The 132031-nt window shown below is 33.5% G+C and overlaps 4 protein-coding genes and 1 long non-coding RNA gene across 6 annotated transcripts in view; 4 read left to right on the top strand and 1 right to left on the bottom strand.

Annotated features, from left to right (window-relative positions):
* The window catches only part of LOC139498412 (uncharacterized), an 8451-nt gene extending 7621 nt beyond the window's left edge, over positions 1-830 (top strand). Inside the window, exon 4 of the mRNA XM_071286792.1 lies at positions 308-830. Coding sequence (XP_071142893.1) covers positions 308-728 — 421 coding nt within the window. The 3' untranslated portion in view covers positions 729-830. The remainder of the gene's footprint in view (positions 1-307) is intronic.
* Positions 831-19377: 18547 nt separating this feature from the next.
* Positions 19378-27161, top strand: LOC139498411 (serine-rich adhesin for platelets-like). Its single transcript, XM_071286791.1, has 2 exons — positions 19378-20679; positions 26140-27161. Exons 1-2 carry the CDS (start codon positions 19380-19382, stop codon positions 26607-26609), a joined length of 1770 nt encoding a protein of 589 aa, XP_071142892.1. The 5' UTR covers positions 19378-19379; the 3' UTR covers positions 26610-27161.
* A 4364-nt stretch (positions 27162-31525) lies between these two features.
* LOC139499262 (uncharacterized) lies at positions 31526-34889 on the top strand. Its single transcript, XM_071287934.1, has 3 exons — positions 31526-31814; positions 33765-33882; positions 34787-34889. Exons 1-3 carry the CDS (start codon positions 31526-31528, stop codon positions 34887-34889), a joined length of 510 nt encoding a protein of 169 aa, XP_071144035.1.
* A 158-nt stretch (positions 34890-35047) lies between these two features.
* Positions 35048-42407, top strand: LOC139498410 (uncharacterized). Of its 2 annotated transcripts, none has more exons than XR_011657930.1 (3): positions 35048-35216; positions 37510-37617; positions 42245-42407. It is a non-coding gene; the product is annotated as an uncharacterized lncRNA (long non-coding RNA). The 2 variants fall into 2 exon arrangements; XR_011657929.1 differs by having other exon boundaries at positions 35051-35356.
* Positions 42408-68663: 26256 nt separating this feature from the next.
* LOC139498409 (gamma-tubulin complex component 5-like) lies at positions 68664-113171 on the bottom strand. The gene is made up of 22 exons (XM_071286790.1): positions 113059-113171; positions 110085-110191; positions 108944-109055; positions 108414-108513; positions 107561-107640; positions 106158-106447; positions 103474-103563; positions 96846-96939; positions 93697-93919; positions 92940-93142; positions 91979-92094; positions 90192-90325; positions 89448-89579; positions 88519-88774; positions 87591-87753; positions 86569-86631; positions 85164-85255; positions 76919-77124; positions 74975-75135; positions 74261-74475; positions 72091-72191; positions 68664-69026 (listed from the first exon to the last, which is right to left on the bottom strand). The coding sequence occupies exons 1-22, from the start codon at positions 113125-113127 to the stop codon at positions 68971-68973; spliced, it is 3063 nt and encodes a 1020-aa protein (XP_071142891.1). The 5' UTR covers positions 113128-113171; the 3' UTR covers positions 68664-68970.
* Positions 113172-132031: the final 18860 nt, after the last annotated feature.

Below are 132031 nucleotides of genomic sequence, written 5' to 3'. Positions count from 1 at the left end.
TTAAAAATTCACTAATCACAATTATCGAAGTTAGTGATATTTAAGACATGGAATATTTGTATTCAACATGTGAAGAAAAACAACTTCAAAAATGACGGCAGCCAGAACAAATAAACAATTTGTGAATAATATTTTTTCGTGATATATTTCTATAACTAAGTAATTATATATATATATATATATATATATATTCTTTTAGTTTTTTAAAAGTGTCAAATTAGCTCATGAAAAAAATTACGGCAATCCAGTTTTTTTTTCTACATTAAAATACATATACATGATATTTGTTTGTTTCTTTTTTTTTAAGGTGGTCAGAAAGTGACTGCGAAACCTTGTTGGTTGACCCACGAGGTGAAGTCTACATAATTTCAAAAGTTAAAAACCTGGCTGCTAAAGCAGCCCACGTCCCTTCAAGTGCTTGGAATAGTGGAACAACAGTTGCCTTGACAAACGTTGTTTCTCTGTCCTTCCATACAGCAAATAATGACCCCACAGGCGGCGACATTTCCCCCAACGGTCAAGAATTGTTATTAATTTCTCATCACAAAATGTTCTATTGGAACATTCCGAACGGTGATGTGCTTACCGCACTGCAATCCAATCCTATAGAAGTACCATACATTGACGAACCTCAAGGAGAGGCTGTATGCTGGGATGCTAAAGGTCAAGGTTATTTCACCCTTAGTGAGGGGAAAAATCAACCTTTATATTATTATGGTAGATCCTAATTATTGCATATATATGATAGTTATATATGAAATTTTGGGCACAGTGAACAAATGGCATCTGTATATAACTGTACTTTTCATCAAATAAACGTTTCACATGAATTAGATGTGTTTATTTGCTAGATTTATTGCAGGTAATCGTTTCCGCACTTATTGTTAAGCTCACCTGGACCACAGGACCTGTGGGAGCATTTGACGTTCGTTGTCGTCCGTTTACCTTTACAAGGATTTTTTATGAAACAATTTAGTCAAATTAAACTTAAAAGTAAAATCACAAAAATACTGATTCCAAGGAAAATTCAAAACGGAAAGTCCTTAATCAAATCGCAAAATCAAATTATAAAACACATCAAACGAATAGACAACAATTATATTTTTCGGTCTGTGTGTCTGTTCGTTCATCCATTTGTCGTCTGTGTGTCTGTTCGTTCATCCATTTGTCGTCTGTGTGTCTGTTTGTTCATCCATTTGTCGTCTGTGTGTCTGTTTGTTCATCCATTTGTCGTCTGTGTGTCTGTTTGTTCATCCATTTGTCGTCTGTGTGTCTGTTCGTTCATCCATTTGTCGTCTGTGTGTCTGTTTGTTCATCCATTTGTCGTCTGTGTGTCTGTTTGTTCATCCATTTGTCGTCTGTGTGTTTGTTCATCCATTTGTCGTCTGTGTGTCTGTTTGTTCATCCATTTGTCGTCTGTGTGTCTGTTTGTTCATCCATTTGTCGTCTGTGTGTCTGTTTGTTCATCCATTTGTCGTCTGTGTGTCTGTTCGTTCATCCATTTGTCGTCTGTCTGTCAGTTCGCCCCTTATTAGAGTTATTGCTTTTTACTGACGATTTTATCATTATTTTTTTTGGCGTTTTTATGCCCATTCTAGAGTCATTATGTTTTTTTGGTCTGTGTGTCCGTTCGTTCATCCATTCGTCCGTCTGTCTGTCCCGCTTCAGGTTTAAGTGTTTGGTCAAGGTAGTTTTTGATGTACTTAGTACCCGTGTTCCCTATGATATGATCTTTCTAATTTTAATGCCAAATCAGAGTTTTGATCCCAATGTCAAGGTATACTGAACATATAAGTTAAATTTTGCTAACATCGATTGTAGGTCATTTCTTGTATTTGACATTGTAAATTATTACATTTATACTGTTTTTAGCTCACCTGGCCCGAAGGTCCAAGTGAGCTTTTCTCGTCACTTAATTGGCATCCGTCGTCGTCGTTAACTTTTACAAAAATCTTCTTCTCTGAAACTATTGGACCAATTTAAAAAAAAAACTTGGCCAAAATCATCATGGGGTTATCTTGTTTGAAAAATGTGTCCGGTGACCAGGCCAACCAACCAAGATGGCCGCCATGGCTAAAAATAGAACATAGGTGTAAAATAAAGATTTTGGCTTATATATCTCTGAAGCCAAAGCATTTAGAGCAAATCTGATAAAATTGCCTATCAGGACAAGATCTATCTGCCCTGAAATTTTCAGATGAATCAGAGAACCCGTTGTTGTTTACAAAAATATTCTCCTCTATACTACTACGACAAATTAAACCAAACTTGACCACAATCACCATTGGGGTATCTAGTTTAAAATATGTGTCCGATGACCCTGCCCGCGAACCAAGATGGCGGACATGACTAAACATAGTACAAAGGGTAAAATGCATTTTTTGCTCATATCTCTGAAAGCATTTAGAGCAACTTTGATTTGGATTAAATATTTAATTAGGTCAAGATATATCTGCCCTGAAATTTAAGACCAATCGGAGAACCCGTTGTTGGGTTGCTGCCCCTGAATTGGTAATTTTAAGAAAATTTTGCGGCTTTTGGTTATAATCTTAAATATTGTTATAGAGATAAACTGTAAACAGGAATAATGTTCAGCAAAGTACTGTAAGAGCTACAAATAAGTCAACATGACCAAAGTGGTCAATTGACCCCTTAGGCAGTTATTACCCTTTATAGTAAATTTTTAACAATTTTCATAATTTTTGTAAATTTTTGTCAATTTTAACAAAATATTTTCCACTGTCACTTCTGGGCCAAGTTCATTATAGATAGAGATAGTTGTAAGCAGCAAGATTGTTCAGTAAGTAAGATGTACAAATACATCACCATCACCAAAACAAAATTTTGTAATGAATCCATCTGTGTCCTTTGTTTAATATGCACATAGACCAAGGTGAGAGACACAGGGTCTTTAGAGCCTCTAGTTTGTAATATTGATTTGACGTGGCTCGGAACATTTTGTGTACTTATTCATCCCGTCATTGTGTTGGTATGCTATGGTAAATTTTTGTATTCTTGTTTTTCGTTTTTCCTTCTGTGCTTTATCTATATCTTTTTTTTGTGGACATATTTGTTTGTTTTTATAGTGATTTTGTTTATAACACAATGTTGACTGCTGTATCCTGATTTTTGACATTTTAACATATTATGTCTATTTGTTTTGTTTCTACTTTGTTGTCAATATAATGGAATTTGATGCGACTTTAATACAAGCAAGAGGTTTATATATAGGTAGCTATAAAACTAGGTTCAATCCTCCCTTTTCAACATATTAAGGTGGTACCCAACACTTTCACTAAAATTAATTTGGCTCGCGTTTAATTTTCATAAAATTTTGACAAAGTATTTACTCTTTGACCCTTTAACAAAAATATAAAAATTTCAAAAATTTTGAACCAATCGTTTGTCAGAAAAATTACACTGGTTATATAGAAGTTTGACAAACACCAATTTTGATCATTGAGAAGCTTAATATTCCCTTTACAACACAACGTAATTAAAACGTTAAGCTGACTTTACAGAGTTATCTCCCTGTAGTATTAGGTACCACTTTAAGATAAAGTCGGTACCATTAATTCAGGAATATGACAGTTGTTATCCATTCGTTTGTGATGTGTCTGAAGTTTTGATTTTTCCGTTTGATAAGAGACTTTCCGTTTTGAATTTCCAAGGAATTCAGTATTTTTGTGATTTTACTTTTTGCATGTTTGAAAAAATATCAAATATAAATGTTATTTTATGATACCAGTCGATACATCCTCGTACGCAAGTCATCTCTGACATGAATACTATTGACGACTATGAATATCATTGAAGGCTAGCCATATAAATATTAACCCCGGTTTCTTGATTCACACTAGTAAGGAAACAATATATTTTACAAAATAATATAATACTAGAATAGTCAGCTTATCGGTGTAGTTCTTTAACGTTAACGGAGTTCAAAGTTGAAGTCCGTGAATATGAATAATCAAGGTCAAATTTGCATTACGACATGGATGTCTGGAGAGTTCATTGTTCTATTTTATATTATAAAAATATTCTAAGAATCAATGAGGTTTTTGATGGGGGCTACAGAATAGAGAACAACGGGCTTAAAATATAACGAAATTAAAAGACAACAAAAGGACCAGAAGCACAAAGAATAAAGAAAAATGGGGATGCGGAAATAAACAGAATAGAGAATAACGGGCAAAAATATAAAGAATAGAGAAAAATGATCTAAAAATTAAGAATTCAAAAATGACGGCCCCCTTCTTTTCCAATCCATATACTCGTCAATGGGTTAAATATTAACAATTGTTTCCGAATAATTCACAGCTGTGAAGTGTTCATGACAGTAACTTTGTTTAATAGCATATCCTTAATGTCGGTGGTCTTTATTGTCCGGATGTTTAAATAATCCATTTTGAACACAAATGCGAAAGAAAAAGCTCAGAGATACCAAAAAGAAAAAAACAAAATTCTCAAGTCGAATAGAAACCAAAAAACCATACGAAAAAATATAATCGAGATTTTGTATATAATATATTAAACATTTGTACCCTTTTCCTTTGAAAAATTATAAAAATGAAAAGTAATTTTATTGAATTGAAACTATATTAAAACAAGAATGTGTCCAAAGAACACGGATGCCCCACTCGCACTATCATTTTCCATGTTCAATGGACAGTGAAATTGGGTAAAAAATCTAATTTGGCATTAAAATTAGAAAAATCATACCATATGGAACATGACTTTTGTGTACTAAGTTTCAAGTTGATTGGACTTTAACTTCATCAAAAACTACCTTGACCAAAAACTTTAACCTAAAACTCGCACTTTCATTTTCTATGTTTAGTGGACCGTGAAATCGGGGTCAAAAGTCAGAAAGTTCATATCATAAGGAACATGCGTACTAAGTTTCAATTTGATTGGACTTCAGCTTTATCAAAAACTACCTTGACCAAAAACTTTAACCTGAAGCGGGACGAACCAACGAACGGACGCACAGACCAGAAAACATAATGCCCCTCTACTATCGTAGGTGGTGCATAAAAAAATGTAAAATGAAAAGACGGGGTTAGCGTGCAAAAGTTTTCATGGTACTACATAGAAAAAACTAGAGGATTTCAAATATCTGACAAAAGGAGAAAAACTAGAGAAGCAAACAATCGTCCGTAACTATACAGCTAGTCATTTTTTTTTAAATTGGAAATCTTACATGTTTGCAAAATTTTGTCTGTGTTGTAAAATTTCACGTGACGCCACAATTTAAACTTAAGATTGAAAGAACAAATAACCCGGGATTCTCTTATATTCCTGGTTTTTTTTAAACCTGTATTATATGCATGTATATTCATTATGGAAAGACGTGTAATTTAAAGTAAAATACAAATATTATACTCAGTCTGTTAAATATGTGCCCAGAAATTCAACTATCACGTTTATGCCGCATAATGGATGAACAATTTTGTCGTGCATTTTTTTTTTTTAGCTGTAATCTCTGCTCTGCCTTTTTATTTTTCACTCTGTTCGGTCCTGCCTTTTTTTTTTTTAGTTTATCCTGACTTTTTTTTTGCAAGTGTCGCATCCTGTCTTTTTTTTTTACTCTAAACTCCTGTCCTGCTTTTTTTTCAAATTTCATCCTAGTCCCCCATAAAAATCCAATGGTAGCGATAAAGTGGGTCATTGATTTACATCATATAGTTTGTTACGGAAGCCGATAAGGGCCATTCAAAAAAAAAAATTATGTCGTAATTAGCATGTCGTAATTTCGACATAACATGTCGTTATAACGACATCGCTATGTCGTAATAACGACATCGCTATATATATATACATGTATATAAAAGAATATATGTATTATGATTGCCAAGAGACTAAATGACACAGAAAATTAACAAATATACGTCATCATAATGCACCGGTTCATAATGACCCCAATAATTATAAAAGCCCCCGCATAGTCAGCTATAAATGAGGGGCGAAAGATACCAGAGGGAGAGTCCCCGAAATGCTGTGTGGCAGACAGTGTTATTAATTAATTATTAGCTCCCTTGGTAAAACTCCTAATTTCATATTTAATGTATTTCATTGTTAAATAATTAACATGAATCTTTTAATAAGTATATATTTGTTAATTGCATAGCTTTTGCTATTTGAATTCATTGGTTAAAGATATTTATTTATATTGTAAAGTTTAATATTTGCATCGTCGCAAAATCTTTGGTTACCTTCTTTGAATACCTTCTGTGAGAAACTTATATATTTTATAGATCTTAATAAGTTCAAATTGCTACTGCCCGTGCCAGGGTTGTATAGCCAGATAAGGTTAATTTAAACTTCTGTATGTTGGAAAATTTATAAGTGAATTTAATATGGACTGACATTCAGTCCTACCACATCTTCGCTAGCCAAGGGTTACGATCCACTCCCGCTCTCTTCACCCTTGGCAGATTGAGCCAACATTTGTGATATCAATGTTGCGCCATCTATCGGAAGATTAAAGTCACGCCCATTCCGAATACATTATTCTTGACCAATGGTAGCATTTGAACTCTTCAATTTGGAGGTAAAACACGGTAGCGTCTAGATTCTAACCACTGGGTAAAGCCGGAAACGAAAATATATGTCAATATTCATGCATTTGTGCATGGAACATACACAGAAACTTCTATTAGTTGATTAAAAACATTCCAGTTGTCACTAAATATAGTCCTATGTTTAGTGATGTACAGACTTGTTGCACAATAAACACGTGGCAATTGTTTACAAACACTTTCAACATTTACACGTGATCATGTCATAGGCGCTTTTTGATTGGATGCAGCGAGTTTCTACTGCAACCAATAAAAATCCTTACCTTGTGTCTCCGAAATATTATCTCAATCCGCCAAGGGTGAAGAGAGCGGGAGTGGATCGTAACCCTTGGCTAGCGAAGATGGTCCTACCAAGGCAAACAAAGCTTTCCACCTCCCTATATATAAGCGCAAACTACATGCCTTCTTGTAATAAGGGCGAATACTGATTGCTCTATTTCTACTTTCAAACGTTGGGCACGATATTCCTACAACCCCTAGGATTTAAAACAGAATCTTCGAAATTTCATCCGCAAAACAAAATAAAAATGTTAGAAACACGAACCAATATTAAAACAAATTCAATATATGTTTTAAATTATGTTTTTACAGCTCTTGATCATATACTAAGTAATATCTAGTATATTTGAGGATTAAAATAACAAAGCTATGTGGAAAAAACGGATGTCCAACGTTACATTTATGAAAAACTGTTTTAACTCTTATGTACAGTGATCCTATTTCTTATTCTCTGATCTTCCTGAAACTTGGCAGGAACAACGACATGTGTCGGTTCTTTGTGGCGTTAAAGCCGTTATTTTGCCAAATTTCATTTGACTCGGTGGCTGCATATTAAGCTGGAATAAGAAAAATGTCCAACGACATTTTTCATTAACTCAACGACTGAAAGTTAATTTTATAAGTAGATATAGCAGAAAATGAATAAAAAGAGTGAGACAATAATAATATCTACCAAAAGTACAAATATTTGCCTCATTGTTCGTGAGTTCAAATATTGCTGATTCAATAAAATCTTCTCTACACAGTCGTTTTTTAAACGGTAGCCATTTTGTCCAAGTTGATATTTCATTTTCAAAGCAGTTAACCAGTTAACGCGTATTTTTTATAATTGATCAAAACAAAAGTTAGATACACGAAGAGTAAAAAATGCCAAGATTCTTTCCTTATCAATAGACATAGGAAGATGTGGTATGAGTGCCAATGAGACAACTCTCCATCCAATGTTAGAATGTAGATTGCCATGGTCAGTTAGTTTTCATAGAGTTATCGTTCTTTGTATAGTTTCTTCAATATTATGGGCCGTATATTGTTTTGTAATTAGAATTTAGAGATTAGAATAGAATGTTGATGAGAAACGTTTGTTTTATATGTGCCTCAGCCTACCCAGAAAATGTGAGCTAGCTTCCCTAGATGGTGGAGGTACCCGAATTTCGTAATAATTTTAATACATCATCGTTATAATAGTGTATGAACACAAAGTAAGATTTTCCTACATAAACATTGAAAATTTGACACTCAGCATCAGCACATCATCGCCACATGGCACCTCGTTTTCGCACTTGGCCACGATAAACAAGAAAAACAATTTGTTTATGTCTTTGCGTTTTATTATGAACTTACTGTCGAGCGTTTTATTCTGAACTTACTATGTTGGATTGCATTTCCCTCGAACACTCATGAATCAAGGTGGCAGTGACGATGAAAATTTTTACCTCAACTCAACATTTCTGTCATTTAATAACATTTCAGACAAATCCGTTTTAAGCGACACTTTCCTTAGCAAAAATTGTTTGGGCGAAACATATACACCAATTTCAAGGTCTGATTCTGACTCTAGTTTTGCTGAAAAATATTTAATGGTACAAACTCCCGAAACACCTGAAATAGACCCAATTCAGCCATACTTCACAAAAACTGTATTAACACCTGCTGATATTAATGAACAATTAGTTTCCGCTAGACAAAATATAAAATGCAATTCCGAAAATTTGAAGAAAGTAACATTTAGCACAAGTACCCCCTCAATCATAAATTCAAGTTCAAAATACAGGAGCATTGCAGTAATGGAAAAATTGGGTACATGCCGAAAATTTGCGGGTTATCCTAAAGACAATGGAACAAAATTTCTACGAGAATTTGAGTCATTCTGTAAGCTTCACGAACTAGACATTTTAAATGAAAAGACAGTTGCTGCTTTTCATCTTCATTTAGAGGGACCCGCCCTCACTTGGTTTAACGGTCTTAGCCCGGATCTTTCATGGACCACTGTAAAAAGACTATTTACTGACAAATATGTTCAGATTGGTTGGCAGCATCCTTCGGTAGTTATAGAAAGTGAAACTTTTCACAATATGCAATTGGGTCCAACACAGGAAATTGAAGATTTTTCTTGTCAAGTTCAAGAAAAGGGGCAAATATTAGCTAAACCTGAACATGAAATTATGTTTCGTTTCATCAATGGTCTATCTGAGAAACTAGCGTTTTATGTTAGGACTAGTCATCCAAAAACTCAATCAGAAGCGTTATCATTTGCCAAAGCAGGCGAGGCATATAAATATCGAATTCACGAACAATGCGCCGCTGTTGGAAAAGGTCCCTCATTCCGAAATGCTCCACATTCCGATGATATATCAGAGATGAAATCGCAAATTTCTGAGTTGACTAACATGATGAAGAGACTGACCCCTGATAAGACATTTCAACAAAATGACCAACGACAGTCATCAGGTTGTTTTAATTGTAGTTGTACCGGACACGCTAAAAGGTATTGCAATTGGAATGGAAGTGGAACGATATCGGCTGACATTTCTTGTCAGCTATGTAATCAGTCAGGACATGGTGCAGGTCAATGCCTAAAATTCAAAGCAAAAACTGATAACTATAATAGGAATCGTGTTGTTTGTCAGATATGTTCTAAACCAAACCATACAGCATCTGAATGCTATCACAATCAATTCGCTCAACAGGGAAACCCGAATTTCCTGGGGGACACCAGGCACGGCCCCTCAGGAAGGTAAATGGTGCCGAATATCGAGAGCCTGCTCCTTTTCGTCATTCAGGGATTGTAAATACTTTGACTAATACTAATAATGTACCTAGCTTTAGTGGTTATAGTGACAATGATACATCCGAGTTTTACTCTGACAACGAAAATTTTTCGATTGCACGAACAGACTCTAAGTTTATCTATTTACATGTTAAATTTCATTCTGTACAAGTTGCAGCACTCCTTGATTCGGGAAGTTCAATCAATATTATGTCCACAAGTTTATACAATTCTATTACAAGCGTGTAAATCGATGATTGATGTAAATAATGGTGACAATATAAAGTTAGCTAATGACCAAAATGTGCAGGTAAAAGGTACTGCTACAGTGAAAATGTACTATAAGGGTGATAAACATTGTTTACAAGTGTATATACTGGAGCAAACGTCCCATTCATTTATTTTGGGTACATCGTATTTAAAAGACAATAAAATTACTATTGATTTTGGAGAGTCCGAAGTTGTTCAAAAACATGCAAACATAAGGTGTCGAAAACGCATTACTCTAGATCCACACAGCGAAATTATAATATGGGGTAGGATACCGAGAAATATTCACTTCGGTTATCAAGGAATGTGTGAAAGTAGTACTCAGATATTGTCACATGGTTTAATTTCTAGTAAAGCCGTAGTTACTGTATCACAAGACAGAACCGTACCCGTTAAAATTTTGAATCCCGGCAGTAATTCTGTTGTTATTCCGAAAGGTAAAATCATTGCCAAATTTAGTCAATTGACCGAGGAGTACCAGGTCCGACATGTTAATTGCAAGAACAATGTTCCTGTTGTACAAAATATTAATTTAGTGAAACAATGTCCAGCTGAACAAGGTGACAGCATAAATTGCGAATTTCTAGAAAATTTTGAAATTAATCCGAATCTAAAGGACGATCAAAAGATTGCATTAAATCATTTATTATGTGACAATAAGGAGGTATTTGTAACAACGGATAGTCCGAATCTTGGCTGCACTGATATTGCTCAACACCATATCATACTTAAACCAGATATGAGACCTTTACATCAAAAACCGTATAGATTAACTCCTCACAAAAAGGAGGTATTAAGACACCATCTTGATGAGCTTCTACAACAAGGTGTTATTTGTGAACTCAACGCAACTGAAGAGGTACCGATTACGAGCCCAGTTGTTTTAGTGGCAAAACGTTCGAAACCGTCTTCTGAACAAATAAGTGAAAAAACTACTAGTTTAAGACAATTTAGATTTTGTGTCGACTTTCGTTATTTAAATACCCAAACGGAGCCTCTTAAATCATTTATTCCGGATATACAAGAGCTAACAGAATCCTTTACGGAACGAATTCCAAATTATATAGCGTCAATCGACATGAGTAGTGGATTTTTTCAAATGAAGTTGTCACCAAATAGTTCGAAATATACCGCATTTAATACATGTTTCGGGACTTACAAGTTTTTGCGAGTACCAATGGGTTTACACACAGCTCCCAACTCATTTCAGTTGTTAATGGACAAGATTTTACGAGGTTTGACATTTAAATCTTGCTTATGTTATCTAGACGACGTTCTCATTTGCTCCGAAACTTTCGAACAACATATGTCTGATCTTCAAGAAGTTTTTGATCGTTTCCGTAATGCTTAAACTTAATCCACAGAAATGTACTTTTGCAAATTCGTCAGCAATATTTTTAGGACACCATATTTCAAAAGAAGGCATCCGACCACCTCCCGACCGTGTCAGGGCTTTGAATGAATTTCCTCCTCCACAGAATGTTAAACAGCTACGTCGTGCGTTAGGTATGTTTAATTGGTTTCGGAAATTTATTCCAAACTACAGCTCAGCGGCCGAACCGCTTACTCGATTATTAAAGAAATCTGCTAAATTTGTGTGGTCACAGGAACAGGAAACATCATTTACAAGAATCAAACATTTATTGCTAACATCCGCAGTTTTGGCATTTCCTAGATTTGATTTACAATTTTTCCTAGCAGTAGATAGTTCAGCGACAGGTATAGGCTACATGCTTTATCAAAAACACCCAAGTGATACAGGTGAACAAATCCGAGTGGTACGGTTTGGGTCTAAATCATTGAACTCATGGCAGAAATCATACGGACCAACCAAATTGGAATTACTAGGAGTTGTTACAAGTATAGTTGACTGTGCTAGTTATTTACGCGGAGACAGATTCACCGTAGAATGTGACCATCAGGCGTTGCGATCGTTATTTCAAAATCAGTTTAAAGGAGCCATTTACGACCGATGGTTAGCTGTGTTACAACAATTTAATTTTGATATCAAATACAAGCCTGCCGCCGATATGCAAGTTCCCGATGCACTTTCAAGAGTCGAAAATGCGCCATTACTGGACGTTAATGCGGAAGAATCACTTAATGAAAATGACCCCCATTTTCCGTATGAAGTCGAAGAAGTTGGAAAAATTTCATTTGTTAATTTTGCAAAACTCAGTACTGACGAAATCGAAACGGGTTATACAGCAGATACCGAGGAGGAGTCGAGTAAATTGACATTCAAACAAGAAAGTATTGATGGACATTCGTCTTTACCGTGCAATTCAGTGACTTTAGCCGATAGTGGGATTACTTCGAATTACCCTGATGATAACCGAACTACTAATGAAAACGATTCACTTTTTATCGATAGTCACTCATGTGACGTAGATAGTTCCGAAAACAATTCTTTTTTACAGAGGCACCCGACGGATTTATTCGATGTATGTGGAAATGAATGCGTTTCTGACTGTGCTTGTGACACTTTGTTTGTAAATAAATATGAAAATGAGACTGATAACTTACGCATTGATGATTTAACTCCTATTTTACAACGGCATCCTATTGATTTTATTGATTCTTGTGGACCTGAATGTGATCAAACTGGTGATAGTTTATATTTACATGTACATAACTCTGGATTTGGTACTGAATTCACACCAGTACAGGATATAAAATTTGTTGGCACAGCTGATAAGACACGTGATCAGCCAACTGATTTTAACAGAGAAAATATTAAACATTTACAAAGACTAGACGAAACATTACTTCCAGTTATTCTTTACTTAGAAAATGGAACATTACCGAAACTTCAGAAGGAAGCTCGTCGTTTGTTATTAAAAGCACCTGATTACAGCATGATCGATGACTTATTATTTCACTCGCGGGTTGCAAAGTCGAAACGCACCCAAAGAATGGGAGAATTTCAGTTAGTTATTCCTAAACAATTGATACCTAAAGTTTTAGAAACTTACCACCAAACACCTTTAGCAGGCCATATGGGTATACAACAAACAGTGGACAATATTTCAGAACAATTTTATTTTCAAAACTTGCCATCAACAGTGTCAAGTTATGTTCGTTCTTGTCACGACTGTCAGGAACGAAAGATGACAAAAGCTCATACGAAGTCCGAAATAATTTCTTTTCGAACGCCTACAGAACCTTTTCAAACTTGGCAGGTAGACTTGTTTGGACCATTGCCAATAACACAAAAAGGGAACGCATATGTTTTCACAGCAGTTGATATGTTTTCCAAACTATTATTTTGTGTTCCGTTACTCAGTTCAGACTCAGTTACAGTGTCACATGCACTTTTTCAATTAGTATGTACTTTTGGCGTGTGTGATTGCGTTATAAGTGACAAAGGTAGTGAATTTATTTCACAATGCACTGATCAGCTTTGCAAAATTTTAGAAGTAAATCAAAACTTTACCCCAAGTTTTATACACCATTGCTTGGGATTGTGCGAACGTACACATAGGACTGTTGCAGAACGTTTAACACCTTATACTAAAAAGGGAATACAGTGGGACAATATGTTACCTGCGATAACATTTTCTTTTAATATCTCGCCAAGTGACTCAACTAAATATTCGCCGTACGAAGTGGTTTACGGATTTCGTCCGAAATTTCCTCTTTCCGTTTCGAAACTTGGAATAGACCTTAATTCGCTTCATAGTGATTATCATAGTTATATGAACCAACAAATAGACAAACTGAAACTAATCCGAGAAGAAGCAGTTGTTAATGCACAAAAAGCAAGTGAAATTATGAAGGAACGCGAAAATAAAAAGACAAATCCGCTTAAACTTAACATTGGTGATTTTGTATATATGTTGAAAGAAGTAGTTGGACCAGGAAAAAAGCTTCAACCAAAATACGCGGGACCATATGTTGTTCATGAAATTTTATCGCCACATTTAGTTAAACTCCGAGAAAAGGACAGTGGTAAATTGTTTAAGAATCCAGTGCATTTGGACCGTCTTAAAATAGCGTTTGTTCGCGCTCCGAATCCGACCAATTATTTTATTCCAATATCAGTGAAAAATGAGCAAACTTTGAATGAAATAGAAAAAGGAGCTATCACTAATTCCGAACCTAATAGTAATGTCGTCTCTGACGAACCAAATAGTGAACCCTCAGTTAACAATAATTTACGAACAAGACCCGTGAGACAAATTCGTAAGCCAGTGCGGTATCGATCAGAACTAGACAATATAAGTGAAAGTACAGTAGCCGATACTTCATCATCTGAACAGACTGACAATACTTTTTACAAAGTCAAACGCATTTTGGCTCAACGAAAACGGAACGAGTGTTATGAATATTTAGTGCAATATAAAGGTGAACCTGCACAAAATGCGATATGGACTGTGGAGAACCAGTTAAATGAAGCCGCAAAACAATCTATAATAAAAAGACCACCTCCAGTTATAGAATAAGACGTAAAGAGTGATGTTACATTCTTTTCATGGACTTTAAATACCATTTGAAATTACTTCGTTAATTGATATGTTGACAATTTAATAGACATGATTGCATTTCCATATCATAGACTATAGTTATTAATTTGACAAGTTTTTGTAGTTAGTTTTGTGTTTTAGCATTAGTTAAATTTTTCTTAGTCGTTAATTTGCTTTTTAGTAAAGTAGCTAGTTATAATTATAAGAAAAAGAAAAAAAAGATAACAATAGAAAAATATAAAGTCTGAAGTTTTTTTGTTTTTTTTTTTTGCTGTGTATTTGTTATGAAGTTTGTTTTTTTTTTTCAATTTATTGTGTACAACTGATATTGTATTTTTGATTATTGATGACTGTTTTACACATGTAGAATTATGACAAATTTCCCTTGAGATAACGAATTTAGGGTTCAATGAGATGAAAACAAATGGTACACATTGTTATCGGATGTCATAAAATATTTTGAGAGGTCAATGAACTATGTGGTTAATTCCGGTTTCAAGTGTAAACCAAAAATGGAATACATATTTATAAACAGTTTTCTCGTAAAATCATCCGTATTTTTATGAATTTTCATTAATACCGTTGAAAACATGCTTAGTTTGCAGTGTTGTTCATTTTCTAAGGGTATACATACATGTTACAGTGTAAGGTTATTCACATTGTTGATAAATATTTACTGTGAGTCTAAATATACCACGCAAATGATATTATAGCATTGAGTTTGAGTCTTCGAAAGTAGTAGCATTTGATGATGATTGATCTGTTTGAATAATGTTTTTTAATGTTATGAAATCTCACTGACCATCTGAAACAAAATGGATTTGTTTTTTGTTGGGCGGGGATGTTAGAATGTAGATTGCCATGGTCAGTTAGTTTTCATAGAGTTATCGTTCTTTGTATAGTTTCTTCAATATTATGGGCCGTATATTGTTTTGTAATTAGAATTTAGAGATTAGAATAGAATGTTGATGAGAAACGTTTGTTTTATATGTGCCTCAGGCTACCCAGAAAATGTGAGCTAGCTTCCCTAGACCAAATAACAATTTATAAAAGTAAACCATTATAGGTCAATGTACGGCCTTCAACACGGAGCCTTGACTCACACCGAACAACAAGCTATAAAAGGCCCCAAAATTACTAGTGTAAAACCATTCAAACGGGAAAACCAACGTGCTAATCTATATAAAAAAAAATGGTATATATTTACTTTGAATGTGTCAAGCATCTATAAACATATTAGACTTAGTTTCATATACAGCGATGCTTTTAATTTTTATTTTAAAATATTGATATACGTGTATATCGATTCTGATGAATTTATATTAGCATATAAGAGTTGACACTTATGATAATTTTTGTGCAATAGCTATATGTGTATAGATTTGCCATTTTTACATTTTTTTGTAAATGTTGCTTGCAAAGTAAAAACAATATTGCATCGACTCTGATCCAAATCAAAAGCATACCTATTTTCAAATTATAATTTTATATCATATACAAAATGTTTAGACTTTAAAAATCGATAAGATTATTTAAAAGACGGTTAAAACCAATACATTTTTCGGTATCCAAAGAAAAACGTGATAACACGCATTGACTAAACACGCCTTCTCAATAAGGGTCTTATCTGACCTTGCTTTATCTTAAGTATTGAAACAGTTTATCTGACCTTGTTTAATTCAACATATTTGGGTCTTAAAGGAATAAAATGCTTCCACACATTACAAAACGGTAGCCAATTTGTCCAAACGTCTGAAAACGTCTAAAATCCGAAAGACGCTAATTTCCGACGTTACATGTGCTAAAGTTTCAATTAAATGTTCATGATAATTAAAACAAATCGTGTTATGAAATTTGGAAAAAGAGGTTCATGATTGCTGCCGAAATAAAAGAATAGTGCATGTTGCTATAGACTCCGCCCGGGGATATAGGTTCGACACAGGTTAAATTTTGCAATTTTTATTAATCGTTAATAGCTTTTAACGATTTATTTAAAAGAATGATGAAATTGGGGGGGGGGGGGGGGATCTCATTACATGAACTTCGTCCAACTTTTGTAAAGACAAATTGGAGACACCAAGACAGTCCTCTAAATGTAAAATGCGAATTGAAATTTATGTTGCGGAAGTACTCCGAAATAGATCATTTAAAGTCGTCACTTCAGTAAGGTGCAATCACCAATATTAAAAGACTTAATACCACTGGCGGATCTAGAAATTTTCATAAGTGGGGGCCCACTGACTGCGCTAAGAGGGGGCCCGCTCCAGTCACGCTTCAGTGATTCCCTATATAAGCAACCAATTTTTTTCCCAAAAAGGGGGGGGCCGGGCCCCCTGGCCCCCCTCTAAATCCGCCTCTGAATACCAGTTCACGGAATGTTTTACTTTGCGATTGGTCCTGCTATTCATGTTATAACTGTCGTGATGAAAGTTATTCCTGTACTAGCGAAGCCGGAACTTTTCGTCAATATTAACTTGTGCATGAAATGTAGGTAATTGAAAGACAAATCTCAAACAGCGACGAAAACCGTTTCATCGAATAAATAAAAACCCCGGATTATATTAGCCGTTTTCGCGGACGATTCAGTTGTAGATTACTATATTTTAAAATGTATATCAGAAGTTAAACACTATAGATGACTTGGGAAATATTTCTCAAGCCAAGGTTCAAGTAATTGAAGGGTTGTATTTCAACAACTTATGTGCCAGGGAAAATACAATTCTATTCAAATTAAACCAAGGGTAAAAATGTTCGATTTACTTGCAGAGTGTCAGATATATTTGTATTGGGGTTGAATTAAGATATAGAAATTTTACAATGACAGATGATATGCACCTTGAAAGTTAAACATCCTATGATAAAAGTTTTGTACATCTAATAATATTTTTTTTATGGAAAACCGTATACATGTACTTCCGTCCCATCCTTCCTTCATACATTACTTGCGACAGTACTGCATTTTTAGTTGAAATAACTTAAAGGGTAAACATTATTAAATCGATTTCCACAACTTGAGGTAATTTATGATAAAATGACATCTCAAAACGAACAGAACCAGAATCAACCAACATATAAAAAAACGAATAAAACTTGCAAAAATTAATCGAAGTCAAAAACCCTCTTCGACGCCGCATTTAAAAGTGTAACGTCGTGTTGTAGGAACATCGTGCCAAACGTTTGAAAGTAGAAATAGAGCAATCAATACTTCAATTAACCCTTATTACAAGAAGGCATGTAGTTTGCGATTATTTAAAGGGAGGTGGAAAGCTTGGCTTGCCTTGGTAGGACTGAATGCCAGTCCTCATACAATTCCACATTTCATTCTTACAACAAATAGAAGTTTAATTTGCCTTGAATGGCTTTACTGCCCTGCCACGTTTGGTAACACTTCAAAATCTAAATTGGGATCTATAAAATATATAAGTTTCTCACAGAAGGTAACCAAAGAAGGTAACCAAAGATTTTGCGACGATGCAAATATTAAACTTTACAATATAAATAAATATCTTTAACCAATGAATTCAAATAGCAAAAGCTATGCAATTAACAAATATATACTTATTAAGATTCATGTTAATTATTTAACAATGAAATACATTAAATATGAAATTTGGAGTTTTACCAAGGGAGCTAACAATTAATTAATAACATTGTCTGCCACACAGCATTTCGGGGACTCTCCCTCTGGTATCTTTCGTTCCTCTTTTATAGCTGACTATGCGGGTTTTTTTCTAATTATTGGGGGCATTATGATGACCTATATTTATTTATTATTGTGTCATTTAGTCTCTTGGCAATCATAATACATATTCTTTTATATATATAAATTGTCGTTATTACGACATAGCTATGTCGTTAAAATGACATAGTGATGTCGTTATTACGACATGTTATGTCGAAATTACGACATAGCGATGTCGTTATAACGACATGTTATGTCGTAATTACGACATCGCGATGTCGTAATAACGACATGTTATGTCGAAATTACGACATGCTATGTCGTAATTACGACATAATTTTTTTTTTGAATGGCCCTTATCGGCTTCCGTAGTTTGTTTATAGAAACAGCTTTCACTTCGATAATGAATCATAGTGATCAGTTTATCTTCGTGTACGTGCACATGCATAAATTACAAATATGCATCAATGAAAATGATGATAGTTTTATTTCATATATTAGTGGACAAAAATACTAGGTAAAAATGCGAAAAAAAATGAGTAAGGTTTTGGTTATTTTCCTAGTTTTAAACCTATTTTTTATATTAGGAAATATACTAATTGGATATGATTATAGAATATGTAATGCGTGTGCAAAACAGTCGATGATTGTGGCCAATAGGGGTAAGTTCCAATTTTTCCCAAAAAGGGATCGGATTCTCCAAGACTAAATAAACGAAATATATAAGACTGAATCGGAAAATTCTAAATAATAATAATTAATATTGATCATGTAATATTGTCATGGGCCTGAAATTTTGGACTAAATACTAGTAAATTATGGGTAAAATGATTAATATTATACTAGTAATCTAAATGTGAAAATTTTGGAAAATAGCTTTACTGTCTAATGATTTTTTAATACAAGAAGCAATTCAATTGAGATGAAAAATATTTATTTGTTGAGCTCTTTAATAATGAAGATAAATATGCTTTATATCATGTTTGTACTTTGCAACACAGGGACTCGGTTAGCAGATTAAAATTGTCTTTTAATATCCATGTTATTAAAAACTTTTTCGTCTTTCCTGTCTATTTGTATTACATTTTTAACGTTATTAACTTTGGAATGATTGGTATCAACGTAGTAATATGCAGTTAACTACATGTATCCATATCCTGAAAAAAAAGATTTAGATTTTTTTCTTTTCTACGTTTTCACTTTTTCCTAACTACTTGAAAGAATCACCCTTTTTTGAGTTTACCATTGAGTTCGGTATTTTTTATACTGTTTTCTCGTATGTAATTTCTCTTTTCTTTTATATCTCAGATATTTCATTTCAAATTTTAGATCAAATGAAAGCTTCCAGTCCTATACATACATCTCAAGCCAATGCATCGTTAAGTGACAAGACAAATTCAACAAGGGAAACAACTTTAACCAATGCTGTTCCCGTAAGCACATCCCACAATTATGCTTCAAGTGCCAAGACAACAAGGCAAACAACTTTAAACAATGCGGTTCCCGTAAGCACATCCCACAATTATGCTTCAAGTGCCAAGACAACAAGGCAAACAACTTTAACCAATGCTGTTCCCGTAAGCACATCCATCAATTATGCTTTAAGTGCCAAAACAACAAGGCAAACAACTTTAACCAATGCTGTTCCCGTAAGCACATCCCACAATTATGCTTTAAGTGCCAAGACAACAAGGCAAACAACTGTAACCAATGCTGTTCCCGTAAGCACATCCCACAATTATGCTTCAAGTGCCAAGACAACAAGGCAAACAACTTTAACCAATGCTGTTCCCGTAAGCACATCCCACAATTATGCTTTAAGTGCCAAGACAACAAGGCAAACAACTTTAACCAATGCTGTTCCCGTAAGCACATTCCACACTAATGCTTTTCATGACAAGACATATTCAACAAGGGGAACAACTTTAACCAATGATGTGACCGGAAGCACATCCAACAATTATGCTGCAAGTGAAAAGACATATTCAACAAGGGGATCAACTTTGACCAATGATGTGGCCGGAAGCACATCCCCAACTAATACTTTAAGTGATAAGACATATTCGACAAGGGGAATAGCTTTAACCAATGATGTTCATGAAGAAAAAACAAAAATTAAAACTTCGTTTAGATGTCCGGTAGATAATTCTAATAACTGGAATTTCAATTGTACAGTACCATGCGCAGATATGCCTGATAAAACTAATATGTCGGATCGCGTGCAAGCTCATATAAATTGCAAGACTTTAAAACCTAGTATGGAACTTATAAATGTTAAGCGAATGGACACTATTCAGGTTTTTCCAGAAGATTCAGAATGCCTCCAGATGTTTGTAATGGAGAATTGTCACGATGTCAAACCGGTCCCGAACTTAGTTCATTACATGTGGTTTTCTAAACGAGAAATGAATTTTTACCATTTTGTTAGTTTTCTTAGTGCCAGTAGATTTTTAAAGCCATGTCTTATTTTGATACATGGCGACATTCTTCCATTCGGAACATATTGGGATTATCTATTAACATTAGTTTCTAATATATTGCATGTTCAAAGAAGTCCACCAGAGGAGGTATTCGGTAGAAACCTTACTTTTATTGAGCATAAATCTGATATTGCAAGAATACAGGCTTTACAGAGTAAGTACATACTCGCACATACATATTTGCCGCATAAACGTTTCCTTTTATCTTTGGTGGATAGAATGAGTACATGCTCGTATAAACATTTTTGCCGCATAACCTTTTTCTTTTATTTTTGCTGGATAGAGTGAGTACATGCTCGCATACACCTATTTGCCGCATAACATTTTCCTTTGATCTTTGGTTGATATATAATAGTGCATGCTCGCATACAAATATTTGTCGCATAACCTTTTCCTTTGATCTTTGGTGGATAGAATGAGTACATGCTCGCACACACATTTTTGCCGCATAACAGTTTCCTTTTTACTTTGGTGGATAGAGTAAGTACAGTCATGCTCGCACACACATATTTGCCGCATAACAGTTTCCTTTAGACTTTGGTGGATAGAGTAAGTACAGTCATGCTCGCACACACATATTTGCCGCATAACAGTTTCCTTTTTACTTTGGTGGATAGAGTAAGTACAGTCATGCTCGCACACACATATTTGCCGCATAACAGTTTCCTTTTTACTTTGGTGGATAGAGTAAGTACAGTCATGCTCGCACACACATATTTGCCGCATAACAGTTTCCTTTGGACTTTGGTGGATAGAGTAAGTACAGTCATGCTCGCACACACATTTTTGCCGCATAACAGTTTCCTTTTTACTTTGGTGGATAGAGTAAGTACAGTCATGCTCGCACACACATATTTGCCGCGTACCCTTTTCCTTTGGTCTTTGGTGGATAGTGATCACATTCTAGCATACACATATTTGCCTCGTAAGCTTTTCTATTTATCTTTGGTGGATAGAGTGAGTACATACATGCTCGCATAATCATATTTGCTGCATAACATTTTCCTTTGGACTTTGGTGGATAGAGTGATTACATGCTCGCATACACATATTTGCCGCGTAACCTTTTACTTTGATCTTTGGTGGATAGAGTGATTACATGCTAGCATACACATATTTGCAAACCATTTTCGTTTGGACTTTGGTGGATAGAGTGAGTACATGCTCACATACACATATTTGAAAATCACTTTCCTTTGGACTTTGGTGGATAGCACTTGATCACACGTTAGCATACACCTATTTGACTCATACCCTTTTCCTTTGAACTTTGGTGGAAAGAGTGATCAAATGCTCGCATACACATATTTGTCGCATACCCTTTTCCTTTGATCTATGGTGGATAGAGTGATTACATGCTCGTATAATCATATTTGCTGCAGCTTAACATTTTCCTTTGATCTTTGTGGATAGAAAGAGTACATGCTCGCATACACCTATTTGCCGCTTAACATTTTCCTTTGATCTTTGGTGGATAGAGTGAGTACATGCTAGCATACACCTATTTGACTCGTACCCTTTTCCTCTGATCTTTAATGAATAGAGTGAGTACATGCTCGCATACACATATTGTCTTTGGTGGATACTGATCACATGCTAGCATACACCTATTTCATGTATTTGAATCATACCTTTTTCCTTTGGTCTTTTGTGGATAGAGTGAGTTCATGCTAGCATATACATATTTGACTCATACCTTTTTACTTTGGTCTTTTGTGGATAGAATGAGTACATGCTCGCATACACATGTTTACCGCATACCCTTTACCTTTGATCTTCGGAGGATAGAGTGAGTACATGCTAGCATACATCTAGTTTGCCTTCTTAGATCCTTTTCCTTTGGTCTTTGGGGGATGGATAGAGTGAGTATATGTTCACACACAACTATTTGTCTCATACCCTTTTCCTTTGGTCTTTAGTAGATACAGTGGGGATAGTCATACTTAGATGGGCTTTGCTTATTATTGAAGGTCGTACGGTGACCTATAATTGTTTGAAAAATGTGTCCGTTGGTCTCTTGTGAAGAGTTGTCTCATTGGCAATTATACAACATCTTCATTTTTAGCTCACCTGGCCCAAAGGGCCAAGTGAGCTTTTCTCATCACTTTGCGTCCGTCGTCCGTCGTCCGTCGTCCGTCGTCCGTCGTCGTCCGGCGTTAGCTTTTACAAAAATCTTCTCCTCTGAAACTACTGGGCCAAATCAAACCAAACTTGGCCACAATCATCATTGGGGTATCTAGTTTAAAAAAATGTGTGGCGTGACCCGGTCAACCAACCAAGATGGCCGCCACGGCTAAAAATAGAACATAGGGGTAAAATGAAGTTTTTGGCTTATAACTCAAAAACCAAAGCATTTAGAGCAAATCTGACATGGGGTTAAAATGTTTATCAGGTCAAGATCTATCTGCCCTGAAATTTTCAGATGAATTGGTCAATCGGTTGTTGGGTTGCTGCCCCTGAATCGGTAATTTTGAGGAAATTTTGCTGTTTTTGGTTATTATCTTGAATATTATTATAGATAGAGATAAACTGTAAACAGCAATAATGTTCAGCAAAGTAAGATCTACAAATAAGTCAACATGACCAAAATTGTCAGTTGACCCGTTTAGGAGTTATTGCCCTTTATAGTCAATTTTTAACCATTTTTCGTTAATTAAAGTAATCTTTTACAAAAATCTTCTCCTCTGAAACTACTGGGCCAAATTAATCCAAACTTGGCCACAATCATCTTTGGGGTATCTAGTTTAAAAATTGTGTGGCGTGACCTGGTCAACCAACCAAGATGGCTGCCACGGCTAAAAATAGAACAAAGGGGTAAAATGCAGTTTTTGGCTTATAACTCAAAAACCAAAGCATTTTGAGGAAATCTGACAGGGATAAAAATGTTTATCAGGTCAAGATCTATCTGCCCTGAAATTTTCAGATGAATCGGTCAATTGATTGTTGGGTTGCTGCCCCTGAATTGGTAATTTTGAGGAAATTTTGCTGTTTTTGGTTATTATCTTGAATATTATTATAGATAGAGATAAACTGTAAACAGCAATAATGTTCAGCAAAGTAAGATCTACAAATAAGTCAACATGACCAAAATGGTCAGTTGACCCGTTTAGGAGGTATTGCCCTTTATAGTCAATTTTTAACCATTTTTCGTAAATTAAAGTAATCTTTTACAAAAATCTTCTCCTCTGAAACTGCTGGGCCAAATTAATCCAAACTTGGCCACAATCATCTTTGGGGTATTTAGTTTAAAAAATGTGTGGCGTGACCTGGTCAACCAACCAAGATGGCCTCCACTGCTAAAAATAGAACATAGGGGTAAAATGCAGTTTTTGGCTTATAACTCAAAAACCAAAGCATTTTGAGGAAATCTGACATGGGATAAAAATGTTTATCAGGTCAAGATCTATCTGCCCTGAAATTTTCAGATGAATCGGTCAATTGGTTGTTGGGTTGCTGCCCCTGAATTGGTAATTTTGAGGAAATTTTGCTGTTTTTGGTTATTATCTTGAATATTATTATAGATAGAGATAAATTGTAAACAGCAATAATGTTCAGCAAAGTAAGATCTACAAATAAGTCAACATGATCAAAATGGTCAGTTGACCCCTTTAGGAGTTATTGCCCTTTATAGTCAATCTTTAACCATTTTTCATAAATCTAAGTAATCTTTTACAAAATCTCCACTGAAACTACTAGGCCACAATCATCTTTGGGGTATCTAGTTTGAAAAATGTGTCCGATGACCTGGCCATTCAACCAAGATGGCCGCCACGGCTAAAAATAGAACATAGGGGTAAAATGCAGTTTTTGGCTTATAACTATGAAACCAAAGTATCTAGAGCAAATCTGACAAGAAGTTAAATTGTTAATCAAGTCAATATCTATCTGCCCTGAATTTTTCAGATGAATTGGACAACTGGTTGTTGGGTTGCTGCCCTCCAATTGGTAATTTTTAAAGAAATTTTGCCGTTTTTGGTTATCTTGAATACTATTATAGATAGCGATAAACTGTAAACAGCAATAATGTTCAGCAAAGTAAGATCTACAAATAAGTCAACATGACCTAAATGGTCAATTGACCCCTTAAGGAGTTATTGCCCTTTATAGTCAAGTTTTAACAATTTTCATTAATTTGGTAAATTTATGTAAATTTTTACCAAATATAGTTCTCTGTTACTAATTGGCAAAGTTCATTATAGATATAATTGTAAGAAGCAAAATCGTTCAGTAAAGTAAGAACTTCAAACACATCACCATCACCAAAATACAATTTTGTCATGAATCCATTTGTGTCCTTTGTTTAATATGCACATAGACCAAGGTGAGCGACACAGGCTCTTTAGAGCCTCTAGTTAGCTCACCTGGCCCTTTTCCCATCACTTTACGTCCGTCGTCCGTCGTCGTTAACTTTTACAAAAATCTTCTCCTCTGAAACTACTGGGCCAAATTAAACCAAACTTGGCCAAAATCATCATTGGGGTATCTAGTTTAAAAATGTGTCCGGTGACCCGGCCAACCAACACCGATGGCCGCCATGGCTAAAAATAAAACATAGGTGTAAAATGCAGTTTTTGGCTTATCTATCTGCCCTGAAATTTTCAGATGAATCGGACAACCCGTTGTTTGGTTGCTACCCCTGAATCGGTAATTTTAAGGAAATTTTGCTGTTTTTGGTTATTATCTTGAATATTATTATAGATAGAGATAAACTGTAAACAGCAATAATGTTCAGCAAAGTAAGATTTACAAATTAGTCAAGTGACCGAAATGGTCAGTTGACCCCTTTAGGAGTTATTGTCCTTTATAGTCAATTTTTAACCATTTTTCGTAAATCTTAGTTATCTTTTACAAAAATCTTCTCCTCTGAAACTACTGGGCCAAATTAATCCAAACTTGGCCACAATCATCTTTGGGGTATCTAGTTTACAAAATGTGTCCGGTGAACCGGCCATCAAATCAAGATGGCCGCCACGGCTAAAAATAGAACATAAGGGTAAAATGCAGTTTTTGGCTTATAACTCAAAAACAAAAGCATTTAGAGCAAATCTGACAGGTGTAAAATTGTTTATCAGGTCAAGATCTATCTGCCCTGAAATTTTCAGATGAATCATACAACCCGTTGTTTGGTTGCTGCTCCTGAATCGGTAATTTTAAGGAAATTTTGCTGTTTTTGGTTATAATCTTGAATATTGTTATAGATAGAGATAAACTGTAAACGGCAATAATGTTTAGCAAACTAAGATTTACAAATAAGTCAACCGGACCGAAATGATCACTTAACCCCCTAAGGAGTTATTGTCCTTTATAGTCAATTTTTAACAATTTTCATAAAATTTGTAAATTTTTATTAACATTTTCCACTGAAACTACTGGGCCAAGTTCATTATAGATAGAGATAATTGTAAGCAGCAAGACTGTTTAGTAAAGTAAGATGTACAAACACATCACCATCACAAAAACACAATTTTGCTATGAATCCATCTGCTTCCTTTGTTTAATATTCACATAGACCAAGGTGAGCGACACAGGCTGTAAACTAGTTTATATTTGTACTATTATTATAAGAATTAAATGATATAATCCCTTACACTCATTTTTTGATTCTCTGTTGCAGGGTTTGGAGGAATTTACGTTGACACAGATGAGATAATACTTCGATCTCTGGATCCGCTACGGAAGTACCCATTTACGCTGAGTCGTGAAACTGACTGGAACTTAAGTAATGGTCTTATTCTTGCGGAGAAAAACGCAACTTTCTTGAACATTTGGTATTCCGAATATAAAAGTTATAATGGTAGCAAGACACATTGGGGATTTCATTCAACGCAGGTGCCATACTGGTTATCTCAAAAGTACCCGGATTTAATTCATGTTGAAAATAAAACATTTGTCAGACCAAGTTGGGAAAATATATATGTGATCTTTGATCACAATTTTGATTGGTCAAAAAACTATGGTTTACACTATTATATTCGTTTTTATACACATACACACGATTTCAACGATATCAAATATCTAAATACCACGATAGGATCGACAGCTAGACACGTTTTGTATGGATCCAAAGATCTATGTGAAAAATGAATTCTACCTTGATGTTGATCTTGAAGAAGTACTACTATGTAGTATGATATATAATTATATACTAGTATTGCAGTTGTTACCTCTAAAGACCCCAAAAAATATATGTGTGGTTCCAGCCACCGTACCTACCCTACATTTTAATCTAAGACTTACTAATAGCCTACCCTAAAAAGTTTTGTCATTTTCCATTAAGCACTGTTAAAGTCAGAAAATTGCTCCCATAGACTCAATGTAAAGAAAAACGAATAATAAAAAAATCCCTATCTACCTACCCTTACTATTTAGATGTAACTGGAACCACACATACTTCTTTAGTTGGCCTAACCTATTTTGCAATCTATATACTGAGACTACTATAAAACAACGTAGTTTTAGCTATGTATTAAAATGGCATTTTTGTGAAACACTTAATCCAAAACAATCACTGAGTTGGAAAGCTCTAAGGGAAAAGACGGCCACTTTCTGTGTTTGGCGTTGCTTTTTTATAGTCTTCATATATTGAACATAAATGTAATAAAACAGTGAAGACTGGCAATAAATTCGATTACAGTCTCTGGTTTTATGTCTCATATCTCAATATTTCCAGAGAGAAAAATGCAAATACAGTTAAGCTAGCCACTGTAAATATTCTTAATTTTGATATGGTGGACATGGTCAGACTTCTATAGTATCAGAGATCTTTTGGGTAAATTGATATATACTCACAAATAACTAACTTAATAAAATGTAACTAAAATGTAAAGAGTGCACATGCTGAAATGTATCGCCTGCTTTACTTGACTAAATTAAATTTTCCACCAAACATCAAATACAGTTGGCAAAGATACATTTGTACTGTAAGCCAAAGGGCCAGAGAAACATACCTGATTGCAAAAATGGAATATTGGCTAAATTATTATGAACCATGGAAATTAGGTCGAGGTCTGATAAATTTTACCAGACAGACATGTAGACCATAACATTCAATTACAGTATATTTTTTCTTTATTTTTTTTTTCTATCCCTTTCAAATAAATTTCTTAGTTTTTTTGAGGTGGAAATGAAAGAAGAGAGCTAAAATAAACTTTTGGATGTTTTATTATCGACTCGACTAGGAGTCGAGATTCAAAAATGAACGATGGACAGTCAGTGCGTGAATTTTTCTTGCGTAGAGTATCGGATTTGTCCTCTCTATTTTAGCAATTAGATTTTGCCTGGTCATTAATCATGCATATTCATGATATTGGTACACAGAGGTAACCTTTATCTATAAATAGTCGAATCTTCTGGAGTTTCGTAAACAACAACGTTAAACGATATATACTACTTCATAACGTGTGACCTCACGTGTGTGGTAAAATTTGTTGATTGATGCACGTGGCTATTTTAGTAAATGAATTAATCTACATAGCGAGAGCACTTTCTATTTCCATCAGCTAAGAGTCGACTAGCCATTTTTGAAAGGCTAATGCTTGTTTTAACTGATTTTGATATGGAAAGAGTGATTATGCCAGGTGCAATAAGGTAATATTTTCGGAACATCTCTTGACTTGCATATAGGGGTATGGATGTGTATTGGCCAAATTTGTATGATGTAAACATGCAATTTTTCCAAAAAATGGATATATTTTTAGACTTGTACTGTACATTACACACACACAAAAATTAGACAAAAAAATAGGGAGAGTTTTATTTAATGCGGCAAACGTTATAAAAAACTGATAGAGTAATTAATTGTTGTCTCGGGCCTGTACACCTCACAATCATTCCTTACAACAAATATAGAGCAATGGCTTACAGTAAATGGTAAATGGACAAAACAATAAAAACTTGCCAGAAAGACATGTTTATTTAACAATTATTATACTTCCATGATATCTACAAAATATAGTGGCTCTATCGCTTTAAGTATCATACATGTACAATGTACAAATAGCAAAAAACAGGAAAATTAAAAACTTGTCCAATGAATCCTAAAACCAAATGCTCCGCAGGGCGCAGCTTTATACGACAGCATAGGTCGAACCCTGAACAGTTGGGGCAAGTATGGACACAACATTCAAGCTGGATACAACTCTGAATTTGGATTGTGATTAAATAGTTCACACAGCATACTTTGTTTCAGACACAGAATGAATGTGGTCTAATGAACTTGAAAATTTGTTTTTGCCATTGAGGAATTCACTATGCTGTTGAATATTTATCCACTCAAACAAAAAATATTTGAAGAAATTCTTTTCAATTTCTGAAATCTGAAATGAGAAAAATTGTGTCCCCCTCCCCCCCCCCCCCCCCCCACACACACACACACAAAATTTGTATGGATTATACATGGAAAAGCATCATTATGTGATTAGAAGCTAAACTAAATGATAGAATTGTGAAATAAAAAAATACGAGAAGATAGCTTTTATTAAATGCTTTGAGAATATCAAAAGAAAATATAGGGTCACCGTTCGTTTTCTCCAGCTAAAATACAAAATAGCAAAATTCCAAGTAGATTCCTCCAGAAAATGCACTATATCAGAGCTACCTCCCCTTAGAATGCCAATTTTAAAAATATTGAATATAAAGCAGAAATAATCAACACTTGTAAAATTGTTAATATTTCTAAGTTATAATCTTATAAATTTGTTCTTTTAAATGCATTCCTGCATTAAATTTTACGAACTTGATTGAAAATCTGGACCTTAGATTCTCTGTTTTTACAATCCAAGATGGCGAAAGACACCCATACAACCTTAATTCTTAGACTGTTTGCCCCTTAACCCTAAAAATAAATCCCAACATTCTACTTATGATATTTAACACTTTCAGAGAAATCTAAATACTTATACACAACTTATTGTCCTAAAACTAAAACTGAAACAACTTTTACCAGTTTACTATCGTTTTGACTTTGCATCGGAACTAAACACATTTATTCTAAAAACAGTTGTTGGCATGACACGGGTTATGTTCTTCTCATATATGTTATGATGGTATGATACTAAACCCCTAACGGGAAGGATTGTGCCTGATGTTCATATGATGAAATCATAATCTTTCAGTCAGTTTAGTTGAAGTCTGGAGCTGGCATGTCAGTTAACTGCTAGTAGTCTGTTGTTATTTATGTATTATTGTCATTTTGTTTATTTTCTTTGGTTACATCTTCTGACATCAGACTCGGATTTCTCTTGAACTGAATTTTAATGTGCGTATTGTTATGCGTTTACTTTACTACATTGGTTAGAGGTATAGGGGGAGGGTTGAGATCTCACAAACATGTTTAACCCCGCCGCATTTTTGCGCCTGTCCCAAGTCAGGAGCCTCTGGCCTTTGTTAGTCTTGTATTATTTTAATTTTAGTTTCTTGTGTACAATTTGGAAATTAGTATGGCGTTCATTATCACTGGACTAGTATATATTTGTTTAGGGGCCAGCTGAAGGACGCCTCCGGGTGCGGGAATTTCTCGCTACATTGAAGACCTGTTGGTGACCCTCTGCTGTTGTTTTTTTTATTTGGGCGGGTTGTTGTCTCTTTGACACATTCCCCATTTCCATTCTCAATTTTATTAGACTAGTTTTATGCAATGCAATGTCAATACTATAAATCTTATTTTCTTTGTCCAAAGTGGTTCTCCAATTCGAACGCTAAATAACTTTAGCACACGATTTATATACAAAACGATTTTGCCAAACGTCATACGAAATTTTCTCAATTCGAATAAATCTGTATGTCTTGGTTTAATATGTTCATCTATACTATTAAACGAGAAGACCTCATTTTTGGTGTCGCTTCTCTTCTTTCCACAATAAATTAATCAACACGCCTCTGTGTCCTATAGGTACAGTGCATAGTCGCATTTGTCATCCATTCATATGATTATTCAGATTGAGTTATTTTAGGAGAAAAACGAGAAAAAAGGCATCCGGGTATTGTCCCGTCATTGTACGAAATTTTAAGTCAGATTAGACTTCCGGTTTGCGTTTTTCTGTATACTTTGAACATACATATACTACGAATAAAGTGTATTTTCAGAATTTTATCTGCTATCATTTTCAAGTTTACTATCCACGGCAGTCACAGAGTTTATTAAATAGAGAGGGTCTGTATACTATATCAATGATCACCATGGATCGATTAGTAAACTTAGAATTGAAAGTAAATACGCTTTATTTATATAGTAATGAATGTTCATAATATACAGATAAGCGCTAAAATTATTCATGTGAGTTTTTGGTACTTTTTCTGAAATTCTCCAGTCATTAAATCTTTTACAAAATTCATTGATTACAAAAAAAAAGAAGATGAGGTATGATTGCCATGTTGAGACAACTCTCCACAAGAGACCAAAATGACACAGAAATTAACAATTATAGGTTACCGTACGGCCTTCAACAAAGAGCAAAGCCCATACCGCATACTCAGCTTCAAAAGGCCCCGAAATGACAATGTAAAACAATGCAAACGACAAAACTAGCGGCCTTATTTATGTACAAAAAATGAACGAAAAACAAATATATGTAACACATAAACAAACGACAACCACTGAATTACAGGCTCCTTACTTAAATAAATGTTCATAACATACTAAATGTATGTTCATATTGAAATTGATAGAAAACCAAAACTTGTGAACTTTGGAAATAAAGGTGGAGGGTAAAAAAACATTTTCCTGTCCCCAATAACCTATGACTTATGATACTTTTGCTGAAATTCTCCAGTCATTCTGTATTTAACAAAATTCTTCCAACAACACTTTACATACTGATACTTTAAACTACGCTCTGAATGCCCGCGATTTCGCGGGTGTGTTCTAGTTGTCATTTAAGAAATAATTGATGCACGCTACACTTTATTGCCGTTTTAACTCATAATTTGTATCGAAAAAGGATAAAATAAAGCCGTTCTTATAATTTAAAAACATTTATTTTCAATAATGTTTAAAGATCAATATGTACGATCTATACTTGTTTCTAGGTTTTGGTGTTTTCAGAAATGGTACTGCCGTAGCTGTTGTAAATTCGAATCAAATTGATCAAACATCTGGAATGTGTGCCAGCCGTTCTCATCCGGGATACTTTTACACCCACAACGATCATGGGGATGGTAGCCATATCTACGTTCTGGACTCAAAGACCGGACACAGAATATCAACCATTACAATTAGAGGAGCCCATAATGCAGACTGGGAGGACATTGCATGTGGACCTTGTCCCGGAGGAGAAAATTGTATCTATATTGGTAATTAGTACCAGTTTTCTATTGGTAAAAAAACAAACTTTGTAAGTCAGAAGATGCTCTAAAGAGGGGGAAGGGGGCATGCCTTTTTATGTTAACCTGTTTTGCCCTTTTCCAAGGTGTTGTTAACTGTTATCTGAGATCAATTTAAACTGTCAACTGTTTTCATCACAAGTTGTGTTAACTGTTATCAGCATATTTGCATTTGTTGTTAACTGTTTTTGCCAAAATAGAGGTGTTGTTAACATGTTAACGGACCCCCTATTGGGTCCCCCTTTACTGAAGAGCAAGTGCATGTCGCTCACCTGGAGCATTGTGTATATTTAACAATGACCACTCTAAAACGGCCCTCTAAAACTGTCTATAACTTGTGTAAGGAGTCGACTGACAATTTCGACTCATGTTGATCTATTTGGTCTTTTCGTTCTTCATCTGCTATAGATTCGCTAACAATGCAAACACCACTAAACATCATCATAAAACAACAATTACTCATGTAAAGAGTCAACCTGGGACTATTATACTGTCAATATCTTATGTCCCATAGTCGACAGACAATATAGGGTGTTTGGTCACAGGTATATTATTATCAAGATATATATACAGAAAACAAAATTCTGAGACAAGTGCCTGACTGTGTGCTTCATCTATTTCTTGCTATCATAGTTTTTTTTTTATAGTTTGTAGCTATCTTCTATCTATATAAGTGATTTTTTTTCTATATCAAATCGCAAAAATGGTAAGAATTTTCATTTAAGAGGAATATTTAACTCAATAATTGTGACGATGTTAATAGGAGGAGTCATAGATCTAGGAAATTAAATAAAATATACCTGCCATTCGAAACTACGGGTATTAATAAAGGCATTAATAAAAAATACATATATATGTCGTGTACAAGTTGCGATTTTGTACAGGTTATAACATGTACAAAAATATTGTACATGTTATAACTTGTATAATGCAAAAATACAAGTTATAACTTTAAATAGACTTATTAAAAGGGGATATAGTTACGATACTGTTGTCAGGTCATTAAAGATTGCATATTTTGGCTTTAACATTGATTCACTGATAGGGTCTTTGCATCGGAACTAAACACATTTATTTCTAAAAAAAACAGTTGTTGGCATGACACGGGTTATGTTCTTCTCATATATTTTATGATAGTATGATACTAAACCCCTAACGGGAGGGATTGTACCTGATATTCATATGATGAAGACATAATCTTTCAATCAGTTTAATTGAGGTCTGGAGCTGGCATGTCAGTTAACTGCTAGTAGTCTGTTGTTATTTATGTATTATTGTCATTTTATTTATTTTCTTTTGTTACATCTTTTGACATCAGACTCGGACTTCTCTTGAACTGAATTTTAATGTGCGTATTGTTATTCTTTTACTTTTCTACATTGGCTAGAGGTATAGGGGGAGGGTTGAGATCCCATAAACATGTTTAACCCCGCCGCAATTTTGCGCCTGTCCCAAGTCAGGAGCCTCTGGCCTTTGTTAGTCTTGTATGATTTTAAATTTTAGTTTCTTGTGTATAATTCGGAGTTTAGTATGACGTCCATTATCACTGTACTATTATGCATATTTTAGGGGCCAGCTGAAGGACACCTACGGGTGCGGGAATTCTCGCTACATTGAAGACCCATTGGTTGCCTTCGGCTGTTGTTTGCTCTATGGTCGGGTGGTTGTCGCTTTGACATATTCACCATTTCCTTTCTCAATTTTACAAAAGTACCTCATACATGTTATAACCTGTACAAAATATTGCTTAAAAATGGTTTTAACTTGTACAAAATTGTACATACCTATGTAAAATATAATAATAACAATATAATCTATATTCAATTCCGTCCGTTTTGATGAACTTCCGCCTTTTTAATTTCGCTTGGAGTTTGGTAATTGTGATTTATATAACACGTTTGTACCCTCATTTTAACACAGGTGATATAGGCAATGACGGTACCAAACATACTAAGTTAAATGTTCTATACAGAATCCAAGAACCTGTTTCCATTGACCATAACGGCCATGCTGACATTGATGCTCAACTCCACTTTTCGTAAGTGTAAGTTATTTTGAAAGATATTTATTATAGATTTATTAACTGTCCAGGATCAGGCTTATTCATTAGTGCTTAATTCCATTTTGAGCACTCTTAGGTTCATCATTGGGACCAGTTTTTATTAACGAAGGAAGCTAGAGTTCCAGAAGAGAACACAGACCTAAGCCATTTAAACTGACAATCCTAGTCAATTAAGATCACAGTTGAACACACATTGCCGCAAACAGGTTTGCACTTAACTAGATGTGTCGAAACGACACAAATTTGCCCCGTCTCAAAATGTTCGAAAATCTGCAATTTCACCAACATATGTGAACACATGATGGTAGTCTCACATATCACAAATGAGCTTGAAAAGTTAACGTATAGGAAAACGTGTGTATAATTGTTATTTTCAACATTTTTCAAAGTTGTAAACCCTCAATTTTGACAAAAATTAGCGATGCAGAACTCAACTTAAACTTGACCTGTAACTTTTTAAGGTTAACTGACATACCAAAAGTCAGCCCAAATTCTATAGGCGTTTAGGAAAAAGCCTGTATAACTGATTTTCACAATTTATTAAAGTCAAAAGCCTGTAAGTTCGACAAAATTAAGCGGGGCAGGATGTTACTTAAACTTGATCTTTAACTCATCATGGTTAACACACATACCAAAATTCAGCCCAATATCTGAAGGCATTAAGAAAAAATACTCGGTATAATGGTTTGTTGCGGAATAAAGGAATGACAGAATGAGAGACAAGGGTAAAACTATATGGCACCGACAACTTTGTTGTGGGGTCATAAAAAGGAACTATAAAGCATATGCAAAGCAAAGCTAGATATTATATCTTTTAGAAAAATAAATTTTCTTACATCAAAATTTTTAATCATTTAACTTTTTCTACTACATTTTTCAGATGGAACGAGTCCGACTGTGAAACTCTCTTGGTAGATCCTAAAGGGGAAGTATACCTTATATCAAGAGCCTCGGGAATGGAAGTGCAGCCAAAAATTTGGTAGGCACTTAAAGTTAACCATCGAGAGACGTTAACCACCGAGAGTCGGTTTTTAGACCCGCCCAGTGCACCTAAGCACGCCTACTTTTGGAGCTCTTTAGTATGAAGATAAGAAACATATACGAAATTACGGAACTGTGTACCATGTTTTATCCTTGTTGTTGGTGTTTATTGCGCATGCGCACAAAGCACGGTGATAGTTACGGTTACTGACTCAGGAACCTTGTATATTATATACCTCGGTTTACAGACGTTTAATAAACTGGATCCCTGTTGTGTTCACTTATCGATACACTACGATGGAATTACGGACCAGTTTAACATAAACATGGTAAATAGATAGACAGCTGATAATCATAATTGATTAAGAAATAACCTGGAAGAAGAAATTAGTTAACTATTGATTATAACAGAGACGAGAATGCCATCGTGTTTGTTCTGCTAAAAAAAGCAGGAACATTGGAGTTTATGGTTAGATTTTAAATATTTCTTGTCTCCAAACTGGGTAAATTTGATATAGTAACCCCCCCCCCCTTTTTGAAATAACTCGAGAACCATACATCGCGCTCGCTTAACAAAGTAACAATAAGAAATAATTATTGTTAGTTTCAAGAATAATTAATCGTCAAAACTTATCCCCTCCCCGACATCAAAGGAAGTTAAATGTATTATCCCAAAATTAGACCAAATTATTATGATATAAGGACGTCTTGACAGGCTATTATTTTATTTTGTTTTGTTGGGGTTTTTTTTTGCTTTGACGTCTTCCTCCTGTATGAAAAAAACATAATAGACCCCCCCCTTTTTCCCCATAATATAGTTTTTTAAGAAGTCATAATTATTTGGACTACCCCTGAATATATTTCAGACAGACTCTTCTCTAAAAAAATGTAAACATGATTTGAGAGAAATCTTTGGAAGAGTTTTTTAAATGATTAAATTATTATGTCATGTATATAATTAACATTAACATAGTTATAAACTGAGACTACTGGTATACCACATAGTGTTATAGTAGTCTCAGCTATAAACTTTCCATTGTATTGACCAATATGACTAACTCATATGCTCTTTCCCATAAATGTCACAATATGTCTCGGTTATTGTATAGAAAGGTATATATATGAAAATTAGAGCGAGGGGCTTTGCCCCAAGCTCTTATTTTCATAATATATATACCTTTCTATACAATATCCAATTTAGCACATATTCACAACTTGAGTAATCCTGTAATTAGTCTATTGATATGTTTTGGCTGACCGGATGTGTTTCATTTACGTAGTTTTGTAAATCTACTCACTATAATATCATTGTAAAAATGGGATTTCAAAAGGCCCATGACTTTAGAATGTAAAGAAGGTAGCTGCTGGTGTAAGTATGTTTATTGATATGAACGAAGCGTTGTTTTACTATACATGTACTTATTTACATGGTAAGATGACAAAATGAATTGACCAAGAGCAGACAATTCTTAAATTGCAGTGAAAGCCTTACATTCTTGAAAACATTTTTTTAATTTCACATAAAACCTAAAACTATCTTAATACAAACAGTTGGATCCCCCTCCCCCATCTTTGGTTGAAACACCTTTTAAAAATGGCTGGATATGCCCCTGGTATGTACCCATAGGTAGTCTAGTGGATAGTTTATATGCATGAAATATTTGTCACTGGACATTAGGCAACCAATTATCAACCAATTTATGACTAAATATATCAAATTGCTTTATTAATAATTTCCCTTCAAAAGATTCATGGTTGACTCTTTTTGTGTACAAAGTAATTGCATGGAAAATAAAGGATTACAAATTTTAGATTGAGTTGTACTTTAATCAAGGTATAAAGCACCATTATTATTACTCTTTATTTAAATGAAAGAAACTTTTTTAATTGTCAAAACAAAATTTAGATTGATTAGTAGGATGTTAAAAATCTGTTTGAAAACTAATTACAAACTATTTAATTAAATTTGGAACACATCATTTATTTCAAAATAGCCAGTAGCAATTTTTGTTCTAATATCTTGATTACAATACAATGAAATCTTACCCTTGTGGTCATTCATGCGTATTTACTTAGTACACGGAAAAAGTATGTACTATGAAAATTAGAAGGCAAATTCAAGCAATTTGATTGGACGAGAAGTTGTAAGTATGTGCTAACAATATATTACAGTAAAACTGATAGTTTGATGACATTGTTTAAGACTATTGACCTCAGGTCAGCCTAAACTGAGTTTAAAACTGTAATTTATTCATTAAAACAGTTCAAGACATGTACCTTCTGAAATGTGATTGCATCAAAATTAAACCTAAGGCATAACATACTTAGTGTGCAGGAAGTGCTACCAAATAAATACTGATTTGTAAAATTAGATGATGATATTTGTGAAGTCAAAGATATTTTAAATCTGAGTAAAAGGTTGATTTATATGTGCTCTTTCATGTTTAGATTATAATTTAAATTTAATCTTTTGAAGTTTTTTTTATAATATTAAGACATTAAAATCACAATTATTTATTTATACACAAAAAAATAATTTTTGTCCTTTTTTAGTTGAATGACTGTACACAAACATTATACACACATAATTTTGATAATTCTGTAATGTTTTTTTTTTTATAGCCCCAGAATATGACAAAAGACTTATTAACCCAGATTTACAAAAAATAGAAATAGTTCAGCTACCATAAGACTGCTATGACAAAAATTCTGCAGTTTCCAGAATTTGAGGTAGAGTATAGTTAGGAATAGTTTGATTATGCAGATGCTTAGTTTGCCATAAACAATTATGCCCTTGATACAAAAGCAGAGGAAACAAAAAAGTATGAAAATAGTTGAAAAAAGTAATCATTATTACCTAGTCATATACTGTAAATAGAAAAAGAGAAAAGCACTGGTTATGATTTGGTATTTTTAATAGCATTATCATTTGTCCATAACTTGGAATATATACTGGATTGAGCTTGACATTTATTTAATATCATTGACACATGGTTGCAAGAAATGAAAGATGGTAATTTAAACCTAGCAATTTTATTAAGATTTAAAAAAAAGCTTTTGATTTGGTAGAATATAACTTTCTTTGTTTAAAGCTCGACATGTATGGATTTAGTGAGACTACTGTTAGTTTTTTTAAGTCGTACCTGAATAACAAAAGGTATACATTTGTAATGTTAACTCTAAACAACAACATGTAAAATTTGGTGTTCCCCAATGTTCTATACCTTGTCCTCTATTGTTTGTGCTATTTATAAATGACCTTCCCTTATGCATTAAAAATTGTGAAACAGACCTATATCGTTGTATATGCTGATGACACCACTATTCATAAATCAGGGGAAACATCTAGAAAATATAAATGATGATGTTCAAGAAGATTTATACAGGGTTGAAGAGTGGTGTAAAATGAATAACATGTTCATATATGCAAATGAAACAAAATGTTTGATTACTGGAACAAAGCAGAAACTATTCAGACTTTTCAACCAAACTTGATAATAAATTAAAGTATTACAAAATTCTTCATGTGAAAAAATATTAGTTTCAAAATTGACAGCCCACTAAGTAACTGGAGAAATCAAATTGACCAAGGTTGTGCTAATATATCATCCAGAATATACCATCTTTCTTAAATACATTTTTTTTCATATAACTGCAAGAACATAATACAATGGGTGTTCTGCCCCTAATTGACTACTGTTGTATTATTTGGGATGCATGTAAAAATTGAGGGATAACAAGAATTTTAAAAATCCAAAAAAAGGGCAGCATGATAAATTCTAGATGCAGATCCGTTATCCCTCTTGGTATATAGGAGCACTATATTCTATGTTAACCTCCGACAGAAGGTATAAACAAATACTGTTGATAGACGGTATATAGGAGCACTATATTCCATGTTAACCACCGACGGTAGGTATAGCCAAATACTGTTGATAGACAGTATATAGGAGCACTATATTCTATGTTAACCACTGACGGTAGGTATAGCCAAATACTGTTGATAGACGGTATATAGGACCACTATATCTTATGTTAACCACCGACGGTAGGTATAGACAAATACTAGTGATAGACGGTATATAGGAGCACTATATTCTATGTTAACCTCCGACAGTAGGTATAAACAAATACTGTTGATAGACGGTATATAGGAGCACTATATTCCATGTTAACCACCGACGGTAGGTATAGACAAATACTGGTGATAGACAGTATATAGGAGCACTATATTCTATGTTAACCACTGACGGTAGGTATAGCCAAATACTGTTGATAGACGGTATATAGGACCACTATATCTTATGTTAACCACCGACGGTAGGTATAGACAAATACTGGTGATAGACGGTATATAGGAGCACTATATTGCATGTTAACCACCGACGGTAGGTATAAACAAATACTGTTGATAGACGGTATATAGGAGCACTATATTGTATGTTAACCACCGACGGCAGGTATAGACAAATACTGTTGATAGACGGTATATAGGACCACTATATCTTATGTTAACCACCGACGGTAGGTATAGACAAATACTGGTGATAGACGGTATATAGGAGCACTATATTGTATGTTAACCACCGACGGTAGGTATAAACAAATACTGTTGATAGACGGTATATAGGAGCACTATATTGTATGTTAACCACCGACGGCAGGTATAGACAAATACTGTTGATAGACGGTATATAGGAGCACTATATTGTATGTTAACTACCGACAGTAGGTATAAACAAATACTGTTGATAGACGGTATATAGGAGCACTATATTGTATGTTAACTACCGACAGTAGGTATAGACATATACTGTTGATAGACGGTATATAGGACCACTATATTGTATGTTAACCACCGACGGTAGGTATAGACAAATACTGTTGATAGACGGTATATAGGAGCACTATATTGTATGTTAACTACCGACAGTAGGTATAAACAAATACTGTTGATAGACGGTATATAGGAGCACTATATTGTATGTTAACTACCGACAGTAGGTATAGACATATACTGTTGATAGACGGTATATAGGACCACTATATTGTATGTTAACCACCGACGGTAGGTATAGACAAATACTGTTGATAGATGGTATATAGGAGCACTATATTGTATGTTAACTACCGACGGAAGGTATAGACAAATACTGTTGATAGATGGTATATAGGACAACTATATTGTATGTTAACCACCGACAGTAGGTATAGACAAATACTGTTGATAGACGGTATATAGGAGCACTATATTGTATGTTAACTACCGACAGTAGGTATAGACACATACTGTTACTAGACGGTATATATGAGCACTATATTGTATGTTAACCACCGACGGTAGGTATTATAGACAAATACTGTTGATAGACGGTATATGGGAGCACTATATTGTATGTTAACCACCGACGGTAGGTATAGACATATACTGTTGATAGATGGTATATAGGAGCACTATATTGTATGTTAACTACCGACAGTAGGTATAGACAAATACTGTTGATAGACATCAACTGTATATGGGAGCACTATATTGTATGTTAACCACCGACGGTAGGTATAGACAAATACTGTTGATAGACGGTATAAGGAGCACTATATTGTATGTTAACCACCAACGGTAGGTATAGACAAATACTGTTGATAGACGGTATATAGGAGCACTATATTGTATGTTAACTACCGACGGTAGGTATAGACAAATACTGTTGATAGCAGTATATGGGAGCATTATATTGTATGTTAACCACCGACGGTAGGTATAAACATATACTATTGATAGATGGTATATAGGAGCACTATATTGTATGTTAACTACCGACAGTAGGTATAGACAAATACTGTTGATAGACGGTATTTAGGAGCACTATATTGTATGTTAACCACTGACGGTAGGTATAGACAAATACTGTTGATATATGGTATATAGGAACACTATATTGTATGTTAACTACCGACGGTAGGTATAGACATATACTGTTGATAGACGGTATATAGGAGCACTATATTGCATGTTAACCACTGACGATAGGTATAGACAAATACTGTTGATAGACGGTATATAGGAGCACTATATTGCATGTTAACCACTGACGATAGGTATAGACAAATACTGTTGATAGACGGTATATAGGAGCACTATATTGTATGTTAACTACCGACGGTAGGTATAGACAAATACTGTTGATAGACGGTATTTAGGAGCACTATATTGTATGTTAACCACTGACGGTAGGTATAGACAAATACTGTTGATAGATGGTATATAGGAACACTATATTGTATGTTAACTACCGACAGTAGGTATAGACAAATACTGTTGATAGACATCAATGGTATATGGGAGCACTATATTGTATGTTAACCACCGACGGTAGGTATAGACAAATACTGTTGATAGACGGTATATAGGACCACTATATTGTATGTTAACCACCGACGGTAGGTATAGACAAATACTGTTGATAGACGGTATATAGGAGCACTATTTTGTATGTTAACCACCAACGGCAGGTATAGACAAATACTGTTGATAGACGGTATATAGGAGCACTATATTGTATGTTAACTACCGACGGTAGGTATAGACAAATACTGTTGATAGACGGTATATAGGAGCAGTATATTGAATGTTAACTACCGACGGTAGGTATAGACAAATACTGTTGATAGACGGTATATGGGAGCATTATATTGTATGTTAACCACCGACGGTAGGTATAGACATATACTGTTGATAGATGGTATATAGGAGCACTATATTGTATGTTAACTACCGACAGTATGTATAGACAAATACTGTTGATAGACGGTTTATGGGAGCACTATGTTGTATGTTAACCACCGACGGTAGGTATAGACAAATACTGTTGATAGACGGTATATAGGAGCTCTTTATTGCATGTTAACCACCGACGGTAGGTATAGACACATACTGTTGATGGATGGTGCAAAGGAGTACTATATCGTATGTTAAACACTGACGGTAGGTATAGACAAATACTGTTGATAGACGGTATATAGGAGGACTGTATTGTATGTTAACCACCGACGGTAGGTATAGACAAATACTGTTGATATACGGTATATAGGAGTATTGTATTTTATGTCAAACATCGACGATAGGTATGGACAATCCGACAAATACTGTATACAGACAGTGTATAGAAGTACTGTATTGTATGGTAAACACTGACGGTTGGTATGGACAATTTCTGTATCATGCATCAATTGTAAATAAAAGTATCATGTGAGTGACACAGGCTCATTGAAGCCTCTAATTTATCATTTTCTCTATTACATGCATGATAACTGCAACAATTGAATTGAAATAAAAGTGATAATATTTCTGTTGTAGGTTATCAAGATTTAGTGTTTCCATACAAGTGATAAAGATTGAACAACAAAAACATCTCAAACTTTACAGGACAGAGTAGACTTTTTTCACTGTGCTTAGTTTTGTCTTTATGTCTAAATTATGATACCTTTAAAAAAACCAATAAAATATGGAATAACATTTATTTCTATCTTATAAAGTGGAGTGAAGAAATAAGGGGTCATTGAAAACATAAGAATATATTGCTATCATATATTGCAATATTGCAGATCAGCAGCCCATACATTTGCTATAGCACATAAATATGGGACCAATAATTTCAAGTTGCCTTTTAAAAAAGACCTTATTAATGTTATGCGAGATACCACCAAAGATCACTAGGTGTTGATCAAATGATATTGTAAATAAGAGGGTTGTCCAAAATATTTCCAACAGCTGTTTGATATACACTACCTTAATCAAACCACAATGGTAAAAAACAGTTTTGGTCAGTCTTAAAAGAAGCAAATATAATTTAGAAAAAGTTCAAGCTGTTGATAAAAACTACAAATAACTGCCAGTCCTAAATGTGGGTGGAGATTACCATTTAGCACAAATGAGTTTCTGGACTAAAGAAAGTAATTTCGGCACAAACCGATTATACCCTTTCAAAAACTATGTGTAGTCCCTTTTATAAAAGTGGCAGATTATCTTTCTATCTAGAGTATCTATGACAACTAACTGCTGCTCCTAGTGACGTTAGTCTTTGGTTTTTGAAAAGATTGGATATATTGTCACAATTCTTTTCTAAGGTACCGGTCTGATAAACAGGAAGTAGCCAGATTAGCTACTAAATATATGCACACTGAAATATAGTCCCTTAAAATTCCCATGGCTGTGTACATGTTCAGATACGAACTATGAAAATTTTGTTTATATCTTTAGAGAAGTAAAATCAAGTATGTATGTCTTTAGTTTTGTCAAATTGCTGTCTTGTTTTGTCCTGTTATTAGGTAACAGTACTGATACAATACTGTAACAATACGGAGATGTGGTATGATTGCCAATGAGACGCCTACATGTATCCACTGAAGTTCAAATAAAGTGGATGTAAGCAGTTATATGCAACCATACAGCCTTCAACAATGAGAAAAATCATATAAAATAGACCCTTGTAAATAGGTGTTGATCAAATGATATTGTAAATAAGAGGGTTGTATATTTCATGACGGTATAATACTAAACCCCTAACAGGAGGGATTGTGCCTGATATTCATATGATGAAGACATAATCTTTCAATCAGTTTAATTAAGGTCTGGTTCTGGCATGTCAATAACTGCTAGTAGTCTGTTGTTATTTATGTATTATTGTCATTTTGTTTATTTTCTTTTGTTTCATATTCTGACATCGGACTCGGACTTCTCTTAAACTGAGTTTTACTGTGCGTATTGTTTCGCGTTTGTTTTTTCTACATTGGCTACAGGTATAGGGGAGGGTTGAGATCTCAAAAAACATGTTTAATCCCGCCGCAATTTTGCGCCTGTCCCAAGTTAGGAGCCTCTGACCTTTGTTAGTCTTGTATGATTTATAATTTTAGTTTCTTGTGTATAATTCGGAGCTTAGTATGACGTCCATTATCACTGAACTAGTATACATATTTGTTTAGGGGCCAGCTGACGGACACCTCCGTGTGCGGGAGTTTCTCGCTACATTGAAGATCTATCGGTGGCCTTCGGCTGTTGTCTGCTGTATGGTCGGGTTGTTGTCTCCTTGACACATTCCCCATTTCCATACTCAATTTTATAGTATGATTTACATCTGAAATAATCACGAAACAATCAGAGACAAGTTTGGGTCTAAATCTGTATGTCCCACATAATCAAATTGACCGAAGAGAGAGGCGAAAGATACTAAAGGCTTATTCAAACACATAAGTCAATAATAAACTGACAAAACCACGGCAAAAAAAAGAGAAAGATTAAAAAACCAACAACAGAATGCAAAACACAACAAAGAACATCACAGACTGAACAAAACGAACCTCGCCAAAAAACTGGTGTGACCAAATGACTAATTTATCTCAGCCTTACATTATTTAGCAGACCCTTTATTATACCAAACCAAACAAAGTTCTTTATGGTACAATGTTTTTGATCCATCGGTCTGTCAGTCCTGTTTTCGTTATTGCAACTCCTCTGAAACCACATAACAGAGTTTTATAAATTTTTGTAGATAATGAGGAAATTATGAAATTATCAATTCATTGATTTTCTATATACTCCTACAACAGTTTGTCATAAAATCTGTCTAAAGACCACAACAGAGTTTCATGAATTTTTTAGATAGTTAGGACATGCTATGTAAATGTGCATATTGGCAGAAAATCATGATTAATTTTTTTATGCCCCACCTACGATAGTAAATGGGCATTAGTTTTCCGGTCTATGCGTCTGCTCCTTCGTCCGTTTTCTCGCTTCAGGTTAAATGTTTTGGTCAAGGTAGTTTTTGTTGAAGGTCAGGTCCAATAAACTTGAAACTTAGTAAATGTACATATGTTTCCAATAATATGTTTTTTTCTAAGCTTAATGCCAAAGAAGGTTTTTTTCCCCTATTTCACGGTCCACTGAACAAAGAAAATGATAGGGCAAGTGGGGAACGGTGTACGATGGACACATTCTTGTTTTTGTCGAGCTTGCGACTTTTGTCGCAGAAAGCTCGACATAGGAATGGTGATCCGGCGGCGGCGGCGGCGGCGACAGCGTTAGTTCACTTCTTAAAAGCTTTATATTTTAGACGGCGAACGACCTGGATGCTCCATACTTTAAATACAGATGCCTTAAGTTTGGAAGTTTCCGTCTGTCACATGTCCATTGTCCTTGAACTCATTTTCATGGTTCAGTGACTACTTGAAAAAAGTTAAGAGTTTTTGTAATTTCTCTCATATTATGGGTAACTATGTTTAGTATTTGCGTACCTTGGTCAGCATGCCCATCAGACAGTTTTCACTTGACCTCGCCATCATTTCATGGATCAGTGAAAAGGGTTAAGTTTTTGGTGGTCAAGTCTATATCTCAGATACTATATGAAATATGTCTTGTATATTTGGTGTATGGAAGGATTGTAAGGTGTACATGTCCAACTGGCAGGTGTCATCTGATCTTGACCTCATTTCCTTGGTTCAATGGTCAAAGTTAAGCTTTTGAGTTTTGTTCGTTTTTTCTAATACTATATGCAATAGGTCAACTTTATTTGGTGTCTGGAAATATCTTATGATGTCAGTCTCGCAAGTCTCATTTGACCTTGACCTCATTTTCGAGGTTCATTGTTCAGTGTTTAGTTTTTGTGCCAAGTGTCATCTGACCTTGACCTGATTTGTATTGAATGATTGTAAGGTGTAAATGTATTCCTCATTTTGGTCATATGACCTTGATCTCATTTTCTTTGGTCATGTTATTAATAAGTTTATGTGATAATTGTAGTAAAACTATATATTTAGGTCTATCAACATAAATAAGGCGAGAAATTTCAACGTGTGTACTCTTGTTAGGAATTAGGAACTATGCCTTCTGAACTTAGAATTTCGGCCTAACTATACTTCTGCATATCTTCTGAAATTACACAACAGAATTTCATGCGTGTTTGAACTAAATAATCTGTTGAAATTGTGTTTGCTTAGTGACAATGTCGGGCTGTAAAGTATGTGAGCGTGCTCACAAAGGTTCTTTGATTACACACAGTCAATGCATTGTCTGTGCTTCCCAGATACAGTCTGTATGCATTTTCTTTGTTGTAAATTAAATTAAGTTTATGTATTGTACGTCGTTCTTAGTCTTTATACATTGTTTATATGCTTTGACTATGAGTCTAAGATACTTCTATTGTCGGTATATCTTAGATTTAGTCGGTTAACACTGTCTATGGATCAGAGACACAGTATGTATGCATTGTAAGTTGTTCCAAGTTGAAATAAAAGTCTGTATGTTTTGCCTGTTACTGCAAGATAAAGTGTGTGCACTGCCTGTGGCTCTTATATACAGTCTGTATGCATTTTCTGTATGCTTTATCTATGGGTCTAATTTTTATATACAGTCTGTATACAAACTGTATCTCTGACCCATATACAGTGTCCAAAAAAACTCTTGTTTTAAGATCTCTAACCCATATACAGTGTGAAAATGATCTTTGGTTCTAAGATGCATTTTGTTTGATTGGCTGAATGCTTAGTATATATTGGTTTCGATATATGGTCTGTATGTATTGTATGGATCTTATATATTTGTATTTTTTTCCATCTGATGAGTAAGCCTTTTTCAACTGATTTTTATAGTTCGTTCTTATGTTGTACTGTTACACCAAAGTCCCAGGTTATTGAAGGTTTGGGATCCCGCTAACATGTTTAACCCCGCCACATTCTCTTTGTATGTTCCTGTCCCAAGTTAGGAGACTATAATTCAGTGGTTGTCGTTTGTTTATATGTTACATATTTGTTTTTCGTTCATTTTTTGTATATAAATTAGGTCGTTAGTTTTTTCGTTTAAATTGTTTCACATTGTCATTTCGGGACTTGTTATAGGTGACTATGCGGTATGGGCTGTGATCATTGTTGAAGGCCGTACGGTGACCTATAGTTGTTAATTTCTGTGCCATTTTGGTCTCTTGTGGAGAGTTGTCAGTAGTGTTTGTGGGACAGAATGAACCCATAAAGGTGGACGTCGGACGCTGACGCTATATTTGGACCTGGGTGTGAATGCCGACGCCATATTTGGGCCTTAACGCGGACGCCATGGTCGACCATGAAATCGGGACGCGAATTTGAGGTTGGACCGTATGATTCGGACATCGAGACACCGACGCCATATTTGGGCTTGGACGCTATACCTTAATGTTATACCAGTAACGAATTATAAAATTCGTAATAACGATTTAAATTCGTGATTTCGAATTCAAATTATATTTGTGGGAGGTTCTATGGGCGTCCGTAGCTTTCCGACTTATTTGAACCACTTAATTAATATCCTATGGTCCTGTTTAACATGACATCTCAAATAATTAGATTAAGAGATAAAGCACATCTGGTGATTAAAAATAAGTATCTTTATACACTTTCTTTCAATAACATGTTTACATGTGTACACTTTTTTATTTGGTTCTAATTAACGGACACCAATTATAAAAATATAGTCTGTGACATTAAATAATTATCTTTATCTTTAAGATAAGCATGACAACCGTAAACATTGAGTAGTATTGTATTCCAACTCATTTCAACCACATATAATTACTATCATATGATTTTGATTTGAACCCAAATGATTAACTAAAACCACGTCTGGTCATTTAAAATTGTTTCTCATTTAACATAATCTTAACTATATGTTTGAAAATTCCACGGTCGTAGTTGGTTTTTATCTTCAAAAATTACACGGATAATATATTTAATCAATCAATATTTATATACAAGGAGTTTGGATTGGGTTTACAGAATAGAGAATAATGGACGAAAAAATAAATAAAGAATGATATGGGCGAGAAAAATAAAGAATAAAGAAATATGACCAAAATAAATATAAAGAATAGTGAAATAGGGACTGGTAAAATATATCGAATAGATAAATATACGGCTGCTTAAATATAAGGAATTAAGAATTATGGGATGTTAAACTATAAAAAAATTATAAAGGAATACAAACAAATACGACTGTTACAGTATATAATTGCAGTAGCATTTTTTGTTTGTTTGTGCACGTGCAAGAATTATGTCCGTGCAGAGAAACAAGAACCGGTTTGAACCGGAATAAATGAGATGATTCTGGCTCTGTCGGTGGCCGGCTCTTAGCATACGGTCCAATCAAACAAGTTTTATGTCATATAGTCCTTAACATAAAATTATGATGAAGATTACTAAATGCTTAAGGAAGAAAGATGATCAGGAGGATTCATTAATTATACAGAAACACAAAAAATTGTATTGACTATAATAATTATTTCAACCGTATAGAAGATAAATTAGTCTACTGTACTTATATAGTTATACACAACACATTTTAGCCTATTGCAAGGCAACATTTATGTTCCTATCCAATATACCCTTTATCCCGCGGGGTGGCCTCTTTTACAAGACCTATACCTATTGTATTTATGGTAACGTGTTCTAGACATTCATGAATTATTTGCCACTGGACGTTAAGCAATCAATTACTATTTCCGTTTATTTCCTTAAATACGGCTTTGAGTATAACAAAGCTGTAAGAGAGATACTAAAGGTTTCACTGGAATTAACACTATGGACGAGTTTTGTTTATTTATTAATAGCGAAAACTCGCTTTCATCCATCGTTTGAAAATAACGTACGTGGCAATTTCAAAGTGCGCCTTGCAAAACGCTATACGTTGGATGGATCGTGGGAATGTTCATTGAAGGTGTCGTTCATACCGGAATTAGAAGCCTAAACGAGACGTATGTACTTCTGTTCCGATTTCGTGCACCAGTCGTACGTTAGGGAAAATCTCTCCATATTCTCCAGTCGATACGATTAAATGAAGATATTACGGACGTGACGTTTGGGAAACCAGTCTATTTCACGGTAACCAGGAATGAATTGTATCACATCGAATTTGTTTTGAGATACGATCATCTTCAAATATGTCGTCTAAAAGATGACCATGTATTTCTCTTGCTATATTTTCGAAGTAAGTGAAGTAAATCTATAAGAGGAAACTACTCACTGTCATTTAGGAAATTACGAGTATGTTTAATTGCAATATTTGCTGTTAAGTGTATATGTGGCCGCACGATCTTCAAAGACATATAAGAAGTAAGCATTCTTCCGATGAGCCACTATACCACCCAGGTGTTACCCAGCAGCAGCAAAAGCAGCAACAGCAGCAGCAGAAAAAGAAGCAGCAGCAGCAAAGGCAGCAGCAGAAGGCTTTCGTGTTTATACACTCTTCTACCATGATTGTGTCCGGTCCAACCTCCTGCGATAAAACTTATTTTATGTTATTTGTTTCAACACATTACAAAACTGTGAAGTCCTAGTCCAGACAGGATCGTTTGGTTGTATAAAAGGTGGCAACCTATTTACGAGGAAATACAACGAACATGCAGTGCTTCCACGCGTTGAATTCATTCGTGGAATTCCTTTTGATCTCGAAAGGGACGATTTCTTCGATCCCAACATTCGAAACATGATCCTATTAGATGACCTCATGTCGACATCGGACAAAGACTCCAGAATAAATGATTTGTTTACGGAAGGGTGTCACCATAGAAATTTATCGGTCGTCGTTTTTAATCAGAATTTATACTTTGGCAAAGACCCCACCCAGAGACGAAACTGTCATTATCTCATTCTCTTTAATAACCCCATTGATCGACAGCCCATCGTGACTCTTGGCCGACAGATGTATCCTTCTCGAGGGGACTTCTTTCTCCGGAAATTTGAAGAGGCAAAGAGGACACCTTTCGTGTACTTTCTTGTTGACCTAAAGGCTAGAACCCCAGAAGCCTCCAGATTGCACACAGAGGTCTTGCAGGTCGGTCAAGGAGAGACACCAGACGGACAGAGGGATGACGACCGTCTCTCGAATACTTTTGAAGACGATAGTTCGGTCTCATCAGACGAAGATATTGCCGACGAGACAACACATAGTTCGTCAGAGGATGCTGAAACACGGAAAGATCTCATCGCCTGTCAGGATTGTGGAGTACTTAGTGTTTGCTCACCTACGTGGATTAGAAGCCCAACGTCAGCAAGGTTGTGGGAATAAAAACGGCATTCCCCTTAACGATGACCGGGAAAGATGTAGAGGATGTTTTGAGTGGATTGCCCGTGACCGTTTGCTGTGCAGAAGACTTGCCTAGATATGTGAGCGACAGGCGTAGAAGGTTTGTGGTCAATACGGACAACTGTGATCAAAAGGGGGGTCATTGGGTTGCATTTCATTTCCCCGCATCGGGTCCATCAGAATTTTTCGACTCCTTAGAACGATTACCGGAAAAGTACCAACGCTATTTCAGAAATGTACTCATCGTCAATGGACCGAAATACTGTGTGGTTTGCAATCAAATCCAACCCAATGATTCAGATACATGTGGCCTGTATTGCATTTATTACGAGATGAAGGACATTATCAACAACTTTTCATCCACTGACACGATTCAAAATGACAGTAAACTCGTAGCTCTATTTGGTTAAATGAAAAATAATGATACAAAAAAAAAATAACGAAAAAAGAAAAAATAACAGAAGAAAAGAAAAAAAAATCTTAAAACACCTACATGGATGTACAGCAGGTTTCAAGTCTTGAAAAACACTTTCTAGGGTCACTAAAAGTATCCACCCTGGAGGGTAGCCTGGTCAATAATTAAGATATAGCGTCCAGGATTTAAGCCCAAATATGGCGTCGGCGTCTCGATGTCCGAGTAACATTGTCCAACCCGAAGTTTGCGTCTTGATTTCAGGGTCGACTATGGCGTCCGCTTTAAGGCCCAAATATGCGCCAACTTTCGAATATGGCGTCAGCGTCCGACGTCCACCTTAATGGGGGTCATTCTGTCCCACAAACACTACTGTTGTCTCATTGGCAATCATACAACATCTACTTTTTTATATTATATATATATTATCTATACGTATATATTTTCTATATACGAATTTTACATGTTTAGATGATGCAATGAAAAATCAGAAGATATGTGGTAATATTGCCAATGGGAAACTTATCCACCAAAGACAAACGAATGTGAATCAGCCATGAGTTACACATATGTATTCATGTAAAATGCTATTCAAACCCATTCCTGACTAGATGTGACGAAAAACGAAAACTAACAGCCCGATTAATGCTGAAACGATAAACGTAAAATCAATATCAAAAACAGCAACCAATAACAATACAGTGCTCCTATATATCGTCTACCAACAGTATTTATCTATACCTACCGTCGGTGGTTAACATGCAATACAGTACTCCAATGTACCGTATATCAACAGTATTTGTCTATACCTACAGTCGGTGGTTAACATACAATATAGTGCTCCTATATACCGTCTATCAACAGTATTTGTCTATACCTACTGTCGGTAGTTAACATACAGTATAGTGCTCCTATACACCGTATATCAACAGTATTTGTCTGTACCTACCGTTGGTGGTTAACATACAATATAGTGCTCCTATATACCGTCTATCACCAGTATTTGTCTATACCTACCGTCGGTGATTAACATACGATATAGTGCTATTATATATACCGTCTATCAAGAGTTTTAGTCTATACCTACTGTTGGTAGTTAACATACAATATAGTGCTCCTATATACCGTCTATCAACATTATTTGTCTATACCTACTGTCGGTAGTTAACATGCAATATAATGCTCCTATATACCGTCTATTATCAGTATTTTTCTAAACCTACCGTCTGTAGTTAACATGCGATATAGTGCTCCTATATACCGTCTACCAACAGTATTTATAATGAAATGCAAAACAGTGTGGCTGTGGCCATTGATTGACACATTAAATTCATCCATTGACTGGGACAATTAAGGTGAACGTTTGTATGTAACTACCACTGCTCACTATGTACTTTTTAAAGACACTTAAACTATGGGGTCACCAAAGGTTCTCAACAACTTAATAAAGTAATTCGAAAAACTAATCAAATAACACGATGTTTTGATTTATATCAATTATATAAATCAAAACATAAAGGCTATTCCTGATTAATTTTTTGAATTATTTTATAATTAAAGGCGTTAAGAAACCTTTGGTGACCCCACAGTTTAAATGTCTATCGTAGGTACGTCGTGAACAGTGGTCGTTACAGACAAACGTTCATGTTAATTGTCCCAGTCAATGGATGAATTTAATGTGTCAATCAATGGCCACAGCCACACTGTTTTGAATTTCATTCTATCTATACCTACCGTCGGTGGTTAACATGCAATACAGTACTCCTATTCACCGTATATCAACAGTATTTGTCTATACCTACCGTCAGTGGTTAACATACGAATTAGTACTCCTTCACACCGTCTATCAATAGTATTTGTCTATACCTACCGTTGGTGGTTAACATGCAATATAATGCTCCTATTTACTGTATATAAACAGTATTTGGCTATACCTACCGTCGGTGGTTAACATACAATATAGTGCTCCTATATACCGTCTATCAACAGTATTTGTCTATACCTACTGTCGGTAGTTAACATACAATATAGTGCTCCTATATACCGTCTATCAACAGTATTTGTCTTATACCTACTGTCGGTAGTTAACATACAATATAGTGCTCCTATATACCGTCTATCAACAGTATGTGTCTATACCTACCGTCGGTAGTTAACATACAATATAGAGCTCCTATATACCGTCTATCAACAGTATTTGTCTATACCTACTGTCGGTAGTTAACATACAGTATAATGCTCCTATACATCGTATATCAACAGTATTTGTCTGTACCTACCGTCGGTGGTTAACATACAATACAGTGCTCCAGTACACAGTATATTGACAATTGTCTATACCTACCGTCGGTGATTAACATGCGATATAGTGTTCCTATATACCGTCTATCAACATGATTTATCTATACCTACCGTCGGTGATTAACATGCAATAAAATGCTCCTATATACCGTCTATTATTTTATTTTTTTCTAAACCTACCGTCGGTGGTTAACATACAATATAGTGCTCCTATATACCGTCTATCAACAGTATTTGTCTATACCTACTGTCGGTAGTTAACATGCGATATAGTGCTCCTATATACCGTCTATCACCAGTATTTGTCTATACCTACTGTCGGTAGTTAACATACAATATAGTGCTCCCATATACCGTCTATCAACAGTATTTGTCTATACCTACTGTCGGTAGTTAACATACAATATAGTGCTCCTATATACCATCTATCAACAGTATATGTCTATACCTACCGTCGGTGGTTAACATACAATATAATGCTCCCATATACCGTCTATCAACAGTATTTGTCTATACCTACTGTCGGTAGTAAACATACAATATAGTGCTTCTATATACCATCTATCAACAGTATTTGTCTATACCTACCGTCGGTGGTTAACATACAATATAGTGCTCCTACAATGTATATACCGTCTATCAACAGTATTTGTCTATACCTACCGTCGGTGGTTAACATACAATATAGTGCTCATATATACCGTCTATCAACAGTACCTGTCTATACCTACTGTCGGTAGTTAACATACAATATAGTGCTCCTATATACCGTCTATCACCAGTATTTGTCTATACCTACTGTCGGTAGTTAACATACAATATAGTGTTCCTATATACCGTCTATCAACAGTATTTGTCTATACCTACCGTCGGTGGTTAACATACAATATAGTGCTCCTATATACCGTCTATCACCAGTATTTGTCTATACCTACTGTCGGTAGTTAACATACAACATAATGCTTCTATATACCATCTATCAACAGTATTTGTCTATACCTACCGTCGGTGGTTAACATACAATATAGTGCTCCTACAATGTATATACCGTCTATCAACAGTATTTGTCTATACCTACCGTCGGTGGTTAACATACAATATAGTGCTCATATATACCGTCTATCAAGAGTTTTAGTCTATACCTACTGTCGGTAGTTAACATACAATATAGTGCTCCTATAAACCGTCTATCACCAGTATTTGTCTATACCTACTGTCGGTGATTAACATACGATATAGTGCTATTACATATACCGTCTATCAAGAGTTTTAGTCTTTACCTACTGTTGGTAGTTAACATACAATATAGTGCTCCTATATACCGTCTATCAACAGTATTTGTCTATACCTACCGTTGGTGGTTAACAATGCCATACAGTACTCCTACATATCGTCTATCAACAGTATTTGTCTGTACCTACCGTCGGTGGTTAACATGCAATACAGTACTCCTATATACCGTATATCAACAGTACCTGTCTATACCTACCATCCGTGGTTAACAAGCATTACAGTACTCCTATATACCGTCTATCAATACTATTTTTCTCTACCTACCGTCGGTGGTTAACATATAATACAGTGCACCTATATACCGTCTATTATCAGTATTTTTCTAAACCTACCATCGGTGGTTAACATGCAATATAGTGCTCCTATATACTGTCTATCAATACTATGTTTCTAACCTGTTTCTATACCCACCGTCGGTGGTTAACATGCAATACAGTGCACTTATATACCGTATATCAACAGTATTTGTCTATACCTATCGTCGGTGGTTAACATGCAATATAGTCCTTCTATAAACAGTATTTAGTCTATACCTACCGTCGGTGGTTAACATGACATATAGTACTCCTATATACCGTATATCAACAGTACCTGTTTATACCTACCATCGGTGGTTAACAAGCAATACAGTACTCCTATATACCGTATATCAAAAGCATTTGTCTATACCTACCGTCGGTGGTTAACGTAAAATATAGTGCTGTCTATAAAAATCATGTGTCTATACATACTGTCGGTGGTAAACATACAATAAAGTGCTCCTATAAACCGTCTATCAACAGTTTTCATTTATACCTACCGTCGATGGTCAATATAACGTATTATATGGTCCGTATATAGTGCTCATATATACCGTCTGTCAAAAGTATCTGAATTTACCTACCGTCGGTGGTTAACATACAATATAGTGCTCCCATATACCGTCTATCAACAGTATTTGTCTATACCTACTGTCGGTAGTTAACATACAATATAGTGCTTCTATATACCATCTATCAACAGTATTTGTCTATACCTACCGTCGGTGGTTAACATATATATAGTGCTCCTATATACCGTCTATCACCAGTATTTGTCTATACCTACCGTCGGTGGTTAACATACAATATAGTGCTCCTATATACCGTCTATCACCAGTATTTGTCTATACCTACTGTCGGTAGTTAACATACAATATAGTGCTCCTATATACCGTCTATCACCAGTATTTGTCTATACCTACCGTCGGTGATTAACATACGATATAGTGCTATTACATATACCGTCTATCAAGAGTTTTAGTCTTTACCTACTGTTGGTAGTTAACATACAATGTAATGCTCCCATATACCGTCTATCAACAGTATTTGTCTATACCTACTGTCGGTAGTTAACATACAATATAGTGCTTCTATATACCGTCTATATACAGTATTTGTCTATACCTACCGTCGGTGGTTAACATACAATATAGCGCTCCTACAATGTATATACCGTCTATCAACAGTATTTGTCTATACCTACCGTCGGTGGTTAACATACAATATAGTGTTCCTATATACCGTCTATCAAGAGTTTTAGTCTATACCTACTGTCGGTAGTTAACATACAATATAGTGTTCCTATATACCGTCTATCAACAGTATTTGTCTATGCCTACTGTCGGAAGGTAACATACAATATAGTGCACCTATATACCGTCTATCAACAGTATTTGTCTATACCTACCGTCGGTGGTTAACATATATATAGTGCTCCTATATACCGTCTATCACCAGTATTTGTCTATACCTACCGTCGGTGGTTAACATACAATATAGTGCTCCTATATACCGTCTATCACCAGTACTTGTCTATACCTACTGTCGGTAGTTAACATACAATATAGTGCTCCTATATACCGTCTATCACCAGTATTTGTCTATACCTACCGTCGGTGATTAACATACAATATAGTGCTATTACATATACCGTCTATCAAGAGTTTTAGTCTTTACCTACTGTTGGTAGTTAACATACAATACAGTGCTCCTATATACCCTCTATCAACAGTATTTGTCTATACCTACTGTCGGTAGTTAACATACAATATAGTGCTCCTACATGTGTATATACCGTCTATCAACAGTATTTGTCTATACCTACCGTCGGTGGTTAACATACAATATAGTGCTCCCATACACCGTCTATCAACAGTATTTGTCTATACCTACCGTCGGTAGTTAACATACAATATAGTGCTCCTACATGTGTATATACCGTCTATCAACAGTATTTGTCTATACCTACCGTCGGTGGTTAACATACAATATAGTGCTCCCATATACCGTCTATCAACAGTATTTGTCTATACCTACTGTCGGTAGTTAACATACAATATAGTGCTTCTATATACCATCTATCAACAGTATATGACTATACCCACCGTCGGTGGTTAACATACAATGTAATGCTCCCATGTACCGTCTATCAACAGTATTTGTCTATACCTACTGTCGGTAGTTAACATACATTATAGTGCTTCTATATACCGTCTATATACAGTATTTGTCTATACCTACCGTCGGTGGTTAACATACAATATAGCGCTCCTACAATGTATATACCGTCTATCAACAGTATTTGTCTATACCTACCGTCGGTGGTTAACATACAATATAGTGTTCCTATATACCGTCTATCAACAGTTTTAGTCTATACCTACTGTCGGTAGTTAACATACAATATAGTGTTCCTATATACCGTCTATCAACAGTATTTGTCTATACCTACTGTCGGAAGGTAACATACAATATAGTGCACCTATATACCGTCTATCAACAGTATTTGTCTATACCTACCGTCGGTGGTTAACATATATATAGTGCTCCTATATACCGTCTATCACCAGTATTTGTCTATACCTACCGTCGGTGGTTAACATACAATATAGTGCTCCTATATACCGTCTATCACCAGTATTTTCTATACCTACTGTCGGTAGTTAACATACAATATAGTGCTCCTATATACCGTCTATCACCAGTATTTGTCTATACCTACCGTCGGTGATTAACATACGATATAGTGCTATTACATATACCGTCTATCAAGAGTTTTAGTCTTTACCTACTGTTGGTAGTTAACATACAATACAGTGCTCCTATATACCCTCTATCAACAGTATTTGTCTATACCTACTGTCGGTAGTTAACATACAATATAGTGCTCCTACATGTGTATATACCGTCTATCAACAGTATTTGTCTATACCTACCGTCGGTGGTTAACATACAATATAGTGCTCCTATATACCGTCTATCAAGAGTTTTAGTCTATACCTACTGTTGGTAGTTAACATACAATATAGTGCTCCTATATACCGTCTATCAAGAGTTTTAGTCTATACCTACTGTTGGTAGTTAACATACAATATAGTGCTCCTATATACCGTCTATCAATAGTATTTGTCTATACCTACCGTCGGTGGTTAACATGCAATATAGTCCTCCTATATACTGTCTATCAACAGTATTTGTCTATACCTACCGTTGGTGGTTAACATGCCATACAGTACTCCTATATATCGTCTATCAACAGTATTTGTCTGTACCTACCGTCGGTGGTTAACATGCCATACAGTACTCCTATATACCGTATATCAACAGTACCTGTCTATATCTACCATCGGTGGTTAACAAGCATTTCAGTACTCCTATATACCGTCTATCAATACTATTTTTCTCTACCTACCGTCGGTGGTTAACATATAATACAGTGCACCTATATACCGTCTATTATCAGTAGTTTTCTAAACCTACCATCGGTGGTTAACATGCAATATAGTGCTCCTATTTACTGTCTATCAACACTATGTTTCTAACCTGTTTCTATACCCACCGTCGGTTGTAAACATGCAATACAGTGCACCTATATACCGTATATCAACAGTATTTGTCTATACCTATCGTCGGTGGTTAACATGCAATTTAGTCCTCCTATATACCGTATATCAAAAGTATTTGTCTATACCTACCGTCGGTGGTTAACGTAAAATATAGTGCTGTCTATTAAAATCATGTGTCTATACATACTGTCTGTGGTAAACATACAATAAAGTGCTCCTATAAACCCTCTATCAACAGTTTTCATTTATACCTACCGTCGATGGTCAATATAACGTATTATATGGTCCGTATATAGTGCTCATATATACCGTCTGTCAAAAGTATCTAAATTTACCTACCGTGGTTAACATACAATATAGTGCTCCCATATACCGTCTATCAACAGTATTTGTCTATACCTACTGTCGGTAGTTAACACATAATATAGTGCTTCATTATACCATCTATCAACAGTATATGACTATACCCACCGTCGGTGGTTAACATACAATATAATGCTCCCATATACCGTCTATCAACAGTATTTGTCTATACCTACTGTCGGTAGTTAACATACAATATAGTGCTTCTATATACCGTCTATCAACAGTATTTGTCTATACCTACCGTCGGTGGTTAACATACAATATAGTGCTCCTACAATGTATATACCGTCTATCAACAGTATGTGTCTATACCTACCGTCGGTGGTTAACATACAATATAGTGCTCCTATATACCGTCTATCAAGAGTTTTAGTCTATACCTACTGTCGGTAGTTAACATACAATATAGTGCTCCTATATACCGTCTATCACCAGTATTTGTCTATACCTACTGTCGGTAGTTAACATACAATATAGTGTTCCTATATACCGTCTATCAACATAATTTGTCTATACCTACTGTCGGAAGGTAACATACAATATAGTGCACCTATATACCGTCTATCAACAGTATTTGTCTATACCTACCGTCGGTGGTTAACATACAATATAGTGCTCCTATATACCGTCTATCACCAGTATTTGTCTATACCTACCGTCGGTGGTTAACATACAATATAGTGCTCCTACAATGTATATACCGTCTATCAACAGTATGTGTCTATACCTACCGTCGGTGGTTAACATACAATATAGTGCTCCTATATACCGTCTATCAAGAGTTTTAGTCTATACCTACTGTCGGTAGTTAACATACAATATAGTGCTCCTATATACCGTCTATCACCAGTATTTGTCTATACCTACTGTCGGTAGTTAACATACAATATAGTGTTCCTATATACCGTCTATCAACAGAATTTGTCTATACCTACTGTCGGAAGGTAACATACAATATAGTGCACCTATATACCGTCTATCAACAGTATTTGTCTATACCTACCGTCGGTGGTTAACATACATTATAGTGCTCCTATATACCGTCTATCACCAGTATTTGTCTATACCTACCGTCGGTGGTTAACATACAATATAGTGCTCCTATATACCGTCTATCAACAGTATTTGTCTATACCTACTGTCGGTAGTTAACATACAATATAGTGCTCCTATATACCGTCTATCAACAGTATTTGTCTATACCTACTGTCGGTAGTTAACATACAATATAGTGCTCCTACATGTGTATATACCGTCTATCAACAGTATTTGTCTATACCTACCGTCGGTGGTTAACATACAATATAGTGCTCCTATATACCGTCTATCAAGAGTTTTAGTCTATACCTACTGTTGGTAGTTAACATACCATATAGTGCTCCTATATACCGTCTATCAACAGTATTTGTCTATACCTACCGTCGGTGGTTAACATGCAATATAGTCCTCCTATATACTGTCTATCAACAGTATTTGTCTATACCTACCGTTGGTGGTTAACATGCCATACAGTACTCCTATATATGGTCTATCAACAGTATTTGTCTGTACCTACCGTCGGTGGTTAACATGCCATACAGTACTCCTATATACCGTATATCAACAGTATTTGTCTGTACCTACCGTCGGTGGTTAACATGCCATACAGTACTCCTATATACCGTATAACAACAGTACCTGGATATACCTACCGTCGGTGGTTAAAAATGTAACATGCAATACAGTGCACCTATATACCGTATATCAACAGTATTTGTCTATACCTATCGTCGGTGGTTAACATGCAATACAGTCCTCCTATATACTGTCTATCAACAGTATTTAGTCTATACCTACCGTCGGTGGTTAACATTACATATAGTACTCCTATATGCCGTATATCAACAGTACCTGTTTATACCTACCATCGGTGGTTAACAAGCAATACAGTACTCCTATATACCGTATATCAAAAGTATTTGTCTATACCTACCGTCGGTGGTTTACGTAAAATATAGTGCTGTCTATTAAAATTATGTGTCTATACATACTGTCGGTGGTTAACATACAATAAAGTGCTCCTATAAACCGTCTATCAACAGTTTTCATTTATACCTACCGTCGATGGTCAATATAACGTAATTATATGGTCCGTATATAGTGCTCATATATACCGTCTGTCAAAAGTATCTGAATTTACCTACCGTCGGTGGTTAACATACAATATAGTGCTCCTATATACCGTCTATTAACAGCATTTCTTTATACCTACCGTCGGTGGTTAACGTAAAATATAGTGTTCCTTTATATACCGTCTTTCAATAGTATTTCTTAATACCTACTGTCGGTGGTTAACCTAGAATTTAGTGCTCCTATATTCCGTCTATCAACCGTATGTGTCTATACCTACCGGCGGTTGTTATCAAAACAAACTATTTTCAATCGACGGTCCAAAGTTTTGTATCTATACTTCACTCTGAATGACCGATGACATTTATTTGAACAGTAACATTCCCTATTAATCTAACCAGTAATATGTGATCGGTGAATGTACGTATGACAATTACGCCAATTTTGAAAAAGCATATTTTTTTTCATTTGCGCACATTGACATTTTTTAATTTGCGTCAAATTGATTCGAAAGGTTAGGTCTGATAAATTTAGATGATAAAATTAAACTTGTTTAACCAAACGCAGCAATTCAATGAACACAAGCTACAATATAGATAAATGTGTGTATAGACACATGTTGAGATCATGGGTATCATCATTTAATCACACTTCTGGTACCCGAACATTTACTTTCATGTATGGAACCGATGCCATAAAGAAAAAAAACAGGCTTTAACTTATAAAAATTTTGATAAAAAGGGGGATGCTTTATTGTAGGGAAGATATCACAAGGTTGCAGTTCAACAGAAGTGTTGCATGACAATACTCAGTTAAAAAAGATTTGTGCATATGCAAATGTGCTTTTTATGTCAAACTGTTACAATCTTATTTTATAAAGTGCTACTTCAAGTGTGATGTATACTTGCAATAAACTTATCCTGCTTTCAATCCCCCTCCTCTTTCCCGTCACGTGTGAGCAAGTGGCAGGTGGCAAAAGGCCAGAAGGAATATTTTTGTTATTATATAAATAAATTCTATACATCTTATATGCCTCATGACTTGTGTTTACCTGTTAATTTGTGCAAATGAAGAAAATAAATTTGGCGCAAAGAAATAAAAACAATAGGCGCTAATTATGTGCAGATTTGCGCAAATGGAAAAAGCCGAAGCAAATATAATCTTTTCTTGTATCAAGATTTCAAGATTTTATTCATAACCTCAGACACATACTTGTGTACAAGAGGACAATAATATATACAACCATATTAAGATAATACATAGCGAGACAGGACAAACGAAACACAAATACATAGTATATTTTAAAAGACAATTGGTATAATTAGATTAAGTATTTTATGATTTTCTTCACGAAAATTTGATAATTTCCTTTGAACTTGTACGTTACATATAGACAACAAGCCAGTGAATTTCTTCTTGCTTGGATTCTTTACATAGTAATTTGGTACAAACTTTGATCTAAGAGCAGAAACATCAGCATTTTTACAGGTAAACAATATATGAAACTCATCCCCTATTCCCTCATTACATAATGTACATATTATATTTTCCTTCGCGATCCCCGCCCATCTACCCGTCTCAATAGGTAACTTCAAATTCGAGCATCGAAGTTTAGATATGTAATATCTGTCCTTGGGTAATAATCGCAATAGACACGGTTCCAAACCAAACTCGAGTTTGAATAAAGAATAGAATTCACCCCTATCAGATCAAATTGGTGTTTTCTTTCTTTTTTTCGTTCAGTTTCATCTAGTCCATTTGTTCATTTGACTCTGTTTCCATCACGACTAGGATGCATTTTAATTTATAATGTAAAGTCGTTCAGGTTTTTGTTTTATTATATAAAAAAAGAAGATATGGCATGATTGCCAATGAGACAACTCTCTAAAAGAGACAAAGTGACACCGGAATTAACTATTAAAAAAAAACTTTAACAGATCACGGTACGCTGACGGTACAGATGTCTGTAAATTCAGAAATTAATGCGAGGTTTTTATTATTGCGACAATAATTAAGACTCGCATTTTGAAGTATTGCGTTTGAATTAATCAGGATTTTTTCTTAATCGTTGTAATCAAAATCTCATTTCAGGCTATAATGACACTCATCGCATTAAATATTTAACAATTGCACGCAACACATTTATATTCAAAGACTATGAATTTGATTTTTTTTTATCTTTAAAGACTATGAATTTGATGTATATTTGATAAGATTAGTTCGTTTAAGTTGCCAAAGATTCTATAATTAGTGTATTATTCTCCCAAGTTTATTTGAAAAGGTATAATTCCTCTATACAAATGGCAAAATCTTTCATAAAATATCCCGTAAGTTGGATAAACGTTTACCAAATCATCCCAATACAGTTTGATTTATATATTCACTTTGCTATTCCGTTCTTGCACAGTGATATAGTTCATTTTGCGTCATCCCATATTCTAGCAAAGGGAGATTATCTCAGCATCACCGTTACATTAGTAATAGCTCTCGTACATAAAATAGTTAGCTCGAACTGTATGATCCTGTGTGAATCTGATCTTTATATTAAAAGTGCATAAATGGTTCACATATGGGTCTTATTTAAACATTAAACAGTATCAAAACAATTAGTGCATTATAATATAACCAAATAGGCATGCAAAAAAGAATCAATAGGCAAAATATGCTTGTCTACCGTCTAATTCTAATTGCTATTATTTACTGTATTGTACATAGCTCAATTCCATTCCATTCCATTCCATTCAATTTTATTTATTTTTTAATTTTCAGAAGAAAACAGTATTTCTAACAATTAAATTGAATTAATTTGATATAACGTTGACACACGGTAATCACTCTCATGTTTTTATTTACATCGCTGTCAATCATCCGGTAAAGATGAATATTCATTACTACCCTCGGTAGTTAACGTCCCTCGATGGTTAACTTTAAGTGCCTACCCAAAAATTTCACATGTGCCATTAACTGAATGGAATAGCCAAGCAACTGTAGTTCTGAAAGACCTTGTTAACCTCAATATACCACTAACTGGCATGGATCCGACTGGTGGGGATATATCACCCAATGGCAAAGAAGCATTAATAATTACCCATAATGCCATGTACCATTTTGAGATACCAGATGGCATGGTTGTCTTAGCTCTTTCTGCATCCAATCCAATAACTGTTCCATATACCCAGGAAACAAAAGGTGAAGCTGTATCTTGGGATAACCATGGCAACGGTTACTTCACTCTAGGTGAAGGTCATGATCAAACATTATATTACTACGGACGCAACACTGACATTGTTGGTTAAACATTTTCAATGTCTTTTTTAATAAGCTTGTATTTCAAACTTTATTTTCGTATTTTATGTAGTTAGTACTACTATTGTTTAATAGATTTCATTCTACTCTTCTTTTTTATTAGCTGCCTCTCGTTATTTTGGGTTACGCTACAAAAAGAATATCACTTATTACACTACCAAGAATCGATAATCATAACACATTTTGTTTAAAATGTTTACTTGTATAATTTCTTATTGCTAGTTTTTGTCCTGCTTCTGGAAGACTATTTATAGTATTGACAAATTTTATAGATTGAACTTTTGTACCTTACCATTATTATATCAATGGTGCCACATGCCTTAACATATTAAACAGTTTTATCACAATATGAAAGTTTGTGATACCACCACCTAAAATATGTTTTAGCTACTTGTATTAGAAAAACACAGGTTGTGACAAGGAAGACAGTGAATTTTAACAATGTTGATGTTTGTGAAATCATACAAGGACTGAAACTCCGTTATAGTTAGTTATACTTAGCAAAGAACGGCTTCATTCTTCGCTCAATTATTGCAGACCTATTGGATTTATAATCCAGTCGTATTTCTTTAGAAGCCCTGGAATAGACAGACCCCCCTATTTTTTGCTATTTTTTTCAAATTTTGAGCTCTAGTTTCAGATTTTTGAACATAGCGCCTTTCGATACCTTGCGCAAAAGAAGCACCTGTTTCTCCTCTACAAGTCCTATATAATCATACCCCGTGAACATTGCGCCCTTCGATACCTTGCGCAAAAGAAGCACCTGTTTCTCCTCTACAAGTCCTATATAATCATACCCCGTGAACATTGCGCCCTTCGATACCTTGCGCAAAAGAAGCACCTGTTTCTCCTCTACAAGTCCTATATAATCATACCCCGTGAACATTGCGCCCTTCGATACCTTGCGCAAAAGAAGCGCGTGTTTCTCCTCTACAAGTCCTATATAATCATACCCCGTGAACATTGCGCCCTTCGATACCTTGCGCAAAAGAAGCGCGTGTTTCTCCTCTACAAGTCCTATATAATCATACCCCCTAAGATATGGACTTGACCATCAAAACTTACCCTTGTTCACTGATCCATGAAATGATGTCGAGGTCAAGTGAAAACTGTCTGACGGGCATGAGGACCTTGCAAGGTACACACATACCAAATATTGTTATCTTTTACTTACATAGAATAGAGAATATTTAACATTACAAAAATTCTTAACTTTTTTTTTCAAGTAGTTACTGAAACATGAAAATGAGGTCAGACATTGGACATTGACTGACGGAAACTTCGTAACATGAGGCATCCATATAAAAGTATGAAGCATCCAGGTCTTCCACCTCATTTAATATAAATTAAAGCTTTAAAGAAGTTAGCTGCCACCGCCGCCGTAGCCGGATCACTATCCCTATGTCTAGATTTCTGCAACAAAAGTTGCAGGCTTGACAAAAAAAAAAACCAGCTTACGTCAATAGATAAAAACAATTCACCAAAGTTTCATACAAATTGGTTAAAGTGTTTTTGAGTTATTATCAAACATGTTGAAGACAGACAGACTGACAGACAACAGTATAACATGCTATGTCCTGTAAACAGGCATATAAAAATTTATCAAGAAAAAAAATCAAGGTTACCATGAATCAAAACCTAAGGGAATCACTTAAACTCCACAAGCAGCACAACTGAGTGCATCAACAGTTAAACCATCACCTGCTGTGCATGCATCAGACACTATGCAAAGTTCTGCTTCAGCCTGTTGAATGATCTGATTAGCCAAATGATGCAAGTAAACGTAATATTGATTATGTTACTTTGAATATTCTGAGAACACATGAAAAAGAAGATTCTTGTGGTTGTGCTGTTTGTGAAATCCTGTGTTTTTCGAAAATCGACGACTTCATACCATTATAAGATATCAAATTTTTTTGGCGGCCATATAGAACCAGGTGCTCCGCAGGGCGCAGCTTTATACGACCGCAGAGGTCGAACCCTGAACAGTTGGGGCAAGTATGGACAAAACATTCAAGCGTGATACAGCTCTGAATTTGGATTGTGATCAAATTTTTGACATTACATGGTGTTTTTTTTACACAAAACAAATGTCAAGATTTTACAAATTTTACAATTAAAGATTTCTTCTTCAAACTTTTTAAATCTAAAATTAAATAGTTGACACAGAATGAATGTGGTCTAATGAACTTAAAAGTTTGTTTTTGCCTTTTAGCAATTCACTATGCTGTTGAATATTAATCCTCTCAAAAAAATGTTTGAAGAAATTTTCTTTTTATTTATGAAATCTGAAATGAGAAAAATTTACCCCCCCCCCTTTTTTCACATCCCCGTTTCCCTTTTTTCCAAAACTGATATCAAGTCAAATTTCTAATGGAGTTTGCAACAATAACTACTCTTTTAAATACATCATAAAATATTAAAATGTAAAATAAAGTGCTTGTTATCACTGAATGGTAAAGATTGGTTGGTAGTAAAAGTGAATATACATTGTTTATTGTATAAAACAATAAAAAAAACTTTATCAGCAACATTTTATATTGGCAAATTTCCAATGAAGTTATTTACATAAAGTTATTGGCAAATAAAAATAGAAAATGACATCATAGTCATGTCTGGCAAATGTCCAACATACATTATCTAAAAACATTTTAGATAAGATAAGGAAAAACAGCTTCATCAGCAACATTTTATATTGGTAAATTTCCAATGAAGTTATTTACATAAAGTTATTGGCAAATAAAAATAGAAAATGACATCATAGTCATGTCTGGCAAATTTCCAACATATATTATCAACTACTATTCTATACAAAGAAAGATAACTTTAATTGAAAATTAATTGCTATTGCACAATATTGTGCAATTAGATATTTCTTGCTATTGTGCAATACTGTGCAATTGAAAATTTCTTGCTATTGCACAATACTTGATATGGAATCCTGATTTGGACCAACTTGAAAACTGGGCCCATAATCAAAAATCAAAGTACATATTTAGATAAAGCATATCAAATAAGCCCAAGAATTTAATTTTTGTTAAAATCAAACTTAGTTTAATTTTGGACCCTTTGGACCTTAATGTAGACCAATTTGAAAACTGGACCAAAAATTAAGAATCTACATACACAGTTAGATTTGGCATATCAAAGAACCCATTTATTCAATTTTTGATGAAATCAAACAAAGTTTAATTTTGGACCCCCATTTGGACCAACTTGAAAACTAGGCCAATAATTAAAAATCTAAGTACATTTTTAAATTCAGCATATCAAAGAACCCCAAGGATTCAATTTTTGTTAAAATCAAACTAAGTTTAATTTTGGACCCTTTGGATCTTAATGTAGACCAATTTGAAAACGGGACCAAAATTTAAGAATCTACATACATAGTTAGATTCGACATATCAAAGAACCCCAATTATTCAATTTTTGATGAAATCACACAAAAGTTCAATTTTGGACCCTTTGGGCCCCTTATTCCTAAACTGTAAGGACCAAAACTCCCATAATCAAACCCAACCTTCCTTTTATGGTCATAAACCTTGTGTTTAAATTTCATAGATTTCTATTTATTAATACTAAAGTTATGGTGCAAAAACCAAAAATAATGCTTATTTGGGCCCCTTTTTGGCCCCTAGTTCATAAACTGTTGTGACCTCAACTCCAAAAATCAATCCCAACCTTCCTTTTGTGGTCATAAACCTTGTGTTAAAATTTCATTGATTTCTATTTACTTAAACTAAAGTTATTGTGCGAAAACCAAGAATAATGCTTATTTGGGCCCTTTTTTGGCCCCTAATTCCTAAACTGTTGGAACCAAAACTCCCAAAATCAATCCCAACCTTTCTTTTGCGGTCATAAACCTTATGTCAAAATTTCATAGATTTCTATTTACTTAAACTAAAGTTATAGTGCGAAAACCAAGAAAATGCTTATTTGGGCCCTTTTTGGCCCCTAATTCCTAAAATGTTGGGACTAAAACTCCCAAAATCAATCCCAACCTTCCTTTTGTGGTCATAAACCTTGTGTTAAAATTTCATAGATTTCTATTCACTTTTACTAAAGTTAGAGTGCGAAAACTAAAAGTATTCGGACGACGACGACGACGACGCCAACGTGATAGCAATATACGACGAAAATTTTTTCAAATTTTGCGGTCGTATGGCCTAAAGGGCATACAATACAGTTTTGATCTCACATTGAAATTTTGCTGACAATTTGCATATACGATATTTTTTACCTGATAAAATCAAATATATAATATTTACATTGAAAAAATATATTCATTTTTTATACATGAAAAAATCAAGTGTTTTATCAGAAAAGTAAAATTGAGAATGGAAATGGGGAATGTGTCAAAGAGACAACAACCCGACCAAATAAAAAACAACAGCAGAGGGTCACCAACATATCAGAACAGGTATATTTGTAAAAACAAGAATGTGTCTCAAGTACACAGATGCCCCACTCGCACTATCATTTTCTATGTTCAATGGAACGTGAAATTGGGGTAAAAACTCTATTTTGTCATTAAAATTAGAAAGATCATATCATAGGGAACATGTGTATTAAGTTTCAAGTTGATTGGACTTCAACTTCTTCAAAAACTACCTTGACCAAAAACTTGAACCTGAAGCTGGACAGAATAACAAACAGACCGACAGACGAGAAAACATAATGCCCCTCTACTATCATAGGTGGGGCATAAAAAGTGAATCTTATGATACCCCCATGCACTAAAAGAATAAGGTTAACAGGAAGTTGTAAAGTGATTAATCTTAAAACGCATCATATGGTATAGCTGACTTGTGTAAACCATGAAACCAATTTTCAGAAATCCTTGTAATGTAGTTCCAGAGAAAGATGCAACGAAAAATATTCATGGGACGGACAGACGGACAGCAGGATGGATGGATGGAAGGACACAAGAAGTATAACAATATACCCCTACTTTTTTAAAGCAGGGGTATACAAACCAAAAAAAACTTAGAAATACCAGAAGAAAACTTCAAAACACAAAATACATACTTTCCAGCTTTTTTTTTTATTTCAGATACATGAAACTTTGTACAAACATGTGACACCACCATGTGTATGGCCTGTGTATATATGCATCTCTATATCTTGTGTCAGATAAAAATTGTATTAGGCAAGACAAAAAGTTCAAATCATAAATTATTATTTTTCATTGAAGGAAAATTCATAAATAAAGAACAAATTTTTCTTAAAGTATTGTCAAGATATTCTAATAAGTCTCCTGACTGATCAAACAAAACTTCACTGTTTATGAATCTGTATCCTCTCAAATCACCTTCTGTCTCATCATGATCAGTTCTTGACAACATGTTCTGTTGAGGTAATTAAAGCAAAGGCCAAACTTTCCACTGTAAAAAATATAAAATATTTGTTGTGAAATATGTTTGTAGCGGTAAAATTTGTCTGATGTCAGCTAATTTTTTAAAGTTAAATATAAAATCATATCATATTTCCACTCTGCTAAAAAGAAACAAAATAACTTCTCTTTCAAGAGTTTGAATTATATGTATATTCAGAGAATTTTTTTTAAAGTTTATTCCCCTTGATTAGGAATTTTTAAAAACACTGTCATTTTTTTACAGAGAAATCTTGTATGAAATTTAGAAAGCCAAGAAGACAAGAAATGAGCTATTAAGGTGGTACCCAACACTTTCACTAAAATTAATTTGGCTCGTTTAATTTTCATAAAATTTTGACAAAGTATTTACTTTGACCCTTTAGCAAAAATATAAAAATTTCAAAAAATTTTAACCAACCAATTTATCAGAAAAATTACACTGGTTATATAGCAGTTTGACAAACACTAATTTTGATCATTGAGAAGCTTAATATTCCTTTAACAACACAACGTAATTAAAACGTTTAGCTGATTTTACATAGTTATCTCCCTGTAGTGTTAGGTACCACCTTAAATTGACAGCAAATTGGGTTTGCTGTATTTTGAAATGTTACTTTCAGGCTTTTTTTACCTTCCACATGTCATGGCAATATTCAATCTATCAAGGACCAGAACTCCTGAACAACAAATACCAAACTTGACTATCATTTTGTCCTCAATAACAACATAGTAAAATTTTGAGAGTACTGGCTGAACAGTTGATATTAATTAAATTTTCATAGAAACAACATAAAGTGCAAATTTCCAATCTAACAATTAAGGACCATAACTCTTGAGCAACAAAAAGAAAATCATAAATATCAAACTTGACAAACATTTTGTTATAAATAACAGTGAATTGTCCACTATATGCAGATTTTCGTGCTGTTTTGTTCAGTCATGCTAATTCTATCTGTCCTGATTTCAATAGTATGTCAGATGACGATAAATTTGTATTTTTATTTAGTGATGAAAATGTTTACTTTTATACTGCCAAAATCTGCTATGATATTTTACTGCAAAGAAAATGTTTATTATATTCTTAAAAGATCTTAAAATGTATACTTTATCAGAGGCGGATCCAGGGGGTGGTCACCCGGTGCCGGTGACCACCCCCTGGGTTTGCAAAAATGGTGCACCATGTACCAAAAAATGGTGCACCTTGAACATTTTGAAAAATAAATTCGTCGATCAAATCAATTTGTCTATCGTAATCACCAGTCATAAAGTTGTCATTACTTACCTTAAGGCTAAATACATGTACCTTGACAGGTATGTTTATACAATGAACATGTAATCAACAATCGCTAATTACTTGGTCGATTTCTTTGATGTTAAGGTGTAAAAATGAAGAGACAGTCCTTAATCTTAGATGTTTTTAGCAGGTAATTTATACTTTTTTTACATTACGTTTATCTAAATTTTTAAAGTTTGTATAATAACTTTTCTCGACCAATAATATTTTTTTACTGTGATGCCAAAATTAAAAAATAATTTAAAAGTTTTAAAGTCACATAAATATTCTATATTGAATGAATACCCCCGTTCCATCATTTGTTTGTCTAAAAGTTTCGTCCATTCCAATTTTTTAGTAACTTATACCCTCTTTCCTTCAGGAAACGCCACAAATCAGCCCCCTCTGAAATACCAACGACTTGTAATGGACCTAGCATTGATACGAATAAAAGTGATCAGATTAAAGAAACAACCCCGACTTACATATAAGTACAAACGACATTGGTTTTGTAAAACAAACAACACGTAAATTAACAAACGAAGAGAAATTTAATTTGATAAGAAATCATGTCCAACCTGGAATAAACTATAACTTTCCTATAAAAAAGTATGCAGGAAAGAACAGACTGTTTCAGCTGAATTGCATGGCTAAATCGCTATGATGGGCTAGTGTACTCACCTTCACAAGAAGGAGCTTACTGCATATAATGTGCTCTGTTTGGGGTTGATAGCTTGCCATTGGAACATTATCATGCAAACCACTAACAGATATGGCACATGCAAGTACAAGACTTAACGATCATTTCGGCCGTGATGAGAAATCATGTAAAAAAAGTCATACTGAAGCTAGAGCAAAAGCTCAACTTTTTCTTGACAACATTGAGCAAAGGACTACTGATATTCAAACATTTATTGATAAAGCAATGAATGAACGTGTAAAAGCAAATATAACTGTTTTGAAATCTATATGCAAGTGTGTATATTACTTTGTGGCAAACAGAATCTTCCTATAAGGGGCCATAGGGATGATGCAAAACATATTTCGGACAGAAGTTTCAATTCCGGGAATTTTCAAGCACTGATTGATTTCCGTGTAGAGTCGGGGACTCTGTTCTAGGAGATTATCTGGAAAATGCCCCAAAGAACTGTACATATAGATCAAAAACTATACAGAATGAATAATGTGTAACTTTTGTCTTCTATAGTTGTAACTATTTTCATGATACCAATAAAAAAAATGAATTTTAATTTAAGATTTCAAAAGGTGACCACCCCCTAATAAATTCCTGGATCCGCCCCTGCTTTATGTTTTATATTTTATGTGTGTACATATATATATATATATATATGATATGTAAGTGTAAGCACGTCTGAGCCAGTGACAGATTTATCCATTGGATCACCAGCAGTGATGGTGATACATGGCTGTGTACATTATGTATATACAATGTACAACTCATCTAAACATCAACCCAACAATGTTAGATCTGTAAATTTGCTTTTGCAATTTTTTTTTCTTCCCTCGCCAAGATTGAACCCATGCTACTGAGATATCGTGACACCAAGTTGCCTACGCTGTAGCTGTCCCACTAGACATATAAGTGTATATACCTTTTTTATAGTCTCATAATTATTTTTAGAGTGGCTCTTGTTTTATATGTGAAGTTGTAATATTATGTAAATGTTTTATAAGAGGTGAGACAAAGACTGTAAAGCCATTCTGATAAGCATGTTAATTTAATAACACACAAGTAATTAACAACAATTCTGACGTGAACAGTTAGAAATGGTATACTTACAATGAGGAAAGGATCCTCTCTTGATAACATTGTTCAGGAAGGAGGATAAAAACTGAATACATCTGGAGAACTCGGTTTCCATCACAACAATGGTTTTAACGCTAAAATAAGAAACTTAGAATAACAGTTATTTGTTTCATCACAGATTGATACAAAAGCATGATATGTGAGCAAACTAAACTCTAATACTGCATACTGTGGTTTCATAATAATTCATAGAATACCAATTTTCATTGATTTCATGGGAATAAGTGAAACATGAAACTACAAATCTATGAATTACAAATTATTTATAGGCTTGCATGTACTTTGTCATAACCATGAAAATAAATATCCACTAAGATAAAATTGAGAATGGAAATGGGGAATGTGTCAAAGAGACAACAACCTGACCATGCATGGAACAGACAACAACAGAAGGTTACCAACAGGTCTTCAATGCAGCGAGAAACTCCCATACCCGGAGGCGTCCTTCAGCTGGCCCCTAAACAAATGTATATACAAGTTCAGTGACAATGAACGCCATACTAAACTCCAAATTATACACAAGAAACTAAAATTAAAAACAATACAAGACTAACAAAGGCCAGAGGCTCCTGACTTGGGACAGGCGCAAAACTGCGGCGGGGTTATCCATGTTTATGAGATCTCAACCCTCCCCTATACCTCTAACCAATGTAGAAAAGTAAACGCATAACAATACGCACATTAAAATTCAGTTCAAGAGAAGTCTGAGTCTGATGTAACCAAAGAAAATAAACAAAATGACAATAATACATAAATAACAACAGACTACTAGCAGTTAACTGACGTAAGATGCATGTTTTCCTCAGGTTATTTTTGTATCAGTTTTTGTTCGTGTTTGAAGTCTTAGAATGGACAGTTAAACCTTCTAGGCATTCCTTATTCCTGTTGAATTTCCGTATGTTTAGGAAAACAGTGTAATGTTTGTGAATGAGTAACATTGGTAAAACAAAAATGTGTCCATAGTAGAAGGATGCCCCACTCGTACTATCAATTTCCATGTTCAATGGACTGTGAAATTGGGTAAAAAATCTTATTTGGCATTTAAATTAGAAAGATCCTACCATAGGGAACATGTGTACTAAGTTTCAAATTGATTGAACTTCAACTTCATTAAAAACTACCATGACCAAAAACTTGAAACCTGAAACTCGCACTTTCGTTTTCTATGTTCAGTGGACCTTGAAATTGGGGTCATCAGTCGAATTTGGCTATAAAATAAGAAAGATCATATCATAAGGAACATGTGTACTAAGTTTGAAGTTGATTGGACTTCAGCTTCATCCTAAACTACCTTGACCAAAACTTTAACCTGAAACGGGACAGATGGATGGACGGACAGATGAACGAAAGAAAGAACAGACAGACGCACAGACCAGAAAACATAACGCCCCTCTACTATCGTCTGTGGGGCATAAAAATGTCCATCAAAAACACAGTGAACACTGCCATGCAAAAATTACCCAATATACAGTAATTTGTAAAACAAACTATATGCACTGTTCATAATCATTTATTCGAAGGTTAAAAATTATGTTTAGAAAGAAAGTTTCAGTTTCAAATCATTTTTCATAGCAACCCAATATATTATGTCAATTGGAATCGAATTGCATATTTACACATATTATAAGTACCATACACCTGATCATTTTAAACAGATATATCATGTTAAGGAGGGGTATTTTTCGCATATTCTTTTTGCATATACGCCGGCAGCGTTAAAAATGAACGATATTCATTTGATAACAGTAAATTGGTGAAAAATACGCTGGCTATCAACCAATCAAAACCCAGGATTCTTACATAAGGTGTTACTAAAATTAAAATAACATAACATACCATTAAATATAACCCTTCCTGACAATCTATTTTTAGGGCTATTCCATTACAATGTATGTTGGAGGGTAGAAGTGAAGTTTAATTATTGAATGTAAGTCATGGGTCATTTTTCAGGATGCATCTTGCGGTCTATTACCATTATGCAAAATTATATAAAAAATGGTTCTTGGTTAAACCGATATTTTGAAAGTCCCTTCCAACCCTCTCACATACATTTTAATTGAATAGCCTAAAAGATATTTTCCAACTTGCAACTATCAAGAAAATAAGTTGATTAGCCTTAAATGACAGCTATCAATCATCTCACCTGACTTCCTGTATGCCTTGATCCCATCTTGATTGAAATGTAAGTATAAGATTTAACACTCTCATCACTGCTTCTTTTAAGAAGGCCACTTTTTTATGCAGTAAACAACGTTCATGTATTTTATTTACAAATTTAGTATGGACGGATATTATCTGGTCTAAATCTGTAGCTTTCTGTAGCTCCTCCTTGAATTCTAATCCAGTGCTATGTAAAATCTAAAATTAAACATAAGAATATATATCTCTTCCACACATTCCCCATTTCCATTCTCAATTTTATCAATCTGTACTATTCTGCTTATATTATCTGGTGTGAATCCAGGGGGTGAATAGGATATTTTACTCTTTTGTTCACCCCCCCCCCCCCCCCCCAAAACAAAATCATGTTTCCAACAATTAGTGCTTAATGCAGTGTACTTTGTAAAGAAGCAGAAATAATCCCTTTTTGAATGACTTGAACAGTTTTGAATATATGGTCAGATCATATGTTTTCGTTAGGAATCGTCATGTGAATTTGTGCTATGCATGCTTTTTCAATGGAAATTGTGACGCCACAATGCATTCTTTATAGTACAAAAACCCAGGAGACGAGGATATTAGAATATATATATTATCCAATCAAAAGTATCAAGCTATATGGCAAGTTATCATTTCTAATGGATTTTTAATTTTTAAAACTGAGCTGTAAAATACATGTAACGAATAAAATACTCACCCTGGTCATTATATAATTATGTAAACTATTGACAAAGTGTAGGAGCCTCATTCTGAGAACCTGCATGCGATGAATTCGTGCTGGCTGAGATAAACCATCATTCATTGATATTGTAATATCATCTGTAGAAATGCTGTGTAAAATGTTATCTTTTTCTAAATCTGTAATTTGGAACATAACAAAATAATTAAGAGTTAAGAATTTTCAAATTTTTATGTTTAAGGAGGCTCGAGGGTATACAAATTTCAGAAAAAAATTAAACATTTGTTTTTCATTACAAATTTTATTTATTACCTTTTGTAGTTGTTACTTCATCATATGGTACAAAAATCATTCAAAACAATAAATTTCGTGTTGGCCCCAGATGACTTTTAAAATGTAAACATTTAGGGGCCAGCTGAAGGACACCTACGGGTGCGGGAATTCTCGCTACATTGAAGACCCATTGGTTGCCTTCGGCTGTTGTTTGCTCTATGGTCGGGTGGTTGTCGCTTTGACATATTCACCATTTCCTTTCTCAATTTTATTGAAAAAGTTCCAAATTATCTCCCTTTGGTGGAAAAAGCCATTTTTTGGCTTTAACATTGAAATATCTCTTTTAACTCATCGGTGACCTATATTTTTTAATATAATTTTGATATATGCTGTACTTAAACTAAATTATAGTAAAATTTGAGCGATTTCTGTAATAAATTTCTTTTTTTATTTCGATATTACCTTTATTTCTCCTATTAGTTCAACAGAAAAAAACCACTTTGAAGGCAGATTGTGAGCGCAAATGAACGGTGACCCCATTTTTTTATTTTATTTTTCTAATAACTATAAGATAAAGTTCATTTATAGAAAAATATAGAGAAATCCTATATAAATGATTTAGACCCGCGAACCCCCTTAAGAGGTCATGTTTATGTCTGTGTTTGCAGGTTTTTTTATAATTCTTTGGTGCTTTAAAAATTAAGCCAGTGAATTCTGCAAAACATAAATTAGGCTGTTAGTTTTCTCATTTCAATTGTTTTACATTGTCATTTTGGGGCCTTTTATAGTTAACTATGTGGTATGAGCTTTGCTCATTGTTAAAGGCTGTATGGGAACCTATAGTTGTTAATTACTGTGTCATTTTGGTCTCTTGTGGAAAGTTTTCTCATTGGCAATCGTACCACATCTTCTTTTCTATATATAAGATGTGTTTTCTTGCTACTAAATTCAATTCCCAGATTTTCCCTACATATTCAATATAACATCTTTCCTTTTTTTTATTAGTTGTTATCATGGTTATTTGCAATTAGGAGTGTTTCTTTAATATGATATAATTATGCTTGATTTGGTTTCCTTTTTGTCTTTATTCCATCGCTATTGGCTATATCATGCTGGAAAGTATTTATTAATGAAGGAATTCTGAGTGCCCACAGAGAATGGTTGGAAAATTGACAATTCTAGTCAAAAAGGATTGCAGTCAAATGCATGAAGCACAAACTAAGTTCAAACTTTACCACATCAGTGTTGACAGGATAGTGATTCAGTAGATGAACTACTTAAGGAGGTGCCTTACAATACAGGGAGATAACTCTGCAAAGTCAGCTGAACGTTTTAATGACATTGTGTAGTTAAGGGAATAATAAGCTTCTCAATGATCAAAATAAGTGTTTGTCAAACTGCTATATAACCAGTGTATTTTTTCTGATTAAACGGTTGGTTCAAATTTTTTAAAAATTTTATATTTTTGTCAAAGCATCAAAGTAAATATTTTGTCAAAATTTTATGAAAATTAAACTAGCCAAATCAATTTTAGTGAAGGTAATGGGTACCACCTTAAGATCCTCTGCCACCTAGAACCTCTGACATATGCATATCTCATATAAATATAATGATTTACTCTGAAAATGTCAAAAAATAAGCAGCATTTGAAAATTCAACAAAGTATGAACAAGATAAAAACAAACTCACCAAAAAATCTAAGTTCATCTAAGCAATACTTTGCCCTTTTTATTTGTAAGAGAAAACAGAAGATTTCATTGTATACTTGTTGACATTGTGAGTTGATGACCACATTTACAGGCCAAGGAACTTTGAACTGAAGCTTTACGCAATCTGTTATATTTATAGGGTTTATCTCTTTGTTAGGATTTAAGGATTCCACAGTAATGTCCAGTCTGAAAAATAAATATATTAGAAATCATTAGATAACAATAATGTATCCATAGTACATGGATGGCCCATTCACATTTTCTATGTTCAGTGGACCCTGAAATTGGGGTCAAAACCACTTTGACCAAAACCTTAACCTGAAGTGGAACAGATGGACGAACGAACAAATGGATGGACGAACAAGTGGACCAGAAAACATAATGCCCATAAATGAAGCATAAAAAGAATATGCTATTCACATGGTTACAAGTCAATTAAACAACAGTTATTCTATAACTTTACCATTCAAATTTTCCTTTAGCAAATTAACAGAAATATACATACATTTGTAATCTTGTACAGTTTTAATTTACAGTAATTTAGACACTTTACTTCATATTTAGTTTTTCTCGCCTTCCTCACAAATTTTTTTTTTCAAAATATTTTCTAATTTTCAAAGATTTATATTTATAATGAAAGACCCGAGTTCTGCTTTGATTCATAACCCTATCATATGTCATATATCTGAATGTTAAAATATAATCATTACCCCAAAATTAATATATGAGCTGCGTCGGATAGAAATCGACCTTATGCAAATGAATGTCAATATATCTGTTTACTTTTTTCGGGTAAAAAAAAATTCTACGCTAAGTCTATAAGTGTTTAAAAACTGAATTGAGGCCAAAATAAAAAGATTGTATGTTTGCCCAAACGCGACCGACCCAAAATAAACCCGCCAACTCAAATTCTTTTTTGACGTTTTTTGAAGAATTTTTTTTTTTCCGGATTTTTTTGGGGTCCGCTCCGTCATCGTACAAAACTTAATGTTTGTCGTCTTTGCGTTTGAAAGTAACTGTGAATAAGATTAAAAGAAAGCGTATAAGAGACGCAGTTAATCGATATTCGATGTTCTCTGTTTTTATCTTCTGATTTAAAGAACGTAAAGAAGTAAAACATGTGAAGTGGCACAGTTTTTTTTACGCTGTAGTTGTCTGTACTACCAAACCCTTACCTATATGCTCAATGTTAATTTCATCGTGTTATCGAATATCTGATTAGAATATTCAGGTAGATTTGTTCAAAACCATGTGCAATCGAATATTTTCAATGTTATTCTGACAGGAAATGGATCCGGAAGTTGCGAATTTACAATCTTGCAAGAAGATTTTGTTTTTACTGAATAAAAAGGAATTATTTCTTGATAAATTGTTGTCTTTAACTATAATCTTCCTTTATCATGTAAATTAGATGCCCTTTTATTCAAATAGTTCAAATTTACAAGTCTCATTAGACAAGATCAGTACGTTGCTGTTTGGGAGAATTTGATAAAACTATAATTGCTCACAGAATCAGAAATATAATCTTAACTGAATGTAACTCCTTCTGAATAATTTATTGCAATATAAATATAAATCCTTTTTGACAAGAGAAATCAGACTTTTGTCAGAAATATTTTTTTCACATGTGCAAAAGTAAAAACATGTTATTGACGCCATATTGGATTTTTATACAAATTTGTGAGGAAGCCTCTAGAACCATGACCTAAAAATAAATAGTCTTCAGAAAACGTTAACTTTTTGTAATTATATTTTATCAACAATGATTATTTTCAAAAATTAAACTTGATTATTTAAAGAAATAAAATTATAACAAATACGTTTTTAGTTTGGAGATTCTACAGAACATGCTTTGATCTATTTATAGCCAAATGGTAATTTTTGAAATCTCAAGAAGAGATTTTATATGAATTTATAGGGTTAAATATACTTACCATGAAATTACATTTATATTATATAGAATATGTTTGCTTTCACAACATGTTCTCATCGCAATTAACTAGGTGATTAAAAATTACATCCATGAGATGTACTCACCTACGTCATAGTTCACCTGTGTAACATACACTAGCTTTAGTTTTAATTTGTCGTTTAATTGAATAATTTCAATTAAGTGAACAAAAAACTGAATTTATTCCAGGGGTGGTGGTGGATTGTGGTAAGTATATTTAACCCTATAAATTCATATAAAATCTCTTCTTGAGATTTCAAAAATTACCATTTTATATGAATTTGGTTAAATATACTTACCATGAAATTACATTTATATTATATAGAATATTTACTGATTAACAAGCAGTATTTCATTTGGTGGAGGATAAATTCTCTCACACACATACAATTTCAACATATAAAAAATTATGTGAAATTTTTTAAAAAGTAACTCCATTAAATTTTGTAAATACGGATATTAGTAAAAACCGAAATTACTGAATTTATTATACAATGAAGCTATGCTGCATAACTATATGTATCAATGGCAAACTTTGCAGATTGTATAAATACAAGTATGCAAAATTAATAGACTTGATGTAGAGTTGTCTCAATGGCACTCACATGTATATATACCCCATCTTTCTATATCTGATGAATAAATAATCTGCAGGTCAGTATAGAAATAATTATATTAAAGCTCCTTCATTATGAGCTAAATGTGTTGTAATATTTATGCAACAGTAAATAAGCATTTATTTCTGAATAGGTTGTTCTTGTTGCTTGTACAAATCGACAAGAAGTAATCCAACCTTAATTTCATTACTTTCCACTTTGAAACTTAAGTTTATTTGGAAACATTATTACCTTTCTTTAACTTTCCATTGTTTTCTCTATGTTAATATAATAACAGATAATATATGATTGCTGTCATCTTTTGATAACCTGATCAATATCACATCTTTGGAAATAAATTCTTTTCTACTTAATTAAAGAATTATAATCAATTAAAATATACTTTGTAAATAGGTGTCCTTAATACAATCAAAGTTTATTAAAGACTCAAACCAAAGTTGTTTCATGATTATGCTAAATCTGGATTAATCTTTAAACTTTTTTAAAGTTATAGTACCTGAGAATTTGCTTCTCTGCTAGATATACTACTTTTAATATTTTATAGATTTAGAATAAAATATTTTCATCAAGAGAAGTCTTGTACTATTGTATAATGACAATTCTCTAAACTGACTAAATTTAAAAAATCTGATAAAATTTCTATGAGTGGTAGAACCTTTGAATACAATGTCTACCATTTCAACCATGACCAATATTTTTGTTTTGTATTGGACTACTCAAGTGTAAAAATACAGAAATGGACAAATCAGTGGAAAAGTTTCAGTATACATGTTTCCATTGATATACTGCTTCCACAGAACATTTGGATGTTGAGCTGAATTAAAGCCATGATTGTTGTCCTTATAAGTCCAAAAAGAATGCTAACAGATGGTTTTCTCCAGCTATGAAAAATCTGTCTAAAATAAAATGTTTTGATATTTCTAATTAACATTTGACAACGGTTAACTTTCTAGAATATCTTGCCATGTACAGTTCCAAATTTAAAGAAAACAAAAATTTGACATAATGAACAACTCTTGTATGTTGCTCTTGATAATTGTTTATATTAATTTCAGAAAATTATTTCGCTATCAGAAATACTAAAATGCAACTTGTCAAATATATAGTTCTATAGTTGTATTTAAAGAAAAACACTTGTTTGGCAATATGGAAAAACACTTGTACTAACTTGCAGTATCCTTAAGTGTTCTTAGTTATTTCAGAAATGGTTTCACTATCAAAAATGCTCATTTTATTTCTGTCTTGGTTCACCTCATCTGAATCCTATACATTCTGATATGATTCAATATATATCAACCAAACAGCTTTTGGTAGTATTTTGTGACTTCAACCCAGTCATTTGGTTAACTTAGTCACTCAGAAGAATTTTGCATTTGTCCCCAGATTTGGCAAAAACAAAATTAATGTGATTTAAATAATCACATCTTTCAAAACAAAATTGAATCAAAATTCAAAGTAATTGTTTAAAATAAACACATTTCAATTTTGTGTAGCATATTCTTGCATAAGATACTAACTCTATGCTATATATTTATATTATTCTGGCTGGTAATATGGAAATTGAAAAGTGAATAATTACCATCAATTCCGAGGTTAAAATCACATGCATTCGGAAAACCTTCCTGCATATAGATAATACACAACTGGACTTTGACCAGACTAGATTTTTGTAACTTTATGCTTATAATGAGCAAAAATAAAAAATAAACAGTGACATTTTAATATTTAGGTATAATATTAAGAAAATGTCTCGCATTTGATTTGATATAATCATGGAATTATCATACTATATTTTACTTCCATGTACTATTCTTAGACTATTGAAAGCTATTTGCTAACTATTAATCAGTCTTTTAAATAAATTGCTTTTCCTACATTTTGCTGTTAGATTAACTGCTTCTACACTGGTGCTAAAATTTGAGAACCAATTGAAATGTATATATATTATATGTTTATATTGGTACATCATGTGTTACTCCAAAAAAAACCTCTTCTTTTTTTCTGCATCTCGTAAAGACTGACTAAATAAAAGGTTTATATAAAGAGCTGTATAATAGATAGTTTCAAATCTTGAGAACTACTTCAATTTCCTAGACCATGTCTAGCATTTTAAATAAATCCTGCATCCACAATGCTTTAAATCTTATTTATTTATTTACCAATATTTTACTAATTTTTTTTTAATTTTTTTTAAGATCTAAATTAATGATAATCTTGTTTCTATAAATCAGCATATTTGAGTCCTCTATACTTCAGAATTCTGAATCAATATTTAACTCTAGGAAAAAAACAATGTGTAGCCATTGCATAAACTGTTGGGTTCTACCAATCTCACATTAAGAATAAAACAGACCCAATGAATGAATCCTTATAGCAGAAACTGCCCATCTGTTGGCATTGCTTAGAAACTTAAGATGTAAATTAAGGCATAATTTTCTATCTTAAAAAGAACATCCAAACTCCTTTTGCTTTCATGATTGGAAGATATATGTATAATTTGACAGTGATTCCCATATAGTGAGGGTAAGATAGTCTCTTAAGTCTTACGTTATCACCTCTTTTTTGTGTACTCAAAACAAAACAGAATTAGTACATATTATATTTAATAAATGCATTGGCAATGTACACTCTGAATTATGTAATCAATATATAAGCCATTACCTTGAATGAGTCTTTGTGAAATGCATCATGGCATCCCCTAAACTCTTTATTCAATATAGACAATCTAATGTTTACATAAAAACATATAAAAGCCTTTGTTTCCTTACTGCCGACAAAAACAAACAATTGGTTATAGCAGTTCATACTTATAATATTCATGTTCTTCTTGTCATAAGTAAACTGACCATGAAATTTAATATTAGTAAAAAAAGTTGTCATAAGCTATCAACTGTATTTAGAACAGTGCTCCATTCTTACTGTATCCATGTCTGTTAGAGCATTGGAGAATTATTTATCAGTAAAAAAATAATTAAATATTTACAGCAATTTGCTGTTCTGGAAAAAAATTTCAGGCTTCTAGAATTACTGTCCTGATTTAAACTGGACATATTTAAAAGAAGTATGTATTGGTATGCTTAAACTACAATCACATTTGTATTGTACTAGATAACAATGTATCATTTTAGTGGCTTTAATATCGGTCTTGACTATTTCCAGACACTTGTTCAATATATTTTCAATATGAGCAAATATGTTAATTGACTAAACTGTTGGTTCATCACAAAAAACAATGTGCAACCAAATATTAGCTATGCTTGTGTTGTTTTAAAATATAATAAAAGTAGACATAATGTTCCCTGGGTGGAAGGATGTCTAGAAAAGTCAGATAGACCTGGATTTAAATTCACTAGTCTGATTCTAATTTATTTTATTTGCAACAATCATCCACGTGCAATTCTATGCTCCATAAATATCAATGTGCAAGTTATGATTTAATTTTATGTAAGATATCAAATCTGTATTTTATTAGAATGAATGCAACTTATAGATTCTAAATCATGCATGTTGTTCTAGTTCCTATGTTTCCTGTATGAAACATGTCAACATTAATCAAATAGACTTGGGCAAAATCCCTATTCTATTTTAAGTCTATAGTGATCCATTGAGCACGTTTTATTTTCAATAAATATGGTTTATGTTCCCTGAATGGAAGGTTAACCAAAAAAACATCATCAGTTGTGGGCAAAATCCCTATTCTGAATGTGATGTATTTATCAACTGTTAAAACAGTATCACTGTTGGTCTACGCTCCCTGTATGGAACGTTTTCCAAATAAAACAATCAGAAATGGGCAGATTCCCTTTTCTGATTGAAATTTATTGAACCAATTGAGGTTCTAGTCACAATAGTGGTATACGCTCCTATACGGACGTTATCCACATTAAAATAATCAGATCTGGTCAAAATACCTATTCTGATTTAATAGTTATGTGTTTACACAGTCTCGTGTACCAGGTGTACACGTAACAGACTGCAAATTGTAAACAATCGAACCAATTGAGGTTCTAGTGACAAAAGTGGTATACGCTCCCATACGGACGTTTTCCACATGAAAAAACAATCAGATCTGGTCAAAAAACCAATTCTGATTTTAATATAGTGATGTGTTTACACAGTCTCGTGTACAGACTGCAAATTGTAAACACTCGACTTTATCCAAACTTTACAATCGACCCGTTTCGTAGCATTGCTCTAATGCAGTGAAAAATCCGGTCAGCTGAGCGTGAAAAAAGAAATAAACATCCGTTTAAAAATATATCTTTTTAAAAACGTAGCACTCAAGTAACATGTCCGATTTTGACAGCTAAATTCTGCCTTTCCTCGGACCCGATTTAATGTTTGAAAATGGCGGCTAAAGAAAGGTCATTTTCTATGTCGTCGTATTTCCAGACTAGTAAGCTGTAAAAATGACGAAAACGTGCATATCAGAAACTTGGCAGAAGCGCTGTATTCTGATTCACATTAAATTAATCGTATACCGATATTCCGAAAACAAATAATGTCTTTTATAAAACATAAGGATTTTCAACAGTAAACTGTTCAAAATCCTTGCCGACGAGAAACATGCGTTCTCTTGAACGCAAAAATTAAAACTAAAGCTAGTGTATGTTACACAGGTGAACTATGACGTAGGTGAGTACATCTCATGGATGTAATTTTTAATCACCTAGTTAATTGCGATGAGAACATGTTGTGAAAGCAAACATATTCTATATAATATAAATGTAATTTCATGGTAAGTATATTTAACCAAATTCATATAAAATTAGTTTACCTGTGTGATAATGTAAAATATTTTTTTTTTCAAAACATAAAAAAGACACTAAGGATGATAGATAATAATTCATATAAATATTTTAGGACATTTAATCTATTTAAATAGAAATAGGATCTAAAAACTGCAAACAAATTTAATCATTATATATTAAATCAGCTGATATTTTTTTTACACAAACATCGTGTTGATGGAACTGTTGAAATCACTTCATAAATCCACCAGCCCTTTCACACAGTTAGCAATTGTCAGGATTATAAACATCTCAGGATACAAATCATATTTAGACTAATTTTTTTATAGAGGTTTTAAATTCATGGCCTTTGGTTGTCTCTACAAAGGTTTGACGGGAAAATAAAGATATACTGTTATAAGATCATTTAATATTTTCATGCAAATTCCAATAAAAAAAAAAAAAAAAAGAATTTGCCTACCTACCTACCCACACCCAGTCATCATGGGTCGGGTTTGGGCAAACTGAAATATTTTTAATTGTGGCCTGATATATATATATATATATAAACCCTACAAAACCGACCCAAATTCATCTTTTGTTTCGTGTTAGAATGTTCTAAAATCAATCCAAGTCTTACACATGTACATGTATACGTGGACTTGCATAAGGTCCATTTCTATCCGACTAGGCTCATATATTGATAGTCCTATGATTTGTTGACTAAACCTCTTACAATCATTATGTAATTTTGACAAGCCAACTTTTCTATACCTGTACTCTAAAATAGTACATGCTTTGTCAATAGGCAATCACATACCAATTTTAAAGAGTTTCAAAAACATAGAGAGAAACTGCCACACAAAAAACACAACAACACAGATAGTAAATTTAGAATAACAAATCTATAGTATTTCTTATGCAAACCTATTTATTTCTTCAGGGAATCTTGCTTGCAGAGCTTCATGTAAACATAAATTTAAAACAGAGGCATCTCTCCAATGTTCATTCAGGCGAATCTACAATATAATTAAAGTAAACAATAAGATTAACTTTTATTGAAAACAAGAATGTGTCATTATTAAATTGTGGATGCCCCATCTGCACTATCATTTTCAATGTTCAGTGGATTGTGAAATTGGGGTAAAAACTCTAATTTGGTCTCTTGATTAGAAAGATCATATCATATAGAACAAGTGTACTTACTATCAAGTTGATTGGACTTCAACCTTATCAAAAAACTGCATAGACAATTTTTTTTAATCTGAAGCGAGACAGATAGGTAAAAAACTTAATGCCCTTAGTAGGGGCATAAAAAACACAAATCAATTGAATATAATTCTTCAACGAGGATATGTACATACCCCGGTATGTTATATATTAGTTCATAACTGTAGATGACTTGTTGGGTTGCTATCTCAATGATCATATCTGAATGATAAGAAGCAGATGACAAATAAATGTTAGGTTTGTGTTTTTCAATTTTCAGACAAATTGTTTTATGGTGACAAAAAGTCTGCAGCATGCTCCATGTAGATAAACTCATCATAGATACCAGGACTAAATTTTATATATACGCCAGACGCACGTTTTGTCTACAAAAGACTCATCAGTGACGCTCGAATCCAAAAAAGTTAAAAAGGCCAAATAAAGTACTAAGTTGAAGAGCATTGAGATCCAAAATTCCTAAAAGTTTTGCCAAATACAGCTAAGGTAATCTATGCCTGAGGTAAAAAAAAAGCCTTAGTATTTCAAAAAATTAAAAATTTTGTTAACATTCTTCTATCATAAAGATTTAATAAACAGATCCCCTAAATCTGCGGTATAAAGAGAAGGTCTGGTAAGGGTTTATATTCGGCCTAAAATTTTAGTACATCTGATGAAAGATTTTTGACATTTTTTAAAACTACTTCATTCGATTCAATTGGTTATTGTAAAAGATTTTGACTGACTTGGTCACTGAAAACGCTCAAATTTAAACTTAAGGTGGTACCTAACACTACAGGGAGATAACTCTGTAAAGTCAGCTAAACGTTTTAATTACGTTATGTTGTAAAAGGAATATTAAGCTTCTCAATGATCAAAATTGGTGTTTGTCAAATTGCTATATAAGCAGTGTAATTTTTCTGACAAAACGGTTGGTTCAAAATTTTTTAAATTTTTATGTTTTTGTCAAAGGGTCAAAGTAAATACTTTGTCAAAATTTTATGAAAATTAAACGAGCCAAATTAATGTTAGTGTAAGTGTTGGGTACCACCTTAAATATGAAAAATCTATCAAATATTGGGTTACTGTCTCCCTAAACTTGTTGTCTTCTTATATAGACACTTACCATATCAAATATTTGTGTATAGAAGTCAAACATGGTATCACCTGCCTCCATCAGAAAGAAATGCTGAAAAATAGATGCATTTTGATAAAATAAAATACAACGGTCAATTCTTAAAAAATGCATTCATTTATTGTCATTTTGTTTATTTTCTTTGGTTACATCTTCTGACATCAGACTCGGATTTCTCTTGAACTGAATTTTAATGTGCGTATTGTTATGCGTTTACTTTACTACATTGGTTAGAGGTATAGGGGGAGGGTTGAGATCTCACAAACATGTTTAACCCTGCCGCATTTTTGCGCCTGTCCCAAGTCAGGAGCCTCTGGCCTTTGTTAGTAATGCATTATTTTAATTTTAGTTTCTTGTGTACAATTTGGAAATAAGTATGGCGTTCATTATCACTGGACTAGTATATTTTTGTTTAGGGGCCAGCTGAAGGACGCCTCCGGGTGCGGGAATTTCTCGCTACATTGAAGACCTGTTGGTGACCCTCTGCTGTTGTTTTTAGTTTGGTCGGGTTGTTGTCTCTTTGACACATTCCCCATTTCCATTCTCAATTTTATTCAAGTAATGTTTGCTGCCTATTACGTTTGTTATTCATTTGTTGTTTTGTACATGAATCAGACAGCAGGTTTTATCTTTTAATTGTTTTACACTTCGGTATATCAGTATGTATTATTTTACAGCATGAGTTTGCTCATTGTTGAAGGCTCTAGGTAGCTAGACTTAAGTTTGCCTACATCTTCTCATTTTTGTCTCCAGTGAATGGTTGTCTCATAGGAAATCATATCACATCTTTTAAATATTTTGCATATCCTTATATTCTTAATACCCTTTTATCATGAAGTATGTCCCTTATTTTACTTTAAGTATTCTAAAAATTATGATAACATTTGTTTTCATCCTTAATTTGGTACTCATGGTTTGTGTTGCCTGCTTCGTATATCTTTACTTTGTTATCTCTTACAAAACACAATAAGCTGGCATAAATTTCATGGCAATTTATACATCAATATCATTACCCTCATTGTAGCCAGATATTCCATAAGATGATATTCCTCTTTCAGGATCTGTACAAGTTTAGAACAGACATGTACATATTTGTGTTTGATGTGTGGATATAAACACTTCTGCAGTAACTGATCTATTGGCTGTAGTCCATCTCTTACTAAAGAGACTGTTAACCTGCAAAAAAATCCACTTCAATGATTGTTGCTTTAAAATTTTGTGTGCATGCACCATGTGCACAGGGTCTGGTTACAGATTTAAATTGTACCATGCATGTTTAATGTTGTTTTCTTTCAAATATATTCAATTAAAGACAGTTTTGAAATGGAAGATTTGCTGGCATAATTTTTTTCATTTTAAAGTCACTAATATCCTTTTACTGACTCAACTGTGACGCCAGTAAACCTAGTTGAAACAATTAACCCACTAAATATCTTCAAACAAAAAAACTGGCATATCCTATATCTTTCAGAACAAATATTTGTTATATTTGTGATTGCAATAATATTAGGAAAGTCTGGAATTGTCAGTTCAGTCTGCACCAACAAGTAAAACTTATCGTACAAATTTTCAGTACAAATTGTGACAATTTCAGTATTACTCAAGAAATTCTGTGGTCAATCAATATTCATTACTTTTTCAGCTGTTATTTACCTAATATGCAAAACAATAAATGCTGATTCTTTATTGAAGTGACTGATTTGGTTAAGGCAAACTAAAAACAAAGACCAGAAACCAATTTTTGGATGGTATGTATGGATGGACAAGCTTAAGGTAATACTTAAAGCCTCCTCCTGTTACATTGGTAGCATCAACAAATATTCATATTGAAGACTTATGTCACCAAAATCTGCAGTGTGTGTTTTTTTTTTTTTAAGATTTATATATTTTGATTGTGTATCTTTGTTTAGGTAATATCTTAAATATAAGTATACCACTAACCAATCATTATAAGATGTATCTGCCAAGGAACTTCTCTCCAGATTGTTAACACAGGCTGAAAATATGGCTTCAAAATTTATTCTTAACAAAGGATCATAGATGCCTTTAATTTTCATCTGCTGTTCTATGTGGGGTGAAAACAAAGAATATGAATTTGTTGTCTTTTCCTGCTGGAAGTCTTTTGTATTGTTTTTTGTACCTAGCATATCTTGGAGGGAGTCCAGGAACATTGTGTACAATGGAGTGGCTTTGTAAGCTGAAATAGAACATAAAATTAAAAAGAGTGATAAAAAACAGATGCAATAGAAAGTTTCACTGTGCTTAATATGTATGCTATTCTGTATTCTTTTAAAGTTATGGTGAATTTATTCTTGAAATAACTTCTCTTATGTGTTTTGTGTCAAAATCCTGTTTATTTTCTATCATAAAACATTTAGGATTGAAATGTGGTTGGGGAATTTTTCATAGTTTTGAGTTCTGCACTAAGAAAATTGTTTGACTGTTCAATTTTTGTCATCATGATAAACTTGAAAGCTTTTTTGAAAGACATTTTTTCCAGATATTTGAAGGAAAGTTGCATCTGGAGAACAAACAGACCACATTTGTTACTTTTCAAAATATTTGATATGCAAAGGGCAGTATCTCATAACAATAATCCTAATATTTCGCCAATTCATAAATACTTGAACTAATTTTTTTAAAATTCAAAGCTTTATTAAGGTAACCATGTCATTAGTGAGTAATTCAAATTGCCTGCTATCTAACTCTGGTGTGCCGAATCTTTTATCATCATTTGTTATTATATGTAAATGATGTGTTTGAGATTTTGATTTTGCCAGTTGCTTAGGGACTTTCGGTTGTGAATTTTCCACAGAGTTCAGTATTTTTGGTCTTTTAATTTTTTCTAATATATAGATACATGTACTAACTTATGTCCCCTTTATGGCCAACAACTTCTGCTAACTTTCCTAAATCCTGTAGGAGTTCCATGGATTTTCCTGCTAAAATAATCTCAACTAAGACAGGCTGTAAAAATTGTGGTGCCCAGTGGCTGAAGAATTCTGTAAAAAGAAAAAGTAAATGTAATCTGTTAAATACGCATAAACATTTCTTATTTGTTTTGTTTACAAGATATTTCAAGCTTTAGATAAGAGAATGAATAAATGGAAGTTAGTACACTGTACTTAGAAAGCATTAAAAGAATAACATTTTGCAGGATTGATTTATAGTTTTTTATAGCTACTGTTTATAAGTACTGTCAGCACTATTCTGGTATTTGGTGGTGCAAGCTGGAGTGCCAGGAAATAATTAAATACCTTTGATGGTAAAAGGGACAATCCTAGTCAATTTAGATCCATGTCGAGCACCCCAGTAATGTGCGGGATTAGAAATCACAACCTCAGTATTGACAGGCTAGTGATACCGTTATTGAACTACATGTACTTAGATCACTCAGCAACTAAGATCTTGATATCAAAGACATGACATTATAATCAAGTAGCTTTCATCGGATAAGCAGTGCAAAATAACATGTTTTCATGACCTTTTACAAAGTTCCTTTACTCCTTGTTGGCTGATTTAGTTGATATGATATTTGTAAAACTGCTAAATTAAAATCTTTATCACATTAAGAATAACTGACTTTATTACATGCTAGATCTATATATACTTACCAGAAAATGTAGATGTGTCATCCAACACGTCTGTCTGGTCCTGAATCTTACTCTTTGATGGGTCATCTTCAGGAACATGTATCGTAAAAGCTATCTCCCAAAATTTCTCATCAAGGGATTTTACACTTTCATTTCTAAAAGATATTATAAAGATGTACAATTTTAGCTAACCAAGCTATCTGGCATATTTTTTTTTTACTATAAAAATTAACAAGATAGTAAACATGTAAAGTTGGACTGTGTAGATTTTTGTGCTTTACATTTACCACATAATCAAAATGATTAAGAGATCTAGAAAGGCAACAGAAGGTGACTTTATCCCAACTCATACTGTTCATACGCCATATCAGGCTATCTGTAGTCAGGTAAGGTTCATGATTATTTTTTATCCTGTTATGTTAGGTTATTCTAATATCTGTATTATCAATTATCAGAAGGAGATTTTCAGGGGGGTCTCATTGGGGGGTTTCAATCCCGGATCCCGCTTACTGTTTTGTCAAATTCCCGTATCCCGCTTACACTATGTACGTTAGCAATTCTCATTTTTTTGTCATTTCCCGGTCCCGCTAGACCTCATTTCCCGTTTTCACGACACAATAATTTGCCTTTCATGTGTCCCGCTTACAAAACAAGTGAAACTGCGAGCTACTGCTCACTGATGATACCCCCGCCGCAAGTGGATAATATTAATAGTGTAAAAATATGCAAGTGTTCGGTAAACAGGAAGTTGTCGAGTGATGAATCTGAAAACGCAACACACGGTATAGCTGACTTATAAAAATATTGAAAGCAAATTTCAGAAATCCTTGTATTGTAGTTCCTGAGAAAAATGTGACGAAAATTTTTAACTTGGTTATCATGTGTAAAATCATACAAGTGTTCGGTAAACAGGAAGTTGTCGAGGGATGAATCTGAAAACGCATCACACGGTATAGCTGACTTATATAAATCCTGAAACCAAATTTCAGAAATCCTTGTATTGTTGTTCCTGAGAAAAATGTGACAAAAATTTTCAACTTGGCTATCATGTGTAAAATCATACAAGTGTTCGGTAAACAGGAAGTTGTCGAGTGATGAATCTGAAAACGCATCACACAGTATAGCTGACTTATATAAATCCTGAAACCAAATTTCAGAAATCCTTGTATTGTAGTTCCTGAGAAAAATGTGACGAAAATTTTCAACTTGGCTATCATGTGTAAAATCAGACAAGTGTTCGGTAAACAGGAAGTTGTCAAGTGATGAATCTGAAAACGCATCACACGGTATGGCTGACATATATAAATGTTGATACCAAATTACAGAAAGGGTGGATGTGTAGTTCCTGAGAAAAATGTGACGAAAGTTTCATGGGACGGACTGACTGACGGACGGACGGACGGACTGATGGACGGTACGACGGACGGACTGACGGACAGAGGTAAAACAGTATACCCCCCCTTTTTTAAAGCGGGGGGTATTTAAAGCGGGGGTATAAAAATCGGCAATCCCGCGTCACGCTTAGACCCCAATGAGACCCACTTTCAGGGCAAACATGTTTTTAAATCATTCTTTTTTAAATTGTTGAACTGTTGATTTTTTTTGCAAACTAACACATAAGGTTTTTACATTCTATGTATCATATTATAGTTTCAGTCCCCAAATCTGTATAAACCAAAATTTTTATTTTTTTTTTAAATTGTATAGACTTCTACTTGGTATGTGTTTTGCTCTTGGTTGAAGGTTGTAGCGTGATCTTATGTTGTTAATATCAATGTCTTTTGGTCTTTGGTGCAATCATGATATACCTTCTGACAATAAACTCCAGTCGTGGATCACACAATACACCATTGGTTATCCAATTATCTATTATATCTATATATGGTTTAGTGGTCTGTATCCACAGAGGCAGTAACAAATCAACCTGTAAAATTTTAAAAAAATCAGAAATGTTTGCTATGATTTTATCCTTTTAAAAATTCTTGCAAATTTAAGTTTTGTAATAATAAATTTTGATGGAACTTTTTGTTTGTAGGACCTACTGAAATTGTCAAAATTAATGTTTATTTTTTTAAATATTTCTAAATTACAATAAATGTGACAGACAAACTTCTGTTCTAAAGTTAACCATGATATTACCCGTACTTTGGAGCAGGAATATAATAACAAGTCATGTAGTAGTTGAACAAACCAACCGTGACCCTCATGAGTTGTCAGGGTTGTTAAACATCTTTAAAGTAGTAAGTCATGGCCATGAGGTTAAAGAACTAACAAAATAATGTATTGAATTTCTAATCAAATTGTATGGTAAAGGGTGTGATAGAAAAAAAGATCCCACTACATGCATTTTGAAATAGATCTTACTGTTGTTATGGTATTGGGTGTGTTTGGATATACGCCTGAGGCGGCCTATGGTTACCCATAGATACCTATGGTTTGATATTTTATACACAAAATATCAAACCATAGATACCTATGGGTAACCATAGGCCGCCTCAGGCGTATATCCAAACACACCGGCCTATGGTTACCCATAGATACCTATGGTTTGATATTTTATACACAAAATATCAAACCATAGATACCTATGGGTAACCATAGGCCGCCTCAGGCGTATATCCAAACACACCCTTTGTCTTTGCAGTATAATAACAATAGGATCTTAGGATCTCAACATTTACAATTAACAAAGTCAATATTGGACATGGGGTAGCTTGTAAGAGGATCCTGTATATTTCTTCTAGGTTTTTACCCCTTATCTCAACTTACAACATCCTTTGAGAATTCTCCCAAAGCATCAAATTCTGTAATGGCTTCATATAAAACACTGATCAGATGAGATGATTTCTGGTAGTTGCTAGGCAACCATTCTGCTTCTTTTATACCCTTGACATACACAGAATATAAAATGTCTAGTTTGTGTAACCATGGTTTCAGTGTGGCATGAAGTGATGATAATGTTATTGTTTCCTCTGAAAAACAAAAAAAATACATAAAGTTTATGTTTATTTCATATTCCAAAAGTTATAATATTCTTCAAATAAATTAATGATAAAAAAAAGATAGCATTTTATTTTATTATCATTATTACACTGATCATCACCTCATTTAGGAGCTCAATGCATAAACCTCACTTGAAATTCTAGCTGATAATGTCAGAATTAAAAAAAACATTAATTCTATAAATTAAAATACCTCATGAACCATTAAGCCAGGCAATTTTAACAATCATGAAGCATTCTAGAATCTTTTACAAGCAGTTTCAGCTTCTGTTTGATGATGGAAAACAGTTTTTTCCAAGAAAATACTGCAAACGACAGCACACGATTTGAAATTACTGGAGTTTCATGAACCTTTTCTAACAGTTACAAAAAGTTTTTATACCTGAATTTTCGTGGGCAAAAGGGGTTGCAGACTATGTACCAGTGCTAACTATACAAGCCTGAATATGGTACTTCAATGATAAATTTCTGAAAATGTTCATGTACAGGATGTTCAGAATGTTTCAAACAGCTATAAAACAAACCTTGTTTTACTATTATTTTTTCTATTCTAGTTATCTCTTTTTTGAATGAATCCAAAAAACCTAAAGCAACAGCACTTTGGAAAGACTGATATGTTTGACTTATTATGTTATCATCACTGTTGGCATGGTAACTACATGATGTGACTTCCTGTTCAAATTGCTCTAGTTTCTGTATGTATCCTCCATATTTTGTTAAATCATAAAGAACGCTGTCTACCATTTTCTGTAATAGAAAAAAAAATCTACATATTAACTTGATGATAGGCTGTAACCATGGTAACCCCACCTCATTCTGTATAACCCCCCACCTCATTCTGTATAACCTCCCATCTCATTCTATATAACCCCACCTCATTCTATATAACCCCCAACCTCATTCTATACATATAACTGTCCCAAATCAGATGCCTATAGTTCAGTGGGTGCGTTGGTTTATGTCTGTCGTATTTGTTTTCTGTAAATCATTGTTATTCTAAAATTAAGCTGTTAGTTTCTTAATTGAAATGTTTTATTTATTTTATGGAGGGGTCTTTCATAGCCTATTATACTGCATGGATTTTCTCATTGTTGAAGGTTTAATGGTTGCCTATCATTGCTTATGTCTGCATTCATTTGGTCTCTGGTGGATAGTTGTCTCATTGGCAATCATACCACATCTCCTTATTTTTATAAAGATTCATATAGTTTTTTTCCTTTGTTCTTATATTTAAGGCATTTATAACGTGCTAGCTTATAACACTGCTGAAACTATCTTAGTGTAAGTATAAGAGTAAAGTTAGCACTAATCCAGAAAGGTTTTTTAAAGGATTTACGGAAATATTCAATTGTACCTATATCTGAAGGTGGCCATTTCAAATAGTGACATACACACCCTTTTAAAGGAGTAGGTCCGGTAAGGACCGTTTTTGGCCTCAATTTTCAAGTTCATCTAACGAAAGATTTTAGACACTTTTTAAACACTTAAATGTTTATTTTAATTGATTCAATAAGTTTTTGTGGTAGATTTTAACTGATTTAGTCATTAAAAACGCTCCGATTCAAGCTTAAATCTATAAAATCTATCAAATATGCCAAAAAACCTCACTTTTTAGATGGTTTTTGTCAAAAATGAAAGTGGCCGCATCCGTGTTCATCCTCAACCTTTATATATATTATGTATTATCAACAAATACAACTTACATTTCAATATTATGAATGAACACGAATGCGGCCACTTCCATTTAAGACGGAAACCGTCTAAAATTTAACTAAAATGCTAAAATTTTGAAGATTTCAGTAATTTAGCATGACTTAATGGTGCTACTACCCGATATATGTGCATTGTATTCTCAAAAACAGCCCATATCTATGTATCAGAGACATTCTTCTTTCTAATAAATAGCTTAAATATTACATTTTCACAATTTTGTAAAACTGCTATATTTTGGGGCCAAAAAGGGGTCTTATTGAACCTACTCCTTTACATTTATCCTGTATAGATGCCAAAGACAAAAGTTTAGTAAGAAAAAAGAGCACACACAGATATGTCACTTTAACATATGGTACGAAAATCCAACAAAAAAATCAATTCAATTTGGCCCCAGATAACTTTTAAAATGTATGTATCATTGAAAAAGCTCCAAATTATCTTCCTTTGGTGAAAAAAATGCCATTTTTTTGCATAAAAATTGAAATAACTTTTTTAACTCATCTGTGACCTATATTTTTTATTATTTTTTTCAAATGAACTGTACTTAAACTAAACTATTGTAAAATTTAAGCGATTTCTGTAATGTAGTTCTTTTTTTATTTTGATTTTACCTTTTTTTTCTCCTATTAGTTCAACAGAAAAAAGGTACTTTAACAAAAATGCATGCTTCTTTCAAAGGTAGATTGTTAGCTTAAATGAACGGTGACCCCATATTTTTATTTAATTTTTCCATTAAGTATAGAATAAAGTTTATTTATAGAAAAAAATAGCAAAATTCTATACAGTAAAACCTGTATAAACCGGCCGGCTACGGGACCATGAAAAAGGGCCGGTTTGGACAGTGAGCCGGTTTATTCAGGTTTCTGTTTTGACCGGAAGTTAATGACTTGTGACGTCCGACATTTTGCATGAAAAAATTCTCTCTGATTGTAAATTATATCTGATAAATTAAAATACTTTCATTTCGTTTTTCATTGTTTGCATTTGCATCATAATGCTCGCGTTGTTTGGATTGTAAGACGAGAGTTTAGATTTACTCCCATGATCAATAATTTGAAATGTTGGAATGGCCGATTAAAAAGCCAGAATATTATCAAACGTAATGTCATCACTTTCGAAACGTTGTCGTACAGTGTACAATATCCATTGATTGTTGTCATCCGGGTGTTTTTCATTATCAAGGTCATTTGTTTAGGGGTTCACAACAAGGAACCAAGGATTTCGAAATTACGATGTGAACTTTTTACTTCACGATTTTAATTCGTTTATCCAAGTTAAAACGTAAGTTCAATCCGAGATATATATTCGGTGTGTCTTTTCGTTTAATTGACACGTTTATAATGTTTTAATAAATAATACAGCTCACTACTGTACGATTGTAGGTTCACAGTTTGACACCTGACTAATTGATTATCTCGAAAAGTTATATTGTATCAACAAATATGTTTTGATTGCATATCGATCATTGAAATTAATTAGACAAACCGGTTTTGACAGGTAATAATTAATGTAATTACATGAATTAAGAGTATTGGGACTTCATAATAAGACCGGAATTCGGAATACACAGAGTCCGGTTTACAAAGGGTATTTTAACAAAGACTTTGAATGGAAAAATATGGGACTTTCATTTTCGGCCGGAATGGACAGGAAACCGGTTTATTCAGGGTCCGGTTTAATCAGGTTTGACTGTATTTAGAACAAAAATTATTTGGACCCGCGAGCCCCCTTAATGTATTATTATATAACTCATACTGATTATTTGTTAGTTGAAAACGCCTACATGTCTTGTATTGGTAAAGATCTATGGTGTGCTGATTCAGAGACTGTATCCTTGCATTTTTTAAATCTGTATAGTATACAATTCAATACTGTAACAAAAATTAGTTATTATTTTCACAATTTCTTTAAGTCAATGTATATACATGATATATATGAGTTAAATTACTAATTTGCCTACCTCTGTTAAATGTGATAGTACTATGCTGTCTCTAATGAGGAATTTTTCTCCAGTGTACACAAATATAAATGAATCTTTTACTCCAAACAACATCCTGGAAAATACAATACTGCAAAATATAGGCTCTTGACTGAATTTCTTCTACAACAGTTTGGTAAACTTTCTGATGAGTTGAACAGAATTTTGGATAAAATGCAATATGTGGAGAAAACAATAATCATGCATTAAAGGGGCACTAGCTACGAGATATATAAAAAAATAATATATTAGGTTTTTATATATCTCGTAGCTAGTGCCCCTCAATTAGTAATGAAATACAAATAGTGAAATAATAGTTCCTTTTTAGTAGCCAATAAGGTTCAAATTTGTCAAAATAAGCAAAAAAACATTGATTATGAATTATTCACTTGCAAGTGAATAATTTGACCTCATTGAATCTGTATTCATGTGAACTTTAATTTAACCCCTTAGCTTGAGATGCATAACACGTGAATTGTATGTGTAAAGTTATTTAAAGGGAGAGAATGTCAACACTGAAAGTGAAACAAAGGTAAATCATTTGATTGACTGATTCAATCCACAAATAAACATTCTAATACAGGTAAAATTGATGATAAACATTTATTTTTTTATCTGTAATATGAAATTAAATAAGTGAAATAAAACAATCTCTTCAGGGCACAGTTACAAAGACTGACCTTACTAATGCTATGGTTAATTTGGTACAACAAAAGGACTTAAAAACTTTAGTTAGTAACATTGTCCAGAAATTATTAGCTCATTTTGAAGAGAAGATCACCAGTAAGTTTGAGTGTAAAATAAGGGAGGCAACTGGAAAACTTGATGATAAGTTAGATACATTGATGATTGAGAATGAGGATCTGAGGGAAAGAATCAGGGCAAAAGATAGAGTTATTGAAAACTTAGTGGAAAAGGTTGGTGACAATAATAACAGATCTATTGATGCATTGAAGTTAGCCAATTATAATGAACAATACAGTCGAAAACATAATATAAGAATGCTAAACTTTCCTGAAAAAAGGGGTGAGAATTTGAGAAAAGCATTTATTGAAACTTTAAAGAGTGACTGTAAAGTAGATATTGAGCCCAGTGATGTACTAGCCATCCACAGAATACCTGGGAAAGATGGTTATCAGAAGCCTGTCATAGTTAAGGTAAAGAATACTGAAACTAAAATACGGATAATGCGACAAAAAAGATCCCTGAAAAATGAAGTGAAATTGCATGATGACATATCACAACGCAATCTTGGACTAATGGCAAGACTTAAAAACACTGAAAAATTTGAAAATGTATGGTTTTATAACTGTAATGTGTATGCCAAAACTGAAACTAGTAGCAGAATAAGATTTGATCTATTTGACAATGTAGAAGAAAAAATGAAAAAGAAATTAAAAGATGGAAATTAATTAGTTTTCATATAAGTCTGTTACACTTGTTAATATTTTTTGGAAAATGTAGTTTTTTTCAGTATAAATAGATAGATATAAATGTGAAAGATAAATACTGAAGTGTGTCATGTCAACTCCAAATTACAAAATCCTGGATACATATATAGTAAATAGTATAAGAGATTTTTTTATTATTTTTTTTATTAATATAAATTATACTGTCACTATAGAGTATAGGGGAAATAACTCTAACATTTATTATGAAATTAATATAATCTTATCTCCCCTTAAAACATCTATTCCTTTGCTAGATTTATTCATAACTATATAATGCCATACTGTAAATTAGTTTATACATTCAATGATGAATGAAGAAAATAATATGCGACATCTTATGTTTGTATGTGTGTATGTTTGTGTATGTCTTATGTGTTACAATTGTATATTTGTACTTATGAACTTGCTTATATGTTTTATAAATCATCCCTTCAGATATAATCATGGATAATAATGTAACGATATTATCAATGAATGTGAGGGGTCTTTTTTCAAACTCCAAAAAGAGGGCAGATGTTTTTGATTGGGCTAGGAGTAAAAATACTTCCATAGTGTGTTTTCAGGAAACTCATAGCAATAAAGACATTGAAAAATACTGGGAGGATGAATGGGGAAATAAGTGCTTTTTCAGTCATAAAGACAGTAAAAGTGCAGGTGTCTCTGTTATGTTTAAAAAGGGTCTGGATTTTGTTGTGCATAATTCTATTATTGATGATAATGGTCGTTACATTATTTTAGATATAACAATTTTTTCACAAAGATTAAGTCTTGCATGTTTGTATGGTTATAATACAGATGAACCTTCATTCTTTGACACAATAATGCAGAATATTTTAATCTTTAAAAACACCAGTGTTTTACTATGTGGTGACTGGAATGTTGTATTAGATAAATTTATGGATACATATAATATCAAACATAATAGAAACCCTAACTCCCGTAAAAAAATTGATGAAATCATTGATGTTTTTGAACTACTTGATCCTTGGCGTACATGCTATCCAGAAGATAGGAAATATACCTGGCGTCAGTCCTCACCAATAAAACAAAGTCGCCTTGATTATTTTTTAATTTCAGAAGACCTTTTTTCACTTATGAAGAATACCATTATCATTCCTGGTTATAGAACAGACCATTCGGCAATTCTTTTCACCTTCTCAGCTTGTTTAGAGAAACGGGGCAAAAGTTATTGGAAATTTAACTCTCAGTTACTTAGAGATGCAGATTATATAAAAATGGTTAAATCATGTATTAATGATACTATTTTGGAATACCATCTGTCAGGTGATATGGAAAATCTTCTTTCTGTTGAGTTGTCATGTAATGATCAAACATTTTTTGAAATATTAAAAATGAAGATTAGATCCTTGTCAATAAATTACAGCATTAATAAATCCAGAGAGGAAAAAAATGTCACTCTCAAACTTGAAAATGATATTTTAAATTTTGAAAGTATTATGAATCATTCTCCAAATGATGAGGTTCAAAAATCTTTATTTGAAAAAAAACTTGAACTAGAAAATTGTAGACAAAAGAAAGTTGAAGGCTTGCTGCTTAGATCCCGAGCTAACTGGCATGAGAATGGTGAAAAGTGTACAAATTATTTTTGTAAATTAGAAAAGAAAAATTTTATTAAGAAAACCATAACAGAACTTATTGATGATAAAGGTCAGCATATTTCAGAGCAATCAAAAATTCTGATGGAACAACAAAATTTTTATAAAAATTTGTACTCGAGCAAAAAATTAGATTGCAATGATACATCATTTTTTAATCATAACATTAAGCTTACAGAAGAACAAAGTGATCTTTGTGAAGGAAATTTAACTTTTAAAGAATGTGCTGAATCTTTAAAATTTATGACAAATGGTAAAAGTCCTGGTTCTGATGGGTATTCTGTAGATTTTTATAAATTTTTTTGGAAAGATATTGGCCCTTTTGTCTTTCGATCTCTTCACTTTGGATATGCTGGGGGTAAATTTTCTGATTTTCAGTATCAAAGTATAATAACTTGCATTCCTAAAGAGGGAAAAGACAGACAGTATATTAGTAACTGGCGTCCTATTAGTCTTTTGAATACTGATATGAAAATAGCTTCTGCTGTTATAGCTAATAGACTTAAACCCGTTTTACCATTTATCATAAGTGACACACAAAAAGGTTTTATTAAAGACAGATTTATGGGTGAGAACACACGCCTTTTATATGATTTGATGCACTATCTTGAGGAAAATAATAAGACAGGTCTTTTATTACTTGTTGATTTTGAAAAGGCATTTGATTCCTTGGAATGGTTATTTTTAAAAAATACTTTGAAAAGCTTTAATTTTGGGCCTTCTTTATGTAGATGGTTTGAAACTTTATACTCAGGGGCATCAAGTTGTGTTATAAATAATGGACACATGTCTAAGTTTTTTCATTTAGAAAGAGGTTGCAGACAAGGAGATCCTCTTTCTCCCTATTTATTTATAATTGGGGTTGAATTATTATCTTTGAAATTAAAAGGTAATCCTGACATAAGGGGAATTACTATCAATGATGATGAATCACTTTTAAGCATGTACGCAGATGACACATTCCTTATGTTAGATGGAAGGGAAATATCGTTGAGGGAAACACTTTCATGTTTTGAATCTTTTTATAAAATTTCAGGTTTGAAAATAAATGCTTCAAAGACAAAAGCACTATGGGTTGGAAGTAAAAAATATTCTGATCTTATTTTATGTCCAGACTTAAAACTTCATTGGTCACATTCAAATTTTAAACTTTTGGGGATTGAATTTTCTTTAGATTTAAGCTGTATCACAGAAATTAATTTTGCTAAGAAAATTAAAGAGGTCTCTGCAATTTTGAAGAGCTGGCAACATCGAAAACTCACATTATTAGGAAAAATTACAGTAATTAAATCACTTGCTCTTTCAAAGTTGGTCCATTTATTGACTGCATTACCAAACCTATCACACTTCAGGTTAACAGAGCTCACTTCATTATTTTATGATTTCATATGGAATGGAAAACCAGACAGAATTAAGCGAAACACACTTGTTGGTAATATTTCACAAGGTGGACTTAATATGGTACATCTTCATTCATTTAATATCTATTTGAAAATTAGTTGGATAAAAAGACTGCTGGCAAACCCTAGCGGTGGCTGGCAGCAGTTGTTACTGGCAGACCTTATGAAGTATGGGGGTGAAAGGGTTTTAAATCTTCAGAAAGAAAAGCTGATTGAGATTGCTAAAAGATGTAAAAATTCTTTCTGGAAGGATGTTTTACTATGCTTTTCCGCTGCAAAACCTATTACTGAGATTTCTGTCAGTGACATCTTATCCTTAGATATTTTGAACTTTTCTTCTTTGGATGATTTCCCATATTACATTCAATGGGAAAAGGGGGGTGTGCAGTCAGTAAGTGACCTTGTTAATCGTGAAAATATGATTTTTTATAAATTTGAGCAATTTCAAGAAAAAGTACAAACCAACAATTTTATTAAATATTATGGTTTGATATCAAAAATCCCTAACGCTATGAAAAAATGCCTTAAAGATAACTGTCTAAATCAAGATTTAGATAAGTCTAACACTGGTGATACTTTCTTAAAAAAAATCAGGTGTAATGTGAAAGCCAAATTTGTATATAAAAACTTAGTAGATGAAGTTATTCAACTACCAACAATTAAATTTTTGAAATGGGCAGAGCTGTTAGTTATTGATACTACAGAATGGTCAGAGTATTTCATGATAACAAAAAAGTCTTGTAGAGATGCTTATTTAAGAACCTTTCAATATAAATTTTTGCATAGAATTATAGCAACGAATACCTTTTTGTACAAAATCAAATTAAAAGATACCAAGTTATGCACTTTTTGTAAACTTGGAGAAGAAACCATTGAACACCTGTTTTTTGAATGCCCAATAACTTTTCAATTGTGGCAGTCTTTTTTCAATATTGTGAAACTTTTTTTTGTAAATTTTGATCTCAACAAAGAGAATGTGTTTCTGGGTTGCAAACATGAAAGTTTATTATTGAATCTGCTAATCATAATTACAAAGAATTATATATATAAATGTAAATTAAATGAAACAAAACCAAATATGATCGAGTTAAAGAATAAAATAAAGAAATACCAATTTCTTGAAAATCATATTGCAAAGAAAAATGATAAAGTCCAAGTCTGTGAAAAATTTTGGTCTCCTTTACATGTAATATTTAACTAAGTGTTGTTTTCATATTATCTATGTTTAGTTTAGAGAAAAGAAATAATTTATAAATTATGAGCAAATTTATTTCTTTAAAAAAATTGTATTAAAAAGTAAGTCATGATACATATTGTAACAAAACAGATGAGTGAAAGTATTAGTGTTGTATGTGAGTAAGTCAGAGAGAGAGAGAGGAGAGAAAAATCAAATACAATTAATATGTAACCTAAAGAAGAAAAAAAAAAAAAAGAAAAAAAAAAAAAAAAAATATGAAATTAAATAGACCTAGAATAATTCAACAACACATGTTTGCTTCATCTATTTATATCTATATTTATGTTTACATCGCTTATATGGTCATCGGATGACTAAAGAGGTCAACTCGATAAATAATTAGATGGCGTCTAGACTCAAATACACACAAAACGAAGCTACGTATTTTCATGCCTGTGCCTTGTTTATTGTTTTATTTAGACTTTTAGTAGTTTGAAAAAATGTTTTACATTGGGGCTATTCCAGAAAAAAATGTATGGAGGGGTTGAGAGGCAGTTTTTGTTAGCACCCACCACCCAGACAATTGTAATTGAGAATTATAGTGCATTATAGTGTGAAAAGTTGCTCTGATACCCATTTCCCATGTATTATTAATATAATGTGCCTTCCCCCCTCCCCCCCCCCCCCCCCCATACATTTTTTTCTGTAACATTGCTAAATGTATAGATACATCTAGTGATCTACCAACAATATCTTTTCTGCTATAAATTAACAACACAATTGATGTACATACCCGTAGCCAGGGGGGTTCGGACGAACCCCCCCCCCCCCCCTTGAAATAAAATAAGCACTGTTAAAGTCAACGTTTTTTTCAAATTGTGAATGATAAAGTCGAGTCATGAGTCCAAAAAACCTCCCCATGGAAATTCCTGGTTACGGGCCTGATGTATATGTATCAGTATTTACCATAAGACTTCTCTAATCAGCATGGTTTCTGTGATCAACACATGGCCTGGCTCACCATACAGGGGATTACTGGCTTGTTTGTATGCTTCCCTGAAAATACAAACACAAAAAATTGACATCTTATGTATTGGTACAACTTGATGGTTGGGACCACTATTCAGTCAAACAAAATTATATTACTACGGCTAACCTGGAATTGTCATTTCTACTTGGCAATGATAGGAGTTGGCATTTGGCAATGATAGGAGTTGGCATTTGGCAATGATAGGAGTTGGCATTTGGCAATGAGAGGAGTTGGCATTTGGCAATGAGAGGAGTTGGCATTTGGCAATGAGAGGAGTTGGCATTTGTACATTTAAAACTTTTATAGTTTGATATGAGTTTTGCATATTGCTGAGGGTTGTACATACAGTGAGTTATAGTTATACCACACCTTCTTATTTATACAGTTGGAAAAAACTTCTAATTAATTCCAATAGTCCTTTTGAAGTACACACTCCATTTTGTTTCTTGTAAGCCATGAAGTTAATAATACACAACTATTGAAAAATAAGTTAAAATATGCAAGTATTTTGTTTTTAAATTTGAATTTTAGTGCACTACCAAAAGAATTTGTGTATATATTTTAATTATTCTTATATTTCTACAAAATTACATATTTTGCAAAAGACAATTAAAAAGAAATAAAGTTGCCTTTAAATTCTAAAGGAATAGGTCCAGTAAGACCCAATGTTGGCCTCAAAATATAGCAGTTTTACAAAGTTGTTAAAATGTAAACTTTTAGATATTTATTGGAAAGAAGAATGCTTCTGCTACATAAATATGGGCTCTTTTTGACAATACAATGCACCAGAGTTGGGGTAATTGTAATTGTAATCGTTAATCAGCTGTAATTGATTACAATTGTTCAAGTAATCATTGTAATCATTAATCAGCCAAAAATCTGATTACATGTAATTTAATTTAATCAATTACTTTTCAAAATGCCCTGTAATCCTGATTACATTTTGATTACATTCTGATTACAATGAAAAAAATCTTGAACCGTGTTTATGGTCAATAAATGAACCTTTTTGTTATTCTTACTTAATAGATATTTAACAAGTTAAGATAGTTTAGTTTACTTTATCAATCATGTTAATTGATTTGTATACTTCAGTAAAAAGTAAACTGTTACAATATTAAAAAGTCATCAATAGCCTAAGAAGGCCTTAGTAAAAAATATTATAAAATATGTACATATATATATTTGATAAAAAAAACTTGTTATATTTAAGCAAAATTATAACATTTTTTCTGTAACCCTGAATTATAATCTTTTGTTAATATTGTGATTATTGTAAACTTTGACATTTAGGAAACCAATTAAGGTTTGTTTTTATTGCAATTTCTAATTAAGTATAGCTGTAGAAAAATATATATGATAAAAAATTAATCAGACATGTGAAAACTACTCTAATTAGCACAAACTAAATTAAAAGTTGGACAAATATCTTGTTTAAAATAAGCAAATTTTTGTATGTACTTAGACTGGACATATAAAATGCATTGACTTATAGTACTTGTATTTTGTTTACAATTTGTTTAAACAATTCTATTAAATTTTTACATAATTTTTGTCAGGTAACTTTATTTCATCCATATATTAACTTCCAAAATCTGCACATTGAAATACATATAAAGTCTGGAAATGGTCAGAAGACTAACAGTTCCAAACTCTTTATAAAGACTTTAAGCCATATTCAATTGAAGTCAAAATAATTCAAAGATCAATTATAATAAAGTGTAATGCGTGACATAATGTTCATGTATGTCTGTAGTGAACTTTTGTGGTTTATTAAATAGATGAAGTTGGAAGTTATCATTTTAAAATGTATATAAAAAAATCCTTTCTAAAAATACTATAGTTATTTTAAACGTTAATTCATTCACATCATTCAAAATATTTTTTTTTTTTAATTCATTGTAATCAGATGTAATCATGATTACTTTGCCAATGTAATCATTAATTTAATCAGACACTTTCAGAAATGATGTAATCATTAATTTAATTTAATCGTACAAATGACAAAGTAATTGTAATTTAATCAATTACATTGAAAGTAATCGGACCCATCTCTGCAATGCACATATATCGGGTACTGGCACCTTTAAGTCATGCTAAATTACAGAAATCTTCACAATTCTAGCATTTTAGTTAAATTTTAGACGGTTTTCGTGTAAAACGAAAGTGGCCGCATTTGTTTTCATCCTTAATATTGAAATGTAAGTTGTATTTTATGATAATACATAACATATATAAAGGTTGAGGATGAACACGGGTGCGGCCACTTCCATTTTTGACAAAAAACATCTGAAAAGTGACATTTTTCGGCATATTTGATAGATTTTTCATATTTGAGCTTGAACTGGATCGTTTTTAATGACTAAATGAGTTAAAATCTTTCAAGTGAAATAGACACTTAAGTGTTTAAGAAGTGGTCAAAATCTTTCGTCAGATGAACCTGAAATTTGAGGCCAAAATCGGTCCTTACAGGACCTACTCCTTTAAGTATGTTTCCTAAACTAATTCGGATTCCCAATACAAAAAACACAAATTCTTACAGCGAGATACAATATTTGATCTAAAAAATAGATTTCATTCAAATATCAATTTAGTCTTTTCCCATTTCAAGAAAACTAACCAATCACGTGTCAGATTACAGGAGTCATGACCTTCTGACCCCTCCTCAGTACAGCCATGACCCCGCCAATACTGTACAACCAGATTTTTCTGTAACCAAGAAAGTCCAGTATCTGATGGTTGTACATCATCTATCTCATAAAATGTTGTGCTGTCTGCTGCTGCTATAGTTGACAAGGTCACATTTTGTTGAGTCACATGACTTGAAAAATCTCCAGAATCTTGATCTTTTGTGGTCTTTTTGTCTTCATCTTCATCATCTTCTGTTAAAGTTTCTTCTTCTGAATCTGACTAAAAAATAATAGGAATTATACGATTTCTCTTTATAAAAAAGTTATGATTTTAAAGAATTCCTGTTGTCTTGGTAATATTTTATTAATCTATAATATCTGCTTGGAGCTTTGAGATGAATGTGTCCCTGTCTGAATGTTTTTGAGAATACACAAGAACTCCTCACAAATTGACTCCAAGACAATCAGTAAATGAATTTTCAAATGATTTTCAAACAATACTTCATAGTTTTAACTCAACTATAAGTATTCAATTACAACATGTACAAGAAAGTTAATGAGAAATGGCAGTATAGCATGTTAAAATGAAGCTTGATATCAAATGTTAGGGTGTTACAAATGGTATTTCATGAAAATAAATGTGATAAAAATTTAATGTTAGAATATATACAAGTATTCATTTAAAAGGAAGTTTATGATCCATGAATGAAAAGATACATCAAACTTTTTATCGGACCACAAATGAATTATCACGTTGTGATTGGTTAAATGCTGTCACATGGTGACCCCCTATGAAACAGTATGGGGTTAGTTAGTTTCATATGGGGTTCATGACGCGTAAATGGCGACGTCATCTATTAATGTTGTTGTGTTTCATTGTTTATTTTTCAACAAAACGCAGCAGAAAAAGTCCAGCGTCTGATAAATTCGTTATACGGTTAACTACTGACCCCCTATGGATCCATAGAGGGTGAATAAAATTCATAGGGGACTCAGCCTCCGGCTTCACCCCCTATGGATTTTACTAACCCTCTATGGATCTGTATGGGGTCAGTAGCGAACCATATAACTTATAATAGCATGTTCACTTGAAGACTGAAAGCCAAATTCAAGAAGCTCCAGTTTGTTTTTACATTTTGAAAAAGAAAAAAAAATACCCAACAATTATCATGATCACAATTATATTGTTAAATTTGCCGTTTCAGAATCTAATGCATCATGGGTAATAATTTCAAAAGTGTACACCAAAACGTCCTGATTGGTTAAAAATGTCATAAACAATGGAAATTTGACCAATGACGTGACGTTATTTTCATTTTGGGGTACGAACAATGAAATTACCCATGATGGCTTTAGACTCTGAAACAGCCAATTGTTTAGGCCTTTAACATACCTCTAAGTCATCATACACCTGCAATGGTCTGTATTCACCATCCAGTAGAAATGCTGTCCAATCAAAATCATCCTCTGGTTCTAATTACAAAACAAATAGATTTTATAATAATGCTAAAATATAAAACAATTTTGTTTTTAAAATTGGTCCTAAATAATATTACATGATATATACACTGTATGTATAATCAAGTGAAAAAAATGCATAGAATTACTAATCCGATCCAGGAAAAAAACGATAGTGTAACAATAAAATTTGAAAAAATCAAATAGACAACTTTCAAATTCTTGACCAACTGATTGTTGGATGATGTCATCTACGCCGATTGACCTTGGGTCAACTGGTGTAACTAATTAATAAAAAAAACCAACTTGATTGGTGTATCATGCTGTATAAACAATGATAAACCTTAAAAAAAACTTGCATTCTGTTGTTTTTTTCCATATAAATATAACCAGCTATTTAATTGATTATTATAACCAACAAACAATATAAGTATTTCGCATAATTTAATAACTGATGAACTATCTTGAAAAAACAAATTTGTTCATTTTGATAATACTACGTAATTCATGTAACAATGCATCTGGAAAAATTTATAAATAAGGCATGCAAGCTGCCTACCTTTCAAAACATACATGCAGGATGTCAAGTACAAGAGGACCTACAGTACCTCTTTTACATGTCATAAGTGTTTTAACCCTAAATTAAAAGTTTGGAATAAGTGTATATTTTTTATCTTTTAAATGCCATTTATAAATTATTTTCACCCCATTTTATATTAAAATATACTATTTTCATAGATGGTCATCCCTGTGAATCGGGAAATTTTGCAGGTCTTTACTGGACATACCTTCTGTTTGTAGAACTAAGCCATCCCCATCATAACTACAATGTGTAGGCGATTCAGCAAGATGTAGCAGTAAACTCAGTAAGCCATAGTGGGTATCTGTCTGAAAATTGTCAAATATTTCACAGTATTACTAGATAGACATGCAATTCATTTTATATTTACAATGTTCACTGCTTGTCATAAAAATAGTTAATACAAATTATGTATTCATTGTTGTTTTTTTTTGGTGCAAAGGAAAAAAAGGAATGCGAAAACATTATTTTTTCGATCATTGTTAAATGAATATTGGTTTTCTATTTTATTTCCTATACCCTTTTATGACCCTTTTCACATTCACAGGTCTCATACAGCCATGTTACGTTAACAAATATATATACTGTCATTCCTGTTTCATAATTGAGGTTACAACTCTGGAAAATCAAAGCAGAGTTAAAATCATCTTGTGCATTTCTCATGTTTCTGGACCCTGGATTCCCTTCTTAAATTAAAAAAAATCTTTTATGATATTTTAAACTACATTAACAATATACCTTTCCTTCTTTTTTGCCTTCAAACACTGGAGTTTCTAAAAATTCATCTGTTAATGTTTTAAGTGTGTTCGCTTTTCTTTGTTCAGAATGAATAGTACACTTGTCTATAACACTGAAAAAAAACCAGTCGACTAACTGTAACAATATTAATGTACAAAGAGTATGTATGATATTTTATATCCGTTGAATATTAGACGCTATGTTGAAAGAGTTTTCTGGATGTAGATCCCAGTTTGTTTGTGGTTATACTTTAAGATGGACAATAATGCTTAAGACACTAAACAAATTTTGATACTCTGTGCTTGACAAGATGGATGTTATATTGAGCCATTGCATTCCATATTGCACTTTTCCATTGACGTGTCCCCAAAAAAGGACTTCTGAATTCGGAGGTATAGAAGCGGGACTTTGAGTTAAAACCTTGAAATGTTTAGATTTTATGCGACAATCACTTAAGTCAAGAACGATATTCTTGGAATATAAATAATGTGTTCCTAAAATTAAAGGATGCGATGTTTGCACTAAAATATATACATGGATCCAGTGCTTTCCTTGAGGCACAGAAGTCTTAACCTTAGCAGTTCCATAAATTTGCACTGTTTGATTATTCGCTAAAGTATATATATATATATATCTCCCCTACATTATCAAAAGAAAATATTGACAAATAATAAATGTATATATAATCTCTTAGAGGAGGTGGTGTCACAAAGTTATTTAGTACTCATTAAAGCATTTCTAGAATTTTAATGTCGCTTATGAATATATATAATTAATCTTTATGTGACATATTCAAGGTCTGTCTCATGACAATAAAACTTATTATTGTATAGCAATATAATATTTCCCACAGAACGTAACCAAAAGTTAGTGTGCAATAAATTCTAATATTGCACTAGTGCAATAAATCTTCAAAATTCATGACGTCATCAACGACAAAATCTTAGTTTAAACCAATTTTTACTTTTAAATATTATATTGCTATACAATAAAAGGGTTATTGCATGAATATTGGGGAATATTGTCCCTCGTAGAACATATATTGCACTCGCAAGCACGTGCAATATAAAATTCTACTCGGGACAATATTCCCCAATATTCATGCAATAAAACTTAGTTTTAATACTGTATATATAATTACCCTTTTAATGATTGAGTGACTTTGTGGCTGTCAACACTAAGAAATCTGTGATATTTAATATTAGAATCAGCAAACTGAAAACAGATCTTAAAATTATCTTCTTCCTCCTGAAAAAAAGATAGCAGATCAATTTATAATCATGATAATATTTATAACATAATACTACAATATTTCTATTTTAGTTTTTAAATTGGGATTTTGTAAATGAAAGAATACATATGTAGCAACATTTACAATATAAACAGTTATCTGAAATAGTGCAAACAAATAAACAGTTTTATGAAGTTCATGTTTACATGTATCTCGTATCAATATGATAGCTCCTTATACACAATGTACATGTTATAGGGGGTCTCATTTGGGGGTTCTGATCCCGGATCCCACTTACAGTTTCGTCAGATTCCCTATCCTGCTAACACTGTGTACGCAAGCAATTCTCAGTTTTTGTAATTTCCTGTGTCCCGCTAGACTTCATTTCCTGTTTTCATGGCACATTAATTTGACTTTCTTGTGTCATGCTTATAGAAAAGCGGCAATCCAATGAGACCCACCTTATACATCATGTACATGTTATACATGTATGTATTGGGATATGTTTAGGGACATCTCCAGAAAAAAAGTAAATTTTTAACTGTGCTAGTTAACCAGAAATAATGATCAAGAACAGTATACAAAAAGATATGCCACCAAACTCATAATTTATTCTGGAGTTGAGCCAATAATTAAATCTTTGCTTCTACATTAAAGCGCTTTAAATAACTAGCAAGTCCTGCAACCTGATCCTGCACCTAAACAAATTTTCTAAGTACTGTGAGCAATGGTGTACATAAGCATGATAAGAGGAAATTATTCATACAAGCGAGACAACAGTCAACATGTAACTGATAGGTGCCCAATAGTCCGAGATTACTCTGACGTCCAATGGCTGTTTTGCCAGACAAGCTTGGGCCGTGGGACGTCAGAGCTCGTCCCATACCAAAAAGTGGATATTTGCCCACCCAAAATAGATGCGCTGCTTTGTCGCTTCTGGTGCCAACCACAATAACAATCGGAAGCTCTCGGACATTTAGATTACTTGCATTGTAAATGAATGAGGTGTTAAAATATGGTCATTTGCATAAATTATCACTTGTTTTCTCGTGGTCACGTGATAATCTTTGAAAATGAAAGTCAAAATGCAGAAATCGATGGGTCTCTGTGAAAACTGTTAAAATATGGAAAAATAAAGGTTGACAAGTAGGTGAAACTTACATAAATGAAGAGATAAATGAAAAATGAACAGATTGATGCCCGATTTATATAATTCCAAGGCCCTCAATCGTCACCAGAAGCGACGAAGCAGCGCATCTATTTTGGGTGGGCAAATATCCACTTTTTGATATGGGACGAGCTCTGACGTCCCACAGCCCCAGCTTGTCTGGCAAATCAGCCGATGGACGTCAGAGTAATCTTGGACTACTCAAATGAGGGATTGTTACTAATTTGGGTAATAGTTCCCCATTTGATGGGTTATCCCCAACCTGATAAAAGAGGTGATAAAAGTATAATCATTTGCATATTTGAGTCCCGAGGTCGCGAAATCCCTCATAACTTGAAGTCCTTTTGAAAATAAACAGTCAGGGGACTTACTGAAATAAGTGATTTTTAAATCACTTATTTGAGTAGCAAATTCGAGGTTTTGTCACAAATAGGGATTTTGTAGTTTTTTCAAAATTTTAAACACATAGGTTTAAATGACATCTTTTAATTAGTAAAATTAAAAAATATGAACTTTTTGCTTCTTTTAAATAGCAAGGTTTATGCCTTTGATGCTATCAGTTACCTGAAAATTCTATTTTAGTTGAAAAAATGCTATAATAATGGCTTTACATAATGAACTGATACTTTCTTTACAGATTTTTCACAGCAGTGGGAGTATTTTTCCTGTAAAGTTCAAGGTTTCATCTTTCAGATTATGTAATAAAATTCTACTGTTCGCGATAAAAATTTCACTGTTCGGGGGTGTTGAAATTAGTGGGGGTTATTAAAAGAATGATACTTAAAGAAGTGATTTTTGGGAAGGAAATTGAGGTCTGATACTTAAACAAGTGATTTTTATGTCATTATCTTAGATTCAGTACAAGGTCATCATCACCTGAATGACCTGGTCATCCTAGACAACACAGATGTTGGTTCTGATAAGTTTAGAAACATAATTAGTCCCTGGATCATTAGTATTCTATATTTAAAGCTACACTAATATTAAATCACTTCTTTTAGTGATTAATTTGTAGTACTTAAATAGGTGATTATTAAAGAAAGACAACTCTAACTTCCAACCTTATGGAAATAATGTTACTTGAATCAGTGATTTAGAAAATGTAAGTCCCCTGACTGATAAAAGAAAAATGTCTGAATCGATGGGTCACTGTGAAATCTGTCTAAATATGAGAAAATAAAGGGTGGCAGGTAGGTGAAACTTACATAAATGAAAAATGAACAGATTGATGCCCGATTTATATAATTCCAAGGCCGCCAGTTGGCACCAGAAGCGACAAAGCAGCGCATCTAATTTTGGGTGGGCAAATATCCACTTTTTGATATGGGACGAGCTCTGACGTCCCACAGCCCCAGCTTGTCTGGCAAAACAGTCATTGGACGTCAGAGTAATCTCAGACTTGGTGCCGAAGTGACTAGAAATGGGTTCACAATTAAATTCTGACAAAACATAGTATATATTTATTCAAGTAATATGTTGTTGTTTTGAGATAGTTAAGTGGCCGAAATAAAGTGGCCAAAACATTGTTTCATTATCGTATTCAGCATAGAGTATAAATATTATATGGAATTGTTAGCAAGACACTGTCAAAAACGTGTTATGAAAAATTATGTTTGATTATCTTAGAAACAGGTCGTTGTGGCCTACAGTACTTATGATCTTATTAATGCTCTGTACACCGTCTTATGTGGTTAAATCATCTACTTTAAAACATACACTAAATCCTGTAAAAAGTGTGATTAAATTTCTAATATCAGGTTCAAAATTGTTTTTCCACCGCGCCATTCCATCGGGAGTTCTCAGCTGTCTTCATAAAAACTAAGTATATTCCGAAAGAGATATAGAAAGTTACACCAAAAATCATGTACAAAAATATAAGACAACAACGTACAAATAGGGTCTCACTAATTAGAGACAAGAAGCGTCAAAAAGCGATAAGAAGCGACAAGAGAGTCACGATAGCATGTTGCGAAAGATGGAAACCAGAACGTCTAAGAAATCTCAGTCTACAGGAAACTTACTCTCTAAAGAAATTTTAACTATACATGGCAACAATAGAAACTACACGTTAAACAGACCAAAGGCCTTAGAAACAAAAACTTTAAAATGTAAACAGGAACATTTACATTATGAAATGAAAGCTGGAAAAAATTTCGTTATGGAATTCAGCACTGGGGCCTATGAGCTTATTAAAGAAAAAATTCTGCAATTAATTAAATCTCCCGAGTTCAACCTTAGTTTTGTAGTAGTAGAACAGCACGGCGTTGAACTTTCTAACCTGAACATTGACTCCTGCTACAAAATTTTCAATCGCAAAGCAAACAATCAACCACTGAGGCAATCTTCTCAAATTTACCATGAATCTTTATCATACTACAAACAAGATGACCGTTAATGGCGGCAGGGTTGATATCTTCATCAACGACATTTTTGACAAAATCTGTGCAGAGATTCAGAATCATTATACAGAATTGAACATTTGCAACAAAACCATACACTCTCAATTAAGTATCATTAAAGACTCTTTATCCAACATCATACAGAAGGACCTAAATAGAAACCAGATGGAAGCATTAGAAACAACAGAAGATACCAGCGGACTACAACTAGCTGAAAGGGAGGATGGTGAAATATGCCCAAACTGTGAACAAAATGTCCAGACAGAAGGGATCGCTTGTGATTCTTGCAATAACTGGTTCCACTACAAATGTGTTGGCCTAACAGAGGACCACATCAACTCCTTTCATCAACTAGAATATCACTGTGACCAATGTAACGACGATCTGCTCTATGTAGGAGCCACCTTCATTCCACAAACTGATGATAACAATCAAGAGTTACCAATTAATACCTCCAGTTCTGAACCTGCTATAAGCTCTCACGAAACACAGGATCATACTACTGACATATGTATGGACTCGCCAGCTCAGAAATCATCCCTGGAATTTCCCACAGACACTTACGTAAATCCCTGTATCACTAGCTGCCACAATCAGACAGCAAACAACTTGGAAAAAGATGATACCATGGTAAAGTCTGTCCTGACTGGTACTTCTAGCGATTCAACTTCCTCAACTAGAAACCCCATTACAGATAGGGGCAAATCAGCAAAGAGAAACAACTCACCTACTTCTAGGTCATTAACCAATCAACGAAAATTAAAGGTTAAGTCTTCTGTCTTAGCGCATGACCAAACACTGATAACACAGAGAACAAGAATTCTTGATTTAGAAAACGAAGTAAATCAACTCCGCACTGTTCTTCAGACATTTAAAGATCACATTAAACACCAAAATGATCAGGCTGAAATTGATCCTTCACGTCAAAACTCCCACCACAGTTATAGGATTGATGCTAATCCTCATATCAACCCAAGGCACAGGAACGATACAAATTCTCCATTGTCACATCAGCACTTAGATACCTATTACAAGCAAGAGCTAATGGAAAACAGACTGCGCATTTTGGAGAATCAAACAGCTCAAAATATGAGCATCAACACTGCTCTAATTACTCAGCTATCTCTTCAGAACAGACCTATGAGCCACTATCATCCTCCTTGTCAGCACAATCTGCTCCAACCGCATTATCCTCCTCAGCAACCAGTACCTTTCATACCTCAGTGGAACTTGCATCCAGCTTACAGCCAAACTCAGTTCTCCAACCATCCTGGCTCTATGCTACATCAACCTCAACCTCAATTTCAAACCAACGCTCATGTAGCAACTGGCCATGGATACCCAGGTATCCCTCAACAAAACTTGTTGCCACCAACTTATGCCTACTCATCCCAGCAAGTACCGGACTTTCACGGGAACAGGGCACCTCACATACCAACACCTTTTATTCCTCAGCCACATATATACCACAATAATGCATCTAGAACTGATCTAGGTTTTCAACATCCGGCTCCTCATCTTCAACAAAGCTCAGGTCGATACAACCTCAATAACAAGGTTTTCAATGAGAACTCAACGAGACCTGCTCCTAACTCGAATCTTCAAGCAAGAATGGCTAAAATCACACCACAGTCGGTATCAATGGAAACTGGTCAAAGAGGCTGGACAAACAGGAGATACCAACAAAAGAAACAGCTACCCTCTCAACCTTCCTCAAACACAAACATAGGAAGAATGTCAAAGCCACAAAATGAGACTATCACTACTAGCTTTTCTTCACCTCCAATTGACTCAGAAATAGTCAACTACTTAGATCCAGAAATGCACAAAGAACAAGCTGACATCCTTTTGGATCATTCTCATAGCAACCAAGTCATTACCACAGCTGAAACTCATCATCAGCCAATAGAACACTCACAAAAAGCTCAAGTGGCTAGCCATCAAACAACTTACCAATTCTCTGCCACAGACAATATTCAACCCCCAAATAGAACAGGGATCATCAAGTCAAATTCCCCTTTTCGAAACAACTGCCTCCAGGAGAAACCTCCAGAACAAAAGGAAAATCTGGAATCTCTAGTAGAACCGAGAACATCAGACTAACTACATGTAATATTGAAGGGATAAAATCAAACACATCCTTTCTTCACTCTATTCTCGACAACTCCCATATCATATGTCTTCAAGAACACTTCCTCTGGGAGTGTCAGTCGAACTTCCTTAATAAGCTCTTACCTGAATGGGAAAACCATACCAGATGTCATGACTCTAACGAACCACTAGATGGATTCAAACTCCTAGAGGTCAAGCAGGAGTTTCCATCCTCTGGCCAAAAACTTGGAACAATCAGATTAAAAAACTCCCTGATGGAAACGAAAGAATTGTCGCTATTTTATTTACCTCAAATTGGAATATCTGCTTAATTAACACTTACATGCCAACAAGGGAAACCGATTCACAGTATGAATATGGAGTCTGTCTGGATATAATTCACTCAATTATAGAGAAATATCAATCAACTCACCAAGTAGTTGTCTGTGGAGATCTAAATGGTACTCTCGCTACTAGTAGGAATAACAAACATGACCAGCTTTTGAAACAATTTGTTTTGGAAATGAACCTATCTACTGTCGGAAATTATGGTGAACAAAAAACATTCTTCCACCATTCAGGACAATCTTCTTCGCAAATTGACTACATACTGACCAACAACAAGGATATTTATTGTAATCATGAGATCTGGGAAAACACATCATCTAATGTCTCCTCTCATGTACCTGTCTCAATGATCACCAATATTGCTGTCCCTCTGCTTGAAAAATTCTCTAATCAAAATAAAAAAACTGTTCAAAGACTGAAATGGAATGAGATTGATGAACAACTATACCGGGATACTATCTCAGAAAAACTATCTGACATAAGGGAAGACAAAACAACCTCAGAGAACATTAAAACTCTGACATCTATTCTGTTAAAAGCTTCGCATCTGGCAGTCCCATCAAAAATAACCAAGCTAAAAGGTCCAAAATGGAAAGCCTCACCGAAAGTCAGGAAACATCTCAAAACCTGCAAACAATTATATTCTAAATGGAAAGCACTGGGTAAACCAGAAAATCATCAAAGCAAGCAAGATCTCAAAAGTGAAAAGAAGAAACTCCGCAGTCAACAGAGACAAGAACAGGCAACTGACAGGAGAAAGCTATATGAGCAAATTATGGACAATCCTTCATCTGAACTCTTCTTCAAACTCATCAATAGAAATAAATCAAAGTCTAAAACGGAAACTTCCGGCTTGGAAATTGACGGTAAATTTGACTTCTCTTCCCAAAATCAAAGCCGTGCCTTCGCAAATTACTACGAAGATCTCAGCCTTCCAAAAGAGAACGAATATGACAATGCTTATCTGGAACTCTGCCAAATAAGACAGAAAATAGTTGAGGAAACTTTCAGTCAAAATCTGCCATCAATGGACCCATACACAGAAAAGGAAGTAAAACAAGCAATTGAATTCTTAAACACAGGTAAATCAGCGGACGAACACGGAATATGTGCAGAACATCTTAAATACGCTCAACACACTGTGGTACCAGTGATCACAAAAATTTTCAATAAAATCTTGCAGGAAAGAAAAGTCCCAGTTGACTTCAAATCAGGAATCTTGACGCCAGTCTTAAAAAAGGAAAAAAATCCATCTCTGGTTAACAGTTACCGTGGCATCACTGTGACTCCAGTACTCTCCAAACTACACGAATTCTGCATTCTTGGCAAACTCTTTATTAACTCTGGTACTGACTTACAATTTGGATTTACTGCAGGTCTGTGGCCACTCTTCGCTAGTCTAATAATCTCTGAGTGTAAATGTGAAATAAGCAGTGCATTATCCTTATATCTAGCAACTGTCGACGTCCAATCGGCTTTTGATGTCGTCCAACATACCATTCTTCTTGACAAGCTTCTCGACCGTGGAACACACCCTGATATATGGTTACTAATTAAAGACTTCTACAGCGGTCTCACCTCCAAAGTTAAATGGCAGGGAGAATTCAGTGACAGCTTTAACATCCAACAAGGAGTTAGACAAGGGGGTATTCTATCAACCCACTTATATAAAATATTTGTGGAAGATCTTCTTAAAGAACTGGAAGAAAACTCATTAGGCTTTATATTAGGCACAATATACTGTGGCGCACCAACATGTGCTGATGATGTAGCACTACTGAGCTCAAATCCAGAAGAACTTCAGGTGATGCTTAATATTCTACAGAGATATGCAAACCAACATCAGTATACTATTCACCCGACTAAATCCAAAATTATCCACTATAAATCATCAAAAAATCCCGAGCCTTACTCCTGGAACATGTCGGGAAAGGAAATTTCTGCTTCTGAAGAAACGGTACATCTGGGTATAAAACGAACAACTAGAAAGGAATGTGATATCAACATAGAGGATCGCATCAAATCTGCAAGAAGAACCAAGTATGCTCTAATGAACTCAGGTCTGCATGGAACCAACGGCTTAAATCCCAAAATCTCCGTTACAATATACAAAAGCTATGTATTACCTAGACTCTTGTATGGCTTGGAAGTCCTAACTCTTACCAAAACTCAAATGGAACTACTGGAAAAGTTTCACAAAGAATCTCTCAGATCAATTCAATCTTTCTCTAAAAGAACGGCTATTCCTGCCATTTATTTACTACTGGGTGTCCTACCGGTAGAAGGAGAAATCCATAGAAAGAAACTGACACTCTTACATGCAATTCTGTCCTGTGACAACTCTAAATTAAAGGAAATTCTTAAAAGACAAATATCCGTCAATTCCGATAATCCTAAAAGCTTCTTTCATCAATCAATTTTACTGCTACAATAATACAACCTGCCAAACATTCTTGACTCCAGTATAAAACTTCCTTCAAAAGGTGTATGGAAAAAAATCCTGAGATCCACAATTAACAAATACTGGACCTATGAACTACAAGAAAAGGCAAAGTCAAAATCATCATTGAGTTCACTCAACACAACCATTTTAGAGATAGGTACTGTCCACCCAGTCTGGGAATCTGCATCACAGAGCTTGTTAGATGTACGGAAAAGCATGATCAAAGCTCGTATGCTCACTGGTACATACTTGGTACAGGCCGACAAATACAAATTTAGTCAATACAAGATAAATGCAACATGCCTGCTGTGTCAGAGGGAGGACGAAGATTTAACGCATGTCTTAACATTCTGTCCAGCTTTAAGGGAAACTCGTATGAAGTATTTCCTTCCTCTCAAAATCCTGGTCACAAATATCATAGGCTGCAAAGGATGGGAACAACTTTTTAACATTAACCAAAACATTGTAGCACTCTTGCTAGATTTCTCAGTTTTCCACAGTATGCAAAACCTCAGTAAAACCCAGAAGATGAATGTCGAGTCACTGACTAGAGACTTCTGTTACAAAATACATATCTGCCGCTTACAGCTTCTTAAGAACTTAGAAAACAAGTGAAATTCAAATGGAAGTATGTGAATGCTAGGAATGATTAGTATAGACAATGTACTTTAGTAACTTTTGTACCTAAGCAATTTTTACTTTTTTACTTATGATGGACAAGTTGGGTTTTAGATTTTATGCCTCCAAACATGTACATTTTATTTTTCTAATCCTGTGAATATTTTTCCATCCCAAATTTATTTGTATTTTTATCTCTTAACCATGTTAACCTCTCCACCATATGTACAGAGCACGTCTACTGGCCCTTTTTTACATTATTAATTTTGTCGATTATTTTTACCTTTTTTTGTTTTTTTTTTACTTTTTAACCCTATTGTAATTAACTTTTAAAAATATAAAATAAATCTTTGATTAACCCACTAATGTAAATACTCCTGATTACCCATTGCGGGGTGTTCCTTAGATAGGAAGCTAATACACAAGAAAGAAAGAAGAAGACTATTTAGCGACAAGAAAACATTTTTTTATTAGATATAAAGAATTTGTATTTAATGTTTTTTTTTAATATACGAGCAGATGTCTAATTAAAATGTTTTATTATATAGATAGACGAAGAAATTAAACATTTGTGAGGAAGAAAGAGATTGTGAAGTTTATATTAGTATATTGATAGATGAGGATATTAAACATTTGTGAGGAAGAAAGAGATGAAATTAAACATTTGTGAGGAAGAAAGAGATTGTGAAGTTTATATTAGTATATTGGTAGAGGAGGAAATTAAACATTTGTGAGGAAGAAAGAGATGAAATTAAACATTTGTGAGGAAGACAGAGATTGTGAAGTTTATATTAGTATATTGGTAGAGGAGGAAATTAAACATTTGTGAGGAAGAAAGAGATGAAATTAAACATTTGTGAGGAAGAAAGAGATTGTGAAGTTTATATTAGTATATTGGTAGAGGAGGAAATTAAACATTTGTGAGGAAGAAAGAGATGAAATTAAACATTTGTGAGGAAGACAGAGATTGTGAAGTTTATATTAGTATATTGGTAGAGGAGGAAATTAAACATTTGTGAGGAAGAAAGAGATGAAATTAAACATTTGTGAGGAAGAAAGAGATTGTGAAGTTTATATTAGTATATTGGTAGAGGAGGAAATTAAACATTTGTGAGGAAGAAAGAGATGAAATTAAACATTTGTGAGGAAGACAGAGATTGTGAAGTTTATATTAGTATATTGGTAGAGGAGGAAATTAAACATTTGTGAGGAAGAAAGAGATTGACCTTCTATTTATATTTTTAAATATGAAGAATATGTATAAGATAATGTATGTATCTGTTTTCAGCAAAGTCAAAGTATGAATAAACGAATGGAGAGATATATGGAGTGGGCATAATAGAATATAATATTTTGATTCATTTGCTTAATGATATGCTCTAACTGTAATCTTGTTATGTCAATAAGTATTAGTATAAGGTAAAACAAAATATTGAAAAACATTTTTCAAAATGTAACATTCGTCTCTTTATAAATATTATCTAGTATAGTATACATTGGTAATATTTGGGTAGTTAAAGTTAACTTCCTTGTTTAACCAATTTGGCAATTCAATATCGAGGACATTTATAACTTGATAGGATTTCTCAGTACTCAAGTTGCGCCGAGTACCCAAATTACACATATTTAGTAAAAGTAGCAGCGGAAACCTTACATGCATGTTTTCTTAAGAGACGAACCAATTTGTAATTTATCATTTGACATTATGCACGTCTTTCAACATAAGTAAATAATTTTATATTTTAGTATGCACAAAACGTTCACAGTATGTCTAAATACATAATCAACGGGTGAAGTATAACTACAAAAGTTAAAATGTACAGAAACGCCGCCATGCGACGTCCACCAAAAGATCATGCATGCATGCATATTTTCAAAATGAGCAAACAAAATATGTTACAAGCCTCCCTTCCTTAAGAAATGATTAGTAAGCATAGATTAATATCCGTCTAAATATTGGAAGAAATAAAACAAATTATCCGTAATTCGATTTTTAAGGCTGCGAATTTAAAGCATGGATGCAATTTGGGTACTCCTTATTTCAGAATCATAGCTAGACCGTCTGGAGGTCTTTTCAAACCATTTTTTATGATTCAGTATAGATTAAAAATTAAATTGGTGAAACCATATATAGTGAATAATGATACATCTTGAAACTAAACAGAATGATGGGGACCTTTTGTCTGGTTTATAAATAAACGTATGTGAAAAAAAAACCTGTCAAAATAGGTGCAATTTGGGTACCTCACGTGATTTTCATATATTAAAAAAAAACCTACAAAATTGGTTCATGAATTTACAGATTTTACTGTTTTAATCTATCTACGAATGACATGTTTTCATAAATATTCAGTGTGACAAATCTGTTGATAAATATAATTATTCAATTATGAATTTTATTTAAGAATTGAATGCTTCTTTTTGTAAATTTATTGGGATGTAAAAGCGTTGACCGAAGTACATTTTGTATGAAACGCGGAAGCGCTTCATTCTAAAAATGTACGCACGATCAACGCTTTTACAACCCTATAAAGTTACAAAAAGAAGCATTCAATACTTATAATTACATTGTTTAGCTATGATCATGAAAACACGAATTTTATATATTTTATTATTTAATTCACCTGTGCACTTTATTGTTGGAGCACGTGTTATCATGAGTGAAAAGTTGTATTGAGCAATGCAACTGCTTACGGAATAACACGTGATGTGCAGTTAGCCAATCAGAATAAAATATTATAATGAAACATACATATAATGTAATTATTAAATTGAACAGAACTTAAAAAAATATTCGGCTGTAAGTTTGTAATTCCTAAAAAATAATTATTCCATATTGGTATTATTTTAGTAGGTTTCTCTATATGAATTGGATTTTGAATAAAAAAGCATATTCACCTGAGAAAGTGTTATTCACCGCGCTAAACGTCACGCGCTTTTACATGCAACGTTATGGTAAAATGTTTCATGTAAAATTTGTTTTGGCATATGTTTGTCATCAAATACATGTTCTTTCCTCGGAATATGGAATAAAACAATTACTGTCTTTTGTTTCGGTAAATATGCACGGCCGACACTCGGCTAACCGAGAGATAGGTCGGTTAATCTATATTGAGTATGCGGCTATATCGGCGGTTGGTCTGTTAATCGGGTTGGTTATACGTCTGTTAAGAGTAAAACGCACAATTTTAATATTAAAATCTATTTAATATACAGATTTTAGGTACATTATAAGAATCAAATCAAAAAAAGAAAAGTGTCTGACAAAATGATATATATCATAGAACATTTTCGAGGGATACACTTAAATATGTGATAAATAGCTTAAAGATTATAACATGTTTTTCCATATTTGCCCTGGTATCATCCCTCGACCCATATCGGCCCTCGGCTAAAGCCTCGAGGCCGATATGGGAGTCTCGGGATGATACCAGGGCTAATATAGAAACATGTTTTTTCGAGGGATACCGATCTGCTCTATCACGCTCTCAGCTATGTGATATTTGATTTATTATAATGAATGTCCTATCATCATTTTCTTTAACAGATGAGTTTTATTATAAAGTATTTTCTATGTAGTCACGTACTTGACAGCGTAACGGGTATCTGAAAAATCAACAGAAGTGAAATAAACAGACAATAGTAGTGCATTGACTTGACATATAAACGATACAAGGATTAGGCCCGAAACGGGAAAAAAGCTCTGCTATCAAGAAAAAAAATATTTTCAATTGTTGTTATTTTGTTATTGTTATTTATTTTATTTAAATTTTTGGTAAATACCCCTTTTAAAAGGCCTCATATCTGGCTGAGAAATATACATCACAATGAACATGATGAAATGTACATCACCAGTTGAACTGTGACCCATCGATGGTGAACGAATGCGGTTAATATCAACAATAAGCATAACACACAATGGTTTATAGGTTTTAAAGTAAAAATATTAACAAGTGAAATACGTTTTTCCAACAATTGTAAAAGAAATAAGTTTGAGTCGTTCCACGCTTCGTTGTATAGTAAATTAGAACTTTAAGCATTGTCTATAAAATAACTTGATGTAGATTCAAATCATTGTCGTTTAAACTGCCGATTTTTGATTGGTCTAGCCGAGAGGGTGACATTCCAAAAAATTGTCACCCGCTCAGCCGTGTGATAGAGTAAATTAACACCTTCGTATTAGGCAATCAAAATATGGCATTTTAACATGATGTATAATAATACTTTAATATTACACTTTTTTATATCAGTTTTCAATATTCATGGCCTAAATTCATTGTTCATGTCAGTGTTTCCGTATATATTATGTTTCATTGCTCATGTGTTGTTTCCGTTTATCATATACTTAGACTAAATAACATATGATTTTTACTGTATGATAATAGCATTAAATTAACGTAAATTCCATATTTTTCGAATTGGTGTTTAGCGGGCTGATATGAAAAGTTTATCACATGCTTCGATTGTTATCACATGCCTTTCCGTAACGTTATCACATGGCATTCCGGTGATACTCGGCAAATTCCGGAAAATACACCTCAATGCTACGTTTTCAGTGGAAAACATTACGAAATAGTGTACAAAACAATTATTTAGATACTGAAAAGTATATTGTGTAAAATAATAACAAATAAAATTAAAAAAACAAACAAACAAATTATTAAATAAATGCATTCTTTATAAGTTTCAAACATAATTTAGAAAGTTACTTTGAAAAGGTTGACTTCTCCAAACAGTGTTCATTAATATGTATATTGTTGTTTTTTGTTTGTTTTTTTTGGTTTGTCGAGTCGTCCATATTAAAAATGTGTTATCCTCTGTTGAGGCATATGGTATAGAAAGATTTGATATCGAATGTACTAAATTTGGGTCCGACGTCCGTGAACTTTTCAATCTTTGAACTTCTATTTGGGAACCACGTAAAAGGATCAATATATGAATCTGTTATTTTACTCCATTTTTGAAGCATATGATAAAAAGATTATAACATGTCATTTTTCATATCGCATGTATTATCAGCCCTCGGTCAATATCAGCCCTCGAGCCATGCGGCTCTTGGGCTGATATTGAACCTAGGGCTGATAATACATGCGATATGAAAAATGCCATGTAATAATCTGATAATATTTTAGCCACTCGTCTTGAGCCTACACATTTGATCCGATAACACCCCATACAGCAATAAAATTATACTTTTATTGCCATTCATAACTCTTAACATCCGACCCATTAACAGACCAGGTTTTAAATAAAGATTGATTTATGTCACCAAAATACAGATTTTTGTGTAGATTTTTCACACAATGTTATCAATTTGGTTGACAAACATAATGCCTGTCTTTGTTCGATGTTCAAAATATCGCATGCAAGTAAATTCAACCAACGTGTCTTTTTGTGTACATTTTGTGTGTGTAAAATGTGTATAAATTTATTGATGAGTAACACGCCTTTTCATTTTATAGATCGTACATCGAAGCTAGAAAAATAATAATTACACCACTGGATTCAGTACATTGAATTGTTTTGTTAGACATGAATTATTTTTATGATAAACATATATTTAAAAAGTTATACAATGAAACATGCAGAATTTCCAATGATTTCCTCGATAACACCTGATTAACAGACTTTAGCCAACCCGATTAACAGACCCACCGCCGATATAGCCACATACTAAATATAGATTAACCAACCAAACTCTCGAGTGTCGGCCGTGATATGGGGTTTAATTGACTTTTACGCGCTATTACATGCAACGTTATGGTAAAATGTTTCATATACAATTTGTTTTGGTATATGATGGACATTAAAAACATTTTCTTCTCTCGGAATATGGAATAAAACAATTACTGTAAATATGGGGTTTAATTGACTTTTGAAAAATTGATATTCACTTCGGCCGTCGGCCTCAGTGAATATCATTTTTTTTCAAAAGTCAATAAAACCGCATATTTACCTCATCAAAAGACAGTAATTGTATAACAGTAAAATAAAAAATACTAAGCAAAAAAGGTTCTAACTCCCTCACGCAAAGTTTACCGTAACAGAATTAATCTGTTCTATTCATATCTCCTTTGGTCGTAAAACTAACGTTTATTTGAATTTATACATGGGTTGTTTGTGTTTGTCTTTGAGCGTTTCTGGTAAAGGTTAATCCAGAAAAGTGCTTAACCCCGCAACATTATGTTTGTATGTGCCTGTCCCAAGTCAGGAGCCTGTATTTCAGTGGTTGTCGTTTGTTTATGCGTTACATATTTGTTTTTCGTTCAATTTTTTATATAAATAAGACCGTTAGTTTTCTCGTTTGAATTGTTTTACATTGTCATTTCAGGCCCTTTTATAGCTGACTATGTGGTATGGGCTTTGCTCATTGTTGAAGGCCGTACGGCGACCTATAGTTGTTAATTTTGGTGTCATTTTGGTCTCGTGTGGAGAGTTGTTTCATTGGCAATCATACCACATTTTCTTTTTTATATTAGGTCTCATGAAATGTATAAAATTTAATTTCCATTTATAATTTAAAAAAAAAAGGTTAAATATGTTCCAATTCTAGAGCAGGTGTATTGGCTGTCTTAACATTTCAGAATCGAGTTACCAATCGAAAATTACGGCTGGGGAAAATGTTACAATGCTTTATAGAATGGAATATTGTTATTCTAGATTCTCCATTCCACGACGGATTTACTTACATAGATTCGAAGTTTCTTGACGCTCAGTATAAGTATACACATAAAGAATGTGTCACAAATACTTTGATTCGAGCTTTAGTCTATTAATAATTTGAACATTTCCTTTTTTGATATCCTGCTTTGAATCCCTTGTCGAAGGCTTGAATTCGCTTATCAAAAAGAAAATAAGTCTGCAATTATTGAATTAGTTATAATGAATTGTTTGAGATTAAAAGTTGTTCACACATTTCGAATTTCGGATATACTAAGGTTGGTAACGGTATTAATCGTTAAAATTAAATGTAAAAATGGTCAATTATTGTAGATTTTAATTCTTCATCTAACATTGCTCTTTATTTTCAAGTTATTGTTTAAAGTGGACATTACTTCGACTTATAAACAACGAATGAGTTCATTTTATATTAAAAACATAATTAAACTCTTTGAGGAAATGATAAAGGGGGAACTTTTTTGAAATTTAATAACATTAGGAAGGCATTTGATTAGTTTATTTTAAAACTCCTAGCTATATATAGTCAGATCTGTACATAAAACACCCAGTACAATGTGAATTCGTTAATGTCAATGGTCTACACTTCAGATTGAGAACTGGAAAATGTTTTTGCATTTAAGGATATATATTGCTATAAGTCTCATTTCTGTTTCAAACCAAGCTTATCTAGGAGGAAGCATTAGTTGGTTAAAGTGGCCACATAGCAGCCAGGTAGTATTTTTCTGATTTTTCCTTCCATTTGAAAATTTAAGAATTAAAATTGGGTTTTGCAAAAAAAACGGTGATTTTTTTTTATACACGTATGAACAAATGCACTAATACCGAATGTCTGCAGGAATTCTAAAGTCACTGTTTAACTTAGTTATTGACCTGCTTTTAAATTACTTCTTAAAATGATACAATTATCAAATGAGGACCAAGAGTACGTAATGCAAGAATATATAAAGTGTTTTTTTTTTAATTGTACATATGACCAACTTAATTTGTTGATGTTATTTACTTGTGAAATATGAGAATTTAAACTTTCCTAAAACAAACCAAGAGATCAAATTAAAAATTTTAAAGCAAAGATATTTTTCAAGAAGATCTGGTGTCTTAAAAAAGCAATGCCTGCAAAATAAATTAAACTCTCTGCCAATTTGTCTCTGGTGGAGACTTGTCTCATTGGCAAATTTACAACATCTTTTTATTTTCAAAGGCTAGGGTAATTCAAGAAGGTCAAAATGTGCTTCGTTAGAGTTGAATTATATATTTATGTATTACATGTACATGTATATGATACGAAAACACAATGTTAATTTACATCAAATGATTAAAGGACTATACCCCACTATCACCAGCGGGCACCCAGTTTTAACTAAAGAAGATGCCGAACTTCATCCGATGTGGACGTCACGTAAAATGACAAATATATGTTTAAAATTTTTATTTTATTTCATAGCAATCTCGTATCATGTAGTCAAAATCGTAGCCTCACACATATTTTATTAAAAGTTTTTTTTAGCGGATTTCAATGAACAATTGGTGACAATTGATATATCTTTTTTTTAGGTCAGATTTACTTATCGATTAACATGGGAAAAGGGCACAGGCCCGTGTGGCCAAAACTGTTCTTCTAGTAACTTGTACATAAAAGGAACCGTTCCGCCATCATTATCATCAATGCAATGGAAATGTATCTCCGGTTGTAATCCAGCAATAAATTTATCAGATATTAACACCATTTTAACATCATTTAGTGAACATTCAGCAGACTGGGAACAAGGCGAAAATCATTTTTTCCACATTATTCATGGAACAAACAGATATACTGTCCGGTATGTTTTTTTTTTATTTGTGTTAGATTTTATCTGAACTAATTTCATTACTTTATATAAACAGGTGTAATACCACTAATTATTTACTAAAATTGAGAATGGAAATGGGGAATGTGCCAAAGAGACAACAACCCCTATTAATCTTTGTTAAATTTGCACTTTAAAAAAAATGTTTTAGAATTCATCTTTGTAAATATACTTGGCATGAGTGTCAATATATATGTTCCTGATTCACAGAAACAGTGTTTAGTATTTGCATTTTTCCTTTGTAAACACGCATACTTCTTTCTACACGATAGCTTACTATACGGTATATGTTTTGCAACTTGTTAAAGGCCGTGCGGTGATCCGTAATTATTAATTATTCACGAAAAAGTTATATTTGGCCTCTGATCTATTTTGGTATATGTCTCATTGGCAATCATACTACTTTTCCTGATTTTAAGATAGATCGATATATTCAAAAAGAAGAACTTACTCGTTTCTGGTATCTATGATAAGTTTATATTCATTTGTTTTGTTTGTTAAGTTATGGATGGGATATTTATTTAGGCGGGAACTATTGCAGCCTTTTTAGGTTCGAAGATTTTCATGACTGATGGTTAAAGAATTTGCTGATGACTGAGGGTTAGATAAGAGTAAATCACAAATCCGCTATTGGGTGATGATGGCTAATCAGTTAAAATAATTTGTCAAGATATTTCAAATGAGTAACACGACGGGTGTCACATATAGAGCAGGATCTGCGCACCCTCCCAGGGCAGATAAGATCATCCCACGGTTTTTAGTAGGATTCGTTCGTTTTGTTCAGTAATAAGTTTTCTATGATGTTTTTTGTAGTAGACTATTGTTTGTCTTTTGGTCGCTTTCAATGTTATTAGTCATCGCATTGTCAGTTTGTGTTTCTACATCTCGGACCTTTCTTACGCTAAAATTATAATTTACACATATTTTACTGTTTTTAAGTGTAACACAAAGTTTTTCAAGTCAATAAGTGGACTAAAATGTTTTTAACACGGTAGATAGTCCATATTTGTGAAGATGTTTTTCAAAAACAAACGACTATCACAATGAATAAAGACAACAATGCCGATAATGATGATGATGATGAAGATGAAGATGATGATGATGATGATGCACATAGGAAACTGCACAAAATAGTTAACACTCACAGATACACAACAGGAACAATAATCAACAATTCTCCTACTTTTCTCGTATAGGCTAGACGGTATTCCATGGGCAGTCCCCGCATCTGGTCCTGGAAGACTTGTTACAACAATAGATCTGAGGTTACGGAATGATAGTAATTTACCAAACGCTAGTCCTGTGGCAGCAGTTCAACCTACAGTAGGGTAAACATATTACTGAATATTCAAATATAAAAAAAGAAGATGTGGTATGATTGCCAATGAGACAACTGTCCACAAGAGACCAAAATGACACAGATATTAACAACTATAGGTCACAGTACGGCCTTCAACAATGAGCAAAGCACATACCGCATAGTCAGCTATAAAAGGCCCCGATATGACATTGTAAAACAATTCAAACGAGAAAACTAACGACCTTATTTTTATTTGTATAAAAAAATGAACGAAAAACAAATAATATTTGAATTCAAATAATGTTGAGTTGTCTAGCTTAGTCAGTTAAATAATAAAGTGCAAACTCTATTTTAAATGTGTCACTTACAAATTGCAGAAACACACGACTTTATTATTATCTTGGCCTTGTAAAACTGAAAAAAATATATTGCGCAAGCCAGTATAAAAATTTATGCATAACAAAATGCAATAAACCTTATTGTACAAAATTGAAACAATTATAAAAGCCTATGAATAAAAAACCCTATCCCGCCAACATCAACCATCCCCTTTACGAATTCGCCATGTCCATATTGTACCAATTTGAAATATGATAAATAGGAGTAGTTGCAGAAAGTGGTTTTGTTTTATGATTTTACATGGATGTCATTAGAAAATAGGAATGAAGCACTATGATCATGATAGCTTCATAACCTCAGAAAATGTTATACTAATTAAATAAACTAATTATTAAATAACTACAATTGTTATAGAATTCCGTTCGGATGTCCAACAACAATTACATTACCAGTAGAAGATCCTGATGGTGATAATTTACATGCAAGAGAAGCTAATCCAGATGAATGTGCCATAGATGACTTATAAACTAAATGTAGAGTGTGAGACTTTAGATATAGAATATCGAATTTCAATTTGAATAACACATGAAAAACTCACCTCAGACTTCAGGGGAAAGATGGGGATAATCTTAAACCAAATATACCATGAATACTGACCAACAATAAAATAAGGAATTTTCTGAATAATCTCAAATGGGTTCACTTATAAAAAGGCAGTAAATACAAAGTTTGTTTTAAGATGAAGGCACCAACAACCTTTTGAAATTAACAAATTGTGCTTTACTTTTGTAAATTAATCAGAAAAATTCACTTCTTTTTGACAAATTTTGATTTTAAAACAATATACTAAGCCTATTATCCATTTTTTTCTTTTTGATATAACTGAGTTCGTAAGTTTAGTAGCACATGTCAATTTCGACATAAAGTTATTCTTGAATACATCGTATTCATCAAAGACGTTATATGAATTATTAACCAATGACTAACTACGCTTCAAGTCATTACAGCAAAATAGCGACATATTACGACTATACATGAACATAATACCGGACTAATATGAAAACACCCCTTTAATAACACTATATTATCAACCTGACTACTCTTTTGCTATAGACACTAGGACAACTCATCATCGATGCAACTACAAAGAATGGATACAAAGCTGACGAATTATATCGTGTAACGCTCATGATAGAAGATTATCCAACCTATACAATTAAAATCCGAAATGATACTGTAACTCCACGCCACAGTATCAGTAAAATACCTCTGCAGGTTTGTGGACTAATATTGTATTACTGTTTCAGAAATATCGACTAAATCACCTAACCACTCTTTATCTTCAACTTGAAATGACATTATTACCTTCTGAATATTTTTTTAAAGTTTGATTTTATTTGAGCATAGTACAACGTGGGCTTTGGTATCAACCGAATCAAAGATATTAACCATCTTCAATTCATATGTCTTCCTGAACCCGGAGCCAATAATCGAATATCAATGAAACACGAACATGAAATTAAAAGAAAAGATTCGCTTAGCTGTATTTGGCAAAACTTTTAGAAATTTTGGTCCTCAATGCTCTTCAACTTCGAACTTTATTTGGCCTTTTTAACTTTTTTGTTTCGAGCGTCACTTATGAGTCTTTTGTAGACGAAACGCGCGTCTGGCGTATACTAAATTTAGTCCTGGTATCTATGATGAGTGTATTTACAACCACTGGGTCGATGCCACTGCTGGTGGAGATTTATTTCCCCGAGGGTATCACAAGCCCAAAAGTGCTGACATGAATTGTCATTGTTATGGTTATATTTATAAATTTACTGTTTACAAATTTTTGAATTTTTTGAAATACTAAGGCTTTTCTACCTCAGGCATAGATTACCTTAGCTGTATTTAGCAAAACTTTTAGAAATTTTGGTCCTCAATGCTCTTCAACTTCGAACTTTATTTGGCCTTTTAAACTTTTTTGGATTCGAGCGTCACTGATGAGTCTTTTGTAGACGAAACGCGCGTCTGGCGTATACTAAATTTAGTCCTGGTATCTATGATGAGTTTATTTATCATCAATATACCACATCGTTCAAATTCACATGTACCGGTATTTTGTTTTCTATCAAATTGAACTTAGGATTTTTCAATAGCAATAATTACTTTGGCTTGTCTGACAACATACACTTTCTTTTGCAAATAATTGCAATCACTCAATTAATGTAAACGAATCTTTAACAGAATCTAAAGTACCTTGTATTCATATTTTTATTTACGGAGTATTTTTTAAATTAATTTTTTTTTTCAAACATATTTCGTTTTTGTTAAAGATGTACACGAGGTAAGAAGATAACAAGAAGTAAAACAACAAAAATATCGAACTCCATTACTATAAAAATTTAAAACGAAAAGCTCTGAATGAACTTTAAGAAACTAGAACCCTTACTCAATGGTTTCGATGAAATATTAAGTTATCATCATCACAATATTCAACATGACCTATTAACGTAAAAATAATAATTTATCAAATCAAACTGATACAAAGGAAACCTATGTAAATCAAGGATTTCTCTAAACGTTTTAAAACAAATTATTACAATGTTAAATTTTCTTGGAAGATAAAAATACCAGAATA

Source organism: Mytilus edulis, chromosome 12 (genome assembly GCF_963676685.1).
Source record: "Mytilus edulis chromosome 12, xbMytEdul2.2, whole genome shotgun sequence".
NCBI classification, from domain to species: domain Eukaryota; kingdom Metazoa; phylum Mollusca; class Bivalvia; order Mytilida; family Mytilidae; genus Mytilus; species Mytilus edulis.
The sequence above is the reverse complement of the archived record's forward strand: the minus strand, read 5'-3'. Positions and strand labels throughout refer to the sequence as shown.

Bases quoted from the DNA above. Each gene is read 5' to 3' on its own strand.
- LOC139498411 (XM_071286791.1), top strand. From the start codon at position 19,380: ATGAAAGCTTCCAGTCCTATACATACATCTCAAGCCAATGCATCGTTA. The intron at 20,680-26,139 runs GTAAGTACATAC...TCTCTGTTGCAG, and splicing joins AAGAATACAGGCTTTACAGA to GGTTTGGAGGAATTTACGTT.
- LOC139499262 (XM_071287934.1), top strand. From the start codon at position 31,526: ATGTACGATCTATACTTGTTTCTAGGTTTTGGTGTTTTCAGAAATGGT. The intron at 31,815-33,764 runs GTAATTAGTACC...ATTTTAACACAG, and splicing joins AGAAAATTGTATCTATATTG to GTGATATAGGCAATGACGGT. The intron at 33,883-34,786 runs GTAAGTGTAAGT...TACATTTTTCAG, and splicing joins GATGCTCAACTCCACTTTTC to ATGGAACGAGTCCGACTGTG.
- LOC139498409 (XM_071286790.1), bottom strand. From the start codon at position 113,127: ATGGCGCGGTGGAAAAACAATTTTGAACCTGATATTAGAAATTTAATC. The intron at 88,775-89,447 runs GTTAGTACATGT...GTTCTATTTCAG, and splicing joins TGGCCATAAAGGGGACATAA to CTTACAAAGCCACTCCATTG. The intron at 85,256-86,568 runs GTAAGTGTCTAT...ATTATATTGTAG, and splicing joins ATACACAAATATTTGATATG to ATTCGCCTGAATGAACATTG.